This window comes from Wyeomyia smithii, chromosome 1 (genome assembly GCF_029784165.1).
Source record: "Wyeomyia smithii strain HCP4-BCI-WySm-NY-G18 chromosome 1, ASM2978416v1, whole genome shotgun sequence".
Classification (NCBI taxonomy): domain Eukaryota; kingdom Metazoa; phylum Arthropoda; class Insecta; order Diptera; family Culicidae; genus Wyeomyia; species Wyeomyia smithii.
The window spans coordinates 41038193-41139343 of record NC_073694.1 but is presented as its reverse complement, the minus strand read 5'-3'; the positions used below and the strand labels follow the sequence as shown (position 1 = coordinate 41139343).

Sequence of the window (101151 nt, the reverse complement as noted above, 5' to 3'; positions counted from 1 at the left end):
AAGATACCAATATCAATATCGACTCTTTCGTTGAAAATATAGTAAGGAAATGTAGCATTATCGGACAAATTTAGACTATTTTCAAGGTACATCGCTTATCATGTCACATTTTCACCAATAATATTACATGTAATCATGAATAAAATATATTTATCGTAAAAACCTTTCTGTCTAGTTTACAGAAATAATAATTTATAGCAAATCTGGCGTTAATTCATTTCAATATATCGTTTTGACTGATCAAAGACCAGGGTGAATCATGATCGGACAAAAAATGTATCATAATCGGGCCAGTGTACTTCTGAGACTTTAAACGATTTTCCGCCTCGCGTGCATAGTGTCTGATTAGACTTGACAAATTAGATATTTCTGAGTATTTTTAGTGATTCTAAAAAAATATTTTCAATTTTTAGATTATTTTGAAACCAATATGAATTATATTTAAGTTTCAAGTTTTCCTATTCAATTTCTGAGTGTTTTTAGGTTGCCGTTTCGCTAATAGCTCACTCCACAAGAACAATTTAAAAAAAAATCACAGGAGGGTTGTGTGCAAAGCCACGACCGCAAAATTGAAGTAGAATACTTTTACAAGAAAGATAACCCGGCTGCTTGCGCGTCAGTCATTTTGAAATCGGATTTGTTTCGTATATACCGCTTGTTAGGCACATTTGCATTTGCAGCAGCATCAAACCTCAGTTGCAGTTATTAATAACCATTTATTATGCTCTTCCAAATACATTTTGTAGCCTTGAAAAAGGCCAATTGCTGCAATTGCAATTTTCATTCAATTATTGCATAAATATTTCATGGTCAGATCGCGTGCGATATCCGCTCTGACATAATAAATTTTTCGAACGTTGTGGAATGATATAACTGGAAAAATTGGGGTGTCTAAATTATTTCCAGTTATACCATTCTACAACGTTCGAAATATTTTATTTCGTATATCGTAATGCTCATGTACGAAAAATACATCTCATTCATTCTAGACCCGCCTTCATTTTCAGTTCCTACAGATTTTCTCAATTTCGTAACACGGATGTACAAAAACGATTTCTTGTGGACATTCTGTCGAGCCGGACCGATAGAGCTCTTATTAGGGCAACAAATAATATGTATTGTGTCGTGTTGTGCGGCTTGGACGTAAAAAATGTTCCCGTCTCCGTGTCGCATGGAAGCAAATTGTTGCGTGTTAAATATTGCCGATGGTAGACATGAGAATGAAGGTCGAAATTCTGATGGGATGTCAAACTTTAACCGTCTTCTTCACGACATTACATCCTTGTTAATAAAGTGTTGTGAATTTTCTAAAACAGACTCAGCATCGTGAGCAGAATGTGCCGAAATTTTCTGTTTGAAATCGGATTTGTTTCGTATATACCGCTTGTTATGCACAGTATCAACAAATCATAATAAACATCACACTGCTGTTCATTTGCAGCAGCATCAAACCTCAGATGCAGTTTATTATTAACCATTCATTATGCTCTTCCAAAAACATTTAGTAGCCTCGAAAAAGGCCGATTGCTGCAATTGCAATTTTAATTCAATTATTGCATAAATGCTTCATGGTCAGATATACCCGCTGCAACTGCTACGCTATTCGTAGCCATGTCACAGTTGTGGCCGCTATACGCTGCCCCTGCATCAGCTGGCCCAGCTGCTATCGATGCTGAGATCCGCTGCAACTAGTGTGCTATCCATTGCTACCCACAGTTGTGGCCGCTATCCGCACTGCTACTGCTACTGCTAAGGGACCGACTGCTATTGTCGCTGTCAAGAACTGTTATGAGCGGCTTCGGCTGAAACAAGCTCCTATATAGGCCAAATAGCATATTTTCAATTGCAAGGTATATGATTCTGTCGACCGTGCTTGGGAAGCGATCATTTAACGACCAATCAGAGGTAGAATTTTTTGTTTTGACAAGGCTTGACTATTTTAAATATTACAATAGTTTGAATAATAAAATTACAATTATCTTTATTTGAGAAGAATCTTAAAAGATTTTCTAATCTATTGCTGCAAGAACGAAGGAAATCCATCGAATACTAACCGATTTATTAGCATTTAAAATTGGACATATTTTTCACTTTTTTCGGTTTTAGATTTTCATTTGACATCCCTATGTAGCCGAACTTCCTGAGAGAAGTATTCTACTTCAAAAACAATGTATGACAAACTTGAAGTCACTCAGTAACTAAGTAGTACTACAAGTTTTCCGAATAGTTCAATGATCTAACTTTTATGCCTGTAGTGTGAGAGCCCATATTCAGAGCGATATTTAGCCAATATACCTCAGAAATAAGTTGTTCCGATTATGATACAAAACAGGCCTTCGCGCTTCACCAATAGTTCCAACTTTAAACAAATATTTCGTATAAAATGTGTTCATACATTGAATTTAAATGTTACAGAAGCATATTACTGGAAAATATACTGCAATTATAAAATATTATAATCACTGCTTGTAAACAAGTTTTCAAAACAATTGTAAGGACAAATTGTGCTCGCAAATAGTTAATTGTTTATAATTTTTTAGTAAAAGAAATACTTAAGCAATCTGATTGAAACCTTCTAACTTTATCAAAAGAAGCTCCTTCATGATGCTGCTACATATTTGATACAGTTTATTATTCAATTATTGAGAAATCTCGCATATAAAAAAATGGTCCAACCATGGTATATTTTATGATTGGTCCGATCATGATACAACACTCCAAAAACTTCTATGCCACTCTATATTAGAAGCTATTCGAGACAACCTATGGAACTGTCAAACATCGAAACTAATAAACAAAATCAAGACACGTGCGCATTCCAAGTGGGTGGTGTAATTTTTCACCTGCAAGAGTTAATTTTTGAAGTAGAATACTTCTCTCAGGAAGTTCGGCTACATAGGGATGTGAAATGAAAATCTAAAACCGAAAAAAGTGAAAAATATGTCCAATTTCAAATGCTAATAAATCGGTAAGTATCCAATGGATTTCCTTCGTTCTTGCATCAATAGATTGGAAAATCTTCTAAGATTCTTCCCAAAACAAGATAATTGTAATTTTATTATACACACTATTGTTCTACTGAAAATAGTAAAGCCCTGTCAAAACGAAAAACTCGACCTCTGATTGGTCGTTATATGCTCGCTTCCCAAGCACAGTCGACAGGATCATATACCTTGCAATTGAAAACATGCTATTTGGCTTATATAAGAGCCTGTTTCAGCCGGAGCCGCTCATAATAGTTCTAGACAGCGACAACAGCAGTCGTCCTTCCTTAGCAGCAGCACTAGCCCTATGGTTGGTCACCACGTCTCAGGAGCAGCGCGGTTTTTCTTAGCGTGTGTCGCCAGACAGCCATTATTCCCCCCGTGTTGGGGCAGCATGAAGATTGCCATCAGGAAATCTAGTTTTGGAAATCGAAATGCCTTTTTCAAGGTAAATAAACAAGTCATTGAAAGTTAATAATTTTTGTCAACGTAAGCAAGCATTCTGTGTTGCATCCTAGCAATTTAAATCTGTCGCACCCGTCTAATTTACTGAATGTGAAATAGCTTCCACAGTACATGTTGTCCGTGTATCTTAATTCCCCCAATGTTAGGGCAGCTCAAAAGTTGTAATCAGTAACCGATTTTGTACCACAAAATGCTTTTTTGAAGGCAAATAAAAATATAATTGAAGGTTAATAATTTTCTGGCATCAACACAAGCAGACATTCTGTGCGGGATGCAATCAAATTCTGTTGTAGTGGTCTAATTTTCACTTTATTTAGTAAACCCCCTACTGTAGGGGCAGCGCAAAGGCTGCGATCAGCATAACCGACATTGAATAATAAACTGCCCTGTTAGAACGCATTCACAAAAGCAGTTAGTTCGACTATGCAGAGCTAATATGAAGTCGATTCAATCAATCAGCATTAACAGAATTTCGTCGTCTCCCAGCTGCCAAGTTGCAACATGATGCAACACGCAACAGCGAGCAAACGAAATCGCTTGATGTTACAAACCGCAATAAGATACGGGTTAAAACCGTTGCGTGTGTGAGAGCACCATCGGTGTTTATTCGCTGGATACAAAAACCAAATGCGAATTGTGGAATAATTCGTCTAAAGAACATAAGGAAATGGTAAACCTGAACTGAAAGGCGTGGCCTATTACGTAGCACCCTTCGGCTATAAAAGAGTGTTTCTGGGAAAACTAGCTACATTCATTAGTCGGAAGGTGAACTGGATGGACCGTCCACTCAGTTGACAGCAGATATCAGCACTTAGTAGTAACAGAGGATAGCAGCGGGTTGCGCCTGTGGCTGCCTTCAAATTAAACAAATCACTTGCCCTGTGGTTGGTCACCACGTCTCAGGCCTCTGCCAGGCTGACTTTCGTACGATAGCGGCGGTATTAGCGGTTGATGCATTTGCCAACACTTACTCCAGTAAAGCCGTGTCTAATTTTCAATGTGAAAACACCTTTCTATTGTGTTGGCCGTGCGCATTAGGCCTCTGCCAGGCTAAACGCGAAAAGCGGCGCGAACCGATTCGCCCGGCCGTAGGTTAATGTACAGTTTCTAAGTAGAGCTGTGTAAAAGTATTCTACTTCAACCTTGCGGTCGTGGCTTTGCACACAACCCTCCTGTGATTTTTATTGTAAAACAGGTTACAGGACTCACTATTTGTACTTTGATTACAAACAAAGGTTAGTATTTTTCCAATGATTTTCTCGAAACATTTAAGTATTTTCAATAATACGTAGGGAAAATCGTTTAGTCAAAGATAAAACAATAAAACCTTCTCGGACGTGATTTCTCGCAACGAAGTAATGTGAATACTCCGTTACTTTGTTCGTAAGCAACTCTATGCATAATCATTAAGCAGGCAGTATGTGAAGTAGAGAGAACGAAAAATAAGTGAACTGGAAATATGATACAGATTTGGAAAAATATACCGCATCCCGACGGGACTGAACCCGCAATCTCCCTGTCTCCGGCATTTTGTTCTGTCTATGCATTTTGTTAACATTTTTTTTAAATTAGGTAAATCATATTTCTTTTAAAAGTTATAATATATAGACCTACTATACTGCCGTGGGCTGGGATTTTGACGTAAGCGCCAAATTTTCAAATAACGTTTTTTTACGTATTACTATAGTATAGGTTGCCTACTTCAAGATGCTTGTTGTCGTTTTTAAAAATATTAAAAACTAGCTGAGAAATATCAAAAATAAGAAGTAACGTTAGCGCCATTTTGCATAGAAGTGACGTTGATGTATGGATAGAATACTGTACACTAAGGTCGCGGGGTGCGTTCCAAATTTGTATGTCCAACCCAACCATGGTATATTTTATGATTGGTCCGATCATGATACAACACTCCAAAAACTTCTATGCCACTCTATATTAGAAGCTATTCGAGACAACCTATGAAACTGTCAAACATCGAAACTAATAAACAAAATCAAGACACGTGCGCATTCCAAGTGGATGGTGTTATTTTTCACCTGCAAGAGTTAATTTTTTATTGTAAAACAGGTTACAGGACTCAATATCTGTACTTTGATTACAAACAAAGGTTAGTATTTTTCCAATGATTTTCTCGAAACATTTAAGTATTTTCAATAATACGTAGGGAAAATCGTTTAGTCAAAGATAAAACAATAAAACCTTCTCGGACGTGATTTCTCACAACGAAATAATGTGAATACTCCGATACTTTGTTCGTAAGCAACTCTATGCATAATCATTAAGCAGGCAGTATGTGAAGTAGAGAGAACGAAAAATAAGCGAACTGGAAATATGATACAGATTTGGAAAAATATACCGCATCCCGACGGGACTGAACCCGCAATCTCCTTGTCTCCGGCATTTTGTTCTGTCTAGGCATTTTGTTAACATTTTTTTTAAACTAGGTAAATCATATTTCTTTTAAAAGTTATAATATATAGACCTACTATACTGCCGTGGGCTGGGATTTTGACGTAAGCGCCAAATTTTCAAATTACGTTTTTTTACGTATTACTATAGTATAGGTTGCCTACTTCAAGATGCTTGTTGTCGTTTTTAAAAATATTAAAAACTAGCTGAGAAATATCAAAAATAAGAAGTAACGTTAGCGCCATTTTGCATAGAAGTGACGTTGATGTATGGATAGAATACTGTACACTAAGGTCGCTGGGTGCGTTCCAAATTTGTATGGGCTTGCGTAAAAAACGACTTTCTTGAGTTGCAAATATAACAAAGAAAACCGTCCTTAAACGTTTAAACCTCGTTTGAATATGATAGTGGCCAATCTAGAGCCCAAAATGCAATATTTTAAATTGTTAATTTTTTTGAAAATTAATATATGATCACTCGTGGCCTAATACGGATAACGTGATTGGAATGAGGTTGATATCTTGTACCGTAAACTCAATGCATTTATAAAAATAAACATGTTAGAACAATTGGACATAATTTTTAACATATTCACTCAGATTTTATCAGATCAGAATGCGAATAAAAGCGCTTCTGTTAATTTGCGAACGATGTGAAATAAATCGCTTCTGGAGAGATTTGTGCTTCTGGCGCTTACGTTAAAACGCCAGCCCACGGCAGTATAGGCCAATTCTTTGGTTTTCTTTGGCGCGAATCGAAGAGTTTGTTGTAGGTAGTTTAATTTCCTGGAACTACTGGCCTTTCGGTACCATTTTAGAAACCAAGAAAGAAAAAGCACAAATATAACCCTATGAAATAGCTGAGCTTAATCGTGTTCTAACAAGCACGAGCGAGTGGTTTTTGAAAACGGTTTGTACAAAATAGTGAACACTACATTACTTTATTAAATATAGAATATAATGTTCAAATTTCAAATGTATTTCTCGCTTAAAACCATAAAAAACTGAAGTTTCCAATTAGAGTGTAGCCTCGCACAACGGTACAACAATGCATTAAATTATATTACGAGACTAAATTAAATTTCTTTTTTAAAGACGGCCCTTGAATGAATGTCTGAAACTATAGTCCGGAAATAATTAGCCTTTCATCTTGCAAACACAAACATATTGCAAAATGGCTGACAAAAAATTTACCGCCTCCAATATTTTTGCAAAAATATCAATCTTTAACTCAAAACTATTATAACTGGAAACCAAACAAAAAAAAAGTTTTTTGATAAAGTTACTTGCCTAAATTAATGGCGTTCTATCCGCGCGTTTGTCAAACGTGTCATTTGTGTTTACATAGCAATTCGCTAAGAAACCAGTTCCGATAACCAGTTCATATAAATGGAAATATATTCATCATGGTTCATTCTGTACGGATTTCGAGCCTATTTGTGGAATGATTTTTTGCTGCCCGCACACGCAGCGAAGTAGCCACTTTACCGTTGGTCTTCCTCTTCAGCATCCTTTGGAGCTTCTTGTCGCTTAGGGTCGTCGGCCGTCCGGGCTTTCTTTCGATGCTCTGATTGTTGTTCAATAGTGCCAAGATGTTGTAGATGCCGGAACGGGCACACCTGCCGTTCACAAAGGAACGTGCACACTTTTGAACGGAGTAGATTCATTGTTTTCGCCATAACGGTTAGAGTTCGACTGATAGAGCTCTCAAATTTCTTCTGCTCACTCATGGGTTTTTTCCGTGTTGGGTATTTTCGTCACTGATATTTTGTGACATATTCGCCCCTTTTAATCTTGCTAAGCTAGGATAACGTATCACTATTAGGAGTTGTCGTTACAGTCTGGCCAATATCCCTAGTCCAGTCCGCTGTTATACTTCGTATGAAGCACACAACCGTAAGGGGATTTGTTCTCCAGATTTCAGAGGGTTCCAGTAGACCTCTCTCGGAGATCTTATATCTTTTAATAAATATTGCCGGACATCGGCATAACAGATGTTCCGAGGCTTTCATGCCACATACTCGACATGTATCATCTTGAAGTTTTTTCATAGCCTTCAAATGATAACGGCATGGACAATGCCCTGTTATTAAACCAGTATAAGTACTTAGATGTTTTTTGAAAGATCCACTATTTTACGAGTCATAGAAACGTTCGGTGTGATGAAACGCTTCGACTGCCTACCGATGAAGGTGTTTGTCCAGTTGGATTCCACTTTCAGAGTTTCCCATGCTTTTAGTTCCATTCTAAGGAAACAAGCGGATAGACCACAGAAGGATTCTGGTCCTATGGACTGATGAGACGACCCAAGTCTTGCCAAGCTCTGATCCCCCACTAGATAGATTGTTTTGTGTGGTACGACCGGTTTGCTCCGAGTTACGTCTCATGTCGTTAAATCCACTTGATCCTGGGATTTGGCTTTGAAAGTTTATATTCGTCCCAGCGTCTCTAGTTTCCTTGTGGGTTTTACGATAATGGGACCGCTCATGAGCTCTGATCCCTCACTAGATAAATTGTTTTGCACATTTAATTCAGTTGTTTCCACCTGAACTTTTTTGTTGAGCTTCTGCCTCAGTTGGGCAGATCCAAATTTATAATCTAGCACAAATTTGGATTTTTTTATGGAGTTCATAGAAACCCCATCGACCGTGAACACAAGTTCTACGTGCTGGTTTATAGCGTTACGTTGGAGTATTCTCCACGCATCTACTACCAGCCCATCGTTTTGGCTCTTAAGTAGCGCAGGAATCCTGTCCGTAGTGTCTGCTACATTTAGTGAAAAGAACCCGATCAATATTTCTGGGCGAGGCATGTCCTTTCCATCAACTGCAAAAAGTTCTGCCCCCGGCCAGGGTTTTATGGATGACACGACGGACTTTAGCCACCCTGCTGTTTCCTGGTTTTTGCAAAGGATTACCAAGTAACCCGATTTAAACGCACAGTTTCCAAATTTGGGTTTAAGAGCCTCTTTCCTTTGCTCTGTCACTTTTGAAATTACCGCATTCTGGGTGTCGTTTAGCTGTGGGTGGTAAGTTCTATATTTGAGTATCCGATTGGGAGGATACCAAGCCTAACACCAGTAACGACATCTTCGTAGGAAGGGTGTACTCCTCGATACGCTGCTGAACGGATCTAGTAGCCGTGGATCGAGCATTTCCCGTCTGACATTGCAGTTTTGGAGGTCGCGGATTTCCACAGCTGTTCGATCCATTCAGGTCCCAGTTCCTGGGCCGTTTGGAGTGGTCTGTTGTGTTCTGTGGGATTTGAGCCAACTGGTGTGCTTCCTGTCGGTTATACCCATTCTCTTTCAATTTTTGAAGCGTTTCAGACCTGCTCCACTTGCCCTTTCGTTATTCCCGTTTGATGGGGTTTTGGGTTGCTCCGTTCCGGTCGGCGGGAGCTGATTTGATCTCCATCTCTAATCCACTCATTTTTTTCCTAGAATAGGTTTTGCAGCACAATATTGCTACAAATCACGTAGAGAAATTTTTTTATATATGTACATGTATATGTTTATAGATATTTAAGGTGGGAGGAAAAGACATGTAAATATAAAAAAAAAGAAATTCATGGGTTACTACGATTTCGGAATGAGTTCTTTCGTCAGTGCGTGTGAAACTGAACCCATGAAAAATCGGCATTTTTCGTCCATTTTTTAATGCAAACGTGAGGGTAAATCGTACCGGGAAGCGTCGAGAGAATTCTCAGTTCCGTTCACCGCCATAATAGATGCGATGTATAATCAATACTTGCACCAAAAAGATAAAAAAGAAAAGTCAATCGTGCAGTGGGTGCTGCAGGTTTTACTGTCGGCGAAAAACAGGTACGTAATTTGATAACTATCTACCCTCCATCAAAACATGGTTTTTCTAACCAACAGAACCGTAGTATGGCATCCCGGTACTGGGCAGTGCATACCACCAGTACACCCATACTAGTTGGCATGAAATAACACGCCAAAGCAGAATGCCCAGCAACTCCTATCACTACCTCCACGTGGTACCGACTGGTATACGAGCAACCAAGGGAAGATCGGTAAACAGGTGGTAACTTGGTCGTATGCTGACAGAGAAAGGGGAGTTATTCTCCTTGGAGAGCAACTGCCTGGGCGTCTGTTCCCTAGGTTAGGGGCGGCTCAAATAGCGACTGATCCGTAGTGGACGGCTGAACTATGAAATGCGGTGTCTCGCCAGCTACACCCAAGCCGGCAGCCCCGTCGCGAGACTAGGCATCGCAGCTCTAGTAAGGCAGCATGCTGAAATAAACATGCTACGCACAATTCAGAGAAAGATACGATTCGGAACAATCGGTATAAACCTGGCAAATGCAGAAGGACAACGATTGGAAACTTGGTACTTGGAATGTTAAGACTCTGCTCGAACCGGCACGCGCGGACATCTTGGCCAAAGAGATACGGAAGGCAAAAGTGGAGGTAGCAGCCATACAAGAGATGCTTTGGCGTAAAACCGGAGAACGTAAATTCTGGGCGGTTGATCCGATCGCGGTCACTTTTTTCAAGTACCACATCTACTACAGTGACGGCGACAGAGCGGAACGAGGTTTCGGTTTCGTGCTACTAGAAAACCAAATGAAGCTTGGAATTAGGTGGAGGCCCATTAATTACCGTTTATGCGTATTGCGAATCAAGAACAGATTCTTCAATCACAGCCCTATCAACGTGCACGCGCAGACTAACGATAAAAACGACGACGTAAAGGAGAAGTTCTATAGGTTCCTTGAGAAAACGTATGGAGAGTGTCCACAACACGACATAAAAACCTTCATCGGAGATATGAACGCACAAGTCGGACGAGGCGAGTTCTAGGAGGTAGGGAAAGCCTTAACTCTACCACCAACGTCAACGGCTTGAGGTTAGTGAACTTCCCCGCGGTCAGGGGAATGGTCATCTGTAGTACCCATTTTGCATATCTGTACATTCGGAAGCACACCTGGAGACACCCCAATAAAAAGGTGACGGAAGAGGAGACCTACACCAACACGTTACTAGCAGCTAATCGTGTGACGCGTCAGATGCGGGAGAAATACCGAGAGGCAAGGGCTGCCGAAAAGAGGCTTCACCGTCGTGTGAAACGTGGGCACTACGATCGCGTCCTCGCGGAGGGCGAAAATTGCTCCACCAGGCACGAGGAGTTTCTATAGAACGATTAACGGAATCAGGAACCGGACAGTGCCAGTACCTGCCATGTGTAATGACGGGAAGGAATTACCGATAAATCGCAGGTGACCAGGGATTGAAAGCAACATTTTGAAGTGGTGTTGAATGGTGAAGAAGGTAGGAGAGTCGTCGAGGAGAAGATGATAGAATTTGGGGAGGACGGAAAAGTTATGGACCCACCAACATTGGACGAAGTGAAGAATGCTTGCAAAGAACTGAATAACCAAAAATCCGCTGGGGAAAACGACTACTCGGCTAATCTGTTCAAAGATTATCTTAAGAGTATGGTCTGAGGAACAACGGACTGGTTGGAAGACTCGACTGTATGAATTATCAAGGCATAACCCTCCTCAATTTCGCTTATAAATTCTCTCTTGTATCCTGTTCCAGCGACTGAGGCCGTTGCAGGAAGCCTTTGTTGGAGAATACCAATGCAGTTTTCCAGTGGGACGAACTTCTACGGACCATGGGCTTCGCAGACGACATTGATTGGCCTGTGACGAGGTGAGCCGCGAGGTGAAGAGACGGATTGCGGCAGCGAGTAGGGCTTATTACGAAAGTTGAAGGCTTACTGGAATTCATAATAAACGAATCACCATTTGTCACAATAGAGGGAGATTATACTTTATTCGCCGACGATTCCTAATTCTTTGAACAATGAAGCGACTAATACGACAGAAGGTGAACAGAATATTTTTTCTTGTCTATTTTTATTCTATTCATAGGTATTATTGTTTCGATGCTAATTTATATTTTGCGACTTTTATTACGTGATTTAAAAAAGGGCCAAATCAAAATGATAAGAAAACATACCAGAAAAAATCATTTTGCTGTTCATACCATGTTCATAACACTTTTTTCTATTCAACTGACAGATTCATCATTCAAGAATGAATGAACGAATTGCATTGATTTGATATTGGCCGCACGTCATGCGTTGAACTGTTTGAAGCTCGATTTCGAAAAGAGACTAAAATGGCAAAGTAAACTCAAAGCTCACCTAATTTTTTTGAATGTATCTTAAAGCATTTTTCTCAGCTTTTTAATGGTGATGTCAAAATTAAAATCGGTGGTTGCAAACTTGCTCAAAAACACGTTTTTCTGATGAAATCCAAGATAGCGGCCAATTTTTTCTATTTCAAATGAAAGCTCTATTATTCCTCTTTAAAACGATGTGTGTGTTGTATGAATGACAAATTCAAGCGAAATAGATCAATGAAAAGATCAAGAATTGCTCAAGAATCAATTTTTCTAAAAACCGTTTAGCCGATTTGTGCTCGAGGGGTTCATCAATATGAACTAACCAAAGGGATTTTCTCATTTTTTCACTACTCCATCATTTAGGCACAAACGTATCCTTTTTTTAAAACCTCATGTCAGCAGTAGGACGGTTTCAGCGAGAATTGCTCAGAGATTTCTCGTTTTCTTACTTTTAAATTGCAATTGTCACAGTTATCTAGTTTGGCAAGCACAGGCTGACCAAACGTACCGTTTTGAACGGGACAGTACCGTTTTTTCGACTATTTTTAACCGTCCCGTCTTTTTGCCATTTTGTACCGTTTTCGAATACTCCTTGAAAAAATCTTACATAGAGCTTTGCATTGAAACTCTTCCTAAATGGAAAATAAGTTTCCAAGCAGCCAGGATTTGTTTAATATTACTGAGTACGTTTCGTGCCTTCCTGAAAGTACCGCACTACTGGAAGGACATCCCCTATCGTGAACTGACGAAAAAGTCGCGATTGAAAGTTGGGAGTTGGGACCATGATAATTGTTAGTCAAAATCTCGATCATCATTCGACAAATTTCAGGAACTCTTTGCAAAAAATCACACAAATTCAGGATCGGGTAAGTGCATCAAAGCAATGTTCAATTGTTTGCATGCTTTGGTTGGTAAGAATTTTCAAAAATCAATTTTATCATGTGTCCCGTTTTTTGAACCCATTTGTCCCGTTTTAATCCCGAGAAAATCTGGTCAGCCTAGGCAAGCACAAAAATCACAGGAAGGTTGTGTGCAAAGCCACGGCCGCAAGGTTGAAGTAGAATACTTTTACAAGAAAGATAACCCGGCTGCTTGCGTGTCAGTCATTTTTCCTAGTAAATAAATGTTGACCGCTCATTGGCAGTATTGAAAATTCTGTGCAAACGAAGTTGAAGTACTACTCAATTTCAGTTTGCACATATAAATACGGCCTCACTGAACAGGAAAAGTACAAACTCTTTGCGGCGCAAACAAGTTTCAACAGTCAGAGTATATGTACATGTGAATTCAAATTAAGATAATTAACTTTTGGTTGAAGCTCAGAACAAGAAAATATTAAATCTTCAATTCATTTGTTTGGTTGTCCTAAAAATGGTTCGATTTCTCCTACCTCTAGTAGAAGGCCCTTCTCCAGCGTCCCAACCAGAGGTTGGACACGTGTTACCTCTGGCTGCTTTTAAATTGACCTCCGTACTGGTACTTGGTTTCTTCGATGCACTTCCTCCATGCTGGTCCTTCGCGCGTTTCCGAGCATCACGCTTGTATTTGGCGTTCATATATTTAGACATAGCACTGAATACACTTCCGATGGATTTCTCAATAAATGCAATAAATGCACTCGTAGTCTCTTACCCGAGAATAATAAAACACTTCCAAGAAATGTTGCACTCACTAGTAAAAAGACAATTTTCACGTGTTTTAACGTGCTGGAGCACGAAATCTATGTCTGTGATAGGGAACCTTCACGTTCACAAGGCATGACTGGAGAAACGGATCTTATAATGCGGTAAAATTTTTAATGTCTTTTTGTGCAAATTATTGTACTCAGACAAAAACCTGTTTTGAATTGGATGAATTTTTAGTGAATAAACGTTAACCGTTTGTTATTTGAAGTTGGTCATGCTGATCGCAGCCTTTGCGCTGCCCCTACAGTGGGGGGATTACTAAATATAGTAAAAATTGGACAACTACAACAGAATTTGATTGCATCCCGCACAGAATGTCTGCTTGTGTTGATGCCAGAAAATTATTAACCTTCAATTATTTTTTTATTTACCTTGAAAAAAGCATTTTGCGGTTCAAAATCGGTTGCTAATTACAACCTTTAGCTGCCCTAACATTGGGGGAATTGAGATACACGGACAACATGCACTGTGGAAGCTATTTCACATTCAGTAAATTAGACGGGTGCGACAAATTTAAATTGCTAGGATGCAACACAGAATGCTTGCTTGCGTTGACAAAAATTATTAACTTTCAATGACTTGTTTATTTGCCTTCAAAAAGGCATTTTGATTTCCAAAATTGGATTTCCTGATGGCAATCTTCATGCTGCCCGAACACGGGGGGAATAGTGGCTGTCTGGCGACACACGCTGAGAAAAACCGCGCTGCTCCTGAGACGTGGTGACCAACCACAGGGCTAGTGCTGCTGCTAAGGAGGGACGTCTGCTGTTGTCGCTGTCTAGAACTATTATGAGCGGCTCCGGCTGAAACAGGCTCTTATATAGGCCAAATAGCATGTTTTCAATTGCAAGGTATATGATCCTGTCGACCGTGCTTGGGAAGCAAGCATATAACGACCAATCAGAGGTCGAATTTTTCGTTTTGACAAGGCTTGACTATTTTCAATAGTACAACAGTGTGAATAATAAAATTACAACTATCTTATTTTAGGAAGAATCTTAGAAGATTTTCCAATCTATTGCTGCAAGAACGAAGGAAATCCAACGAATACTAACCGATTTATTAGCATTTGAAATTGGACATATTTTTCACTTTTTTCGGTTTTAGATTTTCATTTCACATCCCTATGTAGCCGAACTTCCTGAGAGAAGTATTCTACTTCAAAAACTCTTAAATTTCAAGACATTTAAACAAATTGGAAATCCGAAAACACTGTTGATTTGAGAACTGAATTTGAGTTCCGTGTGTCGTGAACCGATTGTGACTTTGAACTTTCGTGTCGTAGGCCTTTCCTGACCAAAGCTTCGCTCCATTGCTGCTGCTGCTGGATAGACATCAGTAGCGTCCCACGCTTTTCGTTTTTTTTCGCTGCATCCTGGTTGTCGGGTTTCCTCGCTGGCAAAGAAGCAGATTTCGGCTTCTTTGCTTTCTCGCCGCTTCCCATCGCCAAAGATCGTCCTTGGTTCTTCTCCATGGTGTGGTGCCGTTGAAATTCGTCACAAGAATGAGCCCCAGTAAGGCTAACACACGCTTATATAGCATTCCCCGCTTGCTTCATCACATGAACGAATATTTTCCCCTCAACAAGAATTCCCCTCAAACGAATGACAGTCCTATTAGAATATAATATTCCACTTCAACTTGCAAAGAGAACGGAAAGAGGATTTCTTTTTAGGGGAGTAAATGCTTACGTGTAATATCCTGATTTATTTTCATTCATTTAGTTTATTTATTATTTTTTTTATTACTCCTGTGTTCTTGTCTCCCACATTCCCCGCTAACTCTACTCTCAACAAAAAACTGTGTACAAAAATTCGTCATTAAAGCGTGTTGGTTTTTTTAAATTTTCTCGTTTTCGTAAAACTCTTGAATTTGAGTTTTGCTTCGTTGATGGAACCGCAAAAAAATCGGTATTACCAGGCAGTTTGAACTCTGTTCTTGAAGTGTCCTCCTTTTCTTCTATTCCGTAAGGGTTCTCCAAAAGCTCATTATATCCATCATCTGAACTGTCTGTTGATAGCGGAACTTTTCTAACGTCCTGGACATTTCTGGAATATTGTACTCCTCCACTATTAACAATAACAACTCTTGCACCCTCTCTTGCTACCACAGTGAAACGGTCGTTAGTGAATGTTGGATCAACCTTAGATTTTTTCTGTTGAGCCATAAACACTACATCGCCGACGACGATATCAGATTCCTTTGCTCCTCTAACTTTATCTGCGTAGCGTTTGCTAGTTAGCTTTGCTAAACTATCTCGTTCTTGTATGTCCATTCTATCTAATTGTTTACTTTCCGAATTACTCCAAAGGCTAGGGAAAGTACCACGGTACTTCCAACCAACTAACAACTCAAAAGGTGTTATATTGAGACGTGAATGAGGTATAACAGTATTATGATGATGAACGTATCGGTACAGTGCAAGTTTCCAGTCTTCCCCTTCGATTTTTGATGCAGCAACTGCTTTAATTATGCTTTGGTTCTGTCGTTCCACAATTCCGTTTGTCTGAGGACAAAGCGGAATTGATTTCCGGACTCTTATACCTTTGTTTTCCCAAAATTCGATAAACGCTGCACTTTGGAATGGAGGTCCATTGTCGCTTTGAAGAATGGCTGGGCACCCCCATGTTTGAAATATTTGACTCAAAGCTTTGTTAGTAGAAAAAGCATCCGTTTGGTTCATTTCAACAAGCGATAGATATCGTGAATAAGTATCGACTACCACCAAAAATGTACCAGCTCCCGGAATAGTTAGAAAATCTATTTGAATTATTTCCCAAGGAGATTCTGGTAACACTCTACTAGATAACGGTAAAGGAGGGTTTTTGCGGGCCAACATAGCGCACGTTTCACAGTTTTTAACAAAATGAATCACGTCAGTCGACATTCCGGGCCACCAAAAAAAGCCACGCATGATTCGTTTCATTGCCGTCTCTCCGACGTGTCCTCCGTGGGCCGATGTCATTGCCTTTTTCCTGAGCGCTCTGGGCAGTACTGTTCTATCGCTTTTGAATATAAGATGCCCCAAAATATAAAGTTCTTTCTTTTGTGCTTCGAATTTGCGTAAAGACTCCGGCCATTTATTAGATTCAACCGCTTCCTTCACTTCTAGTAGTTCACTATCATTTTCAGTTGCCTTCTCAATTTCGTCCAATGAAATCTCCATGCAACCAGAATCTAGCATGTAAAGAAAGTTATTGGAATCATCGTCTTCAAACGGAACTGCTTCTTGTGTCACACAAACTAATCTTGAGAGCGCGTCAGCTACATTTTGATCTCCTGGTATTCGTTTGATAGTAAAATTATAGGGCTGGAGCCTAAGTGCCCAAGATTCAGCTCGAGAAACGGCCCTTTTACCGAGGCGGTGGTTAGTACTGAATATGAATTCGTTCGCTTCAGAGTCGGTTCGTATGATGAATGATCGTCCCAAAAGGTAGTACGAAAAGCGCTCAACCGCCCATACTACCGCTAAGGCCTCTTTCTGGGTTTGTGGATAGCGTTGTTCAGTGATTGTAAGTGTTTTTGAAGCGCAAGCAATAATTCGAGGTTCTGCTGTTTTGTTGTATTGTATAATCACTGCGCCCAAAGCAGCTGGTGAAGCGTCCACGAATAGCTCAAGTGTGTCTTCAATACTATAGTAGCCTAACCGTTTGATAACGTCTAGCGCATTGTTACGCAAGAATTCAAATTCCGCTTCCTCTTCAGTTGACCAGTAGAATTGGTTAGATTTAGCCAGAGTTCTGAGTCGTTCTGTTTTATCCGCCCGATTCATTATAAATTTATCAGTAAATGTAATAAGACCTAAGAAGCTCTTAACCTCTGAACAGTTAGTAGGTCTTCTGAAGCTCCTAATAGCATCTCTTTTATCTGTTTCGACCATCCATCCTTCAGGTGTAAGTATAAACCCCAAAAATTTAACAGACTGGCTGCCGAAAACGCATTTCGCTTCATTGAGTTGGACGTTATGGCTACGGAGACGCGAGAGCACTGCAGCGAGGTTGGAGTCGTGTTCTTCTTTGGTCTTTCCATAGACCAATATGTCGTCCAAATAATTTTTAGTACCTTTACAACCATCCAAGATAATTTTTTCCAACGATTCTTGAAAAATATCCGGGGCATTGGATAACCCAAACGGAAGTCTTACGCAACGGAATACACCAAATTCAGTGTAAAAATTAGTGAGGGGACGCGATTCAGCATCGAGCTCAATGTGATAGAATGCGTTTGAAAGATCAATCGTTGAAAACCAACACGCACCATTCAATTCCGCTAGAATTGTGTCAAGAGTCGGCATCACAAATGGAGTCCTGAATATGTACTCGTTAGGTCCTCTCAAGTCAATAACAAGCCGGAAGTCATCCTTACCCTTCGGTACGATGAGAACCGATGAGCAGAAGGAATTTTCCATGTTACCGCATACAGGTTCGATGATTTCTGCTGAAACTAATTGATCGAGCCTTTTCTGGACTAAAGGTTTCATAGCGGGAGGAATGTTGGTAAAAATGTTTCTACATGGGGCGATATCTCTATTATAACTTATTTTCACTGCAGGAATATTAAATTTTGGAAACGGTATACTTCCATTGACAAATGAGATTTCCGCTGATCGAGAACTCGAACCCATAAGAACTCTATCTGTTGAAACTGGAACATTCAATCCGAGCATAAGTATACTATATCTTGTGGCTGTTGGTCTACCTATAAGAGCTTGTTTCTCGTCAACCACATAAAATTTTTCCATTAAAACTGGTCTATCCTCCGAAACGTAGAGGTATGCTTCAAATGTAGCTTTTACTGCAATCTCCCCGGTTGAAGCATAAGCTCTGAGAGATCTATCTGCTTTTTTCTGTAAATTGAACACCCTCTCAGCATACTTTGCATCACTGAGCAGTATTTGGAATAGCTCCTCAGTAAAGGTATTGACTTGAGCACCGGAGTCAATCAAAAACACACATTGCAGTTCTGCAACTTTCGCCATTATTATCCCTTCGTCGTTAGGCTTCATAGTGGATAACACGTTAACAGACAGTTTTTGTTCGATCTGTAATATGTGAACATTTTAGTAATTGACTCTAGAACTATATATATTTTACAATCCAGATGAAATGGTTGAACTCGTTTAGCTTTCTTTCTGTCTAAGATATAAAAATCGTTCTATAAGCTAACATCCATATATTTATTTGCGATAGTCAAATTATAACTTGTTGAAAAAAAAAAACATTAGGAGGCAACCATGTTATCTAGCCTTTAATATTAAACTTCTGGTTCTTTACTTACATTCTCGGAAATATTCGTTTCTAACTCCATTTTCTCTACAGCAGCTACAATTTGAGAACTCTTCTCTGTTTCCTCTAATATCCGATTTCCTGTGATCTGTCTTTGTGTCGAGACACGGCAAACCTTTTGGAAGTGGCCCACTTTACCACAAATTCTGCACATTTTGTCTATAGCTGGGCAATCCGATGAAAAGTGGTATACATTACCACATCTCCAACATTTCCCTTCTCGAAAATTGGAGCTCGTTCCACGTTGTCCCGATCCCTGGCGCTGATTATTACGCCACCCAGCTAGATCCATATACCGCGAGTTGTTGGAAGATCGAAATCCAGTTGACGTCTGCTGAGCATTTCTCTTCTGCTGATACGGATGAAATCGATTGCGAGACGATTGATTCCGAGGATAGTCTGCTCTGACAGGAGCGATAACGGTCGGCTCTGACTGCAAGTGTTTTTTTCTAAAATATTCTTCGTTCAAGCGGATCGTCTCTATTTCACGTACGTTATCCACTAAATCAGTAACAGACCCTCCTCTGTTTAGTATTTTCAGTGCTGCAGTACGAACCTCACGATTTTGTGCCTGCCCCGCGATTGTACCTATTATTTCTTCGGTCTCCTTACATTCGTTAAATTCACAAAGCCTGGCTAAATTTGTAACTTTGTTGACAAATTGCAAATCTGATTCGTCTGGTTTTTGTGTGATCAAAGTGAGTTTTCGCCGCTGCAGCATAATATCCGAACTCGACCCAAAATATACTTTTAAACGGTGCATCGCGTTGGAAAAAGGTTTATTTTCCTCGCTGGGGGAATCTTCTGTAGACTTTGTGTTTTTAAAAATTCCGAGCAACCGGGAGCCAGCTTTAACCCGAAATAGTATAAACTGAGTCGCTTCATCTTCGATTCCTGCCAGCTTCATCGAATCTATCAAGAGGTCTTTCCATGTATCAAACGACTGTCTAGTTATTTCACCGTCGTTTGTCAACGGAACGCATTCTGGAACATTTAATGAAGACACGGAAAGTTGATTCACCGATGTTACAAATCGGGATTCTTCGGGATTGAGTAAAATTTCGGTGCGTTGGGTACTCGATGACCTCGGTGCTTGGCCACTAAAGTCGACACTTCCCTCATCGTTAGTGTTGTTCGCCTTTTCCATGCTCGCTTTCAATGCTTCGTTTTGTGCACGCTCTTGCTTCAGAGCCTGTTCCAATGCTAGCATACGAGTTTTTGTATCCTCCAGTTCTTTTAATAAATTTTCCACATCTTTAGATTTCTTTGACGCTTCTTTCTTCGTCATTTTTTCTTTTGGAGGTTTGTTTCTGAAAGATAAAACAGTTTCAACAGAATGTTAATGCCCATTACAAAAAAAAATTAAATCAGCTGATTTTATTATTGGTTGATGAGAAATTTATCTTCTTCATCACTTCAACAAAAAAAAAATGTCTTTGATGAGAACCTCTTTATTCATCCAACTTTATCTATCGTCAATACACTTGACCGCTTCTTTATCGGTACAAGCAAAAAACAAAATCATTCTTCATCGCCCTTCCGTCGAAAAAATCAAAATCAAAATATGTATGGCACCTTTCTATTAGTCCATGCAATTTTCTCTCCATCGTTCTTCCATCAACAAGCTTTTGTGAAGAACATGCGTCCAAAACCGGTTTTTCATCGGTTCATGCAACAATCATCATGCTAATCGCTCTTCCGTCGATAAAATACCGAAAATGACACAATATGTATTCTCTAAGTTGCATCAGCGCTTACAACTTTTCTCTTCATCGTCCTTCCGTCGAGAAGATTACTTTTTTCCTTACATATGTTTGTGTAAAACCGCCATACCATCGGTTTATACCAGAACTATCACTCTTCATCGCCCTTCCGTCGAGAAGAAAAAAACTATACCGTCTTTCCATAGGTCTGAACAATAATTATTTTAACTTCTACTCTACGCCCTTCCGTCGAGAGAGAAAAAATACAAAATATGCTTACGCTTCACCGCCCTTCCGTCGGTTGAAGCTGTTGCACAAATGCACACTAGACCGTCTTTCCATCGGTCCAAACAATAATTATTCTAACTTCTACTCATCGCCCTTCCGTCGAGAGAGAAAAAATACAAAATATGCTTACGCTTCACCGCCCTTCCGTCGGTTGAAGCTGTTGCACAAAATGCACACCTTATCGTTTTTCTCGAAAAAAAAACACAATTTCAAAACTTACCGTGTGGGAACGTGATCTGCGCCATTGTCGTGAACCGATTGTGACTTTGAACTTTCGTGTCGTAGGCCTTTCCTGACCAAAGCTTCGCTCCATTGCTGCTGCTGCTGGATAGACATCAGTAGCGTCCCACGCTTTTCGTTTTTTTTCGCTGCATCCTGGTTGTCGGGTTTCCTCGCTGGCAAAGAAGCAGATTTCGGCTTCTTTGCTTTCTCGCCGCTTCCCATCGCCAAAGATCGTCCTTGGTTCTTCTCCATGGTGTGGTGCCGTTGAAATTCGTCACAAGAATGAGCCCCAGTAAGGCTAACACACGCTTATATAGCATTCCCCGCTTGCTTCATCACATGAACGAATATTTTCCCCTCAACAAGAATTCCCCTCAAACGAATGACAGTCCTATTAGAATATAATATTCCACTTCAACTTGCAAAGAGAACGGAAAGAGGATTTCTTTTTAGGGGAGTAAATGCTTACGTGTAATATCCTGATTTATTTTCATTCATTTAGTTTATTTATTATTTTTTTTATTACTCCTGTGTTCTTGTCTCCCACACCGTGGTCTTACCGATTGAGTCACGAAACCCTTATTTGAACATTATCAATACATTAAGAATGAATCTACTTGAAGTGTGTATGTTGGAGTAAGTAATTCAAACATTGATCCAGTGACAGAACAATTTCCATCGGGAAAATACCAACAATCTTTCATATTTGTTCGTAGCTATCGCATTGCTTTACGGATTTTTAATCAAATGTGTATGGATTTTGTACGGATTTCGAATCAAGAGATGGGAGTTGTTTACATGATTTAAACACAATTAAGAGCAGTTTATCGATCCTGTGATTGTGAATATCGATAAAATAAAAAAAAACATTGCCAGAAACTATCATGAAAAAGATACTTAGATTATCTGATTTTATATTGATCAACCAATATTCTCGAGTGCTTAAGGATACGGATTTCAAATCCGCACGGTACATACAGCGTCTTAAGTAAGGTTTTAAAGTTTGTTAACTCAATGGGGTTCCTACTCAAACGCAAAATAGATTCAAGTGTGCAAGTTTTCGAACTCACTTTCAATCCTCACTTTTAAGCTGTTATACTGAAGCTGTCACTGCTGTTATAGTTGTTATAGTTTCCTTTCTAGATCCTAATCACGTTACTTTGAACAATGGAATAACAGTGACAGTGACTTGATTTGTTAAAAGAACTGTATCCCGGTATTTTAGAATTCTGGGTAACAGAAGGTTCGAATGGAAGCCTGGATTTTTACCCAAGCTTAATTTAAACGAACCAAAAGTTATTCCTATGGAACGTCATTGATTATCTTGCTCGTATCAATGCGTTTTGAACGCTCTTATCTCGTTACTCCTAAAATCAACATAAACAAGAAGGGATTTACTACAAAATATCCCCGACTGCAACCAAATTCCCCCCTGTCAAAAGGCATGACATACTCCAGATAACATGAAGCAAAGATTCAGATCAATAAAGTCTACAAATCATATTCTCACCCGTACCCCTCTTCGCTTGAACTCGATCTAAATGCGCAGGAACTCAATCCGTCCTTGTTCAACGTCGTGTGATCTTTCCTACTCCTAGCGACCCCAACCGCGGCTACAATCCTCCCTTCCGGCGGTACCGCTTCTATCTGAACCAAAACATGCGCTCCAAAGGAGGTTGGAAGCATGCGTCGCGGTCTCTAAACTAACGACCACAAATTCAGGGGCACGTGTTCTGATTTATACAAAGGGCACTATCAATTTGAGGGTTGATGCAGTTTCTAAGCTCATTCTAATTTTTATTAGCCAATTCTAATTATCAACTGAATTAAGTAGAATTAAAACGGAAAACTGTGCTCTAACTCAATCTTACAAACGTACATGACGAAACCACTCGAATGTCTTAGAGCTGCCTATGATCGAAAATTTACATACCATTCGCTACTCGCTCACTCATGTGCACTCTCACATACACGCATACCGTGCTCTTTCTTCACATTAGTTCACTCTCTTCCTCTTTCACTCGTCCGGGCCCAGCCCGGTTTTTCTACTGGCCGAGTCCATCACGCAGCTTCAGATGGTTCAGTCAGTTTCGATCGAGACTTGATCCGTGTCGTGTGTGTTTCGTGCTTCACAGGCAGACTTACAGCGGCGAAAAGTAAATTTCCCCACTGAAACGTTGAGGGGCTAGCCGATTGTCGCTCAGCTTAATATTTGCGATCTCATGTTCCGTCGCGCACGGTAGTGACGTAGCTTTGGAAGCAGATCCTTTAGAGTGTATAATTGGTGGGTAACAGTGAGAAACTACAATCGAGTCCAGTGTACTGTGGTTGTGTATCTCTCTACCTCGGTTTTAGCTACGGTAGAGACTATGAGCAGCGGCAGCATGCACCAGGATTCACTAACCTTGGATGACATGAAAGTGGTGGTATTGGGAAGAAAAGATCACCTCGTCAAAATGTCTAATGGTAGCGGAGGTACCAATATGGCTAATAATAACAACGTTGCGTTAATTAAAAACAATAACAATGGCGGCAGTAGCAATAACAACAACAACAACATTGTGAACAGTGGTAAAGGATCGTCGATCATTTGCAGTGGTGGTGGTGGTGGCGCTGGTGGTTCGGCGATTCAGGTGGCTGTTTACGCGACGGGTTCGATCGAAGACAACAAGCTCGGCGCCAATGATAAGGAGAAGCTCACGAAGGCTGTCATGAAGGTGTTCGAGGAGTACAAGTGGACTCCGCCCACTAACGTTGTCAAGTAAGTGCGCGAGAGAGGTAGCATGATCGTTCGTGGGAAGAAAGCTTGCTTCCTATGGGTTTTGCATTCTGACATAATTTTTCTACCGTAATTTACTAGCTATTAATTTCACAATAGATTAAACATATATCACCGAACACTGTATTGTTTTAATTTTAATTCACTTGAAACTATTTTTTTAGTTGGCAGCGATTCTGAGAATTACCACTAATTTGAATAACTTTGGCTAAAAGATACATTTCAGAATGCCTATGGAAAAATGACCGCAAATAAAGTTGATTGCCAATTTATAGTCCACTTTAGTGTAATGAGAAAGGTAAACCAGTTAAATCGTATTGAAAGTCACACTGGAAAGTTCGTATCAAAATACCACTCTTATTCACTTATTCAATATAAACGAAATAATTTTTCTATTTTTGAGGCGTAGTAAAATCAATTTGAGATACTTTTCTTGTATTTTTATTTCGCTGTTATAAATTATTTGAAACTCGTACTTTTACTGTCATGGTCTTTACTTAGAATACGATTGGATGTAGTGTTTACAAAACAATATGAAAATTATTATCAAATTTGCACACTGAGTTAGAAGTTTTTTAACTACTGGCTGGATACAACCAAAACATAATACAATTATAGGTCACTTTTACGAAAATACATCTATTCTCACGAAACTGAGCCATTTTCACACAAAACAATGAAATGACTTTTGTGATATATTTTAACGATTTTATAGTCTAAATGATTTTGAATGCCAAAAGTGACCCATAATTGTGTCTTTTGCTATGTAAGTGATATTTTTCTTCCTAACCTATTTAAACACATCAGCTGCAATGAAACTAATTGTCGATCGAAAGTACACATCAGAACACGGAGATAGATAGTGAAACATTGATAGTTGATAATTTCTCCGATTTTATATTTATTTTTGAACCTTCAGAGAACACGTTAACTGACTCATAATTGTAGAGGGACTCTTAAACAACAATCAAAATGCTTCAGAGACTGAGGATTGGTTTGTTTTCGTTTTATGTAAATTAACATTAAGTCTTTGATCATATTTTGGTTTTATTTGATAGCCATAAAATATAATATATCTTGCGGATATAATAATATATCCGCAAGTATTCCTTACAGCCATCCTATGCCAACCGTCATATGTAGGAAGTTCTATAATAGTTCCTTTGATAACCAAATAAAACTAAAAAGTTAAAGGGTGTGTGCTTGAGTGCACAAATGTAGGCTCGCCGTGGGACTATGGTGGGTGTGAAGATTTAATTCTGCCATAGTATATAACACACACCAAACATACAAACACCATACACAATAATCCATGGACATTTCACAAAAAACAACATACACCTGTCATATACCACAGCATACAAATACCAATACCCACATAAACTGCCCATAAATGCATAATAGTCCCATGTAATTTCTCATCACTTTTTGCTTAAACCTCAAAAACTTCTTCTCATACCCGGTGCTCTCAAAAAATCACAAGAAAAAGCTTTTTGTTGCTAAATTGATTAGAAAAATATGAATTTTTGCCAATCACATGTTACAAATAAACGCAAAACAAGCTCAGTGCTAAAAACAACTAGCATAAAATTATGGTCACTATCATAGCAATACCAGTTGAAGTACTACTAGGAAAAATAATTAACTTGTTGCATATACAATAAGGGGTCTCACAAAAAAAATCGGTGTTGAAAAAGTCATGGTGCTCAGCCCTAAATTGAAAGATGAAATATTCAAAAAACAACCCTACAAAAATAAAAAACCTAAATTAATCCACCTAGCGGTCAGACCCAGCCTTTCTCATTCAATTTTTGATTTGTAAAAATAGATTTACATGAACGCTTCAATCCAATAAATGTATATTCACTCTCTAGGTTCTAAAATATTGATGTTGTATTCTTTACATATAAAAATGCAGTCAAGTCTGTCTGTCTGTCTGATCCATATAGGCCCGAAAACTATCGTACCGATCGACGTGAAAATTTGTATGTAGGGGTTTTTGGTGCCGATAAAGGTTTCTATGATAGTTTGAGACCCCTCCCTCTTCTGGAAGGGAGGGGTCCCATACAAATGAAACATAAATTTCTGCACAACTTAAGAACAAACCAAGCAAATGAAACCGAATTTGGCATGTGGATGTTTTGAGGGGTAACTAATATGTCCATAATAGTTGAATGAAACACAAATTTTACACATCTCGAGAACTAATCAACCAAATGGAACAAAATTTGGCAGGTAAATGTTTTAGTGGTAACAAATATGTACATAATGGTTTGAAACCCGACTCCCTCTTCTATAAGGGAGGGATCCCATAAAAATGAAACACAAATTTCGCACAGCTCAAGAACCAATCAAGAAAATACAACCAAATTTGGTATGTGAATGTTTTTAGAGGTAACAAATATGTCCATAATGGTTTGACGCCCCTCCCTCTTCTGAAAGTACACGTTTCTTCACAAATTTCTGCACATCTCGCGAACTAATCAACTAAATGGAACCATATTGGCAGGTGAATGTTTTTAGTGGTAACAAATATGTTCCATAATCGACCTCAGACAACATTTTGGATTGTAAGATGGCAACTTCCGGTTTCTGAACAGCCGAAAATGGCCGATTTCCACCCATTAAAATAATATCTGTATCTAGAATAATACACAGGAGCTAAAATCGACCACAGATAGCATGAATTCTAAGATGGCGACTTCCGGTTTCTGAAAATAGCAGAAAATGACCAAATACCACCCAATATGAGTTTTTCTTTAACCAGTATGCCGTTCAAAAATGCCATTATGAAATCCAAAATGGCGACTTCCGGTAACGGAAAAACAGCGGCAAATGACCAAATACCACCCAATATGGGTATTTCCGGAACCGTAATGATGCACTGGAGCCACAAATCGACTTCAGACAACATTTTGAATTGTAAGAGGGCAACTTCCGGTTTCTGGAAAACAGCCTGAAATGGACGATTCCCATTAAATATTAGTGTTTCTGGAACCAGAAAGATGCACAAAAGCTAAAAATTGATCACAGACACAATATTGAATTTTAAGATGGTGACTTCCGGTGTCTGGCAAACAGCCGGAAATGACCAAATACCATTCAATATGAATGTTTTCGGAACCAGAATTACGTTCATATGACAGAAATTGATTTCACAGGCAATTTTAAAGTCCAAAATGACGACTTTCGGCTTCTGAAAAACAGTCCAAAGTGACCAAATGTCACTCAATATGAGTTTTTCTTGAACCAGTATCCTAAATACCATTTTGAAATCCAAGATGGCGACTACCGGTTTGTGAAAAACAGCCTAAAATAAACAAATACTATCCAATATGAGTATCTCTGGAACCAGAATGTTGCAAGGAACTAACAATTGACCTCAAGCACCATTTTGAATTGCTAAATGGCAACTTATAGGCAACAGTCGGAAATGACCGAATAATACTCATATGGATATTTCCGTAAACGTGATGATGCATAGAAACCAAACATTGACCCTGGACACTATTTTGAATTTGAAGACGACCACTTTTAGTTTCTGGAAAACAACCAAAAATACCTCCCAATATGGGTATTTCCGGTGTCAGATTAATGCCAGAAAGGCTGCTGATAATGACAGAATACCACCCAATATGAATATATTCAGAATTAAGGCGATGTACAGAAGCCAAAAGACGAGGATGTTGTCATTTCGATAAAACCAATCATTTCAAACGATTTGTTATTTGACTTTGATCATATCCTATGGCCGATTCGTCGTGCATTTGCAGACTTCAAACAAACCGCAAGTAATCAATTAACTTGGAACGTTCAAATAGTACGACACCACATTTAAATTATGTTGAGGCCACATATATCGATCAAAGCAGGTATAGTTTTAAATAGCCTTTGAATTCTCTTCTTTCCATAACTTTTGAGCCACATATCAAATTGTTATGAAGTCTGTTATTTGTAAGTTTGAGAGATGACTCGTTCGTATGACACTAGTTGTGTTCAAATAAGTCATGTATTCTTTGAGATAATAGACTTTCGTTGTTTTATTAACAATTTAATACATAATGGTTGCTTAAGTTCGATTATAATCAAATAAAATGGGAACGTGTAGGGCAGCCAAACTTTGAAACCACGTGTTCAATCATAATTCATCAGTTAACCCTTAACTAGCCCGCTCATCTGATAATAATAATCAAATCGGTTGTATAGTTTCTGAGATAATGAAGTTTCGTGATTTTCACATTTCGGCACATTACAAATGAAGTTACAGTTCGATTACAGTAAAATTCAATAGGGTCTTCTGCGGCAGCTAGACCATTCATTTGACACTAATTTTGTGGAAATCGGGTCAGCCATCTCTGAGAAAAGTGAGTGAGTCCAAGTAGTCTTCGGAATATGTTCCTTTGCATAGCTGGATTTCACATTTTTAAACATAACAGGCAAAGTAATAGTCCGATTACAAAACAAATCAATAGGGTCTTATGGGGCAATTAGACTTTTCATTTGACACTGATTTTATGAAAATCGGTACAGCCATCTCTGAGAAACATGAGTGAGATTAAACAGTCTTCAGAACACGTTTCTTTTCATAACTTTTGAACCACAAGTTCAATCTTTATGAAATTCAAAACTTGAGGGTTTTCTGGGTAGCCCGTTCTTTTGAAACCAATTTTGTTCAAATCGGTTGTGTAGTTTCTGAGATATTGATGTTTCATGATTTTCACATTTTGAACCATAATCTCTAAACTAAAAATCCGATTACAATGAAATTCAATATTATTAACTGAGCAAAAGAAGAAGGTGAAACTTTACACGCGTTTGTCTCCGAATAGTGTTTCTCAAAAAATGACTTTGTCATGTTTACGATTGCGGAGAAACTACTGAACCGATTTCCTTCCTCTTAATTTGAAAATGTTCGTTATAAAATTCCCCGATCGAGAACGATCGATTATTGATACACGAACTGAAAAGATGCATCAAAACGAAAAAATGCAAAGCTTGCTATGTTTTTTCCAACAAAGATCCGCTATTGATCAACGTGACATAAATAAACTTACGTTAAAGTTGTTTTGTTCCATGATTTTGTCAGTTTCTGCAAATTTCTGCAAGAAATTTTAACTGACGAGTGTGCAGAGCACATAGACAATTCAATTGGTGGTAATCTTGCCGTGGGATGTGCTGGGAAACGGCAGAAAATTGAAAATTACTTGTCAAAAGTTAATTTTTTGGCAGGAAAAATTTATAGGAACCTAATTATCATAAAATAAAGTCTGCTATAACATATAAAAAATAAAGGTCTGATGTTGTTTTAAAAGTTCAGTGAGAATATCAGAGGTATAGTGGTATAAAATATGAATTTTAACGGCAAAAACCTTTATTTCAAAACATCATTGAACATAATCAGATAGCTCAGTAAGATTGAAAAATAGCTACCTAGTGTCTTCAGCAAAGTTTTTTGTTATGTTATTTTGGAAAACTTTGCCAAAGACAGCGATAACAAATATTGCTTTTTGGAGAAAATATTCTTTTTATCTCACTTGTAGGGGGATTCATCACGGATCTGTTAATGTCCGAAGAAGGGTCTTTTTTTACTCTAAAACTTTCCCGAAGACAGTATTGCTCTAAAATGTAACGTTTTCGAGAAAATGACTTTTGACCACCTTTTTTCATTTCTGGACCACAGTCGAACGTAACTCGTTAAAAAGGCCTAGGCTGTATGGTAAAATCCAAAACACTTTCAGAACTTTATGAAACTTTCATCAGAAGTTTTCTTTAAATCTATTTAAAATTGTCAGTAAAAAGCAGTCGTAGCTGTTTAAAACAAAAGGTTCATTAATTTACACAAGTTAGGACACACTACACAGTTGTCTTTTACTCTCAGTTCCTTTGAGAAATGAATAGCGGTTTAAAAAAAAAAAAAGAGACCGAGAGAAAGGGAGATGAATAGAAAGAAATAAAGGAAACTAGAGAGAAAAATGATCCAAAAAGTATTTTTACCCATGTATTTTTACCCATTTTGTCCCATTTCTAAAAATTCATTGGTAAAGATTCTAAATCTCAAGCTGCCAATAAAAAAACTCGCCCAGTATGATTTTACAAGAGTTTTAGCTTCCATTTGCACTTTTGAACACCAAAAGCGGATAATGCGTTCTGTAAGAAATGTGGCATTTTTTCATGTTTGTTTTGTTTGATTTCAATATATTTCACAACAACAACATATCTACACATACATACGTACAGGTACACATACACATGCATGCAGGCATTGTTCATTCAGTCGAACTGAGTCTGTAATGCATCTCTTGGCCCTCCACAGATTCATTTTGCGTTCACATACATACATACTAGGCTGTCCCAAAAAAAATCGATGTTGAAAAAGTCAAGGTGCTCAGCCCTGAATCGAAAGAAAATGTTATTTATAGCATTTTCGTAGAACATTTCGACTTTCTGAAAGATCGTTTTTAGGTTGCCCAAACGTGATTCATGAAAAAATGATTTTTTCAAGCTACAAAACCACTCTTTTGCACTTTTTTCAAATCTATTAGATTCCTAAATTTTTCCATATATTTTTTTTATTTTTGTAGGATTGTTTTTGAATATTTTGCATGGTTTGATTCAGCATCGCATTCAATTATTTGACTCACAGAGCCCATTCAACATCACAAGAAAGTGAATTTTTCTAATAATTTCCAGATAAAACACAAATAAAAAATATTTTTGATCAAGAACTGAAATTTTTACTACAAAGCGGGATTTAAGACGATCCTTGATATCTTACCGGAAGCTGAGATATTGGCGTTTTTACATGTGATGGAAAACTATGCATTTTGTCAAAAATGCCACTGAAGCTTAATAGCTCCATTGCACAGTGTTTTATTTTGCCGTTTGTACGTATGATTTCCTAAATAGTGATTCAAATGTTGATTATTCCCATAAGGTATGTTGGGAGAAGTTTTAGGATATTCAAAAATGCATCTTTTGATGAAGAAATATGGATGTTCAATCCACCAATGAGTGAGATAAAAAATTTACTTTTTAATCAGAATAGAATAAATGCAAGGTGTCTTTGACAAAGTTTTAGGTTATCTTAAAACAAGAAACTTTACCGAAGACATCATGTTTCTATCTCTTACATATTACGAGCAACATTGAGTTTTCTGTTAGCAGGCACTAAAAATCACAATTTTCGTTCTAACTTTTTTCGCAGATTTTTCCGAATTTTTAAACCTTCTACTAAGTTATCAGCCATCTAAAAATGCATTTGTTTTCTGAACATTGTTATTTTTTATATCCCAAAATAAAACCGTTATTTAACATTTTTGTTAAAATGCATAGTTTTCCATCACTTAGAAAAATGCTAATATCTCAGCTCCCCGATAAGATATCAAGTATCTTTTTTCATGTAAATTTTCGTCGTAAATCCCGCTTTGCAGTAAAAATGTCTGTTCTTGATCAAATTTTTTTTTATATGTGTTTTGAAGGGTTTTATCTAAAAATTAATTTTGTTGTGATGTTTATTGGGCCCTGGGAGTCAAAAAACTGAATGCAATGCTGAACTGAACCATGCAAAATATTTAAAAACAACCCCACAAAAATAAAAAATATATGGAAAAATTTGGGAATCGAACGGAATTCAAAAAAGTGCAAAAGAGTGGGTTTGTAGCTTAAAAAAGTCATTTTTTTTATAAATCACGTTTGGGCAACCTGAAAACAATTTTTTAGAAGGTCGGAATGTTCTGCAAAAATGCTATAAATAACATTATCTTCCAGTTTAGGGCTGATCACTTTGACTTTTTCAACATCGATTTTTTTTTTGGGACACCCTAATACATACACACATACACACGAACAGACATTGCTCAGTTTGTCGAGCTGAGTCGAATGGAATTTACCACTTGGATCGATTTTGCGTTTTTAGACCGATTGTATAACCTTTGTTTAGTAAATATAACAAAGGTAAAAACGGCTACTGTGTTAAAAATACTCGGCAAGTGAAATTTTCTCGCAGATTTCTCTGTTTCACATCAATGGTAAGGTTCCAGTATAAATGAAGGGTGATATAGGTACTCAACAAAAATGTTATCATGTACAGTCAAAATATTTTGTACCGACAAAAAACTTTAAAATGCGTTTTTCCCGATTTGATGCCTGTGGCATATTAGCCAATTTTTTGGACTTCATTGGTATTTGCTCAAACATTTTTTGGAAACATCCTGAATCGCATGATTGTCTACGATTAGTTTAAGAGAAAATGAAGAAGCGCGGAGACTTAAAGTCCCTATTCATGCAGTTTCCGAATAGTTTTTATTATTTTTTTTAGTTCACACCGTTCGTTTTTTATGGAATATCAACTTTCATAGTTTTCGAGCTACGATTATTTTTAAACACTGCGCTACAAGCGCAATGTTTTAAACCTTAAGTGCCTGGAATGGGTTATTTTCTGGGTCACAATTTTAAGAAGAATTCAAAATTACGTTGCTACATTTTTCACTTCCACTTTGCTGTGTATTTCGACAACAGTGCTTTTAATGTGGGATAGGAAACATATTTTAAGCAGCTTATGAAGCCGCATGTGTACTTAACGCATGTATATTTGTTTATTATCTTTTTCTCTGTCAGCACTTCTTTCATATTATTATTTTATATTATTTATTTATTTCGTCAAACAAAAGTAGACTACATATGTTTAAAACTAACTTACATGCTATATGCTATTTATACTAGTGGGAGCAAAAAAAAAAGAGTTTATACATAATTGAATAATAATTTCTTCACTTGACGGATTATTACAATGAATGTTTTCTATCGATTTAAATTGCGCGTTGAGTTGAAATATTGTTTTAATTTAGTTCTCGACATAGAAAAGTCAATTGCTTCACAGTGTTGGTTATACACTAACATCATTTGATTAATTGGCCCGTATTTAGCATAATTGTTTCGTTGATGATTTAAAGAAAACAAAGTCCGAGTTCGTAAATTTCTAGAAGGTACATAAAGATTGAGTTTTGATAATATTTCGGGTGAATCGACACGTTGAGATACGATATCATTAACAAATGACATCATTGCGAATTCACGACGGGCTTTTAATGATTGAATGTCAATAAGTCTGCAGCGTTCGTCATTTGATGGTAGGGGAAATGACGTCCATCGTAGATTACAAAGTGCATATAACAGGAATTGTTTTCGCACTGATTCTATTCTGTTTACATGTGTTGCAGAAAACGGAGACCATACAATGCTACAGTATTCTAAAAGTGACCTGACTTAGGAATTAAAAAGTGTTTTTATTGTGTATGGATCTTGGAAATTATAGCAGAAACGTTTTATGAAACTGAGCATGTTACTAGCCTTATTATTAATTGTATTGTAGTGATCAGTGAATGTTAATTTTGAGTCGAGTATGACTCCTAGGTCCCTAACTCGTTCACTTTTCTCTACTACCTGATCTCCTAAGGAAATCATATTGCTTGGCATGGTTCTTTTTCTGCCAAAAGCCATCGAACTACATTTTTTAACGTTTAGCTGAAGAAGGCTTTTTTTACACCAAATGTAAAAATATTTTATCTCGTTACGAAAAGTATTTACATCATCAGCGTTTTTAATTTCAATGAAAAGTTTAATATCGTCGGCATAAATAAGAATTTTTACATGTTTTAGAATAAAGGAAATGTCGTTTACAAATAATATAAATAGTAGAGGGCCCAAGTGAGAGCCTTGAGGAACTCCTGAGGTTACCTGAATAGGTTTCGATATTCTACCTTTAAATTTGACTGTTTGTTGACGATCTGTCAAATACGATTCAATCCATTTGAGTAATTGTGGATGAATTCCAATTTTTCGTAACTTGAAGAGAAGCAGGGGTATATCAATGCGATCGAAAGCTTTACTGAAGTCAGTATATAAGGTTTCAACATAATTACCTTTATCCATTGCGTTCAAAGAGGAGTTAATAAACTCGAGTAAGTTAGTTGTTGTTGAGCGCCCTTTGAAAAAACCGTGTTGCGTTGGGCTAATTCTATTTTTTATTTGGTGGAATAACTTTTTGTTTATTATTGCTTCAAAAAGCTTAGGTATACAGGAAAGAATGGCTATGCCTCGATAGTTGCATATGTCGGTTTTTTTACCAGATTTGAACACAAGCACTAGATATGAGTTTTTCCAGAATTTCGGGAAGCAACCGGATTCCAGCGACATATTGAAAATCAAGAACAGTGGGGAAGTTAGCTCTTTAGCTAAATGTTTCATGAATGCTGGCGGAATTCCGTCTGGTCCCGGACCTTTAGACGCATCCAGAGCTTTTAAAGTATCTTCAATTTCGCGTGCGCTGACATGTTCAATATTGAAATAGTTGGGAAACTCAGGAAAGTTGGTGAAGAATGTATAGTCACGATCAGATTCGGAGAAAGTTGTATAATTTTGTTGAAAAAAATCAGCAAATAGATCAGAGATGTATGCCGGGTTCTCTTCAACTTTGTCCTGCAGTTGCATTTTTGAAGGAAAATTTTCAGATTTTAACTTTAATTTAACAAATTTGAAAAAAATTTTTGGACAGGATTTGATTTCAAGCTCAGTCTTTAATGTGAACTCTTCAAACGCGTTACTAATGGCATCGTTTAATTCGCCGCAAATGTTAAGATAAGTTGTTAAAGCATCACGATTTTTATGAGTTTTGTATTTTTTATGTGCTTTTTGTTTTTTGTTTTTTAAGTTTTTAATTTGTCTATTGTACCAGACTGGGTATTTGGAATTGCCATGACGTCTTATTCTTTTCAATGGTATTTCGCTAATAAATAAATCAGATAATATGTTATAAAAATTTTCTATAGCCGAATCGACGTTTCCGTCTTCAAACAATACATCTTGCCAGTTGATACTATTTAGTTTATGTTTTAATTCATCATAGTTTGCTGACTGAAAGTCAAAAACATCTTCGAATTCATATTCGTCAGGTCTTTTATTCACATGCACAAATAAAGAAAACTCTATTGCTGTATGATAAACTTCGTTCTTCCATAATGGTTGTAATGAATTCGTCACACAAAAGTCTTCACTAATGTTGGACATTAACAGATCTAGATAACAATTTTGTCCATTTTTCACATGATTTATTTGATTAAGACCAAGACTAGAGGTTTTATCAAAAAAAAGTTGCAGCGTTTTATTTTCGCCAATAATAGGAAGTAAAATGCTATGGTTATCGATGTCCGGAATAAAATCAATGTTGCGTTGGTTGAAATCACCGTATATGTGGAGTTTTACTTCAGGTAACAGCTTAGATGCAATATTTTCAACAACATGAAGAAACTTTTCAAAGATTTCATTCCGCGCATTATTTGGAGGGAAATAGACAGAGACAAATACGTGTGTCTCTCCTGCTAGTTCTGCTTTCACCCAAACATGTTCGAACTCTTTAAACTGAATGGTGTCGATAAGCGCTGAATTAAAGTCTACTGACACCGCAATCAACACACCACCACCGGATTTCATTTCAGATAATTGATAGTTACGGTCATTTCTACAGACATTATATCGGCAACCGAAGACTTCTTCGCTGCGAACACCCTCATCCCAGCTGGTTTCGGTTGCTAAAATAACAGAAAATGAACAGGATAGTACATTTTTTTAAATTTCGTTAATTTTGTGAGCGCCTCGCATGCGGTTAAAATTTTGGCAATATACAGAGATCTCGGTAGTGGTGGGGTGTTCGAGTGTAGAAGCTAAAGAATGAGAGTCATTATTAACAGAAGTGTTTACCAGAGCAGAGCAGGTCGCGTCATTTCCTACATCTCTAGGTTGAACAAAATTATCACCAGCAACGGTCCTCTGATGAGTGAGTCAATTGCGTTGAAGACACGAGTGCCTAGATGAGCACGCAATGCATTGTGAAATAGGAAGGTGTGCAGGATCGCTGATCATCTGGGGTTGAGAAAGTGAAAACTCGTCGTTCGCCGGGTATGGGTTAAGAGTTTCGCCTCTTTGAAATTGAATCGTAGGAATGAAGTTAGATTGAGGTCTAGAGAATCGGTCTTTCGCTGCTGCAAGAAGCACTCTGTCAGGTGGTAACAGTTGATTTGCATGGAAACGATTAGAGTTGGTGTGTTGTTGATTATTGTAGGAGTTGGTGACGTTATTCTGTTGCCTGTTGGCCATGTTATAGTTGGGGCTATTGTTATTATTCCAAAAACTGTTGTTGACGTGACGGTTGTGGTTGGTATATCTACGGTAACTATTGGTGTTGAAGTTGTAGTTGTTTCGATTGGTACTTTGATGGTTATTATCGAGATTCCTGTTAAAGTTGAGGTTGCGATGCTGGTTCTGATTGTTGTTGTTATTGTTGAAGTAGTTCTTATTGTTGCGGTTGTTGTTGGAATTGTTATTATTATTGTGGTAATTGCTGTTGTAGTTATTTCTATTGTTATTGACAAAGTTGTTGTTATTATCGTTGTTGTTGTTGTGAATGATATGGTTATGACTAGGGCTGTTGTTTCTGTTGTAATTATTTCGCCTATAATGATTTCGTCTTCTGGCCCTCCGTTTTCTTGCTTTGTCAGCTTGTTTTTGCTGCTGCATAATACGGTGTAATTTTGTATCGTACGCTGTCCAGTCCTGTTTCCAAACTTTTCTCGAGCCAAGGAAACGCCATCCACTATTTGGAAGATCATTTGAAGGCTGGCCGGCCATAGTTATTTCCTCTGCCACACTTGGATAGCCAATGCTGTTTTCGATGGGCATCATTCTTGGCGTGTACTCAGAAATTCTGCTGCTAATTATTCGAAATTCTTCCAAGATTTCAGGAACACTACATTGAGTCTTAGAAGTGGCCACATCGATCAAATTTTCATTAACAGCTTCAAGCTGTTCGTCGACTTTATTAGTTATTTCATCAATATGACTGGTCAGCTTATTTGTAATCGAGTTGCTAAGTATCCCAAGCGACTCAGTCATGTTAACTTTAGCGGAAGTTATAGCATCGTCGAAAAGTGTCGTCACGTGGTTATTGATTTGTCTCACTACTTTTGTAGGAGAGTTCACTTTTTTAACAGACGAAAGCTCCTGTTTTAGTTCATCGAATAGAGTTTCTTGTCGTTCGAGTGCCTCTTGAACGATTCCAATTTTCTGCAATGTCGACGTCGATTTGTGTATTGCGTCGCTATGCTTTTTCACTAAGTCAGCAAGAAGAGCCTGCTGGTTTCAGATTGTAAAGGGATTTAGCAAACTCTAAGAATAACACTGGTCGACAAAATGAAAAAAGAGTGCGTTCCAGAAGCTAAGCTCAAACCGGAAAAAATTAAAGATTATAGCTATTCAACAATTCCTATGAATTTTGGTGTCCCTAGCCATTACCAAAACGCGTCAACTTACATCAGAGTGTCATATACAAATTGCTTGCCGGGTTTAACGTTATGTTTACGAGGAAACTCATTTAAGTCTCTGAAAAAAAACGGTAATGGCTGGTGACACCGAAATTCACAGCAATCTATAACCTTTCATTTTTTCCGGTTTTAGATTTTGGAGTGCACCTGTGTTGACCAGTGTAGTTAATTGAAGTTCCCAATCAAGGGACACTATTCCAATCATCACAAACCTAGCTTAAGCAGTTTGCATCTGTTCTACAGAGGATTTTCTTCAGCATCCGAATAGCGCCTGAATGGCTGCAGTTTTGGTTGATTTTTTTCGATGTTCATTCAAAGATTACTTCGTATTAAACTGTGTTCTATGTATTCGTAAGACACCTGGGTAATCAAAGTGTTCGTTCAGACATTGAAAGCATCGATATTGGTCCGAATTCAGAAGTTTGGGGGTCGTTTTCTCCGACTGATTAAAATAAGCACCACAGCTTAAGCCTTCCCTTACCCTAAATTGAAAATTTCCGTCATGCTTTTTCCTTGTCAACAAATTCTAGTAAATTAACTTTTGTTCGAAAAATCTTTTATAAAATAAACGTGAAATTACAAAACAAAAAAAAAATCTAAAACACTGTCGAAGATCTCAGTCGATTCTGCAAACAAATTTGTGCGAACGTTGATTTTGTTATTATGTTCGTTTTCGCTTCATCTGCATTTTCATTATTATTTATTAAAACAACCTGTGAAGACAATCTTGAAAGACATGATAGGCTGCCTGTTAGCAGGCATGAATACTATTTATGAGGCGATACATAAACATATTCTAATTAGCTTAGTGAACATAAACACCAGATCGCATTGGGTCGATTAGAAACTGTACATCGTCCTTCAGTCTTATAGTCAGATGTGTAGTTGTAGTTTTATGGGGATTATTTACCAGTGTTGAATTTTTTTTTAATATTCCACAGTTTAGAAATTGAAAATAAATTAAAGTCAAATTATTTATATACAAAAACTACTGTAGTTGTAGCTCTGGAATAGCGCTGCTTAAATTGGAAATAAAAGTTAAGCCATCGATTCATGAAAATATTCTAAATCATCAAAGCACTAATAGAGATAAATTTAAATAAAAATAGGGCACTAATGAATGCAAAAACTAGGTGAGCACAGTGCAAACAGCTGATTTCAAAAATCATCAAAGCGGCAACAGTCAGGAACTCAAAAATTAATTGTTTTTGATGCGGGAAATTCATCGGAGCCGAATAAAATAGTTTTTTCATTAGTTACTTTGTAGATTTGGACAGGATGTCTACAGAATTTGTGCTGAAATAACAGCTCCAAAATTATTCACTTATAAATCGGGTACTGTATAATAAAAGTTTGTATGGAAATCCACTGTGAAATATTGTCAACAAATCGTAAGGATAATAAAAAATAACATGATTTTGGTAATACAATTTACTGTAAAAAAATTGACTTTTCTGGGAAATTCGCGTAAATTATAAAATCCATACATACTGAAATTCACAAAAAAAACGCGTAAAAAGTGGCTTTAGTGTAGATGTGTTCGCTGAAAATTGTTTTCTTCAATTTAGAAAAAATACAGCCTGGAGAAAAAAAATATTACTAAATATTTTCATGATGAAGGAAACTTGAAAAAAAAATAGAAAAAGTATCCCAGAACGATGATAAATTCCTTGAACGTTATTTTCCTCAAAATTTAATCGAATTGTGACTTCAGAACGTATTTACCTGTTTCTATTCTGCACCAAAATGTACAGTAAAACAATAGTTTTGATAGCTTTTATTAAACTTAAATGCGCGACCTACAGTTAGTTTCCTGGCTGTAACTGGTTATAAAAATTTTGCTTCAAGAAGATTTTCAACGTATGCAAAAGTTGATTGCTGAGAATATTTTACAGTCATTCTTTTTTTTTTTCGATTTAAATAATCAATTTGAGAACAATATATTTTATAATTTCACACTCGACCCATGACGGGAAATTTTTTTCAGTAACATGTTGTACGTTAACAAAAATTAGTACTGGGCCAATATACCGCGACGGCGCGAGACAGGACATAACACTTATTATTCTTACAAAACATAAAAAGGAGTAAATTTACCTTTTTCGTCGACCGGTTTCGGGCTACGATCTTGCCCATCAGCTGGACGATGTCCGACTAGTTACTTGTGGTAGTTTCCGATCCTGATACGCAGAGAGTTGTACTGTATATACAGCTTCGTTAGATGGAAGAGAGGGGACGATATTGGGGGGTCGTCCTCATTCATTAGTGGGTGGTCAGTGGTAGTGATGTACATGGATTCCCATGCATTTAAGTGTGCGGTTTTTTGTACATTTTTTATCAGTTTAACCTTTTCCCAATCAACACTATGTTTTTGGGATGTAGTGTGTGCTGCCACACTTGAGTCATTGACTCGATCGTTTTCTACTGCAGTTTTATGTTCTCGCAGTCTAGCTTTAAGTTTACGCCGAGTTTGGCCAATGTACTCTTTGGCCGAGTTTGGCCAATGTACACTCACTTCACCTAGATTTGTTGAAACAATCCGCATACCATAATTGTGCAGAGTGTATTGTGTATCAGTGTGCGGAGGGAAGAAAAGAGTGTTGGCAAACCGTGATGTGCAAAATAAACCGCAACTTGCACAGGCACTTGATTACAACGAAGAGAAGGCACCAGAAAAAGTTGTTGGCTCTTACACAAGCGCAAGCGCCGAAGAAAGCAAAGAGATGCCCTAAACACATCGATGGTTTTGTCGTCAACCTATCGTCTGCCCAACTCACAGAGCCGGAGTTGGAGTTGTTGAACAAGGGAATAAATTTTGCAATTCCTCCTTCACACCCCCCTATTGCTGATACTGTGAACAATATTGAGAGTGCCATCCAATACAACAGTTTCACCTCCAAATCAGCAATTCGTCACGATGTTGAACGTTGTATCTCGAAAGCAATACACACACGGTATAAGGATGAACAGCTGAGCTTCGACGCGTGGTGTGCGATACGCCAGCTAAAGGCCCGTGATGTGGTGTATTCTCGTGCGGACAAAGGAAACGCAGTAGTGATCATGGATAAACAAGATTACGATGCTCGAGTCTTTGATATGATCAACACTGGCCCGTACGAGGAACACAAATTTAAAAATGGCAAACCCAGAGACCCGCTCAATGCAATGACGGAAGAAGCGAGTGCCGTTCGGCAGAAAGTTGCGCACCTGTTGGGAGAGGATAAACTGGAACGTAAGTTTCACGTTCCCAATCCAAAAGTTGCAGCGCTGTACTGCCTCCCAAAAATACACAAAGTCCCATTAGCAATGCGTCCTATTTCGTCAAATATCGGTACACCGATGGAAGAGATGGCTGCCTGGGTGGTGGAAGAGATGAAAAAATACCCCATAACCCATGGCATGAATGTGAAAAATTCTGTAGATTTAGTGGATAGACTGCGAGATATAGAGCCGAAAAGGGGAGAAATCTTGGTGTCATTTGATGTAACTGCTCTATTCCCCAGTGTACCAGTGAATAATGCATTGGAGAGTTTGCGCAGACATCTAGAACAGAAACGTGTACCCCCCAATCACATCGAAGCATATCTCTTGATAACGAAAACCTGTATGAACCAGAACTATTTTTCATTTAGGGGTAGGTTCTTCAGACAGACATTTGGGCACAGCATGGGCAATAAATTGTCACCACTTTTGGCAGAAGCTTTTATGAGCGACTTTGAAATGGGATTGCTCAAAGAAAAATATTTCCCGCGAGTTTGGAGGCGCTATGTCGACGACATCTTTTCAGTGGTAAAAGAACGATATCTTTCACAAACGCTAGACTTATTAAACTCCCGCCATAGTACAATTAAATTTACGGTAGAAAAAGAATCCGACGGGAAGCTACCATTCCTGGATCTTATAATTAACAGAAAAGAAAATGATACACTAAAGTACGAAATATATAGAAAACCGACATCCACAGACAGATACATTACCTCAGATTCCAACCATCACGGTGCTCAAAAACAAGCAGCCTTCCATTCGATGGTACACCGTCTCTTCAGCATACCGATGGAGAGCGAAAACTTTGTAACCGGAAGAAATAGAATACATGAAGCTGCCGAACTGAATGGATACGATAAAACTTTCGTTGACAAAATTCTCCGGAAACACGAAAGGAAAAAACACAGACAGAACTGCACAACACTACAGCCAGAGAAAGAAGAAAAGCGTTGGATCAGCCTCCCGTTTTATCCAAAATTGACAAATTCTATCCAATCCGTACTTCAAAAACATGGTTTCCACGCTGCATATAAAAGCAATAACAATTTAAAAGATCTGCTGATTAATCTTAAAGACAAAGTGCCTCCGGAGGAAAAATCAGGCATATACAAAATCCCCTGCCAAAACTGCCCCGCTGTTTACATTGGCCAAACTCGGCGTAAACTTAAAGCTAGACTGCGAGAACATAAAACTGCAGTAGAAAACGATCGAGTCAATGACTCAAGTGTGGCAGCACACACTACATCCCAAAAACATAGTGTTGATTGGGAAAAGGTTAAACTGATAAAAAATGTACAAAAAACCGCACACTTAAATGCATGGGAATCCATGTACACCACTACCACTGACCACCCACTAATGAATGAGGACGACCCCCCAATATCGTCCCCTCTCTTCCATCTAACGAAGCTGTATATACAGTACAACTCTCTGCGTATCAGGATCGGAAACTACCACAAGTAACTAGTCGGACATCGTCCAGCTGATGGGCAAGATCGTAGCCCGAAACCGGTCGACGAAAAAGGTAAATTTACTCCTTTTTATGTTTTGTAAGAATAATAAGTGTTATGTCCTGTCTCGCGTCGTCGCGGTATGTGATTGTTCTTACGTTGGCACAAGAAAATTAATAGACTGGGCCAATATATTTACATTTTTACAGAAGTTGCGAAGGTAGAAACAGTTCTATTCTTGTAAAATAGAAAGCAGATACCAAAATTGAATACAAAATGAAAATGAATAAATCAGTGGATTCTTGGCAGCATTGGCAGTACGCAGATCAGAGAGAATCCCAGAAAGAATAATTTTATTAGCAATCAACAACTTTTAAAGGGAATAAAACGACTCTAGCAAAACATAACTCGAGTTTACTTTACAGCTCCACAGAAGCAATACTTGCGACTTCCATAATCTCTATGACGTCTATTTTTTCAAGTTCGCCCAACAGTTTTATGCTGATAGCCAAAAAAACGTATCGTTGATATGCGAATAATACGTTCAATTAACCCACCGCTTAGCAATAGTAAGCTATTAATGCCATGTCATGTCGCCATGCTCCCCATAGATGAGACTGTCCGGTCCGGGCGCGTTCTCTGCTGATTCGACCTTATTCATGTCCAAGCCAACGAGATCTCTCTGCTGCTTATCTGTCACTCCCATCGCCACAGCAAGGTGATTAACGTGTATAAAAGGTTTCAGACCGCGCATGCATACGGAACTATTCTGGTACCTTCAAACTTGTAGCATTATTTTATTTATTTCTCTTGATGTGACCGGTACGGTCCTATTGAGAGCAGAGCAAATATTTATCGTTCTAATAATAAAATTCTGACGGCATGACGGTGCGGTCGTTACGTCCTCTAATTTAGCCAAAGTCATTTTAATGTCTATATAGAAAAAAAAAACGAAAAATCTGAACCCGAAGGAAGATCAAATCCCTGCATCCTGAGCAAATATGTGCTTCACACGATAATGCATGCTGTAAAGCGTACAAATTAGCTTGAGCTAGGTAAGACGCTAGATAGACGGCCGGCGTTGACCAGTCATAGGAAAGTTTCTTGGTAACTTCCGCACGCAGGCAGCCGCATGTGAACTTGTTTGAGCAAGTGGTGGAACACTACAAGAAACTGTTGGAAATCATCCCACGATCGATGAATGGTCTGCGGTTGTGTGCATCATTAGCATGAGAAAAGATCGCCTTGTTCCATTCATAAAACATCACCATTTCCGAGAGAATTGGCGGCGAACCCGTTTTCTCGTTTTTTCGGAAGATTGTCAAACAGAACAAGTGGTTGCCGCGAGGGCGCCAAACCGAAACCGCTACCGTTTCGAGCGGGGACCGACCGGCGAACTATTTGAAATTCTGCTCAGGGTCTCACCTATGGCGGCGGCGTCACCACACGGTTGACGGCTATTGATTCGGTTCGTCTTTCGTTTAGTTTTGTTTACCTTCGAATGCGGCCCGGGGAATATTGCACCGTGTTTAGGGAAGGAAGCTGTCACACTCGCGGGATGGTAAATACATCTGCTACCGAATGCTGCGATGTAGACTTGCTACAGAAGCCGCCAAATTGCGTAATTCAGATGCAAATTTGAACAAACAGACCGCGGCGTGTGCTGTAGAAGCTCCTATATAGCTCCGTCGTCAATGATAAGGGATATGAGGAAACGGTGAATAATCTTTTATTGCTCAAAACCAGCAGAAGGATTTTAGAATTCACAATTTTTAGTAACATTTTCAGATACAACCTTAAACTGTTTAAGAGATCGTTCCTAAACCACGTGGTCATATTTTTGTTGCCTATTCAGGAAAAGTGTGAAAATTTTAAGAACGTTATAGCGGTAGCATTTTGCTGGTAATCTGTGGAGGTAAACTGATAATTAAAAAAACAGGGTAATACAAGTATATGTATTTTTGAATAACTAAATAGTCTTTTCAGAATGACCATTTATGTAAATGGATAGTTAAATGCTGCGAGAGTGTTTGATGAAAAACGATTTTCACAGTCCTATGCAGGGGTATAGTATTTTCGAAGCATAGAAAATAATCTAAATATTTCGCTCAATCATTTCGATTCGAGCAGTTTAATTTTCGTTTTATTCGTTTCAGTTTCTGTTCTTGAATCATGATGAACATTTTTGCTGTCAAACGTGTTGTGATTACTACAGTAAGGTCTGTTTTACACGGTTTTTTACGCGAGTTGCTTTTCCTAATAACACAAAAACAGTACAAGATATCGACCTCATTTCAATCACGTTTTCCGTTTTAGGCCAAAGGTACTCATATATCCGTTTTTAAAAAAAAGTCGCTATTTTCGGTGATAATACTGAAAATTTAAAATGTTTAATTTTGGTCTCTAGATTGACCACTATCATATTCAAACGAGGTTCAAACATATTAAAACGGCTTTCTTCGTTATATTCGCAACTCAAAGATAGTCTTTTTTACGCGATCCTATTCAAATTTGGAACGCATCCCCCGTGTAAAAAAGACCTTACTGACCTAAGACCTATTTCAAACGAAACTAATGACTAACTAATGAATATAGGTACTATTTCCTTTTCTTTAACATGTTATTTTAAATTAGTACCGCATCATATCATTTAGAGATAGGGTTTCTACGTCTGCGCCTGCTTTTCGATCTAGTACAATCCTCAGTTGGAACGATGACACGCGAAATCTAAAAGGCCAAGTTTCTATCAGCGGCCAAAGTTATTTTTATTTGGGTTGTTTAGCTATAACAGTTTTTTATGTCATCTTGAAGAGCTGCCATTTCTAAGCAAAACGTGAATTTCAAAAAATTTCTATCGTTGTCATTCAATTTTTAAATTACGAATTAAAATTGCTCGAAATCTGCTCGAAATCGCTACAATGACAGTTCGCCCATGTACCAACTGTCATTAGAGCGATTTGGAGCGATTTTTATTTTTCATTTAGAAATCGAAGGACAATGATCTAAAATTTAAAAAAATCACGTTTTGCTCAGAAAATTACACTCTTTCACCTGATGTGTGAAACTACGAAAACTAAAAAACTCGGAACCCACATTTCCACTAAATAATCGCCGTTGGGCTAACAACCTGAAATATAGCATTTTTTATGTAAAGTTGGTCAACAAGTCGATTGAAGATGGTTTCATTTTGGGCATGGCATAGAAAATGGTCTATTTTGCCCCATTCCACCTTACTTTTGCGTATTTTTGGAAATAAAGACCCTTTCACGTGCCCACAGAATGAAAATATCACCAATCGATTTATCGACCAATTTTACATGAGAAATGCTATATTTCAGGTTGCCAGCCCAGCGGTTTCTAATAAGTGGGAATTTGGGTTCATTTTTTCCCAGTGTGCAATGTATTAAAACATGCGAATTCTTCACAACCTATGCTTGATTCTTGGTCTGTTGGCATTCTAGTTTAGGTAGAATATCGATTTCGAATCCATTTCCGGAAAAAAACGTAGGTTTTTTCCAAGCTTTTGTATGGGGCTGCCCCGGTGTACGACGTCAATAACTATGGAACTGCTAAAGTGAAACATCGGTTTGCCGGCTGTTTGTAGTTAATGCAGTTTAGTGCGTAAAACTTGTGTACTGTGATATTTAAGTCGAAAGGGATATTGATCGGTGAATTTGAGGATGATTCAAAAAACACTTGGCTTCCTCGTAAAAATACACCTTTCATCAAAGTGTTACCTGCTCCGGAGTCCCAACTGCTGTCAATTCAGAATTTGTTGATTTCATCTGTGGCTCAACTGTCCAACGTATTATTCACCACATCAGGACAATCGTGCCATATGCTGCTAGCGCTCACCTGAGTCCTCACCGCCCTGGGATTGAATTAACGGAAGAAGTTCTCCAGCCGGCTTCCCTAGTGCCACTTTCATGCCTTCAACATTTATGCTACTCAGCCGACTTGTTATCACCCCCGGTATGCACATCACAAAGCAGTATGGAAGCCTTGGACCCACCTAGGCCAGCCGTGTCAACCGCTGCTCCGAGTCAATCCCCTGCTGTGCGTTCCCGCCTTCATAATCATCCCGGTCCTGGGTCTAGTGTTGGTGTAAGGGGATTCCAACCTGCCAGTCTTGGCAAGTATTCATGGTTTAACAGCGTTTCTCGACCTGATACACTCTCCATTCCCAGGAATGCGGCTACACCTTCTCAACTTTCGATGTATTATCTACATATTGGTGGAATTAGCGTGTAACTTTGCGTGCTTTGACATCTATGCATTCACAAAAACATAGCTCAATGACAACACACTCTTCACTCAACTTTTTGACAGCTAATTCACGGCCTACCATCACGATAACTCGCAAATAACAATATGCGCTCAGGTGGTGGCGTTTTGTTGGCTGTAAGGTCCTGCTACGAGTCTCGCATATCGAATCCTTCCATGTGATCAACAGTTGAACATCTGTGGATGGCGATCGCAAGCTCTGCAGTTACGTCCTGTCAGACCGTGCAAATGATGGTTGCCTTATTGAACAACATTAACGCTCTCTGGAATGGATTGTCTCCCAGATGAGCGCAAGAGATAATAGTAATTCATCGTAATTCTCGGCGATTTTGACATGCGTGATATCTCCTAGGTACAAGACTCCCGTGGCTTCCTTTTCCCGGATCTTGGTAGTTCCTCGTTTAGGTCGGCTTCAATCACGTTGCTGGATGACTACTCTACGGCCGGAATGAGATTCTAAACAGCAACCGACGTACGGTTGATCTTTGTTTTGCCAGCGAAGAAAAAGGTCCAGATTGTTCAGTCTCACCTCTCGTAAAAGATTGCAGACATCGCGGTATCTTCTTTATATAGCACCCTTCTGTATGCCATAGATAAATTTGTGCCCCTAAAACATTGCCGAAAACGTGTCAAACCTGCAATCGCAATTGAAGTAACTGAAGAGAATGAAGAGATCTGCACTCTAAAGCTCACTACTTCCACGTGAATAACGAATACAAAACGCTGAATGAACGCTTGTACAATACTCATCTTGGCCGATTTCAGCGACTCCCCAAATCCAACCCGGAAAACTTCTGGTGCCATGTAAACGATCAAAGAAAAGAATCTGGACAGATTTGACTACGTTCTTACCTCATCGGCCGAAATATATCATAAGATTGGTCATTTTATTTTATCGCCAATTTGTGTCTCATCTGGAGTCCCACAAGGCACTATCTGGTCTCCTTATTATCAAATGACACACAGAGGATTGAAGCCGTTCAACGGAAATTTATTCGCTTTACCCTGCGTAGACTTTTTGGCGAGACTCTCTCAACTGCCAAGGTATGCTGCAAACTCATCAACTTAGAGTTGCTAGAAGCGAGAATGAATTGATTTTTTCTCAATGTCAGCACATTTTTTTCTGATGCAACTCAGTAACCTATGTTCATTGCGACGATGCATGCATTTTGTTTACCATTTTCAATTACAGGACAGGGAATTTCATATTCAGGCCTCGGAATGATATTCAGAGAAGTTCCGGTGATTATCAATCCAAAAGTTAAGGGATTTTTAGGTATTCCGTTCATTTGAAATTAATTTTGTTCAAATCGGTTGTGTAGTTTCTGAGATATTGATGTTTCTTGATTTTACCATTTTGATAAATAACCCCTAAACTAGAAATCCGATTACAATAAAATTTAATAGGGGCAACTAGACCTTTCATTTGCAATTAATTTCATTGAAATCGGTCCAGCCATCTCTGAGAAAATCGAGTAAGATTGGGAGAGCGTTACACACACACACACACACACACACACACACACACACACACATACACACATACATACACATACACACACATACAGAAAATGCTCAGCTCGTCGAACTGAGTCGAGTGATACACGATATTCGGCCCTGAGCACTTTTATACCTTTAGTTTTTTCAGTGATTGCTATTCCTTTCTAGGAGAAAGGCAAAACTAGTTTACGTCTAGGGTTAAAAGTCGACTACATTTACATAAAAAAATAACTTCATGACAATTAATTTTTGTGAGAAATTTGTTTGCTGACTTTCCTTATAAATTTATTTAAATTCTAACTTTTGAACCACATTCTTAATCAATATAAAATTCATTAGTTAACCCCTAACTAGCCCGTTCATTTGATACCAGAATTTTTCAAATCGGTTGTGTAGTTTCTGAGGTACTGAAGTTTTGTGATGTTCACATTTTGAAACATTACAGACAAAGTTGCAGCCGATTACAATGAAATTCCATTGTGTGTTATGAGGCAGCTAGACCTTCCATTTGACACTAAATCGGTAAAAATCGGTTCAGCCATCTTTGAGAAAAGTGAGTGAGTTTAAGTAGTCTTCAAAAAATCAATAGGGTCTTATGGGGCAACAAGTCCTTCCATATAACACTGATTTTGTTGAAATCGGTCCAGCCATCTCTGAGAAACATGAGTGAGATTAAACAGTCTCCAGAACACGTTTCTTCAAATAACTTTTGAACTACATGTCCAATCTTTATGAAATTCAAAAGTTAGTGGTTTTTTAGGTAGCCCATTCATTTAAAATAAATTTTGTTCAAATCGGTTCAGCAGTTTCTGAGATAATGAGGATTCGTGATTTTTACATTTTGATACGCAACCTCTATACTAAAAATCCGATTACAATGAAATTCAGTAGGGTCTTATGGGGCAACTAGACCTTTCATTTGCGATTAATTTCATAAAAATCGGTCCAGCCATCTCTGAGAAAATCGAATGAGATTGGGAGAGCGTTACACACACACATACACACACACTCTAAGCACTTCTATGTCTTTAGTTTTTGCAGTGTTTGCTATACCTTTCTAGGAGAAAGACAATAGTGAAATCCTGTTCAGGCGATGTATACCTTACGGTACAGTAAAAATTGTCGAATGAGGCAGTTAAAATATCAACACGAGTGTTAATGTTTATCCGGTCTGTGTTTATCGGTTGTTTCATATCATGGATATCAATGTTCGCATTTAGTATGAATCTAAAGCCTAAAATCGCTGCTTTTGGATATCATGACAGTGAATATTCTCAGCACTGGCCGCAACACCCGCAACATACATCTTCGTTCTGGTCAATGTACCGATTCGAAACGCTAATTTATTATTTAGTTAATCAAAAATAAATTATAAAACCTTTCAGTGCTTCTTTATTTTTGCTAATACACTTCTTTAATAATATATATAACATGCTACCAGTATTGTTTAGTAATCACAATAACCATTCTTGACTTACGACGCATTTCCCGCCTCCTCTTAATGACTACGTGATTTGGGAACGACCCCTAAGACCATTCGATTCTCTAGAACGCCGCTCGCAATTGCTATACGAACAGAACCCAGCACGCCATCCTTAGCATCAATCCGTTGACAGCGCAGCGCAAAATTAACACTCGCTAATGAACTTGTCAATATTGATGTTGCACGTTGTTAGAAGACCGGAGGAGGCCTGCGAGCGCCTCTCTTATGCACCTGCTCGCTGCCGGTCCGAAACGGCAGCCCGTTTTTATTAGCACTAATGCACTAAAATGATTCGCACCGGTAAGCATGTTGCCGGTACACGCTTATGCTCTGAGCAGTGCAGTGCAAGATTCTGACTCGCAGCCAGGCGGCATTTAGCAAAAACGTCGTTGTCACTTTAGTGCATCATACCACGGACAATGGCAATTTAGAAAATCCCACCCAGTTGGTCCCAACGGGAAGGTGTCCCTGTCGGTGACAACCAATTAGGACGTCCAGAATCGGTTACTTTTCTCAATTTAAGGCTAATTATTCGAACAAATATCGCTGGTTAAGAAAAGTATCATATTTCTCAAATAGGTTTCATGGGAAACTGAAATATTCTACAGTCCTCCGGAGGCGGAAAAAACGCTTTCGATGAAAGAGTGGAGTTAAAACTAAACAGAAGCTAATTGTGTTATACATACAAGCTTACTTATATGTATTACTAACGTGTCTTTCATCCATACCGTGTGTAAAATCGAAAACAGAAGAACTGCAGAAGTTGGAGAAAATTTTATGTTAAGTATGATGCAAAGCATCAAGACAAAATTGTATAAAACTCATATGTTAAAAAAATCAAACTGAACCTAAGACGGTAGCAACAGTTATGGAATTCATTTGGGTAAAATACCTACTCCAAGAATCACTCAATGAAACTCTGAATGACTGAATGAAATATTGGATAATCGTCATCTAAATATTAAAACATTGTGGTAAAACTCAAACATCTCGTAACACCAACAGGAAAGTAGTGGCATTCCAAGCTAGGAGTAAACAAACCTTCCGCATTGAGCCGTCATAAAAATGAAATTAATTACCCCCGCTAGCCCGTAAATCACTCCAGCTGTGGTCAGAAAAATTTGATTCGCTGTTTGATTTTTTCTTCGTCACAACGGAATTCGACGACGGACGAAAATTACAACCGCTCTCCAAGCCAGTCCTGTAATGACTCCGATTGGTGACGGGACATTCTAATTTACGATCGTCGCTGGCGAAGCGAAAGGGTCCCACTAAATGGGCCCGAATTATTAACGTACACAAAATAGGAACCGTACAAGCGAGACAAATCGCCCGGCAAGATGTTAGGAGGACGCGTAGCGAAGTGAAGAAGCCACTTGAAAATGCGGCCCACTTGTGGCGTGATCGCGAACAAGTGCTGGGATGCGACAGGAGTGTGACAAAAAAGGTCGCTAGAGTTTGTAATGCACACCAGCCAGCCGCCACAGGCTGGCTGCTGGCTTTGGGATAGGTCAATGATTCCTTCAATGTTGACTTGAAGTGGCTGGCGGGTCGGTTGTGGACCGATCATGACTTTCGAAGCTGTAATTTGTGTGCTGATGACAACTTGTCATTTAACCTCAGTCCTAATTATGTTGGCTGTGATGAAGCTTTGAAATAGGTCTTTGTTTGATCATTGGAACAATTTAGTATTTTGAACGAAAAAAATATTTTACTGTTCCAAGATGACATTATATTGTAATCTTACAATTTAAGTACCTTTATAGTATTGATAAAAAAAGAGCTTCAATTCCTAGAAAATGATATGTCCCACTGAGAGCAATTCTCATCGTTTGTAGACGTCGAAGTTTCGTACCAAAGGCAGCACCTCCTCGAAGTCGATGAAAAATTTTCGGCTATAAAAGCCATATCTAATTGAACAACTTTGCATAAGAAGTCAGAAAAAAGAATTATACGTTTCCATTAAACTCCACTACATTTTGAGAAATAAATATAAAATATTACTGGTCCGTACAGCTACGTATTCCAGTTGCTACATACAACCATCATCAGTGCTGACGATGGTTGTATGTAGCAACTGAATCATTTTACTAAAACTGAATTTTACTAAAACGCTAAGCACTGATGATGGTTGTCTATGTATACACACTGCTGGTCAGAAAAATAGGTGTGTGTAAAAAAACACTAAAATTCGGTAATTTTGATAATTTTATTGTTAACAAGGTAATTTTAATCATTTCACAGAGCGAAAAACAGAGTCAGTAAAACTACTCAAACGATTTACATTTCCAGTAACTTTTTCATTCAGATTTAAAGTAACAAAAAGTTGATGGTCAATAAAATAGGTGTGAGATCTTTCCCAAGGCATGTTATTGAAAACAGTATTTCAAAACGACAGTATTCAAAACGAAATTAGTATTTAGTATAGCCGCCACTATCCTGAAGCACTTTATGCACTCTCCTTGGCATAGAGCATAGAGCCTACCAATTCCTGACACGTTTTTAATTGTATTGAATACCATTCGTCCTGAACTTTCTCCCAAAGTTCATCCTTGCTAGAGAAAAACTGACCTGAAAGCTTTTTTTTCAACTCATTCCAGAGGTTTTCTATTGGGTTAGATCTGGAGACTGGCTTGGCCAAGGAAGAACTGCTACTTTATTTGTATCAAACCACGATTTTAGCAGCTTCGATTTATGTTTGGGGTCGTTGTCTTACTAAGAAAGCCATTTGAGAGGTATATTTTCCTCTGCATAAGGAAGCATTACCTTCTCCATGATTGTCTTGTAATCAACAGCATTCATTGTGTTATTAATTCGGAATATAGGATCCACACCATACGAAGAAAAACAACCCCAAACCATAATATTGCGCCCACCATGTTTCACAGTTTTCTTCGTATGCGAGGATAAAATTATTATCCTGCAGGTCGCCGAACATTCCGTTGGGAATCCGAACCAAATAAATTTACCTTGGTTTCGTCGCTCCACAAAATGTTCCGCCATTTTTCGTACCTTCTGCACCTTGCCAGGTACGATGTTCTGAAGCAAACTGTTTCCTGATCTACAAATTCTTTTTTCTCAACAATGGCACCTTCCTAGCGATTCGCCCTGGTAGTTTCGCTTCTTCTAATCGGCGACGAACTGTTCTAGCACTTACAATGTTGACGATTTGAGAGCAAATCGATCTAGACGACGCAAATGGATCAGCTTTCGCCAGAAGTACTATGCGATGGTCTGTCCTCGGTGTGGTTTTCCTAGGTTTGCCACGCATTTCCGTCAGTTTAGCTGGCTTCAAGGCGTTCGTGACGAAATTTTCAGATCGTCCTAGCATTTTAGCGATAGTTCTATATATTTCACCCGCATCACGAAATGTTCTTACCAGGTATTTTTCCTGAGAAGTACAGTGGCGATTTCTGCCCATTTCTGTTATTCTGACAGTAGAATTAAAAATTGTTGACGTTGAAAATGAAAAATTTAAAGCTGCAAGATTATTTATTCCTACCAGTTACAGAAGATCAATTGAAAACCAGCTAAAATCAAACACACACCTATTATTTTGACCATCAAGAACTATACTGGTGATGAAAATGGTGTCAGTTCACTTGACACCATTAGGTGAAATGTCACACACACAGCGAAAAAATCTGGTTCTATCAAGATGCTCTTTTTTTCCTAAGACGCTCTGTAAAATGTTTTCAACTTTGCATAGTTGTTTTTTTTAAATCAATTTTGTTTATCTATTTTGTTTATTTTTATATTGCTTAAAGAAGAAAGGACACATAACACTGTGCTACAGTGATTTAGAACTTCTGAAGTGACCTAGTGTAGGTTGTAGGTCTTGTTGAGTATAACATTCGCTATACATATATATAACTAAGCCAAATATCAACCGATTTTCACAAAACTACTTTCATTTGATTCAGAATTGAATATACCTTCAAAATTATAGTGTATTTGTGGTATGTTTCTTACAAAAGTAAACGGCAAATTTCAAATTAAATTGAAATATTGCGTGAAAATATCTAAAAAATTAGATTCAAACTAAAATAACTCAACAAAGTTTATTGATATTAGTAAAAACCTGTATATATTTTGAAAGCTCTATTTGTCTTTCTAAAACTGCTTAAGTATTTAAAATCGGTTGATAAATGGCTGAGTTAAAAAATATTATATGCGCTGAGGTCCAAAAAACCCTATTTTGTTCATAACTTCAGATTTTGGGGGTGTTTGGAAAATTTCTAGTATGAGCGAATGTTACACTCAACAAGACCTACAACCTACACTAGGTCACTTCAGAAGTTCTAGCTTTTTTTTTTCATTTGTAGCACAGTGTAATAGTATAACATATAAATGGCTTTCAACACTGTAAAAAAACATTACATATTGGGTTTGTCTTATGCGCATGATATCACAATTCCACATACAGATGTATAGTCACATCTTTTTAATAGAACAATGCTGCTCTGCGTATGTTTTTGCCTTTCTCCTAGAAAGGTATAGCAATCACTGCAAAAACCAAAGGTATAAAAGTGCTCCAAAGGGTCGAATGTCGTATAACAATCGACTTGGTTCAACGAGCTGAGCATTTTTTGTATGTGTGTGTATGTATGTAACGCTATCCCAGTCTCACTGGATTTTTTCAGAGATGGCTGGACCGATTTTCATGAAGCTAATTGCAAATGAAAGGTCTAGTTACCCCATAAGATCCTATAGAATTTTATTGTAATCGGATTCCTAGTCTATAGGTTATGTATCGAAATGTAAAAATCACTAAACTTCATTATCTCAGAAACTACACAACCGATTTAAACAATTGGTATCAAATGAACGGTCTGTTTTCAAAACCCCTAACTAACGAATTTCATGATGATTGAACGTGTAGTTCAAAGGTTATGAAAAGAAAGGTTTCAGAGAACTTTTTAAATACTAAAAAACTTACATTGTGTAATATTTCTCCCTCAGGGATCGCAAATCCTATTGAATGATTTTTGCTCACTTTAGGATGTTGATCGGAAACTGTCACCATCTTCGCCATCGAAATACCCAGATAAGAAATATTCGGCAATTTTATGATGTATTTAGGCAACCAGAAGTGGTCGTCTGGATTTAAAATGGAAATTGAGGCAGGATTCTGGTCACAGGATATAATCTGAACATTAAAAAAAATCTTATTTAGAATCCAAACCTATCCGAGTTCTGGCAAATATTACCTCCCCACAACTTGACAGATTTTCTTGGTTTCGCGTACCCGTATATGTTTTCTTTGTATGCAATTATAAGCCATTAACCCTCTAGTGCCCAAGTTATTTTTCAGACGGACCTCGGTAAAATCACTATGAATCTTTATTGACAATTTTTAAGTATTTATTGAAGCTTTTTAGAGGTTCAACTGAAGCGTGTCTAAAGGCGGCACTGGGCACTAGAGAGTTAAACCAGGGATACCGTCTGCAGATTCTCTTAAAAAATCTAGACATTTACAGAATGTTCAGATTACAGATTGCGAGCTAATATATTTTATAAATTCGAGTAGATTTATTTTGGATGTCAACAGTTTGCAAGCAATTCCACAGTCCTTTTCTACAACCATTTTATATTTTTTTTTCAATGTGCTAATAAAGTTGGGCATTGATTTTATTAAAATATACCCATGTTCTTTCGGATCACATTATCATGTTGATTGTGATGAAGGGTTTCATCGGGCACCTCACACAAAACCAATTAACCCCACTCCCGTGTTTACTTTGTGGTTAACCCAAAATAGCATGTTGTTCGATTTATACAGAACAACTCGGAGAAGCACGACTCTCCACCCTTCTCTAAAGCTCTCCCCCATTTTAACAGTTGCCATCCATTATTGCTTTTTACAATCCTAAAGCATTGCTATAAAAATTTTATAATAAAATAATAATATTTTCCCATCTATGATTTCAGTGAGACTTTACTCCCGTATTTGATTTCAAACTATCAACAAACAAACTATAAAACAATTCGTCGACAAAAAAATATTTGAAACAAACATCCAAATTTTGAACTACTCAAAAACATGTTGAATTTTTTCTTCATTTTTCGCTGTAAAAACTTTTTTTCGATGCTATCAGAGAATCAAGAAAAATCCAATTTCTAGGACCCAAAAATATTATACCTCTAACACGGATGGTTTAGAAAACTGATCACTGCGATTTTAATTCGAAATAATTATTGGAATGATGTTACATCATCGGAATGCAAGGGTTCCTAGAAAAAAATGCATAAAATCTACATCTTCACCAAAAATCAGTGCCTTAGAATTGATATTCATGAGTAGATGAGTAGATGAATTGAATTAAGGGTCAGCACATTTATTCTCTGATGCAACTCAGTAACCTATGTTCATTGCGACGATGCATGTATGTCGTTTCTCATATTCAATGTCAGAACAGTGGAATGAATATCAAAGGCCTTGTAATGATATTCAAAGAAGCTTCGGTGATTATCAATTCAAGTAGTGCAAATCTGTTCAGATGCTGTACACTGCCCAGTACAGTATAAATGATCGAATAAGGTTAATTTTGATTTTCACTATTTTGATATGATTTTCATTTTTGACGATCAAAATATTAACACGAGTATTAAAGTTTATCTTGTCGGTGTTCATCGGTTGTTTGGTACCACGAATATCAACGGTCGCATGGGTAGTATGATTATCAATATAAAGACGGCTGAAAATCGCTGCTTTTGAATATCATGACAGTGAATATTCTCAGCACTGCCAAAAATAATCTCCTGACATATTTTTTATGAGCTGCACTGCATTAAAAAAAGTGCAAAGGGTTGCTTTTAAGGCTAAAAACATCGTTAGTCAAGGACTCAGGAAACGCTCGTTAATGCTTTCAATTGCATTTGGAAGGTTTTGTTGAATAGATAACGTGAACGTTTATATAGCTGCATTTGAAATACTCTTAAGGTGTTTAAAGTATGAACAAGAAACAGTTGTGTAAAAAACATTAACTTGCTGACTTTTCTCGGTAACGCACACTGTTTCAAAGCAGCAAAAACAGAGCCACAGTGTCTTCAGTATTCCATTAATTATTTTCCTTATTATAGAAGTTGTAATTTTGTGATTGAACCACTAAACAATGAGAAACGAATTTTACTTTTTCCATTTTTGCATTTAAAAATTCAATTTGTTCGGCAAAGATGTAGCACATTTTATACGAAACAACTTTGTCAATTACATCATACTTCTATCTGCCTATTTAAATGGACTTTTTGTGGAGTATTCTACGAATTGCCACTAAAAGTCATTTTTTAATATAACTTTGAGTAGTGGTTTTCTACAATTTTTCAATGTTCTAAAATATTGTTTGCTATAACGAAACAAACAATTTCAAACTTCAAAATTTTTAAAGAAAGTACTACTAAATTAAAAAACTTTTTTCATAACATATGTACCCACCATATTTTTATTTTCAATGCATCACTCGTAACATCGAGCATGGCGATCACATTTTCATGGAAACTGTAACATTGTTGTTACGTATGTTTTTTTATTTCAATTTCCTTTACATATTTGTTCATTCCATTATGACAAGAAAATTTAATTAAAATTGTTTTCAATTTGTTATTAGCGTAGAATAAAACGATATAAAACAAAAAGGGAACGCAAGTGCAATGAAGAGAGAGAAAAAGTGAAATAAAAGAGAATGAAGAGATAAAGCCATAACTTTTAATAGAAAAAACAAAATTGTTGGAAAATAATTAAAATAGAGCAACACTGTTGCAAAAAAATATATATTTAGATTCCTTGATAGGCAGAAAAATCCTAAAAATCATTTGTTGAGTTATTCATTGGGCTACGAAGTAAACTGACATATTCACTAACTATGATTGTTTCATATGAAAAGGAAAATTTCAAAATTAGAAAAAATGGCTGCATTTGCCAAAAAATGTAAATTTAGTTTCGAAATACCAAAACTAATTCGGTCAAAATTTATATTTTTTATCGATTCTTTGGTTTATTTTCTTCAAAACCCAAATAGATTTGAGTTTCGTAATAATTTTTTCGAAAAAATGTTATATCTCGAGACTGGCTCATATTACCTCGTGGTGATAAGTGTTTCTTACGTGAAACTTTCCGAGAAATACGATGAAATTATCAAATTCGCAATAAAGTTGGCTATATTTACCGAAAAATGCTAATTTTATTTATAAATACTAAAAACATCCATCTAGTAACACTTACGGTCAAAAATAGTATTTTTTTTGAATACCTTGTTTTATTTTCTTCAAAAATCACTTATCAGTATTTTTCGGACGTCTTACGTCTGTTAGTTATAGATAATATAAAAAAGTGGATTCGACAAAAAAGGCGTTATCTTGCAACAAAGAGGGGGGTATTCCAATCGACACTAAAATTGTGACTTTTCCAAAGTAACACTAGATGAATAATTCTACCAGCTTTGAGCAAAATCGGTGAGCGGTCGTGTACAAGTGGCATGTACACTTCGTATGGAATGACCCATATTTTATTCTAATGTCCAAGAAAGCACATAAGGTTGTTCATCTGATGTTATTCGGTTGTTTACAAAATAATTTCGAAAGTACAATTTTCTATCTCACGATACAGTTTATTGAACTAATTCAGATGTTTTACAGGATTTGGTTTTCGTTCAAATCTAGCAGAAAAATGAGCTAATAATAGTTTGGCTATATTTTTGCTGTACAAATGTACTCGGGTGGATTTGAAACTTAAAAGATATTTGGCATCGGCACGAGAATTACAAATAATGCGTAAAATCAAGGTTAATAATTAAAGTGAGCTAATCGGAGCCAAAGGCTTTTCAGATCAGATTGAATAGTAATCAAAAAAAAAAATAGCAGAAGGTATATAGTTCGTTATAATTTTATTCAAACAAGTTTTCCTTCTTAGAGTAAAATTTCACCGTTCTAAAATCCTCAGCAATCAATAAAACGGAGCGAAGTATGATGTAAACTTAATACATTCCTGATAAAATAGAAATGAAATGGTTGTATTTGCTCAATATCAAACAGTTTAATGTCTAATGTTTTCTAATAAACAATACTTATGCAAAAACATGCTACTTATTATCCAGCAGAGCTAAACCAATTCTGCTGACCTCGTTTCCAGGTCTAGTCATACTGTGGGAACTCGCACTGTCGTGAAACAAAACACAAACAAATCACATGCAACTCGTGGAACAAAGCTCCGAAAAATTACGTTTACCTTCTGGTTAGCATCACTCTCAGAAAATCCTGTATTTATGGCACTTCGAAAAGCATCTTTCCCGGTCGACCTTCCGCGCGTGTCCGAGAAGCGAACGTGGATTTTTCCCAATTTAGTTTACGACCCATGCCCCGTTCGTGCGGGCAGAGTGGAGAGTTCCAGCCGATTGAACGTGGCATTAAATTCCCAGCTGTCTGTCCCATCGCACAACGTGTCAACGTTTTGCCCGATTACGGTACCCGGGGTCCTATTATTATGCGGTGTAAATTGGCCATTCGGGACCGTTCATTTCGATGCTAATTTGTTTTAATTGAACAACACTGTTTTGGAACTTTTGCAGACCAAGCGACCTCCTTTCGGCACCTCGGTAGCCGCCTGATGGACCTAATATTATGCACTTTTCTCGTAAGGTGAATGTTCGATTTGATGGTTTTCAAATTATAAATTCTCCGCTCGGCATGCGTCAAAAAAGTTAAGCTGCCATGTGCTTCATCAATCTATTAATTACTTTCTATTGAAGCGCTCTTCGTAATCTGCTCGAAATTCGTTTGCCGTAGCGCAAACTGTGACCCTAACACTCGGCCGTGTTGCCTTTCGTGTGCTTAATCATCCAACCTCTGCCTTTTGTCGATGCCCGCGCTCGAGCTTGCTGCAATCCGAATTCTTCCCGGGGCCCAAAACTCAAGTGTCAAACAACAAATAACTGGAGCAATAGGCTAACAACGAGCTCAAGTTGATCATCAACAACAAAAACAACAATAACAGCACCGGCCTGTCCGCGGGATGAACACCGACAATAACATGTGTAAACATTCGCTTACGAAGCTTTGGCCCCGCCGCCGCCACCACCATCATCAGCAATACTATCGGTCAAGCTCTGGGCCTGAGAAGTCTACGTAGCTAGCTGGGTATCCCTTTAAAATCGAGTGGCCGCTGCCGCCATCGTCGCCTGCCTGCAATATAGTGCCGCTGCTGCCGACGACGACGACGACGCCGCTTTCCGCCACCGCGCGAATCCGTCCGCATTTGGCGTACGAGTGCGCGATATACTTGACCAGAAGAACTCGCGTCATCCAGCATCAAGAGACCGAATTGCCGCCAAAGCGCGATAGAGGATCAAGACCTCACGGCGGCGCGTCTTTTTTTCTCTCTCTCTCTCTCTCTGGATCGCCGCGGCTCTACTATGTTTGACGAACCGAACCGACGGAGCGTTCGACGGCAATCTTGCTATGATCATCGTCATTGCTGTCCGCGCAGCCTAGCCCGGGCATTCGGCGGCAGGATGACGATCGTGGACCGCGCGCGCAGTGCGGCACAAGAAATCAAAATATTTATTACAAATCATTCGAGTGGTGCGAAGGGCTAAGAGCGGATAAAATAGCGCCCGAAAAGTGCCGATTCGATGACGACCCTCGGAGGACGGACACCCAGATGCAAATTAAACACTGGGCTGACAGATTTCGAACGGTTGCGGGGAGGGTGAGCAATATGATCTCACACTTTCAGCGGTCAAGTATAGTAACATATTGCAAAATCTAGAATATTACTGAGTTTGAAAAATCAATCCGATAAAGTTTTTTGGTCGAAGGACATTACTATTGAAATTAAAAAAAAAAGTTTTTAATTTAATTTTTTTTTTTTGAATTGTTTTTAATAAAATTATTTTTTACACTCATACACTCATACATAAGTATTATAGCACAATTAAACATATCTTTGTTCTCTGCCTGCCAATTCCGGAAATAATCTTTTACTTATTTTTCTCATGAAAGTGAAATGGGTATATTAAAAACTTCTAGGTATGAAAATCGAAGCATAACACTTGCAATGATGCTGTTTTTGAGTCCACACCACAAATAAGCCGTCTCTCTCAAAATGATCAATGTTTTTAAATGAAATGAGTGATTTTTTCTCGTACGAATCAAAATATGTTCATTTTACATCGAATCCAAACTCCGTCTATTCTTCTGCTACTGATTTTGTTATGAACTTCCAACCTACATATTCGAATGTTGTTCCCTTCGTAGGTATATTATTTAACGCGATTTTATCGCCGCGTACTTAGGCCACTATCTTCTTCCGATAATCTTGCGATTGAATCACTTCGTGATAATATTCGAGCGATCAAAGGAAAAATATATCGGACTCTAAAAACATAACAAAACATAAAGACGCATGAGAGATTATATGGAATGATTGAGCATCATTCCATTTGACTTAGTTTATTTGAATTGAAGAAACTGTGGTAATATGAACTTACCATAAAGGTTCGAGAAAAATCTTCTCAGTCGGATTGCTGTTTGATCTTTCATAAATCGTGGATCGTTAGCAAGTTGTTAAAACAGTTTTAGTTTGGTTTGCTTTTGAATTGATTCAAGTTTCTACTAATAATGATTTTAATTGCGAAAACAATTATACAAACTGGGATTTCTTCGATTATGCTGAAAAAACATTGTTTCATTGATATTATATAATATTAGGTCATGAACTTTTCCTATTTTTATTACAGGAAACAATAATAATTGTTTTTACGTACGCGATCGTTTGATTGGTGAATACATGAATCATCGGATAGAATTGGGTTCGGTATTGCTGATACGAACAGCCGACTAGAAAATGACAAATCGTTCGATCGAAAAGCTGTTGCCCGATCGATTCACAAGACGAACGATATAACCGAATAATCGTCGTATTTTGTTCACTTGCTTTCGATCGATTCAAGACAGTTTTTCATATAACAATAAAGGAGTTTTCAGAATAACTTTTAGTGAAGATATGAACCTGATACCTAGTCATTTTCAATTGAAATTTTAAAAATACATTAGAACGATAAAAAAAATCTATTTTTGAAACATGCTCAAAATTTTTTTTTCTCAAGGATTCCAAATGTTTATTTTGTAAACGATTTTTAAAAAATTATGGGATTTCCCTACCCTCACCAATTATTTATTGCTTCTATTTTCGCAAAATTAAGGTAGAAAATGACTTATGTTGCGTTAAAAGGACCGATAAAAACTTAAATACAACTCAATAAGTAAAGCACCCAAAACCGCACAGCGTAATAACGATTCAATGGAGTACCGCGGCCTTACATCGTTGGATTCGACCGAGCAGAGCGCCAGAGCGCGGCAAAAACAGCGACCGGGCGCTCCACAATGTAAGCCTCCCGAGACGGCTAGCAGAGGCCCGTCTTGTGTGGTTCCTCATTGAAACAATCCCCCAGCCGTAATCAAGCACAACAAGTAGCACTACTAATTTTTGAAGCAACTCATCCCCGCGCGAAGTGACATGTTGGAGTGGTTTGCCCGTTGATGGAGGATAAAGCAGTTTCAGCTAAGCGTACCCAGACCACCGCCGTTGAGGAGCAATTTTGAGCTATCGGCATCAACTGATGTGGACGTAGCTTCGATCGTTGTGGGATTGAGCATTTCAAAAATTGGAACATGTACTGGCGAAATTAGTCTGTCAACCTGTATTCTCATCAAAATCCTCTAACTGGGCAAAAGTTCAGCGTGTATCAGAGCGCCAAACAATTCTGCTCAAACCAAATCACATCCAACCCATTTAGCGCCCAGGTGCTAAATGATTCAAATTTATGCATGTCTCTTTGATTTTAACACTCGAAGTAACGTGCGGGGTACTCTTCTCGGCTTCTAGTCCTGTCGATTGAAATCCGCGGGACATGGACGTGACTCACCGGAGAGCTGCTCGAAATTGATGTCGCCCTCGCGGTGCTTCGACGAAATCTCCAAAGGATCTGCAAACTGCTGCTGCTCGTGACTACCGTCGACTTCGTGCGATTGCGGGGTTATTTTGAATTCAGTAGCTCATTACCGACTTGCGGTTGGCTGTGGGTACGCACACTCGTGCTGGATTTTGCCATCAATGGTCAGTCGGCGGCAAAAAGTGTTGGTAAATATTTGAAATTTCTTATGGACGTGTGAAAGCTGTAAAGTTGCGCATAGAGGCGCTCAATAAACAGGTTTCCCGTACACTCTACGGCCGGTGTTCCTTTACCTGGTGCAACAATTTAGTGTGGATTTGGTCGAAAAAAAAAAACAACGGCCGTCTAAAAGGTGTAATATCACAAATTTTACACAATGCTATATTTTCCTGGTCGCCCAGCCGTCCATCGCATCGCGTCCCGTCACGGCTTGGTGGTTCGGCCAGGGCAATCAAACGGTTTAGGCAGTGACACTGCAAATTGGGCAGCTGGGAAGGTGAAGTGCGGGTCGAATGATTTGAAACGCGTTACAAGTATGCGGTAGGTTTCAGCGGTAGGTAGTAGGTAGTTCCTTTTTTCTGCAAATATAGATTGTGCAGTGTCAAAGAGGCGAAATTTGAACAAATTGTCTATCAAGCGCTCGCAGCTTTCAACGATTTGATTTTTTCTAAAACAGACCAGTTGTTTATCACAGTTAGATAAGTTATATTATTTTATTTATTTTGTCTGCTACGGTTGAGCTTTTACTTTCACAGATTGACTTTCTAGTCGTCTTGTGCTCATTTTCATTAATCTTATTCTGTCTTTAAAGAAATTTTACTGTTTTTTATATTTTCTCGATTTTTTTTTTTTATTTATTTTAGATAGTTTTTTTCTATACATCCAAAGGTGATTGAATTTATCAGTTTATACTGCAGTCATATGCGTTTTTATTCGAATATTCTGATGATATTCCGCAAGTTTGAGAAACAAAACTAAGTTCATTCCATCTATGGATTTTACACATATTTGTCCCACAGCTGGAATTCTTCATTCATTTCAAACATTACTGAACATTACTGAACGATTCCGAGTTCATGAGTTCAGATGTGATCATTAAATTGTGACTTTACCCTATGTGCGCATAAGTTGTTTTTGAGCTTGGCACATTGATTTGCAATAGTTTTGATACCAAGGTCGATTGGGAGTTAGGTATTCTCTTTCAATTAAACATTAAGTTTGAAGTATTTTTTTGCGATAATTCTGCGCAGAAAAACCAAAGTATTTCAGTGAGCTATCTGGTGATCGTTGTTTTGAAGGATATCGCATCGATTATAGAAGGAAAGAATTTTCGAAACTTAACAATAAAACTGAATATATCGCGCAGTCATTTCATTTCACACAGTTTCAGTTTCGATTGATTCCCTTCGGCTACTGTCATCGAATCATGATAAACAGTTTCGCTGTCAAACAGATTTGATTACGGGTTTCTTCCCCGTCTGGTAATCATCGGGTCATTTCAAAAGAAACTGCTGACTGTCTCAATTAACATTTGAAATTAGCACCACATCATGTCATTTGATGACATAGTGTTCTTACACCTCAAAACGTAGCTGGAATGGCAATATATACTTTACTTTGTTGGCTAACGGACCGTTCTCCGGTCTAGGGCCGAACGAATTGAAGATGGCCAGCTTCTTGGGCAGCCGTTTTCCAGTCTTCTCGTACATCAGCAGATCGTTCATCTTCTTCCACCGCACACATCCACCGCGTGCGAGGCCTACCGCGGAGTCGACGGCCTCTTCCTGGTTCTCTACTGAAGATAGTTTTGACGGCTCTCTCGTCAGGCATTCTGGCTACATGTCCAGCCCACTAAGCCTGCCCCCTGTATTACCTTCACTATATCAGCATGTTTGTATACCTGGTACAACTCGTGGCTCTTGCGTCTGCGCCACACTCCATCTTCTAGCTTACCGCCAAGCATCGATCGCAAGACTTTACGCTCAAAAAACTCCGAGCACTCGTCGATCAGCTTCCGTCAGCGTCCATGCTTCAAGTCCGTAACGGGCCACCGGGAGTATCAGCGTCCTATGCAGCGCTAGTTTTGTGCGAGTTCGCAAACTACGAGACCTTAGCTGGTTACGTAGTCCGTAGAAGGCCCTGTTCGCAGCTGCAACTCGTCGTTTTACTTCACGGCTCATATCGTTGTCACATGTCACAAGCGTACCAAGATAAACGAATTCGTCAACCACTTTAAATCGTTCCCCATCTATCTCCAAGAAACCAAAAAACGAGCTGTGGCAGACCATGCTGGAACACGGTTTCCCGACGAAACTAATTAAGCTGAGTCGTATGACGCTGGAGGGATCGAAATCGTGCGTGCGGATAGCTGGCGAGACATCAGCCGCGTTCGTAACGTTGGATGGACTGAAGCAGGGGGATGCGCTCTCCAACTAACTGTTCAACATCGCTCTTGAAGGTGCAGTGCGAAGAGCAAACGTGGAAAGAAACAACACGAACATCACGAAATCTCACATGCTTCTTGCTTTTGCGGAAGACATCGATATCATCGGTATCAACCGTGAGGCCGTGGAGGAGGCCTTCGTACTTTTTAAGTGGGAAGTAGCGAGATTGGGACTTGTCATTAATTCTGCCAAAAAGGAAGAACATGGTAGCTGGCAGAGAGCGTGGGAGACCCCGTGGTGTTGGTGCTGAGGTGGAGATAGAGCTGGAATGGCAATGGCATCCAATAAATACGTTACGCATGTACCGTTCAATCTATCAGAGGTTTTTTTACTGTGTATCACTGGCGCCCCGTAGCCGTTTCGGGTTGTATAACTGATAAAGGTCGGACTCGATTATCCAGAGTTATGAATAATATTTCACTCTGGAAAAGCGAGTTCTCCGAATAATCGAGCCGATTTGTTATATATAGGGTAGGGAACATATCCTAAGCAGCTATAGGAGCCGCCTGTGTATTGAGACGAAATTCTTGAAATCTGTAAGGTGAAATACAAACACAAATGTATCAATTTCTAAAACCGATTTAGCAAACTTTAACAATAATCACCCTAAACCTTTTAAGCAGTTTGCATCTGTTTTGCCTGTTTTGACAATCGTCAGGTGATAGTGACGCTGTTAAGAACGAACCAACGCAAACTGTTCAATTGTTCATGTTTGAGGTTATGGTTACAGTTGCAGAAAATCTTCAACATTTGACAAATAACCTTATGAAACAGTATCAAAATGTGAGTGAGGCAAACCAGCCAGGCTGGAAACCTTAAAAATACAGACAAAAAAAGTAACAAAATTGTATCACTGATAGCACAGACTGTGTCCGCATCGAGTAGAACACAATTCAGAACTAAAAACTTACTAATTAATTATTCAAAATAGATATAAATTTTAAATTCAAAATATAATTACTTTTGTGTATCTTTCTAGTAAACCACACACATATTTGTACGTGGCCCCAACAGCCTTCCTATGGTATATTGGTTTGAATCGGATATAAATTAGAGTAGTTGATGGTTGAGGGTCCATATATTGAAAAAAGAATTCTATAAAACTTGCTGTTTTTTCTCAATTTTTGCAGTTATATACAGGGGCTAATACCACCCTACATGGTTTTTCAGAAACCTGATGTCGCCATCTTGGATTTCAATATGGCATTTGGAGACAATTTCTGGCCTCTGAGCGTCATTCTGGTTCCAGAAACATCCATATTGGGTGGTGTTTGGTCATGTTCGGCTGTTTACCAGGAACCGGTCAGGAGTCGATTTTCGCCTCCTGTGCATCATCCCGAACATTTGGACTGTTTCCCGGAAAAACTGGTTGAAATTTTTTTTGATTTGTGTGAAAGACCTCCCGCCCTTCCAGAGTTCGGAAGAGTGTCAAACCACCATAGAAATTTGTGTTTGATTTGTATAAGAGCCCAGTCATCCAGAAAAGGGAGAGACGTCGAACCACCATGGAAATATTTTTGTTACCTCTAAAACATTCCCATGCCACATTTGGTTGTATTTGCCTGATTGGATCTCGAGTTGTGCGAAATTTGTGTTTCATTTGTATGGGACCCCTTTCTTCCAGAAGAGGAAGGGGTGTCGAACTATGATGGATATATTTGTTACCCCTAGAAACATTCACATACCTAATTTGGTTTCATGTACTTGATTAACATATGAGGAAAAAATTCGAACAAACTTACAATTCCAAATTAAAATCAGGCGCAACTTATTTTTCTTTACTTGTTTGTTTATTCAAGTAATGTAACTTATTTACAAACCTCATAGGAAAAACTCAGCTCCACATCGCGCTGATTTCCTGATCCTCTGGGGTACTTGCTTTATAGCTTCCTGGATTCCGGATGTTTCAATTGTTTTGAGCTTCTTCTTGATTTTTCTATCAAACAATCGACGTTTTTTGCTTTGTAACCTTTATGGTAGACCATTCGCTTCAAATTTGCTCAGAAAGTTTCAATAGACTGCACTGCCGGTAACCGCAAGTCAGTTCCATCTGTAAAGATATGAAATCGAGAAAGCAGCTTTGAAAGCTATTTTATTCACGCTCAGTTATCACTTATTTAACATGAAATATTTTGACAATATTCATGCTAAAATATAGTTTGCATACTAGTCTGCTCGTATTACGTTGTAAAAACCACTGAAATCATTGATTTAATGATAAAAACCTTGAGTGTGACTGACTTGCCGTTACATTCTACATCGAAGAGAAAAGTAACCGCAACTCAGTCACATTACCATGTTGATGCTATAGTGCTTGTCGACGTGTTATTATTCGTTGCCGTGGAAATCCATCAATCCTTCGCAGTTCAAAAGTGTATGTTCATGTGAACAGTTCCAAAAATGTCAATGTTGGAAAATCTCATGATGTACAGAACCGATGAAAGCTCATCCGGTGAGGATTCGGATGAAGAAACTGCAGGCGGGACTGCAGTTAGTTCATCCGACAACAAATTTCAAGATGATCAAAGTCCGATTTTGTAGATTCAAGAACGTGAAAACTTTCTCCCCGATAAGCGTGCAAATTCATATACAGAGTCTGAGATGTATTTTTGCAACGTTACTGTCCGACGACCTTTTTGAATCTCAAAGGCGTTGTGAGGATGAAAGGGGGGGGGGGCGGATTAAAACAATGTCAACCTTTGATGATTTTAAAACTGCTGGACCCATCAGTATTAAATTCGGTATGTGGAATCTATAATAGGTGATGTATTTCAATGGCTTTGAATTTCACCTATTCCATGAGCGTAGCGAGGAAGGAGGAGCTAATATTTGTTATTTGTAAACTCCTAAACACACAAATTGATAACTGTTTACATGTTTCTATAACATTGAGTTTCCTGTATCTCAGTGACGTAGTAAGCAGGAGGGTGTATTTTATTTCATTATTTGTAAATTACTAAAAAGCTTATCATGAAAATTTATATACAGTGGTTTTTGAGTATAAAATGTTGTTTGGTGATATAACTTTGTCATTTGAGACTTTACTATATCTCAGTGGTGTAGTTAAGAGAAAGGATGATGAGGGGGGAGGAGGGGGGTAGATGAATGTTGTCAACCTTTACTAATTTTAAAATCGCCTAACCGAATATAATTTCATTCGGTAAATACACGTCGCAGCGTATATGTCTCAATTACTTTAAATTATATCTACCTCATAAGCGTAGTTACAAGGAGGGAGAGCTACGATAACCTTTGATATTTTTTAACCGTCTAATAGTTCATCTTGAAAATTTGTATCTAGGAGTTTTTGCTTATCGGACATGTTTCTTTGATATTACTGTCGTTTTTTTCCACTAGTGTGTGGAAGGAAAAGTGGAGGGCGAGCGAATTTTTCGTATTGCAAAGTATAGATCGTTTATTCCTATAATTTCAATTTAATTGTAAGGGATTTTAAGCCTCAAGAGGGCGTTTTCATAATACAGTCATACCTCGATATAAGACAACTTTATTTTAATTTTCGTTACGTTATATCGAAGCATTTTTTTTTTTTTGACGTAGGACTACGTCTTTGTTTTCTATACTAGATTACACTTTGTGAAAATGAAAATGAAACTGGCAAATGTTGCGTCAGATTTCAAACGGTTATAGCAAGCGAACGACTTAATGCATCTTAGTCATTTATATGTCGGTGGATAGATAAAATGTGTAACAATTTTTTGATATTATGTTCAACATTGTTGCGTTACTGCTTAATGGTGGAAAAAGGTGAAAAGTTCCAAGGTCAAGCTTTCCCATACATTTCCCTTGTTCTTGGCTTGCTTCCCAAGCACAGATAACAATAACATGGACGAAATAAATTCCACTGCCTACATATTTTGACTCAACAAAGTGTTTTGGTTTGTTTGTCTTTGTCTAAGCTGCGTGGCCACGCCTTAATGGTAAAAATCTACGCTGAACTCGATACAAAAGACTGCGTATGGAAAATTCAGCTTCAGTTGAGTTTGTTCCACAATAGCGAGTGCGGTGCAGCTGTTAAAGCTTTGCGACATTGAGAAACGAGAGCTGCATACGAGTCAACTTCCAGGCACCGCGAAGCAGGTAACATGTATTCTGCACACGGCAGCAACAGTTACCATCGTACGCTGCAGAATATTTTGCTGGCACAGCTGCTGGAGGGCACAGCGGAGAGCAAATTTTATACGCGGCCAACAAAATAATCGATGCTACCGGTCGTGGTGTGATTATCAGCGTTCTATAGCATACATTTCGAGCTGAAGATTATCGAATCGGTTCTTTTTAGAACTATAAATGCTTGAAGATAAGAGTTACGAGAATTTTCACAACTACTCCTAGTGTGAAATGTCCATCTATTTCTCAATAATCATTTTTACAATAACGACCAGGGCGCACCAAAGATAAACGGTAGTGTTGCCTATGAATAGTTTATCACAACAAGACATAACCCTCATTTCAAGAATTTTCACTGCTAAATTGAGTGATTTTCCGGTTTAGTTGTATGTTTGTGCCCACTCGAATACCGTTATCAACCAAACATAAGAAACGAAAATTAGTTAATCTAAGAACCAGAGTGATTTTCGCATCGGGAAAGCAAAAACTTTCTTTTGATGCTTATGAAAATCACTCAGTAGTATTGAAGATGTTTTGGTTTGTTTCTCTTTCTTTCTATAAGCCACGTGGCCACGCCTTAATGGTAAAAATCTACGCTGAACTCGATACAAAAGACTGCGTGTGGAAAATTCAGCTTCAGTTTAGTTTGTTCCACAATAGCGAGTGCAGTGCAGCTGTTAAAGCTTCGCGACATTGAGAAACGAGAGCTGCATACGAGTCAACTTCCATTTAATTTATACAAGAATGGTAATGGTTACTCGAAGATGCGCGAAAACCTATTTCTCATCACCTACCAGTATTTTTAAGTTTTTCTTATGCCCATTTGGAGAAAATTCCAACAAGCAAAAAAAAATTTTTAAATTTATGCAAGTCTGTAAATTGTTACTTAAGGATGCGTGACAACATATCACCTATTAGTATTTTCAAACCTTTCTTATGCACATTTAGGACAATTTTCGCATTTCAGTTACGTTATATCGGGGTTGTCTTATATCGAGGTATGACTGTATTGGTTTCTATTGGATTTTCTTTGTTTTTGCAACAATTGATTGGAAAATTATTTACGCCTCCATCAACATGCGGCAAATTTGGAATGTTATGATAAGAACTATTGAACTATTGAAAAATGTCGAGACATATTTTGAGCTCAGATTTCGACCAATTAGAGCTGAAAAGAAGGCAAATATAACATTTTCGAAAAACAACCTGTAATAACGGTACACCACCCAATATTTACCCGATGTTGGATAGTGTCCGGTTATTATAGGTTGTTTTTCCCCGATATTTCTGTAATAGCAATGATGCCAAGAGATCTGAAATCCGTAATCGAGATGATGCACATAGCCCAAAAATCAACCCCTAACGCCATTTTTTAATCCGAAGGCAACTTTCGGTTATGGAAAAAAGACCAAGAATATTCATATCGGAATAGAGATGATGCCCGGCTTTCGGCTTTCGGAAAACAGCTTTCAATGACCAAACACCACCCAATATCGGTGTTTTGGAGATCAACATGTTGTCCAGAGACCGGAAATCAAATCCAAACGCCATTTGAAAATCCAATGTGGCGATTTCCGGTTCTTGGAAGGTCAAATACCACCCAGTATGGGTATTTCCGTAATCAATATCATACACGAAAGCCAAAAATCGACACCAAATGCCATTTTGCAATACTTCCGGTTACTGGAAATCAGCCAAAAATTGTCATTCCAGAATCGTGATGATGCTCACGGACGGTGAATCAAATCTATTTGGAATCCAAAATGGTGGCTTGCGGTGGCTGGAATAGAGCCAAAAATGACCAAATACCAAATAGTATGGTTATTTCTAAAATCAAAATAATGTTCAGAGTCCAGAATTCAATTCCATTCCTTAAATCCAAGGTAGCAGCTTCCAGTTTCTGGGGAACAGCCATAAATGGTCAAATATCATGTATATTTCCAAAGATATCGACCCCAGGTGGAATTTCATATCTTTACAGGGCCACCACACAATTCCTAGAGAGTTATTTTATTGGTTTAAGGGTGAGAAGAGAACTTATTCTTGGTGATAATTCTCAAATGCAATAATACAAGTAATATGACAAGCATTATGTTGAGGTAGTTATCAAAATGGATGGATACCCTTTTTATTTGCAAAACAAATACACTTCACAAATTATTTTGAATCGAAATAACAGATTTCAAATTGTTAATTGTTTGTTGTTGCACCTGGGTCCTTTGCTCGTGTTGCTTGACTGCACAACACTTCAGCCAAAATAATAAACTTAGTATCAGAACGTTCCTTACAGTTTCTAACTTTTTTACCTATTGCTATTTTCTCGAATGTATTCGTTAGAATTTTGTAAGGTAGAAACATAATTCAGAAAACAGATTTTCGGGCAGAATACATATAGGGTCATATTAATATTTGTTTGATATTATGTATATTTGAGAGATATGCGGTTGTCGTCGTAAACTCAATGGCGCAGCAACGCGGAACGGAAATCAGCTAGTAATGTATATAAATGTTGTTTCTTATATCCAAGATCTTTATAATAATGGAACTTCACTTTTAGATTTTCCTTTATTTCGATAACAAAAATTCCAAACCAATTTACGACGATCTTCTTCCGACCACGCCTTTTTCCCGACTAATCTTCACTCGACTTTTGGTGGGCTTTTTCAACCCCACTCACCCCTCTTCAAAAAAACTGAGATTATGCAAAACATTGTTCTATCATATAGATAAACAAACCCTAAAAGTTTCAGTCCGATCAGAGAACCTCGAAACAAGACCTAGTTGCGGTCTTCGCGAACTGGCTCTTAAGTACTTACATACTAAAGTATAATATTGAAAATTAAGGAGGTAGATACAAATACCCATAAGGGGTGTTTTCGGGCTCTCCTTTTTTTCAATTCTTACGATCTTTTATGCGCAAAAAAAAACGGTTAATACGAAAGTCGATTTTCGTTTTGAAGATAGTTTTATGTATTTTAATAACAAATGTTATTTCAACCAGTCAGAACTTAAAGTGATTATTTGAAATATGCTTTACACCTTAATTGAAGAGCACGAAGTTTACAGAAAAATAATAATTCTCTATTTATATGAGTGCTTTAACGTAACTTCAACATCTTTATTGCAGCTTTCAGTATTCTAAGAATATCAATGATAATGCTATAAAGTAATGAAAAGTAATTTTAATTGAATAATTAAAGGTAACTCAACCAAATAGAAAATGAGTTTATTAGATGATTTCTAACAATTTATCGTTATCGCAGTAATGTGGCTAGTAAAAATCCAGTGGATGCGTTTTGATGAAGTATATTTGCCCAATATGGTGGTCACTCATAAATGTAGCTGAAAACTGGATAAAAGTAATTGAATGTGTGAGTTCATGAAAAAGCATCTGCTATGCAAAACGGAACTCTCTGTCCTTTCACTGTAATTACCACTAAATTAAAAAAAAATCGGAAAAAAAATATATTAAACGATAATAAAGTGGAAGCGATAACCGGGTACAACTAGTAAAAATACAGATTCATGCAAACAAAACCATAAAACAAAGTCTTCACGCTCTATTTGTTCGGTTGTTTGCTTCATTTGAAATCACAAAAAAAAAATCCGTGGAACTGCTATTCCAGCTCTCATCCAAGACGCGGACAACAAGTGTGCCGCAAGCATCATCGCATACGAACGCTCAGGGTAACACATTCGAGCGTGACGAGCGTCTAGAGATACTAGTTGGCCTCCGAGATCCTGCGATTCGGAAGGCCTGTCCTGGGAAACCATGCATTACTGTGCTTCCGAGTAAAAACAAAAAGAAATAGCAAGCAACGGATGGCACCACTGGTCGTCACCACCACGCAAGTAATAACTCTGAGCACGTGCATTCCTTCGGTATTTGGATCTTTCTCGGTCTCCGAGCTTCTCCCGAGTAGGCTTGGATGCAGTTGGCTTAGAATTAAATGTTTATGATAGCAATCGAAGCATTTCAAGCGAGCAATGGCGAACTCAGCACTTAATTAGCGCGCTTTTTTAGCTCTCTCTATCTCTCTCGCTCTGTCTGGGGCACTAGTGTACAGAAAAAACTCACTAATGATGATCAAAATCATCTAGCTTCTAAATTTGTTAGTTTGAAGCATTAATTAGTTCTCTAAAGTGCCTAAACGAAACTATGCTTCATCACGGTTTCGTGACACAGCTTCGACACCTACCCGACGCGAAATTTAATGACTTAAAGTGCGAGCCTAGGGAATAGCTTTATTAATAGAACCACGGAACTGTGGTCTATTTGGGAAGATTTATCATGCAAATAAGCAATGGGTCAGCTGTTAATCGTTGGTGGGCGCCTCAATTGAGTATAAAAAAATTTGATTCTGATTGCAGATGTTACGCTTCAAACTCGAATGTTTTTATCAAGAAAAAAAATTGCCATAAAATGCCAATGCACGCCAGATGCTACATCTTATAGGTCATGGTACTGGGAATCGGGGACCACTTTTCGACGTATAGATGAAATTAAACATGCATCGGGCGGCAGCATGGTTTATACAGCCCCGTACCCATGACTGACAGAATAAGGTCTAGATGAAAAACATATGATCTGCTGCCTGTTTTTTACTGGCCATTCCATCAACCGTCCTGTCGGAGAATACAATACACGAATGGCGACAAGACATCCAATATCGCTAGCGGAATGCGCTGGTCACGCGGGAGCGGATTCATTTGATATATAATATTTTACTTTTTTTGCACCATCCCAGGCCCTGCGATATTTATTGTGCGTCGTACGCCAGATCTGAAGAGATCTTAATTACATCAACTCCCAGCCACCCAGCCGTTGGGGTTCCTCGCTGCTAATTAGAATTGGTATCTCTCCCTCCCACCACAAATCATACTCGATTCTCCTGTGCACGCTAACGTACTGATGTTTGTTTTTTTTTTCTGCAATCCTTTCCTCTCATTTCAGATCACCGACAGATAAGAAGAAAAATCACATTAAACGACCGATGAATGCGTTTATGGTCTGGGCGCAGGCCGCCCGCCGCGAGATGTCCAAACAGGAACCGAAGCTACAGAACTCCGAAATAAGCAAGGACCTCGGCAAGATGTGGAAGTGAGTATACGGTTTGGGGTGGATGATTTTCTCAGTTTTGCAGCTGGCATGGTTGCGATTTTTTACTTTTGCGTGAAGGATCATTTTAGCTTTAGCAGGAATAATCCTAAAGAATGTAGCTATTCATGATCGGTCATATTTTACAGGTCCTAAACAATAAACCAGTTGCAATTTTTTCATAGCAAATACACGAAAAAGCTCAATCGTAGTCTAATAATTAACAGCAAAAATATTGAGGACTTTATAAAATCAGTGTTGAAAAAAAAATTGTAAATTCTGTGAGGCAGTGATACTTAAATAACAGAAGAGAGCAACAGCAAACATCAATTAAATAATCTCCTGTAATCTTCTTTTTTGAAAGATTTCAAGATTTTAGCCGGCAAAATGTTGCATTTATCAGCTAATTCTAAAGTTCTAAAAATCTATTGGGGTAAGACCCCCGCAAGCAAAAATCCTGACCACAGTTACAAACTAGTTTAGTTAGTTTGTTGAAGCAACCCCACGCTAGACAGATATTAATTTCTGAAGTCCCATTTCCACAACTAAAACCATCCTACATACAGTAAACTCAAGGTTCTGCTCCTGAACTTGAGCCCCTGCCGCGGAGTTTACCCGGCAGGAAGTGAGACGTCTTGAGAGCAGGGCAGTGCATGCAGTACGCGGTGTAAACATTGTAGCTATATGTAGTTCAAAACCTCTGCAAACAGACTAATCTCGGTGCAGACTGCCGTCGGATACCCTAACACGATGCTTAACGACATTGAAATTTGGCGACCACCAAAATTTCTCGACAGAACAAGGTACTGCGGCGGCCGTTGCCCATCAGGCATCACACCAGGCAGAGTGCTCGCGAATGCAACCTTTGAAGATCGGACCGCTCCGCTACAATGGGTGCAATTGTGTTTCCATTCACGAAAGCCGGGTGCATCCGCGTGGAGAGAGAGAAAAAAACAGCAACATCAAGAGCAAGAAAGTAGTAAGTGCAGCATGGGAAATTAGATAAGATGCTCTGTTTTATGTTGCTTTTCTTATGTGCACTATAATGTCCAACATCCGGCGGCAGGCAGAGGCTGATGGGTAAATGTAACTGACTTTGATGCAGCAGACTTATATCTGAACTCCAACAGGTTGCATAAATAATAATTCCATGAAACGGTTCCAAGCGGGGAGCTGAGCGGCAACGGGTTTTCATTCATGCGATTTCTGTTGACATCACTCACAGCTCAAATAATATAAAAAGAATTATAACCGGAAAAGATAAAATATATGTTTACTCCTTTTTAGGAACTATTTTACGAATGATTCCAACATCTTCAACATTACGGGTTTTTTTTTTAATAAATCTTATTCGTTTGTTAAAAACTGAATTATCCTTCAAAAAGATATTCGCTCGTGCTCGACCACACACAACGCAATGAACGTCCAGATGTCCGTCGGGAACCACGGCAAATACCACCACAAGGCTAGTGAAGGCGAAACTTATCTAAATCTAAACAAAACATAATTTCCGCTCGTCGCATCTGCTTCGAATTAATATCGGGCACAATAAATAGTGTACACGTACTTTGGAGACGGACATGTGGGTAAATAGAGCAAAACGAAGAAAACTTCGGCACACGCGTTCAGCACTTTAAATATAAATGCTATTTGCACGACGGTTGTTCTGCAGGCCTGACCACCCGTCCGTCCAATAGAAACGCGAAGAAGCTCACGCTGGACTGCGTTAGAGATTGAAAGTTAAGGGTGAGCACAATAATTCTAACGTTGCTTGTGTACAATTAAATACTGTTAGTTTTATTCCTCTATATTTTCTCTCAGCATTAGTTTCAGTTCCATATACAGTGTAAAATCATGTAATGGGATTTTACTAATCTGATGGTATAAAAAAATCATACCGGTCATCTAGATAGCACACCTTTTGAGTGGTTAAATCGATGCAATGAGTGCTGAGATAATCGAACGAGTTAAACTGATTTCAAAGTAGCCGTTACCTTCAAAATGGCGGCACAGTACAGGATGCAATTGACTCTTTGTATGCAAATTCAGCATGCCATTTACGATTTCGCTAATACTTTCCACAGCTGTTCTATTTTGATGAGAAGGTCATTTTATGATATCATTTCTTCATTTAGACTCGCGACTGCTGTTTCAAACGGGCCTATCCAAAATGGTGGATAAGACTGATGAAAAAAATTTCTGTATCAGAAAAACGGCTTGTTTGATTGAAATGGTGTCTTTAGCAGAGTTGTAGGTAATAAAAATTATATTTTTTTTTCTGGGACAGATTTTCCAAATTATCACAAAAGATTAAATTTCTCAAAAAGTCTTGTTTTTTATTCTAATTTTTCTTACACATTGAAGGTGACAATATGTACTACTATCTGTTAAAACTTGATGACGGTAAAATGAAAATCAAAAAAGTTATGAACGTTTGAGTACCCTTACTAACACGCAGAGAATCCTGAGTAAGAATCCTCAGGATACCTTTAACTCGGTGATGGAATCGTGAAAGGAATCGCAAACACGATCCGGAGGATTCCTACTCAGGATCTTATTCAAGAATCCTGGAGCCATATACAGGGCATTCCTGAGGATTCTTTTTTCAGGAATCCTTTTCGAGGACGCTCACGAATCCAATGTGAGGAATCCTAGAGAATCTATGCGAATCGTATGTGTTCGTCCGGGTATTTTGACATTTTCACTCCGAAGTTTTTTTTTTTAGTGTATTTTTCTATCTACACATTACAATGTAAAAACTCACCAGGGTTCCCTGTTATAAGAAATTTATGAAAATAAGACAATTTTTTTTTTAAATTTGTTTTACTATGTAGGGGAACTGCTCCATTATTCATCTCATTAAGCCGATATTCACGAAGAATGCACAGTGCGTCTTGAACTGTCCTACAGATCAGACGTTTTTTCGGTTGCTTGTGGACTGGTCTTTGACTGCCTATAGCTTCAAAGTTTGTGTTTTGTCAGTGTGTCTTTTAAAGACTACCTGAAAGTTATTTCCCATCAGTCTTTCTCAAGACTACCTACTTTTGAATTTAACATTTGTTTTAACTTTTTTCGTATCACCTGAAATGGCTGGACGGAAAAAGAAACCTCGCATCGCTGCGGGGAGGAAAAGAGAGGCATCTCTTTCTGACACATCGAGTGTCTGTAGTGACAATCCTTTTGATATTTTGCCTGAGCAAGAAGCTGGTGAAATGGAAGTTACCAATAATGAAACTATACATAATATAAAATCTTTAAAAAAGGAGAAAGTTCCACCTATTGTGGTAACTATTTCTTCTGAATTTAATATATTCAAAAAGGAACTTTCAACGTTTGTTTCTGACCGACTCAGTAAAGGGTCGTGATCGTCTTGTTCAGTATTTAACTGACAAGATGTACAAATTTTTTACATATGACACCAAGAACGCCAAGCCGTTCAAGGTTGTCTTGAAAGGTCTCACCAACGATCAAACCGTTGATGAGATCAAACTTACTTTAACAGAATTACTTGGCATAGCCCCTACCCAAGTAATTCTAATGAAACAAAAATCACGAGGCGAAAACAGTCAGAGAACTGGAATTTCCCTTGTTAATTATTTAATTCATTTTAACCGCAATGAGGTTAACAACTTAAAATTTTTTGAAAAAGCACATGCTTTGTATAATGTGCGTGTAAAGTGGGAAATTTATAGGAAGTATGGCGGAGGTGAAAAGCATATCACCCAATGCCGTACTTGCCAACGTTATGGCCATGGTTCCAAATTCTGTAACATGGACCAAAAATGTCTTAATTGTGGAGACTCTTCTCACGAAAAGGACACATGTCCTGTGAAAGAGAGTAAAAATTTTCGCTGTGCGAATTGTAACGGCAACCATATGTCAAATTTTTATCAATGCCCAGTCCGTTTAGCAATTGTTAAGGCAAGGCAAGGTAAACAAAATTCAATTTCTCAATTAAAACCAACTTCAAAACAAAATTCTCCAAGCGTACCAGTGACGCATAGTTTACCTACTCCTTTGCATACCCGTTTAACTTATGCACAGGTTACAGGTAGTTCGAACATTATACCGCCTAGTGTTGGTAGTTCGAAAATGACCGTTAATATGGGTAAGCAAAACACGCTAGAAAATAATTGTACACCTATTACTCCAGCTAATATTGCTGCCGAAAATATTTTTTCTAATGTCAACTGCCTGGGGCCTATTACGGCAGGTAAACTTTCTTTTTTGCAACAGGCAATGTTCGATCTTATGAACGCCATGTTGCAGGCAAAATCAATGTTTGAAGCCATTCAAATAGGCACAAATTTTACTATTAAAATTGTTTCTAATTTAAAATTTAGCAATGATTTTAAATAAAACAATTAAAATATTAAATTGGAATGCTCGCTCATTGAAGGCCAATGAGAATGAGCTTTTTAATTTTTTAACAGTAAATAATGTGCATATTGCAATTATTACTGAAACATTTTTGAAACCTAACATAAAATTAAAATATGATCCCAATTACGTGGTTCATAGATGTGATAGGATTCAGGGTTCCGGCGGTGGAGTTGCAATTGTTATTCATCGCCGAATCAAACATCGTGCTCTTCCCCATCTTGAGACGAAAGTTATTGAAACTTTGGGAATTGAAGTTCAAACTGAACTTGGGATTTTATTTATTGCCGCAGCATATTTACCATTTCAATGCACACGCGAGCTCAAAAATTATTTAAAAGGTGATTTACAAAAACTCACCAGAAATCGTTCGAAATTTTTCATAATCGGCGATTTTAACGCTAAACATCGTTCATGGAATAATTCTCAAAGTAATTCCAATGGCAAAATTTTATTCAATGATTGTTCTTCAGGATACTATTCTATTTTGTCTCCGAATAGTCCTACATGCTTTTCTTCTGTAAGAAACCCTTCAACAATTGATTTGGTGCTGACAGATCAAAGTCATGTATGTAGTGATTTGATCACACATGCTGACTTTGATTCTGACCATCTTCCAATAACTTTTTCTTTATCACATGAATCAGTTTTAAACCCTATGAGCTCTGTTTTTAATTATAACAAAGCTAATTGGGAAAGATACAAAAATTATATTGAGAGAAATTTCAATAATGAGCTTGATTTGCAAAACGAAGTGAATATTGATTCCGCTTTGGAAGCATTAAAATGTGCAATTGTTGATGCCAGGAATTATTCTGTTCCAAAGGCTCAAGTGAAATTTGATTTACCAATAATTGACGAAAATCTTCAACTTCTAATTCGTTTGAAAAATGTCCGCAGACGTCAATATCAACGTTCTCGTGACCCTGGTTTTAAAACTATTTATAAAGATTTACAGAAAGAGATTCAACATAGATTTACTCTTCTGAGAAATCAAAATGTTGAGACTAAAGTTGAAAAATTGAAACCATATTCAAAACCATTTTGGAAGCTGTCGAAGATTCTTAAGAAACCTTCAAAGCCTATTCCAGTTTTAAAAGATGGTGAACGTTTTCTTGTATCCAATGAACAAAAGGCTCAAAGACTTGCTCAGCAGTTTGAGAGTGTTCATAACTCAAATTTGAATTTTGTGAGTCCAATTGAAAATGAAGTCACACGTCAAATTGATTCAATTTCTTCCCAGAATTTTTTACCTGCAGAAATAATTGAAACTAACTTGAATGAGATTAAATCAATTATTAAAAATTTCAAAAATATGAAAGCACCTGGTGACGATGGAATCTTTAATATACTAATCAAACATCTCCCTGAGAGCACAATGGAATTTTTAGTGAAAATTTTCAATTGCTGCTTCAAAATTGCATATTTTCCCAAACTATGGAAAAATGCAAAAATTACTCCCATTTTAAAACCGGATAAGAACCCAGCTGAAGTTTCAAGTTATCGACCAATCAGTTTGCTTTCTTCAATAAGTAAACTGTTTGAGAGAGTTATTCTTAACAGAATGATGTCACACATCAACGAAAATTCAATTTTTGCAAATGAACAGTTTGGATTTCGCCATGGGCATTCCACAACTCATCAATTGCTCAGAGTTACTAATATGATACGAGCTAACAAATCTGAAGGTTATTCCACTGGAGCTGCTCTTTTAGACATAGAAAAAGCATTCGACAGTGTTTGGCATAAAGGTTTGATTGCGAAATTGCAAACTTTTAATTTTCCAATTTTCCTAATCAAAATTTTAAAAAATTATCTTACTGATCGAACTCTGCAGGTTGTCTATCAGAATTCAAAATCTGATAGATTTCCTGTCAGAGCAGGTGTGCCTCAAGGTTCAGTCTTGGGTCCAGTCCTGTACAACATATTCACTTCAGATCTTCCTGATTTGCCTCCAGGATGCACAAAGTCATTGTTCTGCGATGACACAAGCATTTCCGTAAAAGGAAAAAGTCTTCGTGTCATATGCAGTCGATTGCAGAAAAGTTTAGATATTTTTTCTTCCTACTTGCAAAAGTGGAAAATCTCTCCCAATGCTTCTAAAACTCAAATGATAATTTTTCCGCATAAGCCTAGGGCTTCTTTCCTCAAGCCAAACAATAATCACGTTGTCAAGATGAATGGGGTTATTTTAAGTTGGTCCGACAAGGTTAAGTACTTGGGACTAATTTATGATAAAAAACTTATTTTCAAAGAGCACATTGAGAGTATACAAGCCAAGTGCATCAAATATACGAGATGTTTATATCCTCTCATTAACAGGAATTCTAAACTTTGTTTAAAGAACAAACTTTTGATTTACAAACAAATTTTTAGACCAGCAATGCTTTATGCTGTACCGATCTGGTCAAGTTGCTGTTCAACAAGGAAGAAAACGCTCCAAAGGATTCAGGATAAAATTCTGAAAATGATTTTGAAGCGTCCTCCTTGGTTTGGTACACTCGAATTACATAGACTTACTGGTGTTGAACCATTAGAAGCTATGTCAAATAAAATTATTAACAATTTTCGACAAAAATCGTTGCAATCCTCAATTGCTACGATAAGCTCTCTTTATAGCCAATAAGTTAGCAATTAAGTTAGTTATAAGTTTACTTCCCCTTTTCTGACAAGTAGGTTTAAATCCCTACGAATGATAAGTCCTAATTGCGAAAGCAGACAAATCCTAACAATTAAAATTACAAATTTCTAACAGTGTTGAGAAGTCACCATTTGTGATTGGACACACATACTTATTATATACTAATATTTATCATAAATACTTAAGCTACTAACAAATCCCCCCTTAAAAAAAAACGAAGAATGCACAGATTAAACAACAAATTTTCACGAAATCATTGAACAAATAATCTAAATATGCTTACGTGCTCTTATGGAATCGTTTAGCATTGTATATTTAGTGAAATTAGCTAGATTTATCCTGAATTCTGTAAAACAAACCATTTTTCACAACGCTTCATATCCATCTCAAAACTTGAATCACTGTTCAATTATTCATCCTTCGATGCCCCCATACTCATCTCACTGTTAATCATGAATGAATCACATTATCATGAATGAACGTAGCCGCAGCCCGTCGTAGTAGGTAACGTAGATATCCGCTTTAGTTGTTTACGTGAAAAATGGTAACCTAGGTAACCACTGCAGTGCTCTCGATTTATATCAATTATTTCGGAATTATTCAACATTTTCAGTATAATTTTTTCGCATTAACAGAAACTGATTTGGCAACTCTTGATTTTCTTCAACGCAGTGAAAACAGATGAAAATACATACAGTTGAAATTTAGGAATTGCAGAATTTCATCTCATATATTTCTGCTAATTCAAGCTTGTTTTAGGAAATTTGAGGTGAAAATTCCAAAGTTTAAAGTATTCTTAGTGTAGTGAGTGATTTTGTTTAGTGATTAAAATAAAAAGTGGTCCGCCAGTGATGAAACAAATTTTGGTTGGTTGCTGAACGAGTCCCGTTGTAGCCGTATAGAACGATGCGCGGATTTTGTTTTTTTGAGGTAGGTGATTGAATTAAATGAGTTTTGGAGTGCTGATGCCCGACTATAATATCAAATTTAGTGCTTTTAAGTGAGTTTTTGAGGATTATACCTAATGAGGAATCTAAAGTGAACTAAGAAGAATCCATTCCATGGATTAGCAGATTAGTTTAAAAAGAAAATAAGCGTTTTTTCCTGTTTTCAATTGTGTTTACATGTTGAATGAGATGAATATACGGGCTGAGATGAATAATGGAGCAGTTCCCCTATGTTTTTATTGTGCCGTGCCAAATAAACACTATTAAATAAAAAACTATGTATTTTTGCGTTGTAAAAACTACTAGACACGAAGAAGTTTTTGTTAGAAAAAAAATTGCATCATCCGATATAGGGGAACTGCTCCTTTATTCATCTCAGCCCATATATTCATCTCATACAATATAAAAACACAATTGAAAACAGAAAAAACGCATATTTTCTAACTAAATCGATCTGCTTATCCATGGAATGGATTCTTCTTAGTTCACTCTAGATTTCTCATTAAGTAGAATCACAGACAGACGTCCAAGCAAGAACAAAATTGATCGAAACTTCCGTGTAATATTTCAAAGATAATTGCTTTATAAATCACTTGTATACTAGCGCCGCCTGGTGACCTTATCGCTACAATACATTTTTTTTTCGCTGGTGTATGAAGCTGGCGTCACTGGTAGCGCTATCTGGTTACGAATTGCTACTTCAAAAATCTTTACACAAGTTTGGAACTCAGCTTAGACGTCTGTCTGCGGTAGAATCCCCAAAAACTCACTTAAAAGCTCTAAATTTGATATGATAGTCAGCCATCTGCACTCGAAAACTCATTTATTTCAATCACCTACCCCAGAAAACAAAATTGTTTGTACGGCTACAACGGGACTAGTTCAGCAGCCAACCAAAGTTTTTCTCATCACTAGCGGACCATTTTTTATTTTAATCACTAAACAAAATCACTCACTACACTAAGAATACTTTAATCTTTGAAATGTTCACCTCAAATTTCCAAACAAACAGCTTGAATTAGCAGAAATATATGGGATTAATTTCTACAATTCCTAAATTTCAACTGTATGTATTATCATCTGTTTTCACTGCCTTGAAGAAAATCAAAAGTTGCCAAATCGGTTTCTGGTAATACGAACAAATCATACTGAAAATGTTGAATTATTCCGACATAATTGACATAAATGGACAGCACTGCAGTGGTTACCTAGGTTACTATATTTGCATGTAAACAACTACAGCGGACATCTAGGTAACCTACTGCGACCGGCTGCGGCTACGTTCATTCATGATAATGTGATTCATTCATCAGTGCATTGCAGTGTGATAATTATGGGGGCGTCGTGAGATGAATAATTGAGCAGTGATTTAAGTTTTGAGATGCAAAATGGTTTGTTTTGCAGAATTCAGGATAAATCTAGCTAAGTTTACTAAATATACAATACTGAACGATTCTATAAGAGCACGTAAGCGAATTTTGTTTATTTGTTCAATGATTTCATGAAAATTTGTTGTTTAATCTGTGCATTCTTCGTGAATATCGGCTTAATGAGATGAATAATTGGAGCAGTAAAGTTTTTCGGATTTTGACCTAAACTTTTCTGGCGCTCGATTCTGACTTTACAGAAAATTGCCATCTTCAGCAAAGTTGTTTATCAGGTCAAGAATTTCTGGATGGTGAAGAGTTTTGTGCAGAATTCTACCAATACTTGCCAATTCCGCTTTCCTAAAAAGCTGCGGGTTTCAGCAAAGTTATTCATTTGAAAGGTCAAGGGCTTCTGGATGGTTGACAGTTTCCCAAGCAGCAACTTATCCCGCGATTCTTGCTCTCTAATGAATCGCGGTCTTCGGTCAGTACCAACTAGAATATTTTCTTTGAGAAAACGTATCACGGTGCTCCCACAGACCATTATTATATAATAAAATGCACCAAAAAATCTGAGTACACCATTCGGTTCGTTATGACGTCCAGAATCTCTGGTCAAAATTTCAAAATCATCGTACGATACATTTTTGAGTAATGCCCGTTATCCTGACTTAGCAAAATTAAAAAGGGCATATGTCACAAAAGATCAAAAAATTGGTCACAGTGATAATATACCCAACACGGAAAAAAATGCCCTTTTGAAGGTCGTAAAGTACAAAAAAGTGATATAAAAACGACGAAATACTTATTGTAAAGCACGTTTTCAACCACCACTTCACGAAATAACTTCCAAAATAGTTTCTACACATTCCAAAGGTTATATTTCAAGACATGAACAATTAGTGAAAAGATTTATTTGAAAATCCCACAGTGCACAGTGGTCTAAATTCTAAAAATCGTGATCACCTAGATTTGACTGTGAAAAATTGATTTTATGTACTCAATGTCCTCAGCAAAATTGTTTCATGGAACAAGGCCTTACTTTTGGCGTTTTTAGTTTTTCGACCAATCCACCTAACAGCTAGATAAAAAAAATATTTTTTCTAATTTTCAATATACCAGATAGCTTCCTTCAGAAAAGTTGTTGAAAATTTTAAAAGAAAAACAATTGCTAAATACTACGATGTCCTATCAAAATCAAAAAAAAAGTAAGGCCTTGTTCTATGAAACAATTTTACTGAGGACATTGAGTACTTGAAATCAATTTTTTACAGTCAAATCTAGGTGATCACGATTTTTAGAATTTAGACCACTGTGCACTGTGGGGTTTTCAAATAAATCTTTTCACTAATTGTTTATGTCTTGAAATATAACCCTTGGAATGTGTAGAAACTATTTTGGAAGTTATTTCATGAAATGGTGGTTGAAAACGTGCTTTACAATAAGTATTTCGTCGTTTTTATATCACTTTTTTGTACTTTACGACCTTCAAAAGGGCATTACTCAAAAATGTATCGTACGATGATTTTGAAATTTTGACCAGAGATTCTGGACGTCATAACGAATCGAATGGTGTACTCAGATTCTTTGGTGCATTTTATTTTATAATAACGGTCTGTGGGAGCACCGTGGTATCGCATGTCTGCCGCAACTATTAAGCCTTGGTGCTACATTCCGTATCGGAACTCGACCTTCTGTTTATTATACACAGACTTCGCAGCCAACTGTTAAGTGTACAGGACAATTGCGGGGCTAGCGCTACGATCCTACTGACACTAACAGTCTCACAAGAGCCGAGACTCGAATCTACGACGATTGGCTTGTTAGGCCAGCATCGTACCTCGAGACCAGCTGGGAGAGTCGAACTGCCGCAACTATTTTCATACCGAAAAATTCAAGTTTTGTAAGAACTTGGTTGTATCTCTACAGGACAAAATCTGTGACCAAAAGAGCCCTATCCAACTGCTTCAGCGAAAAAGATGCCTTAATTTCTCCTGACAAGTTTTGATCGCTGAGTTGCTGAACAATTTTCTAATTAGTGGGATTCACGAAATAAATATAGCTAACGCATACTAACGCGACGTAGTAGTCTTATCCCCAACTAAACTGTCCACAAACCAAAAGCCCCTGACTTCCCAAACAACTTTGCTGAAGACCGCAACTTTCTGAGCTATTTCTTCCACAAATTAAACTAAATAGAAGATACTGAACACATCATGCACACGAGCGCCACGCTGTGCCACAATCCAGCTATTAGCCATTATCCTTGACCTTTTATACAACATTTCTGAAGATCGTAGCTTTCTAAATGATTAAATTCACGATATAAATTTAGTTCAAAATATTCCAAACTACATGCACACTGGCGCCTCACGGAAGTTCAATTCCAAACCCAACTGCATACCGACTGAAAGCCCTTGTTCTCCTGAACAATTTTCTACAATCCACGAATTCCAACAATCTTAAGTTGGATTCATGAAATAAATTAAGTTCAAAACACTCGAAAATCATGCACACTAGTGCCGCGTAGCTGCTGAATTTCGAATCTCGATTTGCACCGATAAATGCCTTTGACCTCTTGAACAACTTTGCCGAAGATCGCAACTCTCTAATGTCGAATTTGTTTTTACGGCAGGACTATACCGTCCCGGACAACACTTTGCAGCTGAAAAAAAACACTTTCCGAGCAGTTGCAATGCTGTGCGTAATACCAGAGGTAGTTGTCACTTTGTTTTGTTTTGGTCACTATCGCCATTGTCTTTTTGTCGCGTTCGTGCTACTTTGCCAATTTACTGAAAAATGACGGAACTTAATATTAATTTGCAAGAATATGCATTGGTAGTGAACGATGATGGTACGGTGTACGGGTACGGTGCTTTTGATACATTTTGTGTGAATGTGTTGGTGTCTTCAAAACTGCACTCTGTTTCTTTCGCGAACTGTCCGGGACAGAAAAAGGGTAGTCCGGGATAATCCGGAAAATGAAAAAAAAAAACAGTTATAGGACAAAGTGTACACCGCGAAAACGAAAACGACATACGACAAAACGAAACGAAACGACAGTTCAAAATACTCAAAACTACATGCCCCCTCATGCGTACTAGGGTGCCAACCAAAATGATCACTTTAAGAAACCCTGTACAAAATGTTCACCTGCCTGAAAAAACCCTGTGCAAAATTTCAGCTCAATTGGACCTTAAATGGGATGACGCAAAACGATTGAATTTTGGCCTTTGAAAATCCAAAAATTAACCCAACGGAGTGGGGTGCATGAAATTTCGGTATTATTTTTTTTGTGCCAGATGGCTTAAAAATGCACGAAACGTCGAAATCTGGTATCATATGAAGAAAGAATTCATTATTTTGGTGATTTTCCAAATTTCTCAAGGTCAAATTTCGGTCGCTTTGCGCCACTCCGGTTGAAGTCCGATCAAACTAAAATTTGGCACAGGGTGATTTTTTGGGCAGGTGAACATTTTGTGTAGTTTTTTTTAATTTTCTGGTTACTTTTTGCCCATATAAGTGATTGGAATCGTAATGCGTACGTTGTGCGAAAATCACGAGATAGAGTGACATAAAGCTGCCCATTTTAGGGGATGCTAAACTTTTCCAAGTACTGCAACATTCAATCTGGGTGTTGTCGTAAGGTCTACCTCGTTCTTTCAGTCATTCTCTCAATCATTCTCTCACTTATTCACTCACTTATTCTCTCATTCATTCTCTCTCTCTCACACACACAATCTATCTCTGATCCTCTCTCTAATTTTTTAACTCTTTCTCTAGTTCAGTGACTGGTTCTCTCACTAATTCTCTCACTCATTCACTTACTCATTCTCTCACTCAATCTCTCACCGATTCTCTCATTTTCCCATTTCATTTCATTTCATTTTATCACTCATTCTCTCAATCTTTCATTCATTCTCTCACTCATTCCGTCAATAATTATCTCATTCTCTCACTCATTATCTTACTCATTCTCTCACTCAGTCTCTCTCATTCTCTCACACATCCATTCACTCATTCTCTCACTGAATCTCTCACTCAATATTTCACTCAATTTCTCAATCATTCATTCAATTTTCATTCTCTCACTCATTCTTTTAATCATTCTCTCATTCAATCTCTCACTCATTCTCTCATCTTCTCATTCTTACACTCAATCTCTCACTCAGTCTCTTACTCATTTTCTCATTCAATTTCTCACTCATTCTCTCACTTATTTTCTCACTCATTCTCTCACTCATTCTCTCACTTATTCACTCACTCATTCTCTCTCTCCCTCACATTCTGTCTCTGATTCTCTATCTATTTTTTCACTCTTTATCTCGCTCAGCGACTGATTCTCTCACTAGCTCTTTCACCAATTTCACTAATTCATTTCTCACCAATTTTCTCACTCATTCTCTCACTCATTTTTGCACTCATTCTCTCGCCCAGTTAGTGATTCTTTCACACATTCTCTTAATCATTATCTCACTCAATCTCTTACTCAATATTTCACTCAATTTCTCACTCATTCTCTCTCTCATTCTCTCTTTCGCTCATTTTCTCTCTCATGCTCTCTTTCATTATCTCTCTCATTCTCTTTCTGATTCTCTCCCTAATGCTTTCACTCATTCTCTCGAACAATCAATCAATTAATCTTAAATCTCAATTAAATCTCACTTACTCATTCATTCTCTCACTCATTTTCACACTTATTCCCTCACTCATTCTCTTACTCATTTTCCCACACTCCTTCTCTCACTCATATACCGATTCATTCTTTCACGTTGTTTTCTTTATTGTTTAACATCAAAACCGAATTTGAATGATGAAACTTTGTTCACCTGAACGTTGCAAAAGATATTAAACCATATTTTGAGATTTACATATGCTGCAATATCTCAAATAACAAACATAAGCATCAATGATTAAATTTGATGTGAAATTGCCGATATTTTTCATTTCTTCAACGTTTAGGGGCCATCCACATACCACGTGGACAACTTAGGGGGGGGGGGGGGGTTGTGTAATGTCCACGGTCCTTACAAAAAAAAAAGAATTTATGTGGGCATTCTTCTACGGTGGGGGGGGCGATTTTTACCCAATCGTTAAAAATTTGTCCACGTTGTATGTGAATGGCCCCTTATTTATCACACAGCAAAACTCATTTTTCATAATAAATTATTAATGTAGACATATTTCTTCCAGTGGCGTAGCTATGGTTTGGTGGGCCTGGTGCGGCAACAAAAATGTGGGCCCCCATTGAAAATGACTGGGCAGTTTTTTCTTCCATAAAAAGAATTGAGACAAACAAAAAACTTAGATTTTTCTACTTATTTATTCGGTTGTCCCCAAATCAATAATTAGGTATTTAGATAGGGTAAGGAACGGCTTAAGCAGTAGCGCCTATTTTAATCAGTCGCAGGAAACAGGCCTCAAACTCCTGCTTTTTTATCAATATCGACAATTTCAATGATGGAAACGAAAACTTTGATAGTCTAACTGTCTTAAGAATATAAGAAATACCGTTAATCACAAAGAAATCTGTGAGCAAACATCATTTGAAACAAATCGACCTATATTGCAGCCATTCAGGAGCCACTTCGCTGCAAAAAACGCCTGCAAAACAGATGGAAACTGCTTAAAATAAGTTCAGGGTGATTGGAATAGTGTCCCTCGATTGGTAACTTCAAGTGATTATTGTAAAAGTTTGCTAACTTAGTTTTACAATCTGAAAACATGTTCTGACAGAGAAAACGATAAAGAACAGATTGATATACTACTGTTTGAATCTCACCCAACACATTTCGAGTATTTTGTCTGAATACACAGGCGGTTCCTAAAGCTGCTTAGAATATGTTCCCTACCCTACTCACTTTCCGAGCCGTTTGGTTGGCAAAATCAGAAATCACAAATCACAAATGGCAAGGTTTGTTAATCTCAAGTTACTCATCGTTGACCTCAAATAGGTCTTGATCAACTTTAACTTAGAGAAACTTGATCAACTTCAACTTAGAGCCAACTGTTTTCGGGTGCATATAGTCTCGCGTGAACGCAGATTATTTCCCTCGCTCTGTTCCATGTTTTCGTTAGCCATACAGCAACACAGATAGACAGAGTTTTCCAGACTTGGTAAAAGCACTACTCCGAGCCGCTCGGTGACATCGCCAAATTATAGACACCAAGCACCACGAGCGTATTATCGTTTTATGTGACATTCGTAGCAAGCACCAGCTCGGCGCAAAAGCTAAAAAAGCTACGAATGCAATGCGATAATCTTTTGTTTGTCTAGTCACCTGTAGGCACGTTGAGCGTTTTTTTCTTTCTCGTTTTGTTTTGATCTGTGAAGAAATATTTGCTGTGTGATGCTTTTCTTAATTTATTGCGCACCAAGCTGAAGACCATAGCACCTAGCCCGAGTGTGTGTGGGTTATGGAGCTAGAGCTACAATCAAGCTCTGCTTGAGATGCTGTGCGTACCATGTTTGAATAAGAATTTTGCAATATTTTTTTTTAAATATAAACTCGTTTTTTAGTAAAGATTGATGATTACGCTTCCTGAAACGACGGAAAGTATCAAAATAGTGTCTTGATTATATTCCACTGTATTTTCTGGCTGAAGGCTCAAAAATATCAAGCAATTTAAACATCATATTACAGGAAATATTTACCGAAACGCATGCTTTCTTTAAACGAAACAAGCAAATCCAAGTAATTGCAACAGGTAAAAAACAGTTATTTTGCTGCTTCATTACATTAAATTTCATTTCATTGATTTCATGACATTTAAGTTCAAAAGCAACACAAATATATAGTCACCCACTCACCCGCATACGTCGTCAGCGCTCACCCTCTGCACTAGCTGTAACGTGTAATACACATAGGAAAGAGAAGCAGAGTACAAGAAGACGGAGATGCCACGAAGTAAAAAAGTAAGCAAAATGATTCGGGGCTACACCATGCGCTCTATGTAACTTTAGAAAAACACGAACGAAGAGATATCCGCTCTGTGGTGGTATTCTTCATTCTTCGCGTGCCGAATCATCGACCGAAGCACCCAGCATGAGGTTAAGATGGGCAGTTAGACCGGTTTGGTGTTCGCAAGATTTTAAGGCACCCTTGAGTGGTGGGCCTGGTGCGGACCGCACCAACCGCACCCCCCTAGCTACGCTTCTGATTTCTTCTATTTGACAATGCATACTCTAAGTTCTAAAAACGATATTCCATTTGATAATTTACATTGACAAATTATGTCAAAGTAAGATTTTCTACATTTTATACCTTTACTTTTAACTTTAACGGGTGACAACTCAAAATTTAGATTTGGAAATTTTGCAAACCTCAACTATAATCCACCAGGAAGTTCAACTTTCTACCTAGACCAGCCAAAGTAGTAAACAGAAAAGTACTGTTTTCCGTTTCAGTGCGTCTTGAACTGTCCTACAGATCAGACGTTTTTTCGGTTGCTTGTGGACTGGTCTTTGACTGCCTATAGCTCCAAAGTTTGTGTTTTGTCAGTGTGTCTTTTAAAGACTACCTGAAAGTTATTTCCCATCAGTCTTTCTCAAGACTACCTACTTTTGAATTTAACATTTGTTTTAACTTTTTTCGTATCACCTGAAATGGCTGGACGGAAAAAGAAACCTCGCATCGCTGCGGGGAGGAAAAGAGAGGCATCTCTTTCTGACACATCGAGTGTCTGTAGTGACAATCCTTTTGATATTTTGCCTGAGCAAGAAGCTGGTGAAATGGAAGTTATTAATATTGAAACTATACAAAATATAAAATCTTTAAAAAAGGAGAAAGTTCCACATATTGTGGTAACTATTTCTTCTGAATTTTATATATTCAAAAAGGAACTTTCAACGTTTGTTTCTGACGTTAAAGTTACCTATCAGATTGGCCGTAGAGGTGAATGCCGCTTATTAGCCGACTCAGTAAAGGGTCGTGATCGTCTTGTTCAGTATTTAACTGACAAGATGTACAAATTTTTTACATACGACACCAAGAACGCCAAGCCGTTCAAGGTTGTCTTGAAAGGTCTCACCAACGATCAAACCGTTGATGAGATCAAACTTACTTTAACAGAATTACTTGGCATAGCCCCTACCCAAGTAATTCTAATGAAACAAAAATCACGAGGCGAAAACAGTCAGAGAACTGGAATTTCCCTTGTTAATTATTTAATTCATTTTAACCGCAATGAGGTTAACAACTTAAAATTTTTTGAAAAAGCACACGCTTTGTATAATGTGCGTGTAAAGTGGGAAACTTATAGGAAGTATGGTGGAGGTGAAAAGCATATCACCCAATCCCGTACTTGCCAACGTTATGGCCATGGTTCCAAATTCTGTAACATGAACCAAAAATGTCTTAATTGTGGAGACTCTTCTCACAAAAATGGCAAAATTTTATTCAATGATTGTTCTTCAGGATACTATTCTATTTTGTCTCCGAATAGTCCTACATGCTTTACTTCTGTAAGAAACCCTTCAACTATTGATTTGGTGCTTACAGATCAAAGTCATGTATGTAGTGATTTGATCACACATGCTGACTTTGATTCTGACCATCTTCCAATAACTTTTTCTTTATCACATGAATCAGTTTTAAACCCTATGAGCTCTGTTTTTAATTATAACAAGGCTAATTGGGAAAGATACAAAACTCATATTGAGAGAAATTTCAATAATGAGCTTGATTTGCAAAACGAAGTGAATATTGATTCTGCTTTGGAAGCATTAAAATGTGCAATTGTTGATGCCAGGAATTATTCTGTTCCAAAGGCTCAAATGAAATTTGATTCACCAATAATTGACGAAAATCTTCAACTTCTAATTCGTTTGAAAAATGTCCGCAGACGTCAATATCAACGTTCTCGTGACCCTGTTTTTAAAACTATTTATAAAGAATTACAGAAAGAGATTAAACATAGAATTACTCTTCTAAGAAATCAAAATTTTGAGACTAAAGTTGAAAAATTGAAACCATATTCAAAACCATTTTGGAAGCTGTCGAAGATTCTTAAGAAACCTTCAAAGCCTATTCCTGTTTTAAAAGATGGTGAACGTTTTCTTGTATCCAATGAACAAAAGGCTCAAAGACTTGCTCAGCAGTTTGAGAATGTTCATAACTCAAATTTGAATTTTGTGAGTCCAATTGAAAATGAAGTCACACGTCAATTTGATTTAATTTCTTCCCAGAATTTTTTACCTGCAGAAATAATTGAAACTTACTCGAATGAGATTAAATCAATTATTAAAAATTTCAAAAATATTAAAGCACCTGGTGACGATGGAATCTTTAATATACTAATCAAACATCTCCCTGAGAGCACAGTGGAATTTTTAGTGAAAATTTTCAATTGCTGCTTCAAAATTGCATATTTTCCCAAATTATGGAAAAATGCAAAAAATACTCCCATTTTAAAACCGGATAAGAACCCAGCTGAAGTTTCAAGTTATCGACCAATCAGTTTGCTTTCTTCAATAAGTAAACTGTTTGAGAGAATTATTCTTAACAGAATGATGTAACGCATCAACGAAAATTCAATTTTTGCAAATGAACAGTTTGGATTTCGCCATGGGCATTCCACAACTCATCAATTGCTCAGAGTTACTAATATGATACGAGCTAACAAATCTGAAGGTTATTCCACTGGAGCTGCTCTTTTAGACATAGAAAAAGCATTCGACAGTGTTTGGCATAAAGGTTTGATTGCGAAATTGCAAACTTTTAATTTTCCAATTTTCCTAATCAAAATTTTAAAAAATTATCTTACTGATCGAACTCTGCAGGTTGTCTATCAGAATTCAAAATCTCATAGATTTCCTGTTAGAGCAGGTGTACCTCAAGGTTCAGTCTTGGGTCCAGTCCTGTACAACATATTCACTTCAGATCTTCCTGATTTGCCTCCAGGATGCACAAAGTCATTGTTCTGCGATGACACAAGCATTTCCGTAAAAGGAAAAAGTCTTCGTGTCATATGCAGTCGATTGCAGAAAAGTTTAGATATTTTTTCTTCCTACTTGCAAAAGTGGAAAATCTCTCCCAATGCTTCTAAAACTCAAATGATAATTTTTCCGCATAAGCCTAGGGCTTCTTTCCTCAAGCCAAACAATAATCACGTTGTCAAGATGAATGGGGTTATTTTAAGTTGGTCCGACAAGGTTAAGTACTTGGGACTAATTTATGATAAAAAACTTATTTTCAAAGAGCACATTGAGAGTATACAAGCCAAGTGCATCAAATATACGAGATGTTTATATCCTCTCATTAACAGGAATTCTAAACTTTGTTTAAAGAACAAACTTTTGATTTACAAACAAATTTTTAGACCAGCAATGCTTTATGCTGTACCGATCTGGTCAAGTTGCTGTTCAACAAGGAAGAAAACGCTCCAAAGGATTCAGAAAAAAATTCTGAAAATGATTTTGAAGCGTCCTCCTTGGTTTGGTACACTCGAATTACATAGACTTACTGGTGTTGAACCATTAGAAACTATGTCAAATAAAATTATTAACAATTTTCGACAAAAATCGTTGCAATCCTCAATTGCTACGATAAGCTCTCTTTATAGCCAATAAGTTAGCAATTAAGTTAGTTGTAAGTTTACTTCCCCTTTTCTGACAAGTAGGTTTAAATCCTTACGAATGATAAGTCCTAATTGCGAAAGCAAACAAATCCTAACAATTAGAATTACAAATTTCTAACAGTGTTGAGAAGTCACCATTTGTGATTGGACACACATACTCATTATTTACTAATATTTATCATAAATACTTAAGCTACTAACAAATCCCCCCTTAAAAAAAAAAAAAAAACGTTTTTGTCTAAATCATGTTTCAAGCATAGTGGTTTGGCTATCAATCAAAAAGTATACCAGAACAAATGCTTGATTAACATTATGATTTCATTTCTTCCAAAATACCATGTATTTGTTTTGGCCAGATAAAATATCATCACATTACGTCAAAAAACACAAACGCTTCTGAACAACCAATCGACTCCATTTGTACCCCAATTGTCGTCCAATTGACGATTTCTTTGAGATTTTGAGTTCCTTCGGTGCAAAAATAACTGCAGATCAACGAATTGCCAACAGTTGATTGGTAGAATTGAGAAATGCATTCGAAGAGTGTACTTGAAGGCCATACAACGCTTTGTTCCGGTAGTAAAAGAAAGCCCATAACGGATCTTTCTCAAATGTTCAATATTTTTTGTTACTTCATAATGAATGTATATTCATGAGAAACAAATCAGTTTTTCTCCAAGTTCATCCACCTTTCTTGACGGTAGTAAAAAAAAAACAAATTTTCGATTGACCCCCGTTAAATAACATTCTAACTTTAAATTAGAATAGCAGTATATTTAAATCTTCTGTTAATGAATTTAAATAAGGTAATTGAATTAATTGGCAAAAACACAAAAATTGTTGAATATTGCATTCAATTTTCTAATCTTTCGAGGGATGGAAAAATTTTGCCAAAATTATACTTTTTAATTACTATGTACTTATTTTAATCGAAGCAAACTCGTTTACCATTTTGATTCCAGGATGCACAGCTTGTATTGTAAGGGTTCTTAATACTAAACAAAAAATTATCTCGATTAAAAACAGTGTCAAGGGGGTAATAACAAAAAGAAATGTTCAATGAAAAATTGTATTCTAGAACCCGTCAATGAAAAAAGTATTCGACATTTGAAAAAAGGAGGACGATTTTAAAATAAATGAAGACTGTAAAAAATAATTGTCGTTCATCTTTATCAGACGAGAATTTAGAATCATGTTTGCGGATTTGATACCGACATTCGAAATTAGATACCGATTTGGAAATCAATGTATTCAACATTCTGAAATAAAAAGCCAATGTAATTTTTAAATCTGACAACAATAAACATTAATCCTGTTTTACCATAAGAAAAATTAGAGAAAAAAAATTGTTTGTTTTTCTTATTGGTTATGGCTGTGGCTTGTAAAATTACTGTAAGCTTCAACTGATATCACCCTTCGTTTTTCAATCAATCAATATCAAAGTTAACCAGCATGTTACTTCAACATGTATTCGCACATAATCTAAAAATTAGCTGAAATTATAAAGTTTACCAAATGTAGGCCCGATAGCTGTGTTGTGGATTTTGAAATTAAACCCGCGTGTCATAAAGGTTTAAGAGGCCTGAAATAGGTAGTTAATTTCAATTCTCTTTGGATGCAGAATTTTTTTTGGGTACACTCACAAATGTCCAGCACTTGATATAAAAAATAAAAATAAATGATATAAAAAATAAAATAAAAATAAAAATAAAACATCCTCTCTATCAGTTCCTATTACCGATCTATGTCACTCATTCATAAATTTCTTCCAGATCAGTATTTTTTTTTTTTTTTTTTATTTTTTTTTTTTTATTTTTTTTTTTTTTTTAAAGGTGGCGGGGAAATCTGCAAACAGACACCTGAGAAGAGAACTCAGGGTGTGGGGATGAGACTAGGGGAGAGATGCTGGGGTAGTTACACTCCCCCAGACACCTACTTATCCCTGTCCCGACCCACTAAAACCCCTACAGTCTCCAGCCCTGGTCTTCCCGGAACGACGGTTAAGTATTACGTCGGGAAGTGGCTTTTGTGCGTGATGCACCCTCTTTACTCTTATAACCTCCTAGCTAACTACCTGGAGACTGGTAATTAGCTACCACTGGCGTGTTGGTGGTTGACCCGCCACACACGTTGCAGCTCCAGAACAATCTGAGAGGCGGCCGCACAGACCGCGTTCCAGATGTCCGGGTCGTCGCACATCCTCCGGACTAGATTGTCCGGAGTAGTGCCAGGCCCGCTCACAGCCATCATGTTGCTCCTCGCTCTTACGAAACGGGGGCATACGAAGAAGACGTGCTCAGCAGTCTCCTCCTCCTCCTCCAGACCAGTATGACAAAGCTCATGCGTTCTTGCAATAATGCAAACTTCAACGCTCTAATTACTAACACGATAAGTCACTCACCCTGGTTCTGCCAGCCAATACCGTTAAATGAAGTGAATTTTAAACAAATGTGGGTTCTGGGGAATGTTTTAATAGTACCAAAAAGAATCTTCACCGCCAAAAAAAATATTCAAAATTCAGTATAAAATATCATTGCGTTTCACTACACCCCACTCTACGGTATCATTTTGTATTTGTTGTGCAATTAACCTCACATCCAATTTGCTAATACTGCTCCATTAATGCAGATTCCATTTCGGAGATTTCTTGTCTCGTCCGCAGCTGGCCGTTGATAATACATGCACATATTATACACAGCGAAGTGCAAATAATCCATGACCGGAAGGTTCTGCCAACCAGCCGCCGTCTGTCGCGCTGGAGAGAAAATATTAATCGTCAGAAGAAGGCAATTAGCCGGAATTGGCTGTCAATCTTGCTGAATAACTGATAAGAATATTCGTTAAGCGTTGCAATGTTGGCTGCAAAAGAATTTAGCCAGCTTCAATGCTCTACCTGATTTAGTTTTCCAGTTTTCACTGCATTGCTGTGAGGATTTCAGATTAATGTGGGCCGACGGTAAAAGTTTTGAAACTCGCTGCGACTGATAACCGTTGAAGCCGAGGTAGCAAAATATTATCACTGGGGTAAGAAACCCTAACAAAAAAAGCGCTTATCAAACATTTTTATCACATCGCATCGACGGAATTTGTTTGTATTAGGTACATATCGCACAAAAGAAACCCCCCATCGTAAACTCACCTCAATGTTTACACACGTGTTCGCATAGAAAATTCCATCAGTCAGCGTACATTTCTGGAAGGCCAAACGTAATCAGCATATGCCCCCTAACGAATGAAAAATATTTGAAACTCGATCAAAACGCTAAAACACAATTATTCGTGAGAGAGTCTTTGAATATCTAACAGAGCTTACGGGAGAACTCACAGTTCTTACTGTTTAATAAAAAGCTAGAGATTGTGAAACTATGCTAAACAGAGTGAACTAAAATTTGAAAACAAAATTCATATTGGCGAATAAATGGAAACTTTCACTAACGCACTGTTTATTTTTCTCTTTCAGAAATCTTGCGCCCGACGACAAAAAGCCCTTTATCGAGCAGGCTGAGAAGCTGCGAATGACGCACAAAAGCCAACATCCGGACTACAAGTACCAGCCACGGCGAAAAAAATCCAAAAAGTTTGGCAAACATGGTAAACACTGTTGCGATGACGACTGCGAGGAAGCCAACAGCCCTCCGCCGCCACCGCCAAAACCGCGTAGCACCAAAAAAAGCACCGGTACCGCTGTAAACAAATCAAAGGGCTTGAGCTCTGGAAAAGCAACTACCGCTATAACCGGTCTCGGTAGCGCAAGTGCCAGCTGCAGTGAATTTATCAACCAACAGACTTTGACAAAGATTGGCCAACCGACGGATATTTTGACTCCTTCGTCATCTACCTCCTCAGTGGAGCATTACCCGGGGTTCACAATTGGCCGAGAAAACTCCACAAAACTAGTCGGAAATAATGAATTAGTCAATCGGTACTACAGAGTAGTTTCATGCGAAATGGAATCACCCTGCAGTCCACAAAGTCCCAGCGCAGCTTCAATGCATTCTTCTACTGAGGGTCAACCGTTGACACCACCGACAACTCCGTACACTGGACTTGCTAACGTCAAGTCATTTTCACCACATTCCCGAATGTCCAGCAACGATTCCCCCGTTGGCTATTTCGGTAATCGCACCGATTACATCAGCTGCTCTTCCTCCGATTACCGTAACGAACAGTGGAGCGCCCTACATGTCAACAGTGGTTACACAACAGCGGGTGCAACCTCAGCTTTCACGTCTCAAACTACAGCAAAAGACTTCTACCGTTCCTTCCCGAATCAACTTCACGATTCCGCATATCATCATTCGAACTCTGTTTCTCTGCAACCGACATTATCCAGCTCTCCGATCCCAAATCTTCCCCCAGACTATGCCTCGATAACAGTGATCCCCAATCAAAGCTACCTGATTTCCCCACTAGATCAAGATCAAGTCGATATCGAACAGTACCTGGATAGCCAAGCCGTAGGTAAAAAATCACTTACCCAATACTGCAAACCAGAAACTCCAACCTCCCTGGCCCTAAGTGAATCTGTCCTCCATCATCACCACAATCCACAACATCATCACCATCACCATCAACAGCAGCAGATCTCTCCATCAATTGGTGGCCAATCCATGGACGTTATTAGCTCCGACCCCTCCGTCGTCGGCGGATCTCCAATCATCACATCCGTGATTCAAGACCCCAGTGCATCTACCGCCACATCGGCGCTGTACTACGAAGGAACTCATGGAGCAGAAATTGCATCAGTGGCTGCCAGCATGCATTCGTCGTCGTCACCGCAACACAGCCAGCACAGCATGCAGCATTCGCACTCCTCCAGCGCTTCACATCTACACTATCCACATCACCTGCATCATCACGCCAATCCGATGACCTCAAACCTACCGTCGTACTACAACAGCTGGAGTACCGGAGGTTATGGAGCGAACTCGTGAAGCAGAAAACTACCCAAATTGTAGAATCCTCTGTTCAGAAATTGGATGCCTTCGTCGTCATAATACTTACTCTTCAAACAAAAAATGCATTTATTGCTAAGCGGGAATTGATTTGCTCACCAAAAATTCCCAGCAAACAATTAAGTTTTCGAAATTCAGAAAAGTTTAATCTACATTCTCAGTTTTGGCGGGGAATTGCTCAATGATAAAAAAAAAACAGTTCAGGCTATCACAGATTGTCAAATTAAAAACAAACTTAAACTTTTAAAACGACAGTGACTTCCGAATTAGTGGTTGTAAAATAAGAAGTAGAAACAGTCAAACTAAATGTTAAGTTTAATCGTAAACATTTATTGTAGGGTTTTTAGCATCTAAATCTCTCCCGTTGTTCATCCCTCACTATTTCAAGGGATTTAAATTAATTTTCTGTACCTTTGTAAGAAGTAATGTATGGATTGTATGAATAGAAATAAATTCCATTTACGTAATATGGCTTATACTGATGGTTATGAATTAGTCCCCAAAAATGATGATGGGAAAGATTAGGGGAGCTGGTAGCCACAAGCTTGCAGAGTCCGCCTTGATAAGTAGATGGTCGTGAGTTCGAATCTTGTTAGAAGAAGGCCATTTTTGATTATCTATCAAAGGACTTAAGCATGGGTTTATTCTCAGGCTCCTCATCACTACCACCAAATCCGAATCCGTTTGCTATCTCACCTAGTAATAGGGAACATTTATATGCTTTCTAAAATGACATTGCTCTCGCATCGATAGAACCGCGATACACCACAATACCCTTCGTTCGGTTTTCGTAATGAAATAACATTTGTACGCAACGTTGCCAGTATGCCAGATAAATCTGGATTTTGCCAGATTTCTGTTTGCGCGCCAGACCAACAGAAAACCCTCAGCATCTGCTAGATATTTGAACATGAGCCAGATATTTGCCAGATTTCATTCCGGTCGTCTCGCAAAAAGGTCATTACTGCGAGATGGACCGTGGCTGGCCTTCACCTACCTACACCCAGCGAGAGAAAAAAAAAGGGTCATCACTTTCAATGGGGTCCCACAGTTTTAAACGGTTTTCTGATTTTTATATATCAGCCAGAAGAGTGCAATTTTCTGAGCAAATAGTGATTTTTAAAAAATATTTATCATTTTCCTTTGATTTTTAAATGAAGGATAAAAATCTGCTCGAAATGCCTTAAATGACAGTTCTCTCAAATACCGTACATGGGCGAAACGTCATCTAAGACCATTCGAGCAGTTTTTTTATTCTTCATTCAGAAATCGAAGGAAAACGATAAACGTCTTTTTGAAAGTCACGAATTGCTCAGGAAACGCGACTTTTTCAAATGATATATAAAAACCGGTATAGCTTTAGGACCCGATTCTGCCAGGAATTTTATCCAAAAATGAGTGCCAGATTTTTGTCAGACTTTTTATTTTCGTTTTGCCAGATTTCATTTCAAACTTACATACTTACATACATTTACATACGGTGAAATTTAGAGTGTGCAGGAGAATATCCGGCCTCTAGTAGCAACAAGTATCGAACTAACTTTCTTTCTCCTCAGAACCGTGATTACTCATTTCGAGCTTGTCGATATTTGGCCGCATTCTCTCTTGTGGCGAAGTTTAGATAGCTTTTCCATACTAGTTTTTCCTCCCCATCGCTCGTTGGTATTTCTTGTCAAAGCAGCCATTTTGTCGGTTCACAGTTACCTCATCTAGTGCGGCGGTTGCGACCTTTCAAATCGCCGAACGTAGTTTGCCTTATCCATCATCGAGAGTCGAAGCACATTCTTCCCCCGTGGAAGGTACCTAGTGCCTCGTCAAGTAAACACGCGTAAGTCTCAGCAGCCTGCGGTTTGTGCAACTGCCGGATGTTTGGCCGTGGAGGATCGTTCTGTCGTGGGTGGTATACCGTAAAAGAGCAGTTCTTGCTAAAACCTTCCCACTGGTGACATAAGGTATTTAAAAAGAGTATTTTTGTATCCAAATGATTGAGAGTAGGGAAAAAATGAGAAAACCACTTTGGTTAGTTCATATTGCTGGACCCCTCGTGCATCAAGGGATCAAACGGTTTTTAGAAAAGTTGGATTTTACGCAATTGGGTTGTTTAGCTATATCAGTTTTTTATATCATATGAAAGAGCTGCTTTTTCTGAGCAAAACGTGATTCCAAAAATTTTCTATCGTTGTTCTTTGATTTTTTTAATTACGAATCAAAACTACTCGAAATCTGCTCTAAATCGCTACAATGACAGTTGATATATGGGCGAACTGTCATTGTAGCGATTTAGAGTGATTTTTTAATCTTCATTTAAAAATCGAAGGATAATGACCAAAAAAAT

The 101151-nt window shown here is 37.9% G+C and overlaps 1 protein-coding gene across 1 annotated transcript; it reads left to right on the top strand.

The window, feature by feature from the left end:
• The first annotated feature begins 23302 nt into the window (after positions 1-23302).
• Positions 23303-99237, top strand: LOC129718129 (transcription factor SOX-10). The gene is made up of 3 exons (XM_055668559.1): positions 23303-23958; positions 73805-73951; positions 97322-99237. The coding sequence occupies exons 1-3, from the start codon at positions 23567-23569 to the stop codon at positions 98793-98795; spliced, it is 2013 nt and encodes a 670-aa protein (XP_055524534.1). The 5' UTR covers positions 23303-23566; the 3' UTR covers positions 98796-99237.
• Positions 99238-101151: the final 1914 nt, after the last annotated feature.

Coding starts and splice junctions, on each gene's coding strand:
- LOC129718129 (XM_055668559.1), top strand. CDS start 23,567: ATGAGCAGCGGCAGCATGCACCAGGATTCACTAACCTTGGATGACATG. Junction 23,959..73,804: donor CCGCCCACTAACGTTGTCAA/GTAAGTGCGCGA, acceptor CTCTCATTTCAG/ATCACCGACAGATAAGAAGA. Junction 73,952..97,321: donor GACCTCGGCAAGATGTGGAA/GTGAGTATACGG, acceptor TTTCTCTTTCAG/AAATCTTGCGCCCGACGACA.